Genomic DNA, 144179 nt, shown 5'->3' with positions numbered 1-144179 from the left:
CTCTCTAAATTGATACTATGTACTTTAGGTGCATAACCCATTTGGATAGGGTCACCTTATTGGCCCCTGTACAGTGTACCTTAGGTACCCAGGGCATAGGTGTACCCTAGGCCTACCAGGGGCTGCAGCATGTATTATGCCACCCCTGGCCTGGCCTTCCATTATGACACAACTGGCTGATCACTCAGCTGGGGCAAGGTCGTGTAATCACCCCTTGCTTAGGTGTAGTATTCCTATACCTAACTTACATATAGACACATGTGTACCTATCAGCCACTCCTATGGCAGGCCTTAACAATCCTGGAGGCAGAGTGCTTGGTAACATGTCAGATGGTGCTCTAGCATGAGCTGAGCCTGTCTGCAGCTTTCGGAACCATGTCCTTATAGCTGTTCTATGATATAGCCTACCATATACTCTTAAAGTGCCTTATAATCTTAAACGGTTATGGTAACTATGGTTTGGCTTTATCAAAACATGTCGTGTAAGGTGTCTAACACTTTGGAATAATACCCCCATCCCATTTCTGGGGATGAGGATATTATCCCTCCCTTCTAAAGGGAGAAGACATGTTGTAACCTACTTACCCGGTTAAAGTTAACCAGAGCCCCAGCATCACAAAATGGATGCTGCTGCCACAGACACGAGTCTGACCTCCTGCTGCTGGGAGTGATCCCGGCAAGGGAGGCTTGGACAATAGGTTTCCTGCCTTGGGAGGTGCGAGCACCACCCCAGACAGGCCTTAGTGTATTGGGGCAGGGAGGGATGAAAAGAATGAGACATGCCTGGGGCACACAAGGTGTCCCGTGCATAGTCCAGTTCAAACCGGTGCTGGGGCTCTCCAGCCCCAGCGAAGTATAATGTACAGTATCCCTCAAGACCTATATTGCTTTGATTATCGTGGGTTCACATTGGAAGAACACAACAACCTATTACATGTATTGTTTTTTATCTTTTTTATTTAATTTCTTTTGTTCATTATTTTACGTACAGGTAAAATTCATCTCTTATTTTCAAGAAAACATACAAACATTTATTACTATTTTCATATATACAAAACTATCCAAATTGTACCAAAAAATATAGCAGGCTTTTTATATAATTGTACTTTTGAAAGTACAATGAAAATGAATTGAGGTGGCTAATCTTAGAAAAGGTAAGACAAGCTCTAGGCCGAGATATGAAAGAAGTACGAAAAATGCGAGAAACCTATTGGATCTATACCTTAGATACAGTAAAGACAGGCTTGAATGAAGAAATAGTGTGGCATGCAAGATGATGCACTATTCGTACTCAGTATCAGACAATCTGTATACTGTTTATCTAAGTCTGATGGAGAACACATATAAGTGGCATGTCTTGTCACAATCTGTGCTTGTCCCACAAGTATCCTTGTGAGAATTGTACCATAACATTTGGCAGTCCAATTTGGATCATGTTGAGAAAGGGATAAGGCAACTATTTGGTGAAAAGTTTTATTGTTCACCAATACTAGCCCTCACATGTATATCTTACCATCATACCACTGACACTGTACAACACATAGGAAATGAATGCAGGCATATGGACAACCAATGTTTTGAGACACAATTTGTGACATCCTCCTATGTGTCTCACTAGCGAAGATGGCCCCTTAAGGCATTACTGTTGAATGTTGGTTTGATATTCCCAGCTACTGCACACAGGGACAAGCTGAGCGGTAGGTCTGCAAATATATGCATAACCAATCTGGTTACGGCATTCCATGTCACTAAACATAGTGTCCGAATATAACTCTTAGGAACTAACCATACGGCAATAACATCTTTTTCGACATTGGTTGCCGTAGGCCGTTTGAGGACTAGTCAGATACGTCAGCCAAACAGTATCGGACGATACAAATATCGTTTGGAACTCTTTGAGATGGAAAACCCTTGCGGAAAAATACATCTTTAGCATCATAGCCCATGTATGTCCAAACCTCTAGGATACGAGAAGGAGATAAAGAGGGTTGAAATTGTGAAAGGTAGATGTTAAACTTGCGCATCGGCATTGCTCGCTATATGCATGCTCATTGGCTTCATATTGACATTGGGAAAGGGAAGCACCTTGTGCGTGTTTGGACATCATGACCATCTTGTGATGCCTTGTTGCAGCACCCTCTTGGGTGTCCCATCGGCGATGGGGCAGCACTGTGGCGGCGCTGTTCCGAGATGGGAGGAAGCCCTAGAAGCCACTGGGCTTGCCAACGGTGGTCCTGACCTGATGTCAAAGTTACGTGCCTTTTTTGGACTGGCTGACAGAGGGTCCATGCGGGCGTGCATAAGGGCCCTGATGGATAGCATACCATACTATTAACATACTATTCAAATACAGCGCTTTGAAACTAATGAAATGGTAATCACCATCATCCTGTTCGAAGATGGCGCGAAGACTTCACCAATAGGAATGAGGAGTAAACCTACTCTTAGTGGCGGACAAACAGATTTATTGAACTTGGTTGAAAAACTGTTACGGGAAAATCTTAGTTTTTTTCTCATTTCCTTGTATACTATATAGTCAGGCCAACACAGGATCTAATGGTAATAATATCGTAGAGACACAGTGTTCCTGTATTATCTAATTAGGGAATACCCACTCCAAGATGGCGATGTCGACAGCACAGTTATTTACACAATCCCACAGCGAGGTTTCGCGCAGCCCGATTGCGTCACAATACTCGGCAGGTGTTCTACATCAGAACCCTCTTCTTGGTTGTATGCTGAATATAAAAAGGCGTTAGCTACTTCCTGGTTTCTAGCAGAGCGACTGGACGTGGGAACGGCGTTACGTGTGAAATTGACCAGCCATTTAAGGTAAGACGTACGATGGAAAGAGGGGATAATGGCTGGCTCTCGTATAATCGGTAAAATTGATCCCAAATAGCTCAGCAGCAATTTTATGTCGTACACATGGTCTTTGGAGAATTCTATGGGAACTTTAAAAGGAGACTCCTATGTAACCATTTGCCAGATAGAATTGTGATTCACAAAATAAGATACTTTACAAATTTCTATAAGAATATGTAAGTTAGAACTCGTTTACTCATTCAGGTCCGTATTAGTATTTGCTAGGAATAACAACTCAATCTCCTCATGTGAGAACATCCCTTTATTCATAAAAGCTGCGGAGGGAGAGATTTTGTAGCAGTCTCATATACTATCTATGTCCTTTATAAAACTCTTTCAACCAATAGGCTAACTTCTTCCGCCTTCCTCTCCCGCCATATCACCGCTAGGTCCACCTGGAAGAAGAGAATCAGGGATCAACAAAACGATACTTATAACGCTGTGGTCCATCCCCAAAAATAGGACAAAATGAAAACAAAAGAAACAAGATAAAAGGAAAACTCTCGGCTATATTCGTATGAGTAAGTATGTCACTTACTAAAGGTTAAAATTTCCCAATGTAAAAATACAGGTCGTCACCGCGTTATCATCAATAAATCATTCAAAGATAGGTGATTAGCAATATCAGTGACTCTCTCTGTACAAAAATACTTTTTTTGTTATTATATACAGATATGAAGCGAACACAAGAAGGCTGGCACTTACAGTTGCATCCCCTTAGATAACAATCTAAGTACATCTAACGTGAAAAACGACTCGCTCAATTCCTGGATCCAAAAAATTATCCGAAATAAGGCCAATACAGTACAAAGGTTTGTAAAGTAATGTATCTGTGTTTATTGGGTAGACAGCTAAGATGGGTTTTCTCTGCCCACTTCAGTTTGTTCTGGGACAAAGTGATCATGAGTAGATATCGCAGAAAACTTTTTTGACAAATAACCTATACAGACAAGTAAAGCGTTCTGGCACATACAGGACTCTGATCCCAGTACTATGACCTGTAGTATTTTTACCTCTTTTTAGTTCGGTTTCTTCACTTATTTCTTGACTTTTCTTCACGGGGAGGCTTTTTCCAATATAACTAGAGCACCCTCTTCTAGTGGCATATTTGCAACTCTGACAGCATGTATATTCTAGAGTCAATTTCTTGGAGAAAATTTAAGAATTCTCTCGTGGGTTGAAAACAACAACATGATCATTTATGTAAAATTTATAAAAGTAATATTCTGTATTCTCTTTGCAGAAATCTTATTCCCCCATCCATGCCCGTTACCTAATTGATTAGTAACAGGTCTTGAAGATGGCAACTAAAGGAGAATAAGCCATCGAAACGCGCGTCGACCAGTGTGTATGACACACCCCAGCGCACAGCACAGCAACAGAGGGCTGAGCAGCTCACCCCTGTTTTTTGGTCTTTCTGTGCATGTTGTCTGGTTCTGGGGTGGGTAGGGTGTATGTTATGTATGTTAGTGATATGAATGAGGAGTGTGTAGAGGTGTAAATGGTGTGGGGATCTTTTCTTTTTTGAAGCAATGCCAATAACTGTAGGCTGGTATAAAATAATATTCAATTGCATCTTATACCAACTTTGCCTTTCAAAAGTACAATTATATAAAAAGCCTGCTATATTTTTTGGTACAATTTGGATAGTTTTGTATATATGAAAATAGTAATAAATGTTTGTATGTTTTCTTGAAAATAAGAGATGAATTTTACCTGTACGTAAAATAATGAACAAAAGAAATTAAATAAAAAAGATAAAAAACAATACATGTAATAGGTTGTTGTGTTCTTCCAATGTGAACCCACGATAATCAAAGCAATATAGGTCTTGAGGGATACTGTACATTATAGTTCGTTGTTCTCTTTCCCCCTGTTCCCTGACCTTAAATAATTTCCATAGGGGGTTGCCTTTCTTTCAGCTCTCCAGCCCCAGTCCTGGCGCGAAACTGGACAAAGGGAAGGGGGTGTAACCACCCCCCTCCCAGGTCCCACCCATAAGGCGTGACCTAGCAGGTAACCCAGCCCCCCAGACTTGGATAAGAGTGGTAGCTGGGCCCCAGGAGATTAGATTATCCTGAACCTGCAACTTGAACAGAAACTCTGGACCTTCGACATTCGACGAAAGAAGAAGACTGAAGAATCTCCCTTGTGGCCAAGGAGTGGCTACCCTGTGCAAACAGGCACCATCAAGAGACTACCCTTTGCTTTGCTGAAGTTCTACGAGGGACCGACTGCAGAGCCTGACCAGAGCCTTGACTTCCAGACTTCTCCGACCCTGATCCACATCCACAGCCGAGCTGAGATCCGTGGAGGCGACGAGAGACGTGGGACCGGCTACCTGGGAAAAGTGGCTAGTATCTTCCAGCGCAGCTTCTGAGGCACCCTCGAAGTTATGCACCGGGGATTGAGAAGCCCCAACCCCAAGCACCATCTGCACCGAAGATCAGCCCCCCACACTCCACGAGTCCTGCGTGGGGCCCTTCTGCATTTTCCTGCTTGCCGCGCCTGTCCGGTTGCTTGCCCGTTGGCTAGTGGCCTTTGTGACGACGCATCCAGAAATCTTCACTGCTGGTTTGGCTCCTCCAGACTGGCTCCCGCTTCCTTGCAAAAGAGAAGCACCCCAGACCTTCCTGGTCTGCACCAGAAGCAAGTCCTCCGTTCTTCGTGGGTTCCGCTTGCCAAGGCTTGGTGAGTCCTAGTTCGACTTTGACGCCGCCGACAGCAAGAGCCTTCGTAGGACAGCTCGTCTCCTGGTCCTGGTCGTCCTCGACGTTCCCTGGTCCTCGTGGCTGCAGCGACAAGCTTCACCTTCACCTGCAATCTTCAAGACATCGCCTGGTTCCTTCCTGGTTCCACGTGGTCACTGGCTAGTGACCTTGACTCTGTCCCTTCTGCTTGCAGGTATCCTCTCTTCTTGATCCCAGCCTTGGGATCCACTGGACACTCTTCACTGACTGCCTGTCAGCAACTTTCCTTCAGGCATCCATAGAAGTCCACGACGAAACCCGACGCAAGTTCACACCTATGCACCCGCAGTCCGTGGGCTAGGTAACTTGGGTACTTCGGTGCTCACAAGGGTAGTGACTATCCTAGGGTCTAGTTTCCGAGTCTCGACTCTCTAGCTGCTTCAGAAGTGTCCTTAAACTGTTAATTGCTAACAACTACTATTTCTATCGACTTTTACGCATTACGCGTGAGTGTTCCACTCTGCACCTGAATCCCGTGGGCCTCCCCCTTCCTAACTGTTGCTAGTGTAGTGTAGCCCCAGCGATTCCCTAGGCCTAGGCCTATCCTATTTTCGTGACAGTGGTCCTTATACCACTTCTTTAGTATATGGTTTGCGTGGCCCCTAGGGCCTAACTGTATTACTTACCTCTGTGACTTAATGTATGCATAAATAAGACTGTGTTGTACTTACCTCTAATCTCATAAAGAGTGCTGAGGGTTTGACTAGAATAAATACACTTTATTTTATATATATATCTGTTGTGGTGTCCTTTCATTTGGTATTCAAGGGATTATATATGGTATCACAGCTGGCTTCACATGCCATTCAGAGTTTAGCCTAAGACTGCTCTTGTCCATGCTACCACTAGGATAGCTGGTCTATAAGGTTGACTTTACAACCAATCACCATAAGGGTTGTTTGGACTGATATAAGGTGTACACTAGAACTAGTGACATCATACATCAGGCCAACTTCTCACACAAGGTATAAGAAAATTATTGCTTGAAGCATAGCCAATGAAATACCCTGGGCTACCAGCTTCCTCCACAATATATGCTGGTTGACTGTATCAAAGGGCGCTATGTAATAAAAAAAAAAAAACAGGCGTATAATGGCGGTCGTTGCGGACTAATGTTATGGTGATGTAGATAAGAAAGTAATACAATATTAGTATAGTACAGAGTTTTGTCTAAACCCAGCTTGAAAGGAAGGTATGATCTTATTGGATGTCCAAGCCTCGCGTTCTTGTAATAAAAAGTTTGCATAGGCTTCCCCTTTGACATCTAGTAATGTGATTTGGCGATAATGGGATGGATCTGATCTACTGCTCATATTCTTATAAAGTGGGTGTAAGACTGACCCCCACCAAGTGTCCACTACTGAATGTGCTAGAAAAGAAGTCCTTGAACAAGGGGGTCAGCCACGACTCCCAAAAATCTTTAGCTGAACAACAAGTCAAAGTATTTTATTTAAGTTAATTAAAATCATAATATTTTACACTACTAGACCAATAAAACATTACAAATTCAATAAATGTAAGCAACTTCTTTCTTGCATTAAATTATATAATTTTGAACAATTTTCAGTTAAAAATACCATGGCCAGAAATATAGAAATCTGCTACTTGAGTGTTGGAATATTCATTACATTCAGCTCCAATTTAATAGCTTTATCGGTTTGTTTAAAGTCCATTAATTTTCCTGCCTTTGTCCATTTTAAAGTGCAAACGTGTTTGTGCAAAATCACTTTGACTCTGAAAAGTAATTAATTAAATAACCCAGTGCCCCTCCTATTTCAAATTTTCCAACTGATATGATCATGTAAGGTCTCTTAAAGTGCATTAGGTCTCTTAAAGTGCATTAGGTCTCTTAAAGTGTATTTGAGTTAGCACTAAACCAGGATACATCTAAAGGTGCAGAAGTCATGTTTAAATAGTTGATAGACTACATAATATTCATCAGTCCCTTTGCTGTCAATAACTGGTCCGCTTTAAAGAAAAATTGTATAAAAGCTGCTATTATTTGAGGAGACTCCCCTTTCATGCAAAAGAGCAAGTGTGTCTTTATCTGATTTAAACACAGATGATAGTATATTATTTACACCCGGGACTCCACTCGATATTTGCACATTTAAAACTATAATAGTACTATTCAGGTTAAAAATATTCTCGCCAACTTTTTAGAGTCATTTTCTTTGCTTTGAGGCAAGACTTTCATCTCCATAAGAGATTGATTGTCATTAAAGAGTAGCAAAAGGTAGTTTTCCCAAATGTCCAGGGTTATTCTGTTTTCTCGTGACAGCTGATCCTCATTGTCTAGATCAGTGACAAATTTTCAAAAACAACTATCATCTTTATAGTTTTTTTTTTAACTTGTTCTTTATTAGCCACATTGTATCATATCACATTTTAGACATGTAACATATACATTTTACATGGACAACCATCATACTTGGTGATAGCGGTGTCCATGCTAACCAACATCAGCACCACTCACCCCGTGGTACACTGTACATTGCAATGTGTTTTAGTTCTTTATACATATCAAACCTAATATATAAACAATAAAAACTTCAATCTTTATAGTTAAATAGCTATAGATTATAATTCATTGCGTTCCAGTATATTTACTTATAAACACACAATAGGCTACAGCCAGGAGGGACCTGATGATGAAGCATCCTACATAATGTGGGTGAGGGTTTCCATCTTTTTAGCACCATATGTTTGGGATTGTTTCTGTGAAGAATGGCCACTACAAATAACAAGCATTGGCATAGCCAATAGGTCTCGCCTTTGGGACCTTATAAGTGGTTAGTGATGCAGCGAGGGTAGGAGAGAACAGGGGCAGTGCGCTCAGGTACTTTACTCGGGGAGGGTAGGGAACAGGTAGATGAGCTCGTGCGCAGGCGCACGGATTCACATTGAGGGAACTGATGCAGTAAGTAGGGGCTCGCGTACATGGTAAGTGGGAGAGGAACATTATGGAACACCTATGCTGCCGGACAAACAAGAATTAGCTAAGCCAACAGGCTCATTGGTACATATTGACGTGCACTAACTCGCACGCAAAAATTGCTTTGCCAATGCTTGTGTCTAGCAACCAGCGTGATATTTATCAAACCAACATACTGTGAAACCATAGGGATCGGAATGGAGGAAGAACGCCTCATACCGGGGATTCTGTGAGCAGATGTTAAAGTGAGACAAGCATTTGCAATGCTATAGGAGACTGCTTGAATCAGGTGCCTTCGTGTTTATGTACATGAGTATTGCTGCATGTATCCGATAATTTGGTAATAAAAAATTACATCACGAAAACATAACAGTCATTTCCTGTTTGAACTGGTCAGTAAACACGTAACTAAAGTACCATATTGTACCCAAAAAACTGCCAGCTAGAATTGTCAAATTTATCACCAAAGTAGAGCTCCTAAGTATGAAGTCAGCGAGCCTGGCCATCCTGCTCTGCATAACTTACTCCGCGTGACCAGCCATTTGACAGTGACAGCTCTTTTTGCAGTAGTTTTGCCGGCGATAGAATCCGCTTAGGGTTCTGATTACAGGAAGTAAGCGTCAGACTGCAAACTCTGAGCATGCCGAAATACGTTACTTGGAGCTAAGTTTCAACAGCCCAGAAGGGTACACAGTGCTACAAGAAATGTCTTGCACACACGAACCATGAAACGAAGAGAGAAAAAGGCGAGCACCGATATAGGAGAGAGGACGTGGCGTAACGGCCAGAGCAGCCCACTTTGGAACGTGGGAACCAGGTTCGAGTCTAGGCGCCGGCTCAACGTGCTTTGATTCTTGGCAAAGCACTTAATCTGTGAATGTGTCCTTGTGTAATGTAACTGGTGCTCACGTAAAGTCCTCCAATACCTTCGGGCCAACTTCCCACTATTATAAACAAGCATTGGCCGCGCGGCAGTAAAAGTAACGCCGCGTGGCCGTAAAAGCGAAAGTCATCGCGATCACTCTGAAAGCGAAAGTGATCGCGATGACGCGCTAAAGCACGCTAGGGAAGCGCGCGCAGCAGCGGGGGGGGGGGGGGAGGCAGGGAGCAAGCAAGAGGAAAGACAAATGGTGCTGACAGCTGGCGGTTCTCGCGTGAACGCAAGATGTTAAAGTGAGACAAGCATTTGCAATGCTATAGGTGACTGCTTGAGTCAGGTGCCTTCGTGTTTATGTACATGAGTAATGCTGCATGTATCCGATAATTCGGTAATAAAAAATTACATAACGAAAACACAACAGTCATTTCCTGTTTGAACTGGTCAGTAACTAAAGTACCATATTGTACCTAAAAAACTGCCAGCTAGAATTGTCAAATTTATCACCAAAGTAGAGCTCCTAAGTATGAAGTCAGCGAGCCTGGCCATCCTGCTCTGCATAACTTACTCCGCGTTACAGCCATTTGACAGTGACAGCTCTTTTTGCAGTAGTTTTGCCGGCGATAGAATCCTCTTAGGGTTCTGATTACAGGAAGTAAGCGTCAGACTGCAAACTCTGAGAATGCCGAAATACGTTACTTAGAGCTAAGTTTAAATAGCCCAGAAGGGTACACAGTGCTACAAGAAATGTCTTGCACACATGAACCATGAAACAGAGAGAACAAGCATTTGCAATGCAATAGGTCTCGCATTTACGCGAGTTTGAGCTATTGGCAATGAAAATGACAATGCCTTTTATTTTTGTTTTTTGAACATAAATAAAAGGCATTGTCATTTACATTGCCAATTGCTTAAACTCGTGTAAATGCGAGACCTATTGCATTGCAAATGCTTGTTTTTTTTTAAATCTTCCACTTTGCTCCACTGAAATGTTGGCATGTATGCTAACTGGTTGCAGGATTCTTGGCACATGGAATAAAACATCAGCAGGAATGTAAAAGAACTGTTTGTAGATTCTCGTGTTACCCTCTCCATGTCGCTTCAGTTGCACATAGGAGGTTAAAGAGAGTTAAACAGTGGAAAGTGATCAACCCAAGGAAGTCTGAGGAGCCCGGTGGGTGCAGAATGGCTCAGCGAGTTAGTCGTGCTCTCTGCTGAGTGTATATGCAGTTGTCTGCGGGTTCCTGGCAGATCCGACTCCTCCTTCCATCCTTCACGAGCCACTAAGCCAGTACCATTTATACTGGTTATGCAATAAGTATATCTCTAGCCCCATGAGCAATTTGGATATTTGATTGAAAGAAGAAATGACCTCGGAGTCTGGACGTGAAACAAAACCTTGAATTGAGTTAGTCGGGCTTGATTGAGCTGTGCTTAGAAATCAGAGCCCCTCCCCCGTCTTAAGCTGGGACATTGACGCAGCGGGTGTTGGCTGATAGCTGACATTGGAGTACAGCTGCGCAAAAGAAGGGCGGAGCCTTCAAGTAGGTGTAAAAGGCGGATTTTGACACTTTCAGACATTCACAGTGATCCAGATCAGGGCATACAAATTCTCCCTACTTCCACAGATAGAGTAAATTCACAGATACACGCACCTACACTCATCATACGCTTGGGCCCATTTCACTAACATACACTCAGATTACTCTACCAGTGCCAAACATGGGAGAGGAAACTCCTAAATACCCTGTATCTAAAGTAAGGTCAATGAAACCAAATTGATTTTGTCCTGAGTCATGATATAAACAATAATAATCACATTTGTGTATTCAATAAACGACAAGAAATAACCACCAACACTGTAATTCATAAATGATTCTTTATCTAAAATTAGTTCAAAGAAAGTCAATCAAAGCAAAATCATTATTCTCATAATTACCTATTCTAGCTAAATGTCATAAATGGGTCAGGACAGGTCTTCTCAGTAGAAATCTCCCGAGTCGCCGTCCTCACAGCATCGATCCTCACCAACGCAGGTTTGGGAAGAAGTGGCCTCAAAATCCCGAATGCAATGACACGGACCCTCTCTAGTCTAGTATATTTATAACAAAACTTACAAAATAAAGCAACATAAAATGTTCTAAATTTCCGTTGAGCCGCTGAGCAGAGCGAGCAGGAAAGGATGTAGCATCGCTACATTTGGAAAATCTCCGCTCAGAAAAATCACAAAAATAAAAAGACGGAAGAAGGAAACTCGAGTTTGCAAATGTTACTTTTAAAAAATGCTCTGCCTCAGAACCATAGTGAAACCACGACTGTAATCACAAAGTTCATTGTGGCTCTCTTTCCCTCCAAGGTTACTTGGATGTTTGCCTGGAGTCGCTGTCATCACGGAAACTTTCAAAACTCCAGCAGAAGCCATAGTCAGGTGACTTTCAACAAGGCCTCTCGTAATCTCATATTCACTCGAGCACAGGCTGTAAATGTCAGCCATCTTTTCTTAGGCCAAAACGAACCATCTTAATTGAAAGAAACACAAACAACGTTACTACATCATCCCAATGATTAAACAGTGTTAATTCCCACTAATACCCTTATGTGTAAGTAATTAACTAGCCATCTGCAACATATTTAAGCATTAGTACACGTTATTATTTAAAAGCATCAACACAAAACAAATAGCACACTTATTAAATAACCGCACATTATTATTAAGCAACATATATGCATTCCCACGTGTAGTTTCTCTTGTTAATCATGTTGGTTAATCAGAATTTTCACACAAAACAAATAATTATTAATTATGGATTAGTATTTTAAGTCAAGACATATAGACAAAACTAGAGCTTAAAACCCAATAAATTTTCAACAGAAAACTCTGCTCCAGCAATCCCCCCTTTGGTGATATTATCACCAAATAAACAACCCAAAAAAAAAAATTTTAGTCCCATTTTAGGAGAAATTGAAAATGTCTTTTTCTTTCTCACAACACTACACACCAGACTCCCTTTCATCATCCCTCTTCGTTTCCAGGTAAACACTCTCCCTCAATTCTTCTAATTCTATTTCTTGTGGATCTCTTTTTGACCTCTTTTGTTTCTTTTCAATATTTCTTTTAATTAATCTCTTTTTCCCTCCCCTGTATTTACAACACTGTAACGCCCTGAACGTCTCAGGATCGTTTAACAGACACGATAATGAGGACGCAACCACTTGTGAAGGGTTAGTTAGTTTAATGAAGGCAAAAATAATACAAAGAATAAACAAAGGTTATAGTCACTGGAATCCTCCAGGCTAAGTACGTTACCAGCCCACAGCACGGATGGTCCTAACCGTCCTCTGCATATACGCCGATCCCGGCGTATGCCAACAGAGGGCAGAAATGAAATGGCCGATAATGCCAATCGGGAGGCTGTGAGGGGCACGAAGAGTGTTGGGGAGAATCGAGGAGTCAGGGAAACACCCAGCCGGGGTCTCTACCTGAAGGGAGCAGCCGCTCAACCTCTTCCTCAGACTGCACCGGGACGCGGAGTCACCTCCTGGTGATGCGTCACCGATACCCCAATCACAAGCAAAGAAGACTGAACCGAGAGCAGCCGCTCGATCGATCCTGTGGACTTCCGAGTCTGTAACGCGGCAAACACCTCCTGGTGTGCGTTACAGCTGGCAGTCCCTGTATCTCTGGTCGGGCTGGGAGTTACGACTCCAACCAGCAAAAGCGCCACTGCGCTTTGACTCAGCCGAGTCAAAAGGCGAAGCTCAATGGTTATCCGGTAGAGCTTCCGGGTCCTTCACAGGTGACGATGGGGCAAGACACGGCCCAGGGAGTAACGACTCGACCTACCTCCGTTCTTGCCTTACTGGAGCACCACTCCGGAACACTGCTCTTCACTAAGCAGGTACGTCGGTGTAAACACAATATCCGACAGCGTTGTACCTCCCGGTTCCTCCCTTTATAGGGCGTGTTTTCCTTGAGTTATGTAACAGCTCTCCTGTTTACATAAGGGCGTGTTTCCTTGAGTTATGTAACAGCTCTCCTGTTTACATAAGGGCGTGTTTTCCTTGAGTTATGTAACAGCTCTCCTGTTTACATAAGGGCGTGTTTCCTTGAGTTATGTAACAGCTCTCCTGTTTACATAAGGGCGTGTTTTCCTTGCCTCGCATGACAGGAATTCTTGACAGTACATCCTCCCTCTCAGCGGCTCCCCACGGGTCCAGCGCTGGCAGGAAAACGCCGATGGAACAAGGAGACCAAGCGCGGAGCATGAACCCCTTCAGCCGGTTCCCATGACTGCTCCTCCGGGCCATAGCCTTTCCACGCAACCAGGTACCACAGCTTCCCCCTGCGCCATTTGGACGCCCGTATGCCCGACACTTCATACTCTACCTCCGACTCCACGCATACCGGCCTAGGTGTCCCCGACGGCTTGGAGGGTGCTGGTTTGAGCAATGATACATGAAAGACAGGGTGTATCCGCAATGACTGGGGCAAGCACACCTTCACGTTCACAGGACCCATACACTTGGTAATTCGATAGGGGCCCATGTACTTGGGATGGAACACACTGTTCTTTCGAAACCTCATGTTTCTTGTGGATATCCAGACGTAGTCTCCAGTGCGGTACAGTGGCCCGGGCCTTCTCTTCCTGTCTGCCGCAGCCTTGTATCTTCTCTTGGCCTCTATTAGGACAGCCCTTGAGCGCATCAACGTGTCTTTTATGTGTGCCACCCTGTCCGCTGTGGCGGGAATCCTGTCCTCTCTGAACGGATGTAGAAATGGCAAGAACCTGGGATGTTGGCCATAGTTGCTATAGAACAGAGATGACTGTGTGGAGCTGTGAGTGGCGTTGTTATAGGCTATCTCTGCAACCCATAGCAAGTCGACCCATTCTTCCCTGCCCTGGTCCACAAAACATCGCAGATACTGTTTGAGCGTTTGGTTCAGGCGCTCGGTTTGGCCGTCCGTTTGAGGGTGGTAGCTGGTGGACAGGGCGGTCTTAACATGCAGCGCAGTGCACCAAGTCTTCCAGAATTGCGCAGTAAACTGCGACCCCCGGTCCGACACGATCACCCCAGGTAATCCATGCAGTCGTACCACATTCTTTAGGAGTAGTGTCGCCAATTCCCCGGCCGTAGGGACTCTCTTGCAGGGGATGAAGTGCCCCATTTTCGTCAAGTAATCCACCACCACCAGTATTGCCGTCATCCCCTGGTCTACCGGTAGGCCCACCACGAAGTCCAGTGATATGCTATCCCATGGTCTATCCGGGGTCGGAAGTGGATGTAAGAGCCCTTGGGTTCGGCCATGGTCGGCCTTCATGGTAGCACACGTAGGACACTCCTGTCCCCACCTCCTGACATCCACTCTCATGGTTGGCCACCAGAAATGCTGTCCCATGCTAGCCACCGTTTTTTCAAAGCCCAAATGACCTGCGCATGGAGAGTCATGGCACCAGATGAATGCTTGTTTCCTTAGCCGAGGCGTGGGTATCAATAGGCACCTGCCCTTCAGGGGTATCCCGTCCTTTAGCTGCCATTCTCTGTGACTGAGGAGCCACCTCCGCCATGCGAATGACCTGATCCCTCTCTTTATTCCCCTCAGGAAAGTATCCGGTTGGATAACCCCCAATGCCATCCTCGGGGAAATGATGGAACGCTCGGTCGCAGGCAATGGTTCCTTAACTGCAGATTGACGGGACAGGGCGTCCGCCTTCCGGTTTTCCGTCCCCGGACGATATGTGATGCGGAAGTTGAACCCCGCAAAGAAGATCATCCACCGCAGCTGCCTGGGCGAAAGGTGTCTTGTGGCCGTCATGAACTGCAGGTTCCGATGGTCCGTGTACACCGAGACCACATGTCTTGCCCCCATCAACCAATGCCTACATTCGGTGAAGGCGTCCTTGATTGCGAGAAGCTCCTTCTCCGCAATATGGTAGTTGCGTTCGGCGTCGTTGAGTTTGCGGGACATGTACGCAACGGGATGAAGCACCCCTGTGTCGTGGTTGCGTTGGGACAAGATAGCCCCCAGCGCCACATCCGATGCGTCCGCTTCCACCACGTAGGGGAGATCCGGATCGGGGTGAGCCAACACCGGCGCCTTACCAAAGGCGCTTTTCAGGGCCTCAAAGGCTTTGTTCGCTTCAGGGGACCAGACAAACTCCTTGGACTTCCTCAGTAGCTGTGTGATTGGGGCCACCAATCCTGAAAATCCATCTATAAACCGCCTGTAAAAGTTGGCGAAGCCAATGAAACTTTGGACGTCCTTCACGCTTTGGGGCACCGGCCATTCTTTCACCGCCTTGATCTTTCGTTCTGCCATCTCCTGTCCCTCTGGACTCAGCATCACTCCGAGGAATTCCACGGATGTGACGTGGAAGTCACACTTGCTGAGTTTACAAAACAGCATGTTTTCCCTCAGCTTTTGGAGCACAGCTTTGACGTGGTGTACGTGCTCCTCCACACTGGACGAATAGATGAGGATGTCGTCGATATATACGACCACGTAGATATCCAACTCCTCTCTGAATACCTCATTCAAAAAGTACTGAAAGGCTGCCGGGGCGTTGCACAGACCGAACGGCATGACGAGGTACTCAAAAAGGCCGAACCTGGTCTTAAAGGCGGTCTTCCACTCGTCTCCGTCCCTCATGTGCACCAGATGGTATGCCCCTTTCAAATCCAATTTGGTGTAGATACGAGCTTTCTTGACCTGTTCCAGAAGTACACTGATGAGAGGCAAGGGGTATCGATTTTTTATGGTTATCGCATTCAATGCCCTAAAGTCCACACAGGCTCTCAGCTCCCCATTAGCCTTCGGGATGAAGAAGAGTGGCGAGGCGGCCGGAGACTTGGACGGGCGGATGAATCCTAGCTTGAGGAGTTTATCCAGGTACCCCCGGAGATGCACGTTTTCAGGCTCCGTCAGGGCATACAGCCTGCCGCTGGGAACGCTGGCCCCTGGCACCAGGTCGATCTGGCAGTCAAACTGTCTATGTGGTGGTAGCACTTCCGCCTTCACCTCATCAAATACATCCTCAAAACTGTGATAAGCCTGGGGAAGAGCCACATCTTTTTCTGCCGCTGTAGCCACCGTCTGACTCCCGCTCTCGTCTGCGTCAAGGGATTCCGTTTTTATTCCACAATGCAGGATGCAATACGGTGACGTCATTTCGATGCGATGTGTTGGCCAATCCACAAAGGGGTTGTGTTTCTGTAGCCACGGCAATCCCAATATGACGCCATATTGGGGCGCTCGGATGATGTTAAAATCGATTTGTTCCAAATGGTTCCTCCCATATCTCATCGGAAGGACCCCCGTGTGCTGCCCGATGGGCCCCGTCACCAATCGCCTTCCTTCTACAGCATAGACGTCTTCGGGTACAGCTTTGGGAAGAAGCACTAGCCCTAGCCTGCATGCCTCGTTGTGGTCCATAAACATGCCAGTGGCCCCTGAATCCACCATGGCCACAACGGGTATCCACTGGTCATGCACTCCCACGTGCACCGTGAGAAACAGGTGTCGTTGTCCCTTAGTGACCGAGTTGGAAAGTGAAGGGATGGATGAGTGACTCCGAGATGCCCCTTCTTTGGTCTGGGAGTCCTCTAGTTTTCCGCCGGTACGTCCACCACGGCTGTTACCGACCGGTTGGCCCGATAACGTGACGTCTTCGGTTTGGCAGGGCATTCACGTACGTAGTGGCCTTTTTTGCCACAATATAGGCACAATCCTTGTTTACGGAGTGACTTTTTCTCCATGGCTGTGAGGCTCGCTCGTATTGCGCTGATGTCCATGGGTTCTCCCTTGGATGCGGTGGAAGTTTCAGGACTTCCCACTGTCACATAGGATGGAAGGGATTTTCCTTTTCTCCCATGATCCCCCTTTCTTTCACTTAGCCTATGTTCCAGCCGTAATACCAGGTTGATAAGGCCCTCACATGTCTTGGGTTGAGGGTCAATATGAGCCACGGCGTCCTTGAGCTCATCGCACAGCCCGTAATGGAAGAGCGCCGTCTGTTTAGCAACAGGCCACTTGGTTTCCGCAACCAGCTTTCGGAACGCGTTGAGATACTGCACCAGGTCGTTGGATCCTTGTCTCAACTCAAGCAGTTCACGGTCCGCCGTGTACGAGTCAGCCCTTCTGTCAAATACCTTCAGGAATTCCTCGCGAAAAGCACCCCAATCACATAAGATGGGGTCGTCCCTGCTCACCAGAGGTACGGCCCATTGTGCCGCGTTTCCAGCCAAATAGGATATAAGGAAAGCCACACGAGCCTGACTCGTGGGGAACGCCCTTGGTTTGCACGATAAATGTAGCGCCACTTGTGTGAGGAATACCTGCACTGTGTTAGGATCCCCACTGTACCTCTCTGGTGTTGCCAAGGGGACGGCTACCGGCATTTCCACTACTACCGCAGGGGTCTGGTTCGTGAGGGAGGTGCTGGGCGTGAGCGGGTCCAATTGGTCTACCAGTCTGGCTTTTACATCGGCTGTTTCTTGCCTGGAGGCAGCCAATTCAACTTGCACGGTCGCTAAAGCAGCCAGCACATCATCAAGTGTTGCCATGTCTGTTATCGACCGGGAGACAGTTAGTGTTATTAAGGTCGGATATTTTGTAACGCCCTGAACGTCTCAGGATCGTTTAACAGACACGATAATGAGGACGCAACCACTTGTGAAGGGTTAGTTAGTTTAATGAAGGCAAAAATAATACAAAGAATAAACAAAGGTTATAGTCACTGGAATCCTCCAGGCTAAGTACGTTACCAGCCCACAGCACGGATGGTCCTAACCGTCCTCTGCATATACGCCGATCCCGGCGTATGCCAACAGAGGGCAGAAATGAAATGGCCGATAATGCCAATCGGGAGGCTGTGAGGGGCACGAAGAGTGTTGGGGAGAATCGAGGAGTCAGGGAAACACCCAGCCGGGGTCTCTACCTGAAGGGAGCAGCCGCTCAACCTCTTCCTCAGACTGCACCGGGACGCGGAGTCACCTCCTGGTGATGTGTCACCGATACCCCAATCACAAGCAAAGAAGACTGAACCGAGAGCAGCCGCTCAATCGATCCTGTGGACTTCCGAGTCTGTAACGCGGCAAACACCTCCTGGTGTGCGTTACAGCTGGCAGTCCCTGTATCTCTGGTCGGGCTGGGAGTTACGACTCCAACCAGCAAAAGCGCCACTGCGCTTTGACTCAGCCGAGTCAAAAGGCGAAGCTCAATGGTTATCCGGTAGAGCTTCCGGGTCCTTCACAGGTGACGATGGGGCAAGACACGGCCCAGGGAGTAACGACTCGACCTACCTCCGTTCTTGCCTTACTGGAGCACCACTCCGGAACACTGCTCTTCACTAAGCAGGTACGTCGGTGTAAACACAATATCCGACAGCGTTGTACCTCCCGGCTCCTCCCTTTATAGGGCGTGTTTTCCTTGAGTTATGTAACAGCTCTCCTGTTTACATAAGGGCGTGTTTCCTTGAGTTATGTAACAGCTCTCCTGTTTACATAAGGGCGTGTTTTCCTTGAGTTATGTAACAGCTCTCCTGTTTACATAAGGGCGTGTTTCCTTGAGTTATGTAACAGCTCTCCTGTTTACATAAGGGCGTGTTTTCCTTGCCTCGCATGACAGGAATTCTTGACAAACACAAACACACCAATCTTAGTATCAATAAAGCAACAATCACACATGTCAAAGGAAACAATATCTTACCTATAATAGTACTACCTATCTTAGCAATAAAACTCTTAACAGCAACTATTTTATTAGCTATTTTGGTTCAGATACTTTCAGCTTCCAGTGGTACCAATTCTTCATGCAAATCAGTAATATTTTTAATATAGACCTTCAGGTCTTTGCTTTCATCAGGAATGTAAGTGCAACAATGTTGAACTTTCAGCATTCCACAAACTCCACCCTCCTTGGCCAATAGAATATCAAGGCAAGTCGATTTTGCATAGACATGGCACGTACGGCAATCATCTCCGTATTCACCAAAAGAAACCCTCCAGCGGTACTTGTCGATAAGCGATCCACCACTGTTGACAATTTCCGAATTCCATATGCATTTAAAGAAATTCCCACTGCTGGAATTAAAGCTCCAAATATATCACCTACTATTTCTGACCAAGTCTCTCTCTTAAAACGTGTTAGTAAATTAATATGTTCTACATCTTCTATTCTATCTATATGAAAAATCTTTGGAAAGACCAGGCCCACATAACATGTGCCATACCAATGGTCAGGCAACCTGTAATACGCCTTATTCCCACAAACATAATACACTCCTGGGAAAACTGGATCCTCTCCTCCCTTGAAACCCCATCCTGTTGCAATGAAGTATGTATCATGACACTCACTAGTCCCAACAAAATATGTATCATATTGGGATTTCCTCCTAGTAATGCATAGCTTACCCTTCTGTGGTGCATCTAGAGCTAAAGTTGGACTAGCCCCATTCCTCAACTCTTTCCCCATCTCAATGTCCCAAATTGTCTCACTCACTTTATATTTCCCTGCCTTTTCATGCATGCTCATTCTCCTTTCCTCTACCATGTTTAGAAAAGCCTTCTCCTCTTCTTTCAAACTACAAGTTAAATTGTTCTTAAAAATGTAATCTAATGTTAATTCTTCTTTCTCAATAAAAATCTCACCAAAAACGTTAGCTTCTTTAGCTGGATTCAGCCTTTTGTTCATAGACAATTGCCCAAAAATGTTATCTTTGTTAGACATCTCATAATCTATTTTCCCTAACAAATAAAAAATACTACTCAGCACACTACATGAAATTCCATACGTAGCTGGTAAATGGTGATAAGTAAGACCCTCTGAAACGGATGCAGGTAACTGCATACATACGTAGCAATCCCTTACTTCCATTGTCTTCACATATTCATACAATAATTTTGAAAAAACATTACTAGAAAAATCATTAATTGACCTATCTTTATGTATGTAAGTAGTACTAATTCTAGTTGGAACCACTTTTTGTGAATTCTTTTCTACATTAGTCTCATTCTCAGTATGTATCTCAAATGTACCTATTGTAACTCTAAATGTAACTAATAAAGCTAAAATTCCCCATAATAGCATTAATAATCCAGTACAGCAGCAGCACATTCTACACCATCTTTTTAAGAAGGCACATCTACTTTGATTATTTTCTATGTTAGCCATTTTACTACTTTGACCGTGTCTTTTGACTTAGCCTCTACTACTCCACTACTGCAATTCTTTATTTCTGGATTACTTCAGACAGCTAAATTTCAGACTTTCTTCTTTTCACTTTTCTCCAAGTGATTGCTTCAGTTCACTAAATTTGGATATTCATCACTCTTCACTCCGACTTCTTCAACATCAAATTGTATCAGATCTTCTACAACATCCTGTGCATCCGACTCTTCTCCAATGTCAGTCAGGATAACTTTTAAGATTCCAACAGACTTTTCTTCTCCCTCAACCACTTTTCTCAAGATCCCTTCCGGATTATCTCGATTCACTGCTTTTTCTTCTTCTCCTTCAGACAGTGCCACATAAGACCATTCCGGTGATCTGTACTTTTGGTTGGGTTTTCTTATTCTTTTGATCTCTTCTGATTCTTTCAACTTTTTCCGCTTTTCACCTTTTGCTGGATTTTGACTCGACACCTCATTCACTTGTTCAGCTTTCGATGTATTTGCTCGTGTCAATCTGTATCTTAGCCTCTTTACTCTGTTGTTAGGCCAAAGATCTCCTCTTACAACCTTTTTTGGTCTTGTTTCTTTATTATTTCTTTCTCCAATCCAAGTTCTCTTTCTCAGAACTCGACCTTCTGATTTCTCATTCTCACTCTCGTCCGATTCTGTTTCAAATACCTCTTGTTCTTCAGCAGTTTTCTTTCGCTCCACACTCTTTATCACCACTGTTTGAGACTTCCCTATTTCTTTCCCTCCTCGGGTCTCCAACACGCAATCTTCTTGCTGTCTACTTGTCCCTTCACCTAGCTTATCAGGAATGTTCCCTACACCTCCTCGGGGGTCTTCCGCAATCTGTCCCTCTCTAACTTCTTCTGACCCTGCTTCTTCAGGTGTAATCTCAAGTGGATTTTCAACTTCCTCATCTGATTCAGAAGTAGTTACCGTGGAACTGCTCTTTTCTCTTCTTTCTTCTCCACTGCTTGTTAGAACTTCAGGCTCTCTCACAGAATCTGATCTCCCTTCTGTGACTCTCAATGTTTCTCTTGAAGTCTCCCCTGGAAAGAAAGAATCACCTGACCCTCTTTCTCCTTCACTCCTTCCAGAATTCTGATTCCTCCTCACTGGTTCAGCTTCTTCTTCATCACTTGAATCTGATTCTTCAAAATACTCCTTGCCAGTTCCTTCTTTTGGATTTGGAACTCTCAGAGTATGACTTGCATGTACCCAGTTTTTCACACCGGCACACTTTACTGCAGTCGTTGTAGTCAGAATAACTTGTCTTGGCCTTCCCCACCTTGGGACCAAGCAATTTCTTCTTCTGTGCACTTTAATCCTCACCCAGTCCCCTGGACTCAGATCATGAGCTTGCTTCTTCTCAAGTGTAGTAGCGTCTTCTCCAACCTGGTGAAACACAGAATGAACTGCGTCAGCCAGGCCTTTACAGTAATCCAAAATCATGTCATCAGTTATTGTCATCAACTTATTGACAGGCACAAATGCATGACGCATTGCACGTCCCATCAAGATCTCATGTGGACTCAAACCAGTAGTTCTATCTGGAGTAGATCTAATAGTCATTAGCACTAGAGGCAAGACATCAGGCCATTTCATTCCAGTGGCTAAACACATCTTACCAATCCTGTTCTTTATCGTGCCGTTCATCTGTTCCACAACGCCAGAAGCCTCTGGTCTGTATGCACAATGTAGCTTCTGCTGTATGCTCAATGCTTCACAAATTAAACTCATGAGCTCATTATAGAAGTGTCCACCTCTATCAGACTCAATCGTTACTGGAAACCCATACCTAGGAATCAACTCTCTTAACAGTAACTTTGCCACTGTTATTTCATCATTTCTCCTAGTCGGATAGGCCTCCACCCACCTCGAGAACAAACACACTACCACTAGAACATACCTCAATCTGTTCACTTGTGGCATCTCAATGAAATCAATCTGCATTCTCGTAAAAGGACCACCTTCTCTGCCTATCGTTCCCAGACTCACCACTGTCTTTTTCCCAGTGTTAAATTGCTGACAAATCAAACATCTTTGACAAATGCTTTCTGCAATCATCCTGAACTTTGCATTATACCAAGTCTGTTTAAAAGACCTGATCATCGCATCCCTTCCCAAATGTCCCTGGCCATGATACATCCTTGCCATTGTCGACAGCATAGAAATTGGCATAACTGGTCTACCATCCCTATAGATCCAAACATGATCTGTTTCTCTTGGGGCACAACCTGCCTTGATCCAGTCTTTCTTTTCTTCCTTTCCTGCCTCATCCTGCAACTGTTTCACCTCATCCCACGTTTCTAGGACATTAGTAAACATCACAGAACAAAAAGACATTTCCCTTTCTCGTTCCCTATTAATCGAGTGATTATTTTTAGCACAATATTGTGCTATATCGTTTGCAAAACGATTTCCAAGTGTCACAAAATCATCTCCTTGTCCATGAGCAGCACATTTTACAACTGCTAATTCTTTAGGCAGCTGTATCGCCTCAAGTAATTTTCCAATCACTTCAGCATTCTTTATTGGAGTTCCACTCGACGTCAAAAAACCTCTCTGTAGCCAAAGCTGGCCAAAATCATGCACAACTCCAAATCCGTACTGACTATCAGTCATTACAGTCACTCTCAGATTCTTCCCAATTTCACAAGCTTTCGTCAATGCCACCAATTCAGCAACTTGTGCAGATTTTACTCCTTTTAATGGTGAAGCTTCCATCACTTCTGAAACCTTGCACACTGCATATGCTGCACTCAGCACACCATCATCATTCCTCAGACATGATCCATCCACAAACAGCACATGATCACTCTCAGGCAATGGAAGATCTCTTATGTCTGGTCTCGGTTTTGTACAGTAATCAAGCACATCCAAACAATTGTGATCATCTTCTTTCACACCCACATTTTCATTATCTGGCCACAATGTTGCTGGATTTACATTCACACATCTCTCAAGAGTCACATTTGATGCTCCCAAAATGACTTTCTCATATTTAGTCAGCCGACTATGTGACATGTACTGAGTTCTGCTTCTTGTCAAAAGAATTGCCACATTATGAGGTACGAATACCCTTACAGGATATCCCATTATTATTCCCTCACTCTGTTCCAGACTTCTACATGTTGCAGCTACAGATTTTAGACAACCTGGTAAACCCACAGCTACAGGGTCAAGTGTCGATGAGAAGTACGCAATAGGCCTTCTCAGTTGTCCATGCTTCTGAATTAACACTGAAAGTGCACATCCATTTCTCTCACTGCAGTACAACTCAAACTCTTTTTCATAGTCTGGCATACCCAAAGCAGGGGCTTCACGCATTCTGCTCTTCAACTCCTCAAATGCTGCCATTTGTTCTCCATCTAGTTCCAATGGGTCTTTCATATCACTCTTTGTCAGCATAATCAGTGGCTTTGCTATCAGGGAGAAATTACTAATCCACTGACGACAATAACCCACCATCCCCAGAAACATCCTCACTTCTCTCTGGGTCCTTGGGGCTCTCATTCCCCTGATAATTTTGATCCTGTCATCAGTCACCTTTCTCAGACCCTTTTCAATATTGTGTCCAAGATAATGCACCTCTTTCTTGCAAAATTGCAATTTGGCTGGAGATACCTTTAACCCTCCATCTGCCAGATGATTCAGTAAAGCTATGGTATCCACTTCACAAGCTTCACGTGTCTTTGATGCCACAAGTAGGTCATCAATATACTGCACTAGTACTGAGCTTTCAGGCATGATCAAACTCTCCAATTATTTTTTCAATAACTGATTGAATATTGAAGGACTCTCTGTATACCCCTGTGGGATACGACACCATGCTAAAATACGCTGGCCAAACCTAAATGCAAAAATCGGCTGGCTGTCATGATGCAATGGAATTGAAAAGAAAGCATGACACAAATCAATCACTGTGTACCACTCAGCATCATGTGGAATCTGATACAAAATCACTGATGGATTTGGCACAATGGGACAACATGCCACCACAATTTTATTAACTTTTCTCAAATCTTGTACAATCCTGAACTTCCCATTAGGTTTCTTTAGCCCCATTATCGGTGAATTACACGGGCTACTCAGTAGTTCTCTCAAAACTCCTTGCTGAATCATTTTCTCAATTATAGGAGTTATTCCTTCAATTATTTCTGGTGTCATTTTGTACTGAGGAATGTTAGGATAAGTAATTCCCTCTTTCACTGAACTTTTCACAGGATCTACATTATTCATCAATCCCACATCCTCTCCAGTAAAATCCCAAACTGTCTTTTTCACTGTGTCTCTCAGCTCTTGAGGCAAATCCTCTGGATTAAACACAGCATATGTACCAACCATCTCATTTTCACTATTATCTAGAGTCATTCGGTACAAAACATCCTCATCTTGTGTTTCAAATGCTATTCCATCCGGAGTACAAAAAATAGTACAATTCATCTTGCATAGCAAGTCCCTGCCTAACAAGTTCACTGGACTAGTGTCACAGACCACAAATCTGTGCATGTCCGAAAATTTCCCTATTCTTACCCTTACTGGTTCAGTAAGACGTGTCTTGATTTGTGTATTAGCTACACCAACTACTTGGATTGCTTCATCCGAGAGAGGAAGATTTCTAATATCTGCTGACCTGACAGTTGATCTCGTCGCACCTGTGTCTACTAAAAAAGTAACACTTTCTTCATTTATTTTCCCATCTACAAATGGTCCTGCCTGGTCTATTTCTAGAGTTGCACCAATTATGCACTCTTCCTCCTCTCCTCGGCACCGTCAATAATCACCTTCAGACTCACTCCCTTCATTCTTTAACAAATACTGTTGTACCTGGTTAGAACGCCTTGGTTTGTTTACCTGCTCATCATTGTAGAATCCTGAATCCTGATTGTACTTTTGTGACCCTCTATTCTGCGGCAAGGGCGGTTTTGGCTCTGCTGTCTCACAACCTTCTGTTGTTGCTGCTGTTGATTATTCCCCTCATTCTGCACCTGTTGATTTAAGGGTTTACTCTCGTTATTCGCTAATGGTGGATTGGTACATTCAGATCTCCAATGTCCCAGTTGGCCACAGTTGTGACAAGGAAACTTTTTCTTTGCTTCCTCCAGATTCCCCTTTCCTTTCCCTGCATATCTGGGCCTATTCCCTGAATTATTTGCCTGTTCCACCAACTGTGCTTCTTGTCTCTCCGCAACTTTCACTTGTGCCCATATTGCCTTTTCTTTCAGCTTTCTCTGTTTTGCTTCAATTTCATCACTGAAGTACTTCGCATGTCTCAGAATCTCATCTATTTTCTTACTCTGCCAGTCCACTGTATGCTCACGAATTCTCTCACTAATCTCAGGTCTCAGGCCATATACAAATCTGTATACAAAATGACTCAAATCTTTGTCACCCAGGTGTTCATCCCCACTGAATTGTTTAAAAGCCAGTATCAGCCTTTCATAAAAAGCATGAACTGATTCTTTTGCTTCCTGATGTGTTCGATCTATCTTAACCCAGTCTGTCTCTTTTGGAGGTACTTTACTTTTCAGGTATACAATCACCTGATCATACTTCCTCATTACCTCTGGATCTGGTGCTCCTGTTCTCTGATCTCTTGGATATTCTTCAGTAGGCCAATTTACAACTATTTTACACTCAGCCCATAAGTCTGCTGGAACAATTATATCAAACAGACTATTCAGGTCAACCCACAGTACTTTTGACAATTTCACAAACCTGTCTACCTGCCTATACCACTCGACGGGCTTTTCTCTCAGTCGAGGGAAATCATTCGTAAATGATAAAATATCCTGTCTGGTCCATGGAACATGTACATATCCTCCTCCAGGTATTTCTCTCATAGGATAAACATCCACTGTTTTCTCTTTTTCTCTCACAGGAAATGCTGAATAAGTCCTATCCACTGATTCTTCCCTTTTCTTGTACCACCTATCCTTCCATTTTCTACATCACCCCATTTTCGCAATAATGCAATCATTTCCTTAATCTGTCCTGTCCTACCAGCACCATTCAGATTTTCAATATCTTTGTCCGTAAAATCCATCCTGTAAGACTTCTGCAATGCTTTCACCTTATCAATATCAACTCCTTGTTCATTCGCTATTGCTCTTAACCTGTCATGTGTATTTTTAGCTCTCCAGGTAATGTTTTTGCACATAAATAACAATTCTCCATCATGATGATTTTTGAGAATATCTGTAGGAATTGTCCCTGCAACAAGCTCCTCTAATTCTATGCGTAACCTGGCCACATCAATTGCCTGTGAATCTTTATCCCTCCTTTGAAGAACTCTCATCCATTCATTCAAATCTTCAGCTGTTATTTCAGTAGATTTTTTCACTGGGACCACTTTCTCTGGCATTCTTTGTGGTTCTAGAATTGGCATCCCTGAACAACTAGTATCACTAGTTTCCAATCTCGAATTAGACTGTACCTCTAATCCTCCACTGCATGTGTCACGTCTGGATTGTCTCAAATCATCATTACTCCCTGTCCTTTTCCCTGACTCTCCTGAGGGACCAGCCAAACTTGTCAACTTATTCCCAACATATGGAACCACCAAACCATTTTCACCCGTCCTCTGCTTATCAAAAATAGGCATAACCGGACCTATGGTTACAGGCACCGTAACAGCTTCCAAATTCTTTGTCAGTTCTCTAATCTTTTCAGTCAGTTCAGATGTAGTTCTGGCTAATTCTCTCGTATTCTCGTCACCACATCTTTTCTCTCTCTCTCTTTCTCTGAAAGAGCTACCACTTCTTAAATCAGGTGTCACAACTTCTGTCTCAATGATACGCAATGTATCTCTTATCGGAGAAGCAACTGGTGTGCTCTCTTCTGGTTCTGGTCTATATGGAGGTGGTCTCTTGTAAATCATGTCATCCAAGACCTCATCCTCATAATCATTAACTCCATATCTTTTCACTTCTGCCTCAGGAACCCTTTCCGTACCTTTCCTTTCTTCCTTCTCGTCAACTGTTCTCATAGGATATAATCCTTCTGACATACTAGCATCTCGCCATCTCCTCATTCGATCATGATGAGTTTCACGATCATATTTCCTCCCGAACATGTACCTATGGTTGCCTCCAGACCTCTGTTTTTCTCGCTCATGTACTTCATCTTCCCATTCTACCAGAGCCTCAAACTGTGTCGGCCTTGGTCTTGGGTCAAGACACAACATCTTCTCCCGTAAATTTCTCAACACAGCCATATTAAATGAACCATGTTCCGGGAAAGCCAAAACACCATCCTCTCTAGTGTACCTAACCCAATTGTCTAACCATATACAGGTATGATACCCATACTTCGCAGCCATGAAGGATGCAGGCGTTTTCGTTGGAGGTAACAATTCACCTTCTCTTGTTTTAACATTTTTATCCTTGTCAAACCATCTTTTTATTTTTCCGAACAAGGATTTCTTCTTTTTCTCTTCTTGGTAATACATTTCTGCGTTTACCAAAACTTTCTAATCCCTTCCGTAACACAACTGTGCTGTACGAATTTTCGTCCAATAACAGCGCGACTCACACCAACGCACCAATCCTGGAGCGCCTACGTCACCCTGTATTCCTTCCAATCCTTGTGCGACTCACACCAACGCACCAATCCCAGCGCGAGCACTGTTCTGATCCACTATCCAATCAGAGCGCGGTCTCTATGACGTCATCAGTCGCTGCAGCCGCTTTGACTCCTGTCTCCTGTCACTCGACTACCCCTCCTTTACAAAACCATTTCTGTTGAGCTTGTCTCACAATTCTACAAAATCTATTAGTTACAACATATAAACATCTCCATTGTCTGCTTCGCTAACCATAGAATAGTAAAGAAAATCTTATTTCACAAGAATCCCGTCTTTCCCTGAAACAGCACTCACTTCTGCTTCACTACGGAATTAATACTCTCGTTGACACAGTAGCACATCCCTCTACTCTGCCCTTCTAACATGCATTTATTAACTGTTTCCTCTAGGACTGCTCCAAAGAGTCTTACAATCAACTAAATGCTCATACATTCACACACTTTCATAAAAGGAAATGTAGTACATACACACAGAATCCTGCTTTTCCCGAGAACAGCAATCAGTCTGCCCTACTACAGAATTATAACACACATTAACCAAACAGTGTTTACCTCTGTTCAGTTCTTCAAACAAGCTCAGAGAATACCTATTACTTCCCCAGCGATAAGCTTTAACGGCAAACCTTATGGATCCCTGGGACTTAAGACCAGAGTTTCACAGATAACCTTCGCTACCATTCACACTCCTTTTATACTGGAAATATATCCCTAATAGTAACACACGACGATGTCACTGATTCCGAACCCAGACAATGTGACGCGCAACTTCAATTGTCACACGTTTTCTCCTGCATACGTACAGGTAATTCCAACAATCCCGTCTTTCCCGAGAGCAGTATATACTTCCCTCTGCCCTACTACGGAACTGCTACCAGCTCCCAAGTTCCAGAAGCACTACATAAAACTCAACACGACGATTCCAACATATAGTATTAGTACATATACCAACATCAATCAATAATCAATAAATCAAAAAGCCAATGTACAAGCAATCTAATCAGATCAAGACAATAATCAAAACCATAACTCTGCTACCAGGAAATTGATCCAGATCAGGGCATACAAATTCTCCCTACTTCCACAGATAGAGTAAATTCACAGATACACGCACCTACACTCATCATACGCTTGGGCCCATTTCACTAACATACACTCAGATTACTCTACCAGTGCCAAACATGGGAGAGGAAACTCCTAAATACCCTGTATCTACAGTAAGGTCAAAGAAACCAAATTGATTTTGTCCTGAGTCATGATATAAACAATAATAATCACATTTGTGTATTCAATAAACGACAAGAAATAACCACCAACACTGTAATTCATAAATGATTCTTTATCTAAAATTAGTTCAAAGAAAGTCAATCAAAGCAAAATCATTATTCTCATAATTACCTATTCTAGCTAAATGTCATAAATGGGTCAGGACAGGTCTTCTCAGTAGAAATCTCCCGAGTCGCCGTCCTCACAGCATCGATCCTCACCAACGCAGGTTTGGGAAGAAGTGGCCTCAAAATCCCGAATGCAATGACACGGACCCTCTCTAGTCTAGTATATTTATAACAAAACTTACAAAATAAAGCAACATAAAATGTTCTAAATTTCCGTTGAGCCGCTGAGCAGAGCGAGCAGGAAAGGATGTAGCATTGCTACATTTGGAAAATCTCCGCTCAGAAAAATCACAAAAATAAAAAGACGGAAGAAGGAAACTCGAGTTTGCAAATGTTACTTTTAAAAAATGCTCTGCCTCAGAACCATAGTGAAACCACCACTGTAAAGTTCATTGTGGCTCTCTTTCCCTCCAAGGTTACTTGGATGTTTGCCTGGAGTCGCTGTCATCACGGAAACTTTCAAAACTCCAGCAGAAGCCATAGTCAGGTGACTTTCAACAAGGCCTCTCGTCATCTCATATTCACTCGAGCACAGGCTGTAAATGTCAGCCATCTTTTCTTAGGCCAAAACGAACCATCTTAATTGAAAGAAACACAAACAACGTTACTACATCATCCCAATGATTAAACAGTGTTAATTCCCACTAATACCCTTATGTGTAAGTAATTAACTAGCCATCTGCAACATATTTAAGCATTAGTACACGTTATTATTTAAAAGCATCAACACAAAACAAATAGCACACTTATTAAATAACCGCACATTATTATTAAGCAACATATATGCATTCCCACGTGTAGTTTCTCTTGTTAATCATGTTGGTTAATCAGAATTTTCACACAAAACAAATAATTATTAATTATGGATTAGTATTTTAAGTCAAGACATATAGACAAAACTAGAGCTTAAAACCCAATAAATTTTCAACAGAAAACTCTGCTCCAGCAACAGAACCCGAGTAGGTTTTGTAATCGGCCGTTTTTAGTGCCTTGTTAAAGCGACCCAATGGAGACACCCACCACAGGGAGTCATGGTTCAGCCTACGAAGGGGGCCAGGGAGGGGCCTGTGCTTTTAGCGCCTGCTGACTAACGAACACGGAGGCCCGGTGAACCTCCAGGCCTGGTGCTCAGAGATTGAGAACGGTGGCGCCCTTACTGATGCTAGTAGATAAATGGAAACAGCAGGGGGCCCCTTTCTGTGCTCACTGGACTGCGCCCCGGCTGGGCGGTGAATGGCCTGAACCCAAGCATCGCTGCACCCCCACAGGTCGCCTAAATCACCCATAGCTTAGCAGCCTACGCTGAGGCGGGTGTTGTTGGTGTTTTGTCAGCAGGGGTGAGAGGGTGGAGGGAGGGCAAGGAAGGGGTGTTAAAAACAGCGCCACAATAACGAATGACGACTTTAAACAGCCAAATCTGACAGAGAAACCAGGGGACACCGACAAGGCTGGTGCAAGGTAGGAGGGGCGCTGCTGTTTGCATGTCCTTTATGCGCACAGCTCCGCGCGCGCAGCTCGAGCCCCTCAGAAGAATGACGGCCTGCGCCCAGCTGCCCATGCCCAAAGCCGGACCGCCAAAGCAGGTTGTGGACTTCGTCTTTGATGAAGTATTATGATCACCAATAACTGACAACATTCTGGAGAAATATAAAAATATTTGGGCGTTGATTAGGAGGGTGTAACGTGTGGTGTGCCTTAATTATGTGAATTTTCTGCAAAATTTACTCCGTGTGAAAAATGGAAATCCATCATTTAGCACTATATTTGAGTTTGAAATCACTCCTTGTGTCAAGTTGTGATGCAAGGATGTATTGCGAGCTAAAACAATAGTGCCAAAAGCAACGTGAACAGCAGCTGTTCCCATTCTGTTACCCGCGAAAGTGAAAGTGATCGTGGTTACGATCGCTATGGAGGAAAGACACATGGCGCTGCGCGTGTGCACGTTCACGTGCACTGTAGCTTTAGGCCACGGCAGCACTTTGAAAAGCCCAGTTATAAAATGTCTCTTCGAGCCTTTGGCTCGCGAGACCTAAAAAGGGACGCACCGATATAGGAGAGAGGATGTGGCGTAACGGCCAGAGCAGCCCACTTTGGAACGTGGGAACCAGGTTCGAGTCTAGGCGCCGGCTCAACATGCTTTGATTCTTGGCAAAGCACTTAATCTGTGAATGTGTCCTTGTGTAATGTAACTGGTGCTCACGTAATGTCCTCCAATACCTTCGGGCCAACTTCCCGCTATTATCAACAAGCATTGGCCGCGCGGCAGTAAAAGTAACGCCGCACGGCCGTAAAAGCGAAAGTCATCGCGATCACTCTGAAAGCGAAAGTGATCGCGATGACGCACTAAAGCACGCTAGGGCTGCGCGCGCAGCAGCGGGGGGAGGGGCGGAGGCAGGGAGCAAGCAAGAGGAAAGACAGATGGTGCTGAAGGCTGGCGGTGCTCGTGTGAATGCAAGCTTGTCGCCAGCCAGCAGCACTTTGAAAACTCACCAACTAAAGTCTCTCCGAGAAGCGTATGTGAGACCTAAAAAATAAGTTATCGCTCCCTGGATCTATGGTGGTCCCCAATAAGGGCTTTAAGTGAGATAAAAAACGTGGGGGGAGGGGTCTCCAATGCTTATTAGGAACATCAGATAAATGAGTAAAAACTACTATTTTATTGTAAAAAAAAAACCAAAAGAATTTAAAATGTTTCAGTTCTGAGAACATTATAAAAATATGTGGAAAGGGTCTCAATCACTTCCGTTTTCACCTTCACACCACTGTCCTCTGTAGCCTCTCTATGTGGCACTTACACCGTTTTTAGGTCTCGCCTGACCCAGCGCATGCGCTGATCTGGTGAGACTTTTTGAGAGGGCTCCAAAAAGTGCTACCAGGCCAGCCTAGAGCTACAGTGCATGTGCGCGGGCGCGCACGCCGCGCTTGACCGCGCTTACTTTATCTTTCGCGGCCGCTTTGATGTTTGATCGCGATCCCGATCACTTTCGCGGCCTCAAGGCCACTTGGCATAGCCAATAGGTCTCGCTTTTGGGACCTTATAAGTATTTAGTTATGCAACTGTTGCATGGCTAAACACTTATAAGGTCCCAAAGGCGAGACCTATTGGCTATGCCAATGCTTGTTCTTCTTACATCTTTCTACGCAGTCTACAGAGAGGCCAAGGACTGGATGAGCATGTAGCCTGACCACTTTTTTGACCCACTGACAGACACTGTGATAAACTCGCACTGCCTTCAGCCTCAACACAAGCGCTCCCCATCGTGATTGTGAACACTGAGCCACAACATGAACTTATCCAGGCACCTAGAAGTTAAACAGTTCACAGTATGCACTATGTAAACAATATTAGTGGTAATAAAAACTACCAAAGTGCAGCATAAGGACCCTGGAAAAAGTAATCACTGTTAGGGAATGCAAGATTAAATAAAACGTGAAATGCAAACAGGAACTATATCGCTGACATACCTTACAGTCATAGTTCAGGGATTCCCTGGAAAATTAAGGACGTGCATAAGAGGGGACCCAGGGGGAGCGGAGCGCGAGCCAGTCTCCCCCTGGGTGGTTTCGCACAAGGGAGCGGCCACCCAGGTGCGGGGTAGAGTTAATTAGGGAGGCGGGAGGCGCGAGGCAAGAGGAGAGGTGATAAGTAGAGGCGCTGTGGGGCGGGAAATTCATTGTGATCAAGGGAGTGGGGAGGAAGGGTTTTTGAATTTGCTTTGCCCTTAGTGTACTACGTCTGACTCCGTAGCTCTGGGGGCGGGCCTATGGCGTCACGGGAGGAAGCGCGCGCTGCCGTCCGGGTGCTCTGTGAGGCAGGCAGGGACGAATTGCTGAACCCGGGGGTCCCGGAGCAGGCGTGGCTGGGGCTGGAGCGTCGGCCCAGGAAAGCTACAGGAAGCATTGCACGGGCGGTGGCGGCTTGTTTGTCGCCCCAGAGTGAAGGAGACAGCGCGGGCACTGCGGCGGGTCAGGAGGGGGCCCTGGAGTCCGGGACTGTGCTTTCGCACGCGTGGGCTGTGTCCCCCGGTGAGCTGGCCCAAGAGTCCCAGGTACGTGCGGCCGCCCGTGGCACTGTAGGCAGGCGGCGCGCTGCATGGGGAGGCAGGAGGGGGCGGTCGTTGAGTGTGGCCGGGAGTCGCGGGAGGGCATGGGGAGCCGGGCAGTTTGTAGCACTCCATGTGTCAGGCCGGCAAAGCGCGTGGGAAGCGCTGAGGGGAGCACTTTTCAGGACGACTGCAGTGGGCATTTTCAGTCGCTTGCTTCGTTGCAGACCGGCATGGGAGGACATGGGGGGCCTCAGTATTGGGAACTAAATGGGCGGCATTTATGTTATCAGCCCTGCCCCACAGGTGTCGTGTCCCCCCCCCCCCCATTGTTTTTAGAGTGTGATCAGGCTGGACCGTCGGGTTTGCCGCCAAACGTGGGCACTAGCTGGTCACAGGGAGCCTTGTTATTCGGCCCAACATCCCAGGAGGCAGAGTTTTCTAGTCAAGCCGGGTCCTTGGGCGTTACAGAGGATGCGCAGGTGGCAGCCCGGTTTTCTCAGTCACAGGTTGCAGAGCAGTCAGGCGTCACTGAGGTTGGGAGCAAGCAGGAGGCTTGGCAGCTTGGCAGCCAACTGTCCGGTGTGGGGCAGCAGCGAGGTTGCTTGCGGTATACATCCAGGGCAGTGGAGTGCGGGCGCGCTGAGGGACAGTGGGTCTGGGTGAGCGGGGGTGGCACCCCGGGCAAGGCGCTGGGTTAGTGAGTGGCGGGTCCAAGGGGGCTCATCAGACGTTCTGGAGGAGAATAGTCAGAGCGGCTTGAGTTCCACGCTGCCTGTTTTGGCCACACGGCCAGCGGCAGGCAGGCCAACACTGCGGAAAGAGCACTCTGCGGCTCTTTCTGGGGGACATGTGGAGGGAGGGAGATCTAGAGCGGATTTCCCTTCTAGCACAAGCACGGGGGGGACATGTGGAGGGAGGGAGATCTAGAGCGGATTTCCCTTCTAGCACAAGCACCCCAGCTGTGGGGACGAAGGTTGCGGGTAATTTGGTTTTCTGGCGGCAGGGGAATTATGGATATGAAAAGGGACAGTGGGTTATGGTGTGGTGACATTGGCACTGAAGGGGTATTTTTGGAAACGGACAGCGATGAATTGGAAGAAGGGGACCTGCGTGAGGGGAATGTTGGGGATGATCGGAAACAGTATGGAACATCATGTAAGGGTATGAGGGGTGTGCCGGGGCCACACAGTGTGTTTAGTTTTGGGGATGACCGGAAACGATATGTGACATCATGGAGGGGTATGAGGGGTTTGAGGGGTTTGTCGGGGCTACCCAGTATGCTTCTTTTGCAGACGTCTCGAGCGGACCACGCAAACAGCGGGAGCATGATACTGACACCCACCTACGGGAGGAACGTCCATTTATACAATGCGGCGTGGGGCATTTGTGTGGGGTTGCCGTGATGGCGTGGGTATTTGGTCACTGACAGTGATGATTTGGATTGAAGGGGTATTGCGTGAGGGAGCTGGTGGGGGAATTTTTGCGGCACAGTATGTGACGTCAATGAAGGGTAAGAGGGGAGTGCTGGGGCAACAAAGTATGCTTAGTTTTTTGCAGGCGTCTTGAGCGGACCAAGCAAGCAGCGGGACCAGGTCACTGTCACTCAACTGTAGGAGGTACAGCGGAACGTACAAAACAGAGCGGCCCAGTTGCCAACAGGTACGGCAGGTTGGTGGTCGGTTTGGCAACAGGGGGGTGAAATGCACACTGCACTAAGGTCCCTTTTTGTGGGGGAAGAGTTGGTGGGGGTTACTGCTCATGCTGGGGTTGTGCGCCCTGGGAATTTGCTAGATGCTGTAAAGTTGGGGGGGGGGGGCCTCGATATTGTTGGCAAGGCACGGTCGCTGAGATGGGTAAGGAAGTGTAGGATTCAGTGGAGGGAGACGAGAATATACACAACAATTTCCGTATATGGGGTTTGGTATGATTTTAGGATCACATTGATTGGTTCAGGTCACAAGCAGCATTTTGACATATGAATTTGTGGCTGTTTTAAAGTGCTGCATCAGGTTATTCTGGTCAAAGAGGGTTTCTCAGAGGGGGTTTTCCGGTTAGGAACCAGGGCCCAAGTCAGGGTACGTGTTTGGATGACCTGACATATGCTACGGGGTTCCCGCAGGTGGTCCAACATACGTTGCAGTACAAGGTTGCAGCGGGTAGGGTGGCTGGCCCTTTCGGTCAATGTCACATACGCATTTTGATGGTCTCTCCATTGGGGGTGGGCCCAAAAAAGAAAGCGGGGGATTTTTCGCCTGATGCTCCATCTGTCGTGGCCTGAGGGTGCCTCTATGACCGATTTCATATTCGCCAGCGGATTCTTGCGTGTCTTACGCTTCAGTGGATAATGCACTGGGTTTGGTACGCTCTGCAGGGCGTAACGTGCAATTGGCTTAAAGTGATATACTGTCTGCTTTCATTTCCTCCCCATCCATCCATGCGATTTTAAACTGTTAGACATGCATTTCGGGGGCGTTTACTTGGATACGATGCTGCCAAAGGGGTTTATTCTCTCTCGTGTGCAATATTTGAAACATTTAGCCCCTTTTTTACAGTGGCGTTTTTATTCACATCTCTGGTCACCCCCTCGTATGCCATTATTTGGTTAATTTTTGGTTCCTTGGTGCTCAGAACTCGGGGCAATGTCATGCGGCTTTGTCTGCTTTTCAGAGTATGGCACAGGAGATCGGTGCCGTAGGCTCGAGACGCACCGGAGGGCCTCAGCTCTACATGGTTTTCTTGGGTATTGCAATAGACACAGTGAACATGGTAGCCCGGCTGCCGGAGGCACAGTTGCAGGAGATTTCTTTATTTGGTCATCAGCGCTCGGGGAGCCCGAATCGGAGGTCAGGAGAGTGCAGAAGTTATTGGGATACCTCATGTTTGCGTGTAGGGTGGTGCGGGCTGGGAGATCTTTATGCAGGAGGTTGGGGTTGGTTATGTCTGGGGTTTTTTCTTCCGCACCAGAGCGTAGGGATGTCTGCAGCCTATAGGGCGGATTTGGGATTGTGGCTGATTCTCTTGAAGGGCTTCAAAGGAGTGTCTTTGTTTTGCGGTCAAACATATGGTCTGGCAGGTTCAAGTTTTTACTCAGCTGCGGTGGGAGCAAAAGGTTTTGGCGTATTTTGGGCAGGGCGTTTGGTGCGCCGCGAGTTGGCCAGAGCTTTGATTAAGGCAAGGGCGCAGTTTCACAATTTTAGACTTCTTTCTTTTACTAGTGGCATTGTATGTCTGGGGTGAGGTGTTTCGGGATCGTTCAGTGATGTTTAATGTCGACAATCTAGCGGTGGTAGAGTTGATCAATCGTCAGAAGGCCAAGGGTTTCAGAGTTGTTACGTTTGCTGAGTGATGGCTTGTCAATATGTTTACAGCTTATCATTGTTTTAAGGCACGTCATATTTCAGGTGTCCACAATTTTATGGCGGACTTTCTGTCTCGGTGGCTGTGGGAGAAATTTCGCCGGCTGGCTCCTGGGGCCGCACTTCCCATAGACTCCGGTCCCACTGTGTGTCTGGGTGTGGGGGGCCTAAGAATTGTAGACTTGGTAGAGCTCTCTGTAGCGGACACTATGAGACAGAGCTATCCGCAAGCTTGGAGCGCGTTCTTCTATTATGGGTACGCGGGTGCTCTCAGGAGGGGTAGGATGGCTGATGATCAGGTAGTTTTTTGGGTTTGGCTTTACACCTGTTGGTTCAAGGTTTCCCACAATACCATTTTTTCGGTAAATTGGCTGGGATTTCGTTTTTACGGACAATGAGGTGGGGGAAGGACCCGGTAAGGGGGGGGGGGTGAGTGTGCAGAGAGTTCTCAAAGGTTTACGTAGACTTTGGGCTGGGAACAAGCAGTTACGCCGACCGGTGTCATTTGATTTGTTGCAAAAGATGCTTGGGCGGCTGCCACTTTGCTGTTCTAATGAGGACGAATGCGGCCGGTTTAGGCTATGTTTTGTATGGTTAATTTTGGAGCATTTAGGGCATCCGCGCTGCTCGGTTTGTGTCATAAGGTGGGGATTACCAGCGAGGAGGTTTTCTCGGGAAGAACACCGGCGGGGATTTGGTTGAGGGTCTATAAAAACGGTTCAGTTGGTTAGGGGTAATTGGGTTTTCCTAAACAGGTGTGGAGTGGGCCTCTGCGGTCCAGTGAGGGTATGGGAGGGTTTTTTAGGGCGTCTAGTTCCTTTTCTCTTGAGGACAATTTTTGCCATGCAGCAGGGAGTCAGATTTCAGTTGCACAATTGTTGGCAGTAATGAGGACAGTGCTGGTTCTTGTGGGAGAGAACCCTTTAATGTATAGAACACATTCGTTTTTGTATAGGGCTGCAACAGAGGCGGCGAGATTGGGATGGTCATAGACTAACATACGTCGGTTGGGAGCTGGAAATTCAAGTGGTGCGCGAACTATGTTAGAAAATAAGTTTTTATTTCTACTGTGTTTCCTTTTGGTTAACATTTGTTTTTCTACCTAGGTACGACTTCGGGGCTGGTAAATGCGAAACAGTCATCATGGATAATAGGACACTCCTTCGTAAAGTGGGCCGACGTTTATGCTGAGCAACAGATTTGTGGGAGATCGCTTGGACTACAAGGTGTTAAGCATGAAGTGGTTGTTAGGGTAACGGGGGTATGCGTTGGGGTTAATTTTTCATTATTTGGTCCTGAGTTGTTCCAACAAGGGCCCGCCAGACTGGCTGAGTATTCATTTGGGTGAGAATGATCTCGCGGCCCTGTCTTGGGCCGACACTCATAAAGCTAATGGAGCAAGTTCTAGCAAACATCGAGTCTAATTGGTCAGGCACCAAGGTAGTTTGGGACTGAGTTCATACCGAGGATGCACTGGAAAGGAGCATGGAGCCATGTCGTTATAGAGAAAGCGCGACGGAAGCTTATTAGAGCCATGAGAATATTTTGTGTAGGTGGGAATCCAGTTTCTTTCTTATTCCCATATACGGGGCTCTGAAGGGTATCTTTGCGGGATGATGGGGTACTTTTTTCTACCATGGGGCAAGTTTTTTATTTGCTGGAGTTGAGGGTCATGATTGCTCGAATTTGGAAAGAGAGCTTTTGGTGCGCATCTGCAAGATGGTACCAATTTTCTCTTGGGTGGGGCAGGAAAACTCTCTGGGTTTTCCTGGTTGGCGGGTTTTTGCTGGGGGGGTGGGCAGACTGGAGCGGGATTGCCCATCCTCCAACGGGGAAGTGGGGGACGCAGTCATGGTGACGGGAAATGAGAATGAGGGGGATCTATCAACAGGAGTCATTGAGTTGTTTTTGCTTGGGGTCTACCTTGGGTTAGGTTTTTATAGATGTCAGAGATAATTTGGGGATTTGATTATCAGATAATGGAAAAATAGTGTTTAGAGAAAAATTATAATTTGGCACCTGTCTTAATAAAGTGGCCTTTTTTGCTAATAAAAAAGTGGTGGATCGTGAGTTATTGTGCGAGAGGGGACCCAGGGGGAGCGGAGCGCGAGCCAGTCTCCCCCTGGGTGGTTTCGCACAAGGGAGCGGCCACCCAGGTGCGGGGTAGAGTTAATTAGGGAGGCGGGAGGCGCGAGGCAAGAGGAGAGGTGATAAGTAGAGGCGCTGTGGGGCGGGAAATTCATTGTGATCAAGGGAGTGGGGAGGAAGGGTTTTTGAATTTGCCCCACCCACCCTTCCCCCTTTTTTGTGTTTTTCCCTTTCCCTCTACGGGGTTTTTTCTTCCAGGTTTGGCTACGGCCAGGCCTGGGGTTTTTTCGTTTTGCCACGATAAGACAGGTTTTTTCGGTTAGCTAGTTTTTCTGGTAGGCGGGTTTTTGCTGGGGGGGTGGGCAGACTGGAGCGGGATTGCCCATCCTCCAACGGGGGAAGTGGGGGACGCAGTCATGGTGACGGGAAATGAGAATGAGGGGGATCTATCAACAGGAGTCATTGAGTTGTTTTTGCTTGGGGTCTACCTTGGGGTTAGGTTTTTATAGATGTCAGAGATAATTTGAGGATTTGATTATCAGATAATGGAAAAATAGTGTTTAGAGAAAAATTATAATTTGGCACCTGTCTTAATAAAGTGGCCTTTTTTGCTAATAAAAAAGTGGTGGATCGTGAGTTATTGTGCGAGGCCCGTTTAAGACATGTACATAAAGCCCCATAATGACCCATTTTAATGCCAATTTTAATTACTACAGGTCTGAGGCTCGGAGGGACCTGCCCCACTTAAATTCATGTCCCCAATAATACTGTCACTTGACATCCCGATAACTGCGTGTTATTTCATTTCATACTACGACAGACTATGTACTAAGGAGATGTCATTTTGCCAGGAACCTGTGACACTATAAACAAATTAGCTTCACTGTCCTAATGCAGATGAGCATGTGTGTTTGAAAATATACACATCTCTGCCGACTTTACAAACCAAATACAAGATGGTTTTATAAAAGCATTACATATGTAAAATAGTTATACGGTAAAAAGTAAATCACCAAGTAACTATAATATTGTGCCTTAAATGCCACGTTCCTTTGACGGGCAAGGAAGACCAACTTTTCAGGTGACAGGGCCTGCTTTGAATGGGTTCAATCTCGATGTTCATTTGCGTCAGACGATTTAGCCAATAGTGCTGCAGAGTATCCGGGACGAAACGTGCACCCCGAGGCATCCAATCAAAAAGTTCTCGCCCTTCCAATAGGCGGAAAAGGGTGCACCCTTTCGCCGCCGAGTAGTTTCACAGAGAATGTTCCAATGGGGGGTGGGAAAATCACTGACTACGACGTGACTGGTTCAGCAGCGAGAGCTCGTTGTCGGCGCCCACCACGCCCCTCCACTTCCCTTGCTTTAACCCCACCTCCTTTAAGTGCACGCGCTCTCTCGTGTTAGTCTGTGCTTCTCACTGGACCACAAGTGTAAAAGTCAAGCGCGCGTGATTATTATTGGGCGAGCCAGACCTGGGTGGAGGCAGGGAAGTGGTGAGGCGCGCGCCCCTCGGATGTACCAAATGGTATACGAGTAGATTTTTTTTTTTTACCGCGCGGCCGCCATTTTTTTTTACAGTGGTAATTAACAGTAGTTGGAGGCGAACGGAGTGTACTGTCAGTGCGGTAAGCCGACTCACAGCACAGTTGAGATCTCGGCAAGCCAGCTACTGCACCGGCCTTTCAGGCTCCTTGTCCATACTCGGAGGATGGGAGACCGCACCCGCCTTGGCTGAGGAGGCCTCTTCGTTCCCTGTCAGGAGATTCGCGCGCGAGCCCCGGGCTCGCGGTGACACCAGCTTCGCAGCCCCAGGGCCCACCTCCGCCAAGCCATGTCCTCGGCTCGGTTTGACTCATCGGACCGCGCGAGCTGGTACTTCGGGCCGCTGTCCCGCAACGAGACGCAGGCGCGGCTGCAGGGGCAGCGGCACGGCGTCTTCCTGGTGCGGGACTCGTCCACGTGCCCCGGAGACTACGTGCTGTCCGTGTCCGAGAACTCGCGCGTCTCCCACTACATCATCAACTCGCTGCTGCCTTCGAGGCGCTTCAAGATCGGCGACCAGGAGTTCGACAATCTGCCGGCGCTGCTCGAGTTCTACAAGATCCACTACCTGGACACCACCACGCTGACCGAGCCGGCCGCCAGGTAACACCCGGCCGGGGGGGGGGGGGGTGGGCAGGTAACGCTGGGTGCTGGAAAGGGCCGACATGGTGTCAGGGTCCGCATCAGGGCAGCCAGTTTTAATCGTAATTGTATTTAAATAGCACGTTATCAGATGACCCCTTGTCACCAACGACGCAGTGTTCAACCCGAACGTTGGTTCTTTTGGGTCAGTAGAACGGGCCCAGGACTGCTACTCCCAGAATGCATTGTGTAACAGTCCAGGAGCTGTGTTCTAGGTGATTGTCATCTGGTAGCGTTAGGTAAAAGGTCGGTTTAAGTGGTCTGTGGGGATGTTACTTTACTGTTAAGTGCTTTTAGGTAAGAGGGAGGTTTCGAGTACAGATCGAGATGGAGCTTGACACTCCAATAAGGAGTTTGAAGCGGCCTTTCTCTTAGCCTTTTGAGTCTGTAAAGAACTAGCCAGGTGGCATCCGGGAAATGAAAAGGGAATCGGTGTTTGGTAAAAACAGAACATCCAGGCGTAAGGATGGTGTATGTGAGGAGAGCGAGTGTCTGTTTCTAGGGCCCCACCAGGTAGCCTGGCCATCGCAAGGAGGATCTCACGCCCTTTATTGCTTAAGTTAGAGGATTCGCAAGAGAACTTGGATTTATAAGTTCGGGGCAGCCTTGAAATTATATCATTTTTCAAGAGGTGCGCATTTGTTCATAATTCGCTGTATACGCAGCCCTTAGAAGGTATTGCCATAGCCTGAACCATTGCAATAGTCTCAGAAGGCAAGCAGCACTATTCCAAATGTACTTACTTTGAGCCAGGTGATAAGCCATCTTTTACTGATCCGTAGCAGACCTAAAGGGCGTGTAGGCAGTCGCCCAAGCGCAGGAACGTGTCCTTAGACGAATCTGGCGTCAGGCCAGGGCCGGTGTCTGCTGTCGAGAGCGAAGAGCCAGCCAAAGGGATAGCTATGCCTCCAGTGTTTTTATAATTTAAACAGCACTCAAAGGAACAAGCCAACCATACAGAGCTGTTCTTACATACACTAGTCACTGGAAGAGATGGATGAAGGCAAGCCACCAGTGTAGTGGGCAGGGGGCGTCTAACTAACCTGGGACACTGCACATGGACGGTTATAGCAGTCGGCACGCAACGTTTCGAGGTGCCTCAAGTTCTAACACATCTTAAATGGACGGTGCCTATTGGCTGGCATTCGCTTTCCAACCATTCACGAATGCAAACTTTAGGATGAGAACAGTTTTTAACTGTTATTGATTTTAACCTTGCTTTCACCTTGTTGATATCGCTTCGTGTGGGCTTCAGTGGTCCAAGAGTCATTGTAAAAATTGACCATATTACTATAGGGTATCCGTCCATATCTATTCAACTGTTTGTTCCCATTGTTTTTTTTAATCAACGTCGTAATAACTGGCTTGATAAACGCATGTTTATACTTAAGGAAGCTACATGTTTTCCTCTCCGTTTTTCATGGCGCACAATAGAGCGAGAGTTATATTAAAACAAAGTATAGGAGCCGCATTTCTTTATTATAAATTACATTTTGGAAGCAAGTTAATGCGTGGAAAAATAGTATTGGACACAAACAGGTAAACGGATAGGAGTAGATAGCGTTGAGTACCAGGCCCTCAGTGCACCAGGGATACAAACTAGGAAGTGGTCAAGGCTGTCTGGTGTGCAGCTGGACACTTTGAGCTATGACAGTGCCAACGATGCGGAGACCAGTCCAAGGGATGCTGCTCTCTTTATGGAATCTTTGAGGCACAGGTTTCCTGTGTTTACACACCCTGGAGCACGAAGGGGGAAACCTGTTAATGCTGGACATCATAATGCATGTCGCTACGGGCCTTAGCAAAGGAAGAGTTGCGTATAGGAGGGATTTTTCATTAGGTAACCACAAACTATCTGGAGTTCACTAACTGCACTGTTAATCTCTCCTCCCGGGTACTGACGGACTATATAGCTTTCAACAATTGTTGACAAGGAACTCCCTGTTAAGAAATTTAACTTGAGCAAGTGTATGTTCTCGCAAGGATTCAATCCTAAAATGAAGAGAGAAGTATAGGATAACAAAATCTATTCTGAACATGTGGGTTCATTCAATATTCACAAAATCAGAACAGTAGTAGCCCATAAGGTTTAACAGATTTCACTCACTTCAGCCGAAATGAGTGACATATTTATTCATTTATAAACTGGATTTTTTTACAAAAATTCTTTTTGAGTATTTTTCTTTTTAAAGTACGCACACCGTGTGTGTGTGTATGTATATATATATATATATATATATCACTGAAAAAACCATAGGTTTCAGGGGTGTTATAGTTAGCTGGACTTTTCACTTGTACAAAACCATTGAAATTCCCCCGTTATAGTTAGTTCAGCTAACTATAACTCGCGCGCCCGCAATGCACTGCTGATGACGTCACATATTACATCACTCATGACATGGTCAGTGACATCACTCATGACATCACTGATGACATCTCAAATGACATCACTGATGACATCACTGATGACATCATCCAGTGAATGTGTGTTATTCTGAAAATTAAATATGTTTTATATATTTATATCTCAAGGTCGATGGAAGAATAAATGGGTATATAAGTGTCTAAATGGATGATTTGTTTTTGAAAAATTGATTGTGTAACTGACTGATTAAGTGTATCATAGTGAATACATGGCTTAGTGAGTAATGTTTAAATATGTAAATATCTGTATCAGTCTCTCACTTTGTGTATAAGTGGCTGCATGGGTTGGTGAGTAGCTACATGGGTGTCTATATAGGTTATTAGTTGGTTTTTTGAGTATCAGTCTGAGTGTCTGCATGGTTCGGTGGGGGTATTACGTAGTGCATAGGTGCATGAATGAGTGACTCACTGTTTGTATGTGTTGAACACAGTATGTGTGCAGGACTATATGGGTGGATGAGTGTGTGTATGGGTGTGTTAGTGAGTAAATGACTGTCTCAATAGTGTCTTTATGAGTAACTACATATGTTTTAAACTAGTATATGTGACTATTGGTGTATATATGTGAGAGTGAGAGATTGAAAGAGTTCCTGTATGAATAAGTATGTGTTTCTATAAGTGATTGTTTAAAAGACTAAGTATGTGTAAGTTTCCGTAGAAGTAAGTGTGGTGGTGTGTGTGTATAACTGTATATGCAAGTAAATGTATGTTTGATTCTTTATTAGCATGAGTGACTGTGTGTGAGTAACTATGGATGAGTGGCATTGTGTAACAGGATGTATAGGTGTATGAGTACATATGATGAGTGAGTACATGTATGAGTGACTGTATTGGACTGTTGGTGAATGAGTGGATGTGTATGTGGATCTTAGAATTACTGAAGAGGTTGTTGTAACTGGTATTGGTATGTCCATTGTTTTGAAAATTTTAGTCTCTATTTTTGAATGTGTGTATCAAAGGTTATATTAGGGTGAGAGGAGGTCTGCCACTCTATCACAAGGATGATGTCATCAGTGATGTCATTTGAGATGTCATCAGTGATGTCATGAGTGATGTCACTGACCATGTCATGAGTGATGTAATATGTGACGTCATCAGCATTGCGGGCGCGCGAGTTATAGTTAGCTGAACTAACTATAACGGGGGAATTTCAATGGTTTTGTACAAGTGAAAAGTCCAGCTAACTATAACACCCCTGAAACCTATGGTTTTTTCAGTGAATTTCTGAGGTTTTTTAAATGCTAATTCCTAACTATAACGTGCCTGAAACCTATGGTTTTTTCTGTTAATTTCAAAGGTTTTTTAAATGCTAATTTCTAACTATGCCTACAGAGATAGGACATGTGAAGAAAGAAGGAAAAATGCACAGAAAGAAACAAAAGAAGTGCAGAAAGAAGCAACAGAAGTCCTCAAATACGAAGATAAGTGCAGGAAGAAGGATAACGTGCAGAAAGAACAAAAAGAAGAGCAGAAAGAAGCCTTGTTGCAAAATCATCCTGTACCCTCAACTTTTTCAGACGGATACTGGTGGTAACTGAGTCTGACTAACCAGTCCTAGAGCCAGTGCTATGTTAAAAGACACTTAGAATACAGTGAAAACACCTACATACACTAGGGAACATTATGCGTTGGGGTCCCCCTGTGATTAGCCTTACCTCCTCTATAAGCCCCTGGTATATAATAGGGCATGGGGATTAAAACTACCTCTTAAAACAGGCCACAGGGCGTTTTTGCACACGTTAACTCAGGCCCCGTCCCCTCCTTTCACCATTGTGTAAACACGCCCTGTGTCCGTTTTAAGTTGGGAGATTAAGTTCATTTGAGTCCTGAGGGTCCCTAGGGTCCAACTAGCCCACTAGGTACCTCCAGTAAGTGCCACAGAGCTGCGTTGCAGAGAGGTGTAAAAAGTGGCACGGCCTGGACCACCTCTCTGCAATGCAGCTCAGTGGCGCTTACTGGAAGCACTTGGTGGGCTAGTTAGCCCCCAGAGGCCCTCCGTATTGAAGGGAAATTATATCCCCAATTTAAAACGTGCCATGGTGCGTGTTTGCACACGTCACCTCAGGCCCCGTCCCCTCCCTTCACCACTGTGTAAACGCGCCCTGTGGCTGTTCTAAGTTGAGAGATTAAGTCCCCTTGAATCCTAAGGGTCCCTAGGGTCACACTAGACCACTAGGTACCTCCAGTAAGCACCACAGAGCTGCGTTGCAGAGAGGTGTAAAAAGGGGCTTGGCCTCAGAACACCTGTCTGCAGCGCAGCTACCTGGCGCATACTGGAGATGCCTGTTGGGGGCGCGTTTGCAGAGTGCTGCATGGAGGGGGCATGGCCTCCGGCACGATGCCAGTCTTTTATTTATTTTATTTTTTTAAGAAGGGGGGCTGTGTGGTTCCCCTTCTTATTCTAATTTATTGGCCCTGATGACCCCATCCCCCAGGGCCTGTCTCCTAATTATATTTTTTTGACCCCAATCCCCAGGGCCGGCCACTGTTTTTTATTATTTTTAAAAAATATATATTTATAGACACACCTAGGACATGCTGGACAAACCGTACGTACCCATCACCATGACGATTTGCGTGATATTCATTAAAAGGCGACTATGCATGTAATTAATCCACGTGGAATGTATTTACACCACTAGTGAAGCTCTGACATGTCTGATGCTCTACCGTGCCTAATCCCGGTAGACACCCTTGTCGTTTATTTATACAAACATGGGTAGCTATTGACGGGCACATTTAATACACATGCACACCAAGCCATTCAAAGGGGATTCGACAAAAATTCGACCAAAACTATGCAAGAAACCCCCCTCACAGTTAATAAAACACACATCCACTGCCGGATGTGTAATACTTTTTATTTTACTCTCTGGAAACGGGACGAACATCACTTGCGAGTCACAGCGCGCTCCTGACAGAGCCCAATGCTGTGTTACACCCACCATTGCCTGCCGAGTGCCACACACCTCTGTATTGTATTCCACTAGCTAGTGCATATGCTATGACACTCTCTAGCCCATGTGCACTGTAACACCACCCCGTGAAAATGTCATGCCACACTTGTCTTCGCACGGGTTACATTGCCCCATCTAACGTGCCTTCCTCGATGCCTATGTTATAACGCACAGTGCTATGCCATACATAATACAATTTGGGATCCATATCTTTGTCACAGTGCATATGCAACGTTACACTCCCCAGCACATATTTTATATTACAACTTTAGAGACTAGTTAGGTTACACAACACTGCCCTGTGCATATTACACTCCAAGGCGCATATCGCATAGCACGCGCTAGTGCCTGTGCTATCTCGCGCTCTCCAATGAATCTGTCATTGCGCACAATGTATTGCATATTATATTTCACGCCTGGTTCATCTTATATCACACTTTTTGGTGCATAGTTTATACCATACACTATATCTAGTTTTCATTTTCAATCGTGCTCTCAGGACTATGTTCTATATAACACTGTGTTCACCTACCCTTTTCACGGGCATTACATTTTGCGATAGGGGGTGGAGGGTCAGGGGGTGTTTTTGCCAAGTGAGCCCGGAGTCACAGTCACTAACGTCTTCTTCCTGAATAAAAGTGAGATTATGCTGCATACTTGTTCATATTTTAAGTAGTTTGCACAGACAAAATGTTTTAAAAACAATAAAGTTTCTAATACCCGCCTTCTGTGAACAGTTAGCTTGCTGCCCCATCCCCCTCCTCCCTATCCTCTGTTGTGTGAATCCATGGACTAGCCTCCTCCCTCCTGCCATGCATGGTCTGATGTGCTGCCACTGCCCTCAATTTAGTATGATGTACCAGTCCACTCCTCCTGCCCTCCATTGCCCAATTCTATGCCCCATCATTGACCTCCTGCTTAAACTCTGTGCTTAGCTTGCTGCCCCTATTCTCCTTCCCCCTGCCCTCCGATGTCTTTGTGCATGCCCCTGCTCCATCCTTTTTGCCCACCATGTCCCATGGACCTGCCACTCCTATCTACTCTGAGTGTTCTGTTGAGCTGCCACTCCCCTCCCACCTGCCTAGCATTGTCAGATGACTGTAACCTGTCCCTGCCACCTCCACCCTGCCTGTCCACATGCCATGCCTCTATCCTCTTCCTCCTGTCCTACATGGTCCATTGTACTGCCACACCCTTCTGCCCTCCCTGGTCTGTTGTGCTGCAACTGCTCCTCCTGCCTGCCCCGTGTGGTCTGTTGTGAGGCCCCTTCCCCTGAACTTTCTTGTCTGTGCACAGGTCCTGACCCTCCCTTCTATCCTCCATCGTCCTTTGTGCATGCCCCTGCACCCCCCTTCTTGCCCATCATAGCCATTGTGCTGCCACTAACCCTCCCACTTGCCATGCATGGTCTTCTGTGCTGCCATGGCCCCTCCCACCTTCCCTGTGTGGTCAGTTAGCTGCCCCTGACCCCCTCCCACCTTCCCTCCATGGTCTGTGTGTATGCCATCACAGTCTCACTGTTGCTCTTCATGTTGTGTCTTGCTTCTAGTGCCCATCCTGCCTGACCTCCATGGCCATCTTGCTGCTCCTGCCCTGCCCCCTTGCCCCCAGCCCTCTGTTTACATGTGCAGACCCCTACTCCCTCCCTCCTGGCTTGTCTGTTCCATTGTAATGCCCCTGATCCGTCCCTCCTGCCCTTTATGGTCTGTTATGCTGCAGCCTTCTCTCCTGTCTGTCCATTATGGTCAGCTAGCTACCATTGCCTCTTGCCCCTCTGTTCTCTGTTGTCCATGTGCATGGTCCTGTCCCCTCCCTCTTGCTTTCTATGGATTGTTGTGCTGCACTCCCGTCCTGCATGCCCTGTGTGGTGTATTGTGCTGCTGCAAACCCTGATGCCTGCCCTGCAGGGTCAGTTTGGTGCACCTCTCCATGTCTCTCCTGTCCTCTGTTATCCAAGTCCATGTCCCTATCCCATTTCCTTCCATGATCCAATGTACCATACTTGCGAACATTTTGAACTTGGTAAGAGGGAGATTTTGAAAAAAAACTGGGGTATTGATTTTCCCCTTTGAGTTACATTGAAAAAGAGGATATTGTAGACAGGAGACAGATCAAATAAAGCCCATTTGAGCTTAAAAACATTGGACGTTTCCTGGCTGAATCGGGTCTGTTGGCATGTATGGTTGTACTACCATTGCCTCTTCCTTCTGCCCATTATGGTCTATTACATTGCCACAGCCTTGAAGGAGGGTAGATTTTGTATCACAGGGGGCCCCTGGCCCGTTCTGTCCACACCTGAAGTATGAGACCCTTGTCCTTGCCCTGCCAGCCGCATTTGTAGGCCGTATTAAATTGACCAGCGGGTCCTGTGTTGCTATATAATTATCCTGAGACATCCTTACCACTCAGCCAGCATAAAACCCCTGTGTAGGCCCTTCTGTTCAATATGTAGGCCTCTTTGTTAAATTGACCATAGCTCTGCAATTTTAGTGTATAGCAGTCTGAAGGCAGGTCTGCGAGGCCTTCTGCTCCAAACTAGTAGCCCCCACCCTACCCGAGTGCTCCGTGCTCGGTATCAAAGTTCAACATCCCCCTGAAGCTGTCGACATACAGTAGGCTGCATCCTGGACTGGTACTTGCTTCCTGGGCAGGTTTCCCGCTTTTAAGGAAGTGGCAACCGCAGAGCGTCAAGTTAGGAGAACTGAGGAGATTTTATACATGAATATATTGAATTCCTGTACAATACCCATTATTTTCTGCTTGCTCTATGGAACTTACGATAAGCGATTGGCCTGAGAGACTGACCTTTTCACCCAGTCCATTGTCAGCATTAAGTGGGTAAATGACGAAATGTCTGGTAAAATCTGCAGACGAAGCTTTTGGGTAGCATACGTAGGTAGATGTAGCGTGCAAAGGAGCCCACAAAATGATATAAAAAGGGAGCACCCACAGATATCGACGGACAACCTCGCCGTCTGTATGTAGGTTAACAGGCTGTGCAGGTTTTCCCCAAGAACTGGGAGCTCTTGTCTTCCTTTGCTTAAAATGTCTTGCTCGGCTTTGCTTGAAGTATCTTATTCTATTTTACCTATATGAAATGTCATGTTATGTTTAACCATTGTTCTCTTTACTTTTGCATTTAAAAGATGTTGTATTGTAATTGCAGGAATGCTTGCTCTAAGAGTAAATGTGAGTGTCCCTAGGTAACATTTTCCTTGGTGTAACTTGTTTCTCATGATGCATTTATAGATGTGTTTTCTCTCTCTCTCTGTCAGTCCATTAATTGAGATACAGAGAATATCATGACAGCTGTATGATTATCTGGATTCTGTATTTTGTACTTTAGGTCTCTATTCTGCGGTTTCTTTGAAGTTGCATCTTCTCATTAAACTGCCATTGTATTCTGCCTCCAATTCCATGTCTCATATGTCTGTTTTCTTCATTTTTGGAGCAAGCGTTCCTAGGCACCCCGGCTCAAATTAAGGTGCCCCTTTTGTCCCTGACTCACTCTCCTGCTCAGTTCTGTGGTGGCTCCCGGGGCTCTGGGGACCGCCCCTAGCTTCCTTGACCCGTAATAGATCTTCCCTCCAACAGCCTCTCTTGCAAGTCCTGTATTGTTGGTTTGTTGCCCCTGCCCCCCTTTCCACTGCCCTCCATAGTCTGTTGTGCTTCCACGGCCCTTCCTGCCTGCTCAGTGTGGTTAAATTGTTGCCTTTGCACCCTCCTACCTGCCTTCAATTTTCAGAGTCCGTGCCCCTGGCCTCTGCCTCTCAACAGTATCCTAATGAACAACTAGATTGCTAACATTCTATATTTATTACAAAAGTGTGGAGCGCCTGACATCATCTTGATGTAATCAAAACTGTAATACCTAGAGCATTCCTTTAGAAATTACATATATGAGAGGGTCTTATTGGCATCAAAATTATGGTTAGTGCTCTAAAAGACTAAAATAAGGACATATTTTCTGAGTTTTCAAATAGCGACAAAGCACTTTTAAATTATTTGTTATCTTTATGTTTTTTTATCTAGTTGACAACTTGATTAAATGTTGCACTTAGGGGAGAGGATGTGGTGTTACTTCCAGAACTGCAGACTTTGCAACTGGGGAACCAGGTTGAAGTTTCTGCTTCAGCTCGACATTCTGTGATTCTGGTCAAATCACTTAGTCTCCCCATGTCTACAACCAAAATGAATTTGTTCTTGTGTGATGTAACCAATGCTCATGTAAAGCACTCCAATACCTGACAAGTCTGCACTATATAACACTGCAAAAACACTAAATAATAAGTGTTTTGCACACTTCTGTCATTGGGCTATGTTTGGGCTATATCTGGGTGATTTTGGGCTACATTTGGGCTCTTTTGTCTCCGGTGGCCATCTTGGGAGATTTATTTGTTATGAAGTTTCCTAATTTCCTCATGTACTGCAGTCTCCTCAGTCGGAAATGCTTTCAGTTTTTTACTTTGATTCCATCATGAAGGTATTCAGATATGTCACACATTTGCCATGAATTCTGAATGTTAGCACTCTAGTTGCTCATTAGATCACTGTAGTAAAACTACTGCACCATGGAAGTCTGCTCCTGGTATTAAAAGTGCATGTTTCAGTCTGCATGTCAGAATTTTTTAATGAAATAGAAGAGGATTTGAGAAGTCACTCAAAATGTGCCCTCATTTTCTTTCTTCAGCATTAATCATAATTTCTATGGCAAAATGAACCCCCTCATTGTGTTCCTTTTTAAATTAAATATTTTAAGTGTTACCAGTTTATTCCAATCAAGATGGCTTCAGGTGTGCCATACTTTTGTCATAATGAAGACAGTAAGTGCTCTAGTTGTTTTTAAGAACATTCTTGGACATTCTGTCATTGGGCTATACTTGGGCTACATCTGGGTGATATTTGGGCTACATTTGGGCTCTTTTGTCTCTGGTGGCCATCTTGGGAGACTTATTTGTTATGAAGTTTCCTAATTTCCTCATTTACTGCAGTCTCCTCAGTAGGAAATACTTTCAGTTTTTTACTTTGATTCCATCAAGAAGGCATTCAAATGTGTCACACATTTGCCATAAAATCAGAATGTTAGCACTCTTTTTGCTCATTAGATCACTGTAGTAAAGCTACTGCTCACCAGGGAAAACTGCTGCTGGTATTGAAAGTGCATGTTTCAGTCTGCATGCCAGGATTTGAGAAGTCACTCAAAATGTGCTCTAATTTTTCTTTACAAAAGGGGGTGGTGATGGACGGAGCATCAGAACCAATCAAACACTCACACCCAGTCAACAGATCTGGGTTTGATCCATCACCGTTCTTTAGCCCACTCTGCCACCCCAGTTCAGACATGGCCATATGCAAATCAGTCTGACCCTGTGCCTCATGGGAACAGTCCAGCCCGAACTGCCAAGCCATGCCTTCCCTGGACCGGAAACAAGCTTCCTAGGACCGGTTTCTGGCATTTCAGCCGTCTTCAGCCAGGCTTGCTTGAATCCAGTGGCAAAGTGAGCAAGGGACTCACGTCTGAGCATACCGTGCCAACTTATGGCGGACAAAGCGGTACAAAAGGGGGTGGTGATGGACGGAGCATCAGAACCAATCAAACACTCACACCCAGTCAACAGATCTGGGTTTGATCCATCACCGTTCTTTAGCCCACTCTGCCACCCCAGTTCAGACATGGCCATATGCAAATCAGTCTGACCCTGTGCCTCATGGGAACAGTCCAGCCCGAACTGCCAAGCCATGCCTTCCCTGGACCGGAAACAAGCTTCCTAGGACCGGTTTCTGGCATTTCAGCCGTCTTCAGCCAGGCTTGCTTGAATCCAGTGGCAAAGTGAGCAAGGGACTCATGTCTGAGCATACCCTGCCAACTTATGGCGGACAAAGCGGTACAAAAGGGGGTGGTGATGGACGGAGCATCAGAACCAATCAAACACTCACACCCAGTCAACAGATCTGGGTTTGATCCATCACCGTTCTTTAGCCCACTCTGCCACCCCAGTTCAGACATGGCCATATGCAAATCAGTCTGACCCTGTGCCTCATGGGAACAGTCCAGCCCGAACTGCCAAGCCATGCCTTCCCTGGACCGGAAACAAGCTTCCTAGGACCGGTTTCTGGCATTTCAGCCGTCTTCAGCCAGGCTTGCTTGAATCCAGTGGCAAAGTGAGCAAGGGACTCGCGTCTGAGCATACCCTGCCAACTTATGGCGGACAAAGCGGTACAAAAGGGGGTGGTGATGGACGGAGCATCAGAACCAATCAAACACTCACACCCAGTCAACAGATCTGGGTTTGATCCATCACCGTTCTTTAGCCCACTCTGCCACCCCAGTTCAGACATGGCCATATGCAAATCAGTCTGACCCTGTGCCTCATGGGAACAGTCCAGCCCGAACTGCCAAGCCATGCCTTCCCTGGACCGGAAACAAGCTTCCTAGGACCGGTTTCTGGCATTTCAGCCGTCTTCAGCCAGGCTTGCTTGAATCCAGTGGCAAAGTGAGCAAGGGACTCACGTCTGAGCATACCCTGCCAACTTATGGCGGACAAAGCGGTACAAAAGGGGGTGGTGATGGACGGAGCATCAGAACCAATCAAACACTCACACCCAGTCAACAGATCTGGGTTTGATCCATCAAGCACTAATCATACTTTTTATGGAAAAATGAACCACCTCATTTTGTTCCTTTTTAAATTAAATGTTTTAAGAGTTACCACTTTAATCCAAGCAAGATGGCTTCAGGTGTGCCATACATTTATCATAAGTAGGACGGTTAGCGCTCTAGTAGTTCTTTGGAACACTCTGGAAAGCTGCAGTAGAACACAAAGGAATCAACTGACAGTCTCTGCCCTTGTTGGATGTACATGTTTTACTGAGAATGTCAGACTTCATTCTCACATGACTGAGAAAGATAATGTGAATTTACAGAAAATAAGCTCTCAGTTTAGCTTATAGATCACCTTCCAAACCTCTGTGGTAAAAGCATGAGAAAATATTTTTCTCTCAATCATGATATCCCAGCAGAAGGCTTTTTCACATGGTGAAATCACCTTAGAACATACCACAATTCCTAAAATGAGTATGGTACCATCAACAAATGATTTATAATGTAACTAAAGTCTTAAAATCTTCTATTAACTGCAATGCTTTTTAATGAGGTGCTATCATGTATATTGGTCCCAAGATGGCTGCCAACACTTCTTGGATGAAGTGCTGACAGCCAATCAGATCTCAGGATGAGATGTGTGGTTAGGCTCCGCCCACATATATATATTGATTTAAATGCTATTTTCTCAGGAACTACTGAACAGATTTACACCAGACCTACAAAAGGCACTTCCTTGACCTGAGGACTACCTCTCTGCCAAATTTCAAGTAACTCTGTTCAGCCGTTCGGGCTGTAGCTGTGTCTAAAGGTCCTATGGAAAAATGCATGGGAAAAACGCGTTTTGGGACCCCCGTTTTTTCTCAGCCCCCGCTTGACGAATCCCCCCGAGACTTTCAGGGTAGGAGCGGAGCGTAGCGCCCCACCTATTTTGAAAATTTCGCGAGGATTCATCGACCGGCGCCAAAGTTATTCCAAATAGAATGTTGCGGATTTCCTATGGAAACAGGGTCCTAACTATAACTATCTACTGGCGACCGCCAGTAGATAATATATATATATATATATATATATATATCAGAACATTTTTCATATATTTGTGACAGATGTGACCCCAGTGAAGTGATCATAATTAACGTGTTATTTAAAAAAAAAATTGACTGTTTTCAAAGGGTTATTGGAATGAAAGGATGTCTTTAGATAATGATTCATTTTCCAGATTCGTTTTCTAGTGCTTTAAGACTATCCTTAATTATTGTCAAAGTTTCGATCCAGTTGAGGATAATAGGGTCTCTTCAGGACAAGAATTTCCTGGGGACTGTAAATGATATAGATATTAGTATGAGAATTGCCAGGTGTGCGGGGGCTATTAAGTTCCTGATTGCGCCTAAAAGCTTACCCCAAGACGATCAGTTAGTGTCCCACGTAGACTCAAGGTTGAACGTCTTGCTTATAGGCAAGAAAGGATCTGAATATCGGTTGATATCAAGGTAAGTGTCCAAGAGCGATCAGTATTCTTGTGGTAACCTGCAATCTATTTTCTCCATGGTAGAAGTGATACCTACGGATTTAAGAAATTTCTTTCAGTAATCCTAATCCGACTGGTGATGTATAGTGATAATGAAGGTGTAGTCCACTCTCCTAATCAGCTGACTACAAGTGTAAATCAATTCGCAGTGGTTCCAGGAGATGAATGAGTCAGTTGAATTATATAGATCCTTGGATTGATACCCAAGTTTAAGGGATATGCTTTCAGTATTCAAACTTCTACTCGAGGAGTATAATGATACTTGAGGGTGTTAATACCCTTACCAGTTAAGCAAGCTGCAATAGTGTTGCAATTCACAGTGGTAGCCAGGATCTATATCTGCTCTGAATAAGACAACCTCATCTTAATGTCTCCATGTACAAAGTCTTTGGTGTTAGTGGTGATTTGGCAAGCTGTACAACCGCCACATTTGAAGTGACCTGTGATTGATGGTAATCCCATAGGTTTGTAATGGTGCTGCTTTGTGCACAGATGTTTGTGTCCGAATGTACTAGATGGTCTCTAATATTTCTACCTTTTCTGTAAGAGAACATAGGTTGCTCTTTGAAAATCTGCATGGTTATTAATAGTTTGCCACTGAGTATACTCTTAACAGAAGAAATCTTCCTTTTCAGTACAATTTCTATGTAATCTCAAAAATTGGCCATTTGGCAGTCCATCCTTTAGTGTTCGAGGGTGGAAACGTTTGTATTGTAACAGCGTGTTCCTTTCTTTGGGTTTCCTGTATAGACCCATCAGTTCATTTTCTTTATGCTTGATCTCCAGATCAAGAAAGGTAATCTTTTCTTTTTCTATGTTGTAGGTAAAAGTTAGACGATTGACAGCTGTGTAGATAGATATGTGTTCAAAAGCTTCAGTGTGTCTTCAGTGCCTTTCTAGATCAGGAAGATATCGTCAATATAACGCCTCCAAAATTTGATGTTCTCTTGGATTCGGTTATCTCTTGTATTCATATAGGTATGTTCTAGGTTTCCAGCATACAGATTGTCTAGATTCGGTGCAAAAATTGCTCCCATGGACCTGCCTGAACATTGTTGGTAATATGTAGAGTTGAAAGAAAAATAGTTAGCAGGTAATACAATTTTTAGAAGATCAGTAATAAATGCTGTGGGTACATGGCAAGGAGCAGGACGTGAGTCAAGGACTTTTTTTTATAACTTTAATGCTGTCATTTTGTGGAACGTTTGTGTACAATGATTCTAAGTCTGGGGTGACTAGAATATCTTCAACGGGATTGTATTCCGCTCCTTCAATGAGGTTCATCATGTATGTGCTGTCTCTAACATACGTGATGAGGACAGGAGCAACATCCTTAATGAAGGCATTTATGTATTCACCAACTGGCTCTAAAAACCAATCCACATCCAGACAGAATTGGCCTTAAGTCAATTTTTTTTTTAAATAACACGTTGGTTATGTCACTTCACTGGGTCACATCTGTCACAAATATATGAAAAAGGTTCTGTACTGTGTATATATACATGGTGTTTGTACTTTTATTTTTTTTATTAAATATAAACCTCATTACTACTTTTGCAAACGAATCCTATTTATAAATGAATAATTGTTACTCATTTTGGCTGAAGTGAGTTAAACTTCGTGGGCTACTACTGTTCTGATTTTGTGAATATCGAATGAAATTACATGTTAAGTATAGGATAACCAAACCCATTATGATCTCTTCATTTTAGGATTGAATTCTTGCGAGAACATACACTTGCTCAAGTGAAATTTTTTAAGAATGAGTTCCCTGTGAACAATTGTTCAAAAGCTAAATAGCCAATACCCAGTTCACATGGACATATGGGCCGCTCTTGTGTTTTGAAATACTGATTGTGCAGTGGGTACTGACTGATGCCATGCCTAGTGAGAAATCCTGACCAGCACCATTGATGCGGCTTATTGGCATTATTTACAGAACCCAGTTCCAGGCATTGATTCGTTTTGGGATTAGTCTTTTCGCCACTTTTTTTTTTTAAATGCAAAATTTCTGCTGCCATTGGAAGTTTACTCGACTATCGGCCCATATCAACTGCATGGCTTTACGTCTGCTGCTGCTTGTCCGCGCCATCCCCAGCCTCAATAATAATTCAAGTGCAGTATAAGTTGTACCGAAGGGTCAAATTAAACTTTCTTTTTTTAAACCATGCTTATTTGAGGCATTTTGTTCACATAGGTATGTGTTCATAGGCATGCTCGTGCCCCACTCACCACCCATAGCACCACCAAACACGTTGTGAATTGCATACGTTCCCTCTTCGTTGAAAATAGTGCTACCACATCGTTCAGTTTTTCCAATTGGAGAAATTCCAGAGTAACTCATTTTACCATCATCCGTTTTATTGTGAAGCGTCAAACAGCGCCATTTTATTGATTGTTTACTTAAAAATTAATACTTTTCTCTTTTTAGGTTTCCAAACCCATCGGTAGGAACTGGATCGGTCTCGAGCTTGCCAGCCTCTGAAGAAAATGTAGAGTATGTGCGGACACTGTATGATTTCCTTGGGAATGACGACGAGGACCTACCTTTCAAAAAGGGTGAAGTGTTGGTGATATTAGAAAGACCTGAAGACCAGTGGTGGCGTGCACGAAATAAGGACGGCCGAGTTGGCATGATTCCTGTTCCGTATGTAGAGAAGCTCCCTAAATCGTCCAGAACTGGACACAGGAATTCAAACAGCTATGGTATTCCCGAGCCTGCACATGCTTATGCTCAGCCCCAAACCACCAGCCCTTTACCTTCGTTACCGTGTACCCCTGGCGCTGTTATCAACCAATTGCCATCCATGCAGAATGGACCTGTTTATGCTATAGTAGTTCAGAAACGAGTACCGTGTGCCTATGACAAGACTGCTTTAGCGTTGGAGGTAAGAATGTCTCCTACCATGAGTTTCATTTGGCAATATTTTATTGTGAGCCTGGTAAAAGGATGCTGACCATGAATGGGATAACTACGGTAAACCTATTAAGATACCTGCAGATATCATTCAAACACAGCCATGTGTGAGGTTGCCTTTAATATGTAATGCAACATGAGCTATCTTCCCCCCCCCCCCTCCCTTTTTTGAGTAAGCGAAAACAAAATGAAATATACCGCACCTTGATGGACACCATGCACAAACTTGAAACACTTTACACATGTTATCATAACAAATACAACACATTGCAATTTCATCCCTATACCCTTTTGCATGCTGCCCATGTAAGAAAGTGCTTCAGAGCTCTACGTAGGAGTAGTAAGTCCTATATACATGTTACGATACAAGAGACCGATAACTAAAATAAATGTTCCCTACCTTCCCACACATGTGGACTTTTGTTGGGTAAGTTGTATATCTGCCCCCTTTTTAGGTCTCGCTGAGCCAGCGCATGCGCTGCTCAGCGAGAAATTTTGTGTGTGGGATTTCAATGTGCTGCCACAGGCTTTTGGTGGCCTAGCGCTTGAGTTCACGCGAGCGTGCACGCGCGCAGCCACCATCTTTCTTTGATCGCGGTCACTTTCGTGGGCCGCGCGGCCGTGTCACTTTCACGGGCCGCGCGGCCGTGTCACTTTCGCGGGCCGCGCGGCCAATGCTTGTTACTTCAAATTTTGGGGGCGGGAGATAGATGCATACAGCTCCGAGCATTAGCTGAGTGAGTGCTCTAGTGTTTGGCTGGTCACATGTTTGATTGAAAATGGCAGCGTCCGTAGTGGTAGGTGACCGGAAAACGTACTGTTATCATGCCTATTCCTATCCCGTTGTTTCAGTTGTACTGTTTTGTCTGCTTTTCCTTGTGTGATCGTTTAGAAGAGCTGACTGCTCAATTAGTGCTTTGCACCAGTGACCATCATCTTTGTAACTTTTATTGCTTTTTTTGGCAATGGGAATTTTCGGGGTCAAGCTGCAAGTGAATTCAGAGGTAAAAATGGGTGCCTCGGTCTCTCGCAATTATGTTGAGAATTGAGTTTGGGCTCAAACATTTGGAATTTTGCATTGAAATACCGAAGTCTAATGGCAATTTCAAGGACTTTAATTATTAATATTTAATGTCTGAGGGCTTGCTTGTCAGAGAGGTGATAAACGGGTATCTTATTTGTATAACATCAAAATATGAACTTTAAACCCTGCCCCGGTTAAAAAGCGTCATGTCTCTTACATCTACACATGAAGGTGCTTTCATACACACTTTTACTTTCATATGGCGGCTTATCAGTCAAGCAATTTAGCAAGACTGTAAATAATTGTATTTTATTATCACGTGGCTCAATCGAACGCATTTAGGTTGTCCATAACATTTGAAGATGGACATTTTCCTTAAGATGACAGCAGTAACAACTTTAACACATTGAACAACCCCTCCTCAAGCTCTATCTATTGATTGTTTATTCCCGGCTACACAGTTTAGAGGGTTAAGCTGCATGCTTTAGATTTTTGTCTCCAGCAGGTCTTCGGGGATAATATATCTTTAGTAGTTAATGCACTTGCTACAGTGACCTTTTGTGTAACCTACTGGTCAAACGTTTATATCAACATAATCTAGCACATGCATTTTTTGATGTGCCCACAGCAGAATACTAAAGGTAACTAACCTACGTGTCACTGGTTTATATTCCTGTAAGATAACTTACAGCTTATTTGTGCTTGATGCAGTGAGCCGTGTGTAAACTGCAGATCGCAAGATCCAATCCTCACTAAATAGCTCCTTGAATTAAGCTCCCACAACAAACTGCTGCATGTAATATCCAAGGCCTATGTTTGAATCCCAGCTGACTTTCATTCTTCTGGGCATTTACTCTTTAAACTCCACCTATGTGTTATTGTTAAGTCTAGCCATATGTTTGGTTACTTTCGCTTTCCATTAAAAAATAGTTTTATGCGAGAATTCATGTTATGATGGTTTACTAGAATGAATTGTACTGTGGTAAAACAGGGCGATAGGCACTTTGGAACTTTAATTAACCAAGAGTTGTGCACAGGGGCACAACTAGACCTGATTGTCTGGGGTGGGGGCGAAGGAAGCTAACGGGTCAACCAGTAGAGGCAGGACTAGCACATCAAACAATGTGGCGCATCTATCCTTGGAGCCAATACAACAAAATAGAATGGTAAAATGTGCACATTGAACATATTGGTCAAACTCAATATGATTAAAACAAAAAAGTTTTTAGTGCATTTGACAGTATTTACAGGCAACTGATAGACATCTCCAAAAAAGGGATTGAATGATTTGACTACCAAAAAGCAGCTTCTACATATTGCAATCCAAAGTGGTTCTGAACTAGTTATTTCAAGATGACAACCCCTTGGTGCCAATGCTCTAAAAAAACAAGCATTGCCATAGCCAATAGGTCTCGCCTTTGGGACCTTATAAGTGTTTAACTATGCAACAGTTAATGTTGTTGCACCAAGGATATAGTGCTGCATAACTAAATACTTATAAGGTCCCAAAAGCGAGACCTATTGGCTATCCTAATGCTTGTTTTGTATAGTTGTCAGGTACTTGTTTGTGCCAGGTATAGTGGTCCCCCCCCAATAGATTTAATTAATCGGCTGGGAGCATTCCCTGGTGACCAGTGACCATACTTATCATAGCAAAAAAAAATACTCTTGGGCTAGAAACATTTTTGGGGGTTTGTAGTTAACCAGCAGATTTAAGTCTGTATAGTTTGTAGTAATCTGTCAGTCATGCAGGTGTTCACAAATGAGGTTGTGGCGGTGGTCCTGTGTTACTGCCAGCGATAGTCTGGGTTAATGCAGGTGTCTTGTCTGCGTGCATATAGATACTTATGCATGCCTTCAGATGCATACATATGGCTACCGCCTGATGATGTTGCAGCAGTGAGCGGAGAAGGTGGGTTATGGGAAACTAGCCCGTAATGTCTGTCTGATTTAATCAACTTGGTATGACCATGTTAATGGTACAGTACCTTACCGTCTTCACAGCGGTCTCAATGATTGATGTTTACAGTTGCTTTTCAGGTTCATTCAGCAGATCGGTAGAATTGTAGTGGGCATTGCCCTCGCAATTGCAACTTTCGGGACTAGATTCCATAGTGGGAATTCCTGCTACATTCTAAGTTGTCTTATAGGATGGTTTATAGTGAACCTTTTGAGCTGGGATAGCCAAGATTATGAAATCTTGAAATTTAACCCCCTTGTGGCCTCATTCACTAGATCTTTAATTTTGATGCAGTCAGTTTGGTCTTATTGGTGTTTGCCGGTATCAATTGGCGTACATTTCCGTCACACATGGACGGCTAGTTAAGTGATCTTTTGTGGGTGGCTGTGAGTGGCTAGTGTTGTGCAGCGTCCTCAGTTTTATGTGTGATTTTTAGTGCAAGAGTGGGATGTGTTTAATATTCTAATCCGTACAGAGATGGTGCACTTCCTGTCTTAATCTGTTTTATGAGAAGAAGGGTGGGTCTGGCCCAGCCACATTCTTGTGGCTTCATCAGCAAAGAACATCTTCACCTTTTTTCCTGAATTTTTGTGGTTGTCTGGTTCTTTTCTTCGCTGACAGAGTTCTAGTGTACAGCAGCTTGAAAGTTTTGTAGTATGGAGGATTAGTTGTAGTGGTGCCCTGTATTGCAGTGTTATTTTTCAACTATCCTTTACTTACAAGAAGCTTGGGCCCTTGCTGTTGATGGTTTTCTATGTAAAACAGAGGATCTTTAAAGTAGGGTCTTGGGATGGGATGGCGGTGTAGAGTTTTTTTTAGCCGGGGGAGATATGGTCATGACTTGAATCTTAAAATTGTTGTCTCGGCATCCTTTTTTTGTTTTTAAACTCTTTATTAAACAGTCTCATGAGGTACATCATAATAGGTGTGCACATGCATTTCATCGGCCATGTATGCAGCATCTTGTTATATTATGCAAACGAAACGATGCTCACTGTGGTACTTAAGGCGGGTTACATTACAAATCGACCATATTAAAGTATGGAGACACATCTGGGTCGGCGTTCTTTTTAGTACTCGAAGAGCCGAAAGTGGGAAGCAACAGTACAATCCATTTTAATAATCCAGACTAGATGTGATGAGGGAGGTAGTTGCCTGTGTATTTTTCTGGAATCCCAGATTGTGTAGAATGCACTTCAGCCTCCATATGGTACTAAAGGCATTTCTAGTCACTTGGTTTAGTAACTGGCCATCAGCAGCGTGGAATCCACCATAGTTTCTTACTCACCCTACACCCTCCTGAGGCTTGAGCCGGGAGAGTTGCTATTTTCCACATTTTGCACAGTTATTTGCTATTTTGCACACTAAAGTTGGTTGAGAGAAGTGAGAAGCGAGCTGAGGTGAATTTTTAAAAATCGTTTTATTTGGTTTGCAAAACGAATGTTATTTTATGATCCACCACAGTTTTTAAAATTGAGTATTTCGTCAATTGGGGCAATCTGTTTTAATTTAACATTTTGGAAAGGGAGGCACCTTGCCCGGTTGGGGATTGAACCGGGGACGTTGCGAGCTTTAACGGGGCCGCCATCTTGGGGGAAGTACGGTCAGCGGGCTAGTGGTTGCGCCCCTGACTGTATAATTACAAATGCTGACGCGACCGCGCAGCGGACGCGCGCATTGGGCGCGCCAAAGGAAAGCACGTCTGCGCCCGTCCACACCGGTCCAGCGCCCAGTGCCAGTTCCCATGCCGGTTTCGAAAAAGGTGAGCCTGTAAGTTTGTACTGGTCAAGTGATCAGCTAAAAAGTTTAAATAGGATTGGCAGGCTAGCAGGATGTTAAAGCCACAACTTGGGTAGGGGACTGCCTAACTGCCCCATATGTCCCAGGTGCAAAGTCATGCTTCCAGAAGTGCTATATCAGCCAATTCTGTCACAAGTCCAATTAAGTTCGACTCGTACAGGCAAGCCACAATCACAGGGACTGAAATGCATTCTGTTAAATGCCAGATCCTTGGTAAACACAGCATAGAATGCGCCAGATTAATTCAGGATAAGGGCATAATGGTTGCCTTCATTACAGAGTCATGGATGGACGAGGCATCTGGGCCAGATTTGGTTAAGGCTACGCCCCCTGGCTATGTATGTTATACACTAAATAGGCCTTCTAGGAGAGGTGGAGGGCTTGCCGTCATTTATCACTCCACCATTAAGGCAACCTTCGAAAACGCTTCCATCTTTGACTGTGAGGCACTTGAATTCTTCATATACTATTCCCACCAGGCTACTTTCAAGGGAGTTCTCTTATATAGACCACCAGGCCCCAGGACGCCTTTTTTAACTTGGGTTGGAAATCTGCTTGAAAGAGGTATCTGTGCTAGTTCCTTTACTATGCTGGGAGATTTCAATTTCTACCTAGAGGTCTCTGCTGACCCTGATACAGCGAATCTTTTGAAATTTATGCAAAGTATGAACCTTGATCAACGGGTTGTTGGCCCCACCCACACTGCGGGGCATACTCTGGACGGGATTTTTTCTAGTAACCCGCAACTTTCGTTTACAGGCCTACTTCACTTGGTTTGGTCTGACCATGTGGCGGTTTGCTTTGAGTTGGCATTTTCGAGTCAACATGATGAGAATAAATTGGTAAAGAAGCAAGTGGCTTTTAGAACATGGAATAAAATTGAGGCTAAAGAGTTAGAAAATCTATTGAATGTTTCCCTTCCAAGCTTATCGATAGATATAGAAGAGGCAACCACCCAATACTCTAAATGGCTTGAAGCTGCCGGTGACAAGTAAGTGCCGAAAAAACTATTATAGTCTAATAGAACACGGCCTTCTGCTCCGTTGTATGGACAGGAATTAAAAGATCTTAAATTGAAATGCAAGTTACTAGAGAGGAAATGGAGAAAAGGATACAAAGCCTTGGAGAAAGAGGCATATAGACTAAGTCTAGTGGCATATAAACATGCTCTCCAAGCGGCGAAGAAAACATTCTTCGCCAATGGAATAAACTCTGCTGTAAATTCAGCCAAAGAACTTTTTAAAATAGTAATCAGCCTGGCATACCCGGGCCCTCCCAGTATCCCCTCGAGCCAGGAGCTCTGTGATATAATTGCCAAATTCTTTTTTTAGTAAGGTGGAGACTATTTTTTCTACGTTCAATGGCCCTATAACAGACGGGAAACTAGATGCTGAAGAGAGGTACAAATTACGCGTAGGTTCATATCTTAGTCTAGATGAATTTATGCCTCTTCCTATTAGTGAGACTTATAAGTTATTGATGTCCACTAAATCTGGCTCTCCTTATGATCCATGTCCAGTTGCAGCCTTAAAACTAGCCCCAGAACCAATTACCATTACATTGACCACGATCATAAATGCCATGTTTAAGCAAGGATATTTCCCGATAGCCTGGAAGTCCGCATCAATCCTGCCGCTACTTAAGAAACCTAACCTAAACCCGAAGGACCCTAATAATTTTCGACCCATTTCACGTATCCCTCTGCCAGCTAAATTAGCTGAGAAAAGTATGAATGCACAACTCACCTCATACTTACTGGAAGCTCAAGTATTGGATCGGACTCAATATGGGTTTAGAGCAGGCCATAGTACCGAGTCCGCGCTGCTAAAATCTACAGAGGAAATCAGAATTGCATTAGATCAGGGAGGTAAGGCCGCAATGATCATGCTTGATCTGTCGGCGGCCTTCGATACGGTCCATCACGATTTGTTGATGGACCGGTTGTGGGAATGTGGAGTACAAGGCAAAGCATGGGAACTCTTGAAGTCCTTCCTCTCAGACAGAAAACAGACAGTGTCTCTCGGCACTTTCTGTTCTAAACCGTTTTCACTGCCATGCGGGGTTCCACAAGGTTCCTCGCTTTTGTCCAACACTGTTTAAAGTTTGTGTCCTCTCTTGCCCATTTGATCAGGTCATTTGGATTCGATCTTAAATCTTATGCAGATGACACCCAGATCGTGGAATCTCTTGCAACCAGGGCAAGAGAGGAGGACAGAATTACGTTTTCATGATTGCATGGACGCAGTGGGTTTATGGATGGCCCAGAATTGTTTAAAACTTAACTCGAGCAAGACAGAGGTCATCTTGTTTGGGAATGATCCTAAGTTCTGGACCCCAAGTTGGTGGCCGGTTTCACTGGGCTCACTTCCAACCCCCTCCAGGAAAGTAAAGAATCTGGGAGTCTTGATTGATGATAGGCTCCAGTTTGAAGATCAAGTCAATTCAGTTGTCTCGGCTACTACATTTGTCTTGAGATACTGTAAAATTTTCTTACAGGATCTTCCCAAGGAGAATCAACGCACTATAGTGACTGCATTGACTATGACCAGACTGGATTATTGCAACAGCCTTTATTGTAATATCCAGGAGCGCCTGTTGCATAATTACAACTTCTTTAAAACTCGGCAGCCAGATTACTTAAAGGGACACCTAAATTTGCCTCCGTTTCTGGTGACATTAGAAGACTTCACTGGCTACCAGTTAAGAAACGGGTGCAGTTTAAGTCACTTTGCACCGTTTTTAAAACTCTTCATGAGAATGGCCCAGAACATTTAAAGCCGCAGTTTAAGTGGTATGTTCCAAATAGACCACTGCGATCTCTAGGAGCTAAATTGGTAGCAGTTCCAGCCTTGAAAAAAACTGCCTGGGGAGGAAGGAGCTTTCAGGTGGGGGCAGCCAAAGCTTGGAATGCCCTCCCGTTTCAACTTCGTAACAGCATGGATCTCATGGCTTTTAGGAAAGCCTTAACCTGGATGTTTAATGGGTAATATGTGGTTCTTTTGGTGCCATTGTTTGCAGGAGGTTCTTTGTAGATAGCGCCAGGACACCTTCGGGTAATAGTTTGCGCTTTAAAAATATTATAACATAACTCTGTTTGATGTTGGTGGTACCCAAGTACCGTGGGCCATTTTTCTGATCTCCATATATGAAAATCTGTTTTGAAAGCATTGAGATGAAATTATTTGTTATCCATTGGTTTACAGCTCAGACGGTCATCTAGTCTCAAGTTTTGAAGGTTGCTTGAATTTTCCACATTTTGCGTCGTCTCAACTCCATGTTGCAGGATGTGAGATTAAAGGCTATGACAACTAATTTTTTTTTTTTTTTTTTTTTGTGGTTTCCGTTCAGTATTGAGGTGTGGAGAAATGATTGATCTTTGAGGTACACCAGATTTGGTTAGACAGGTAAGCGAATAGAAGTACGGTGGTAGATTGATCTGTTAGTAAGGTAGGAAGAGAGCAAGTCAAAAGATGTTTCCCTTTATGCCGTTTTTAGGTCTCGTCTCGAAGGCTGCAATTGCGCAGTCTAGCTCCGAGATTGAATGTTTTGGAGTGGGGCTTTAACCCGCCCCTTTTTTTACCTCTTCTCCATTGGCTGGCCTCTTGAATGCTGGCCAGCCATTGGAGAAGAGGTTTGTCTCTCCGAACGGGCCCCGTCCTTTTCGGTTTCGGGGGCGTGTTTTTTGCTACTTTTCTCATTATCTCCTCCAGCCAATGGCAAGAGGAGAGAAAAGAAAAACACGCCCCCGAATCCGGAAACGCCGCTACCTTTCTCCGAGGCATTTCAGCTTCGCCTCGGAGAAAGGCGGCGGTGTTCATGGCTCTCGCCAGGTAAGGCAACAGTTTTGCCAGTATTTGTTGTGTGTTTGTCCCGGAGCATGGATGCATTACTTGTGTCCCTTCACCGTGTATTTTTTATAGGTGCTACTTTTTTGTTTGTTTCAGAACTTTACAAAAGTGTGTCCTTTTCAGCTATCTTCCTCGTGTAACTGCTTCCTCCGCTGTCTGTCTACTTGCGACAGCCCCCTTCCTCCCGTTGTTTCTCATCTGCTTGCCCCCAGCTTCCATTGTTCATCTGCTTGCTCGCCGGCATCTCCCTCGCATCCACAGTTGTCTGTGTTGCTTCCGACTCCGATTCCATCTTTCCATGTTACCTACCCTATTCCTACATATATATTTCCTCTGGCCCACCTCGCTCCATCCCTCCCTCTGTATTGCGTCCCGCCTCCCACCCCACAAAGAAGGTTCGGGAACTAGGCATGTTTCCAATCTCTCACTTAATAATACCATTTTTTTTAAGCCTCCAACATTTCTCACTAGTTCCTATCCATGGCTTTGTTTAAGTGAGTGCCTCTTACGTTGGTGAAATCTCATCAACAGACTCTGACCATACCATGCGATATATCTGCACTAGTCTGGCGTTTCTTGTCTAATCTATGTTACAGTTCTGAGAGGCACAAATTGAGAAATGAGACAGTTGTACAAGAATATGATTTTCCGAGCCCAGAATTCGCCTGCCACTGCCTCAGGGGGGCCTGCCCTCTCCTGGGTCACTGAGCCCCAGTGAACAATGAGGAACAGTGGGTGACAAAGGAGATTACGCAGTAATACCATCAGAACTCGGAAAGGGATTAGTGCAGCCGAGGCAGCTAGGGCGGGCTTCCATGCGCTGGCCCAGGGCCAGGGGCTCTAGCTGCGCAGCTTAAAGGACTGCAGGGGAAGGGTTTTGTTTTTAAAAAATAATTCCAGTGGAGTACAGATGAAAGCAAGATTTATAGCATAATTATTGTGAACAAAGGACGCCGGATTAATGATTAATGAATTTGAAGAGGCGATGTGTGCGGGGGGTGGGGGGGGGGGGGGGGGTGGCAGTGATGGCAGGTAGGGCAGCCAGGACTGACAGATAATCTGGGGGAGGAGTGAAGAATCACATGGGTGGGTCTACCTAGGCACGATATTTAGAGTTCTTAACCATGGGCATGGGTTTGCGTGTGTATATGGGTTTGCGTGTGTATAATGGCTTCTAAATGTCTGGATGGGCCGTCACCTGTGTCCGAGGAGTGGTGTGAGTGGATGTGGCCTTCTAACTACATCTGCACAGCGCGCACTTCGTACGTCTTACTGAGAAAGTGAAGTGCAGATGTACTTATTTGGCGACAGACTGATTTTGAAAATAATTCCAGGAAGCTTATAGCTGTGTTGCCTGTAATATGTCTTAATTTAAAGTACATAACTTATATTTTTCATGTGGAAAATGGTTAGATGGCTCATCTGTACAAAATCAGAACTATATCATGTTTGAAAGCCTGTTGACATTGAAACTACATTAGAGTAACGTCCAAAAGATCACTGCCGTATATATAGCTTATTTAACAAATATCGTTATGCAAACTACACAAAGGACGTAATCGGGTTGCGTTCTTACCTCTCGCTCTTACTCTTTAACCTGCACACAGCAGGCCTGTCCATTGAGCTCTGATAGGTTCGTTGCACCGTCATCACCTAAGCAACTCGCCCTTATGTTATGTAATGCATGCTGATGTACACCGTGCAAAAGGGTAAAGCACCTTTAAACGCCTGTATGTCTATAGCTGTTGGCTGCTTTGCTCAGGGCCAGTGGGCATTAATTGGGATTAATATAAAAGATTCAAAGCAAATTCTCTGTCTGTGGCAGGACCAGTTCTACCTGTATAGTTTTCGAGTGGAAACAGCAAAGTCATAATCCCTAATCTGTGTGCGTGTGGGAGGCTCTGTGTGGGTGGCTTTTTTTGTAGGTGGCTCTATGCGTGGTGGCTTTCTCTGTGTGGGTAACTGTGTGTAGGTGGCTATGTGAGTGGCTCTGTGTGTGTGGGTGGCTTTCTGTGTGGGTGCAAATGCAATATGTCTCGCATTTGAGAGTGATTAAGCTATTGACATTGTAAATAACAATGTCGTTTCTTTAAATGTTTTAAAAACAATGTCATGAGCAATGCCAATAGCTCTAACTTTAACCCCTTCAGTGCCACGCCCTTTCCCCCTCCTGTGCCGGGCGTTTTATTAGTGGGTGGGGTTCATGACGAGATAGTCTCGTCATGGGCACAGCGCGACCGTGCTCCATGACGAGACTATCTCGTCATGGGCACTGAAGAGGTTAACAATGCCGAGACCATTGCATTGTAAATGCTTGTTCAGTCTTCAGGAGGTAGTGTTGATACACTGTTTTCAAAAGGAATGCAACTAGTTCTAGCAAAAGTTATGCTGTCTCCGCTCCTTTTCAAATTATCCCTGATGTAAGTCAGAATAGAATCTGCACTTTTACCTGGGTTGAAGCCTGTTTTGATCTGTTAGTAACTTACTTTCTTGATGGTAGTTGAAGATATGAATGAAGGTTGATCTTACTATTGGCTTTCTCAAGAACTATCTTTTTGATATTGGCCTGTAGCTCTTCTTATCTGCTGGGTTGCGGATTGTTCTTCTTTGTCGTGTGTATCACATCTTCAGCTCTGTTGGGAACTTGCCTCTTAAGACATTGATTATGTTTAATGCAGATATAGAGATTTTTGTACACCGCAGGATATTTTTGAAGGTTTGACAGGCAAGAGTCTGATGTTGAGCCAGCATATCTACAGACTGTCACCATGACACAGATTTCTGAAAGTCACTGATGCTTGAATGATGTAATTGTAGATTGTTGTCATCATTCTTTGATGGTGTTCATCTTACCTTCGATTCTGAATGAGATCCCAGTGTACTGTTGTCAGAGTTCTGGCCTCCAGGTTTGGACATTGAAGTGTTTGCCGTGGACTTGAAAGAATGTTATGATTGAAGGGTTGTTGCAGAGGAATATGCAAGGTTGCAGACTTCTTAGATGTGTGGAGCTCTTTAAAGGGAATCTGGCATTGCTGCCTCCCCCGTTTGAGCAGTGTTCTTATTGCTTAATGGTAGATGTGTGCATCTTCAGCATCTAGAGGTTGGCCGTGAGTGGTTGTCTTACAGTGCTCCAAGGTAAAGAGTGCTGAGTTTTTGGTATTGTTTTGGGTATATGTAACTTTTGAGGTTGGCCCATGTGCTTGGTGTTGAATCTGAAGTTGAGCTTTCAGGTGAATTTAGTTTTGCAGTGTTGAGTTTGCCTCTTGTGTGTTGTAGAAGAACATTGTGGTTGCAGTAAGTTTTGAGGTGGATAAAAGATTAGATGGTGATCTATACAGGACGTGGGTTTGTTTCCATTGATCATGATTCCAGACTAGCAGAAATGTGTTTTGGGTGTGGCTTGCTGTTTGTATAACCCCAGAGGCAATATGACTTGGGTTTGCAGTGTCCAGATTTGATGTGCTTTTTTGTTATGACCAGATTCTGGTTTTTGAACCGGTTAGTAGATCGAAGATTTTTTTTTCTTCTTATTGATCATCATGCAGATTAATTGGGATTGTTTGAGTCAGAAGTACAGGTGTTAGTTGTAGCTAGGGTGGAGGTACAATGAGTTGGGAAGGTGGCGGTGTAACTTGGGTAGCAGGATTGGGTTGTAGAGCAGTCAACTGTGTCTGCACTATAATGTTTTTGATCAAGAAGACCGAAGATATTGGTCTGGGTTATTTCCGTTTGGTGAGTTTGCTAGTTGTTTTGTTAGTGTTTCAGGTCTGGGGTGCTATTGGTACAGTGTGTGCATGTTGCTGGTTTTGGCTGATGGGCATCTGAGAAGGGCAAAGGTAAAGAGTAAGGTGCCTCAAGAGCCACGTTTGCCATCGGAGGTTGATGGAATACTAGAGAGTGGCCTTAAAACCTCAGTCTGAGTTTCCAGTACAGAAGGAAGGAACTTGGGAGTTGTCTTTGACGACAAACTCCATTTCGATCATCAAGTAAAAGCACTCTCATCTGTATTCTATACACTAAAATTAATAAAGATCTGTCCATAGATCCCAAATGAACTTCCAAAAACAGTCATCACCTCTCTGATATTGACAAATTAGATTGATATGCCCTCTTTATCGGGATCTGGAAAAAAGTTGCATTAAAAACTTCAAACACTCCAAAATGCTGCATCTCGACTTCTCTCCGGCATTCCCAAATATAAATATGCGGCTCAAGCACTAGTCAAGTTGCGTTGGCTACCCATAGCAAAACGCCTGGAGTTTAAGACCGTATGCATAACTTTTAAAGCACTGCATCACTCGGGACCTTGCTATTTTAGTGCAAAATGTGCCTGGTATTCCCCAGGCAGAAAGCTCCGATCCTCGGATGCAAGGTTATTCCTTCCAAGAGCAAAGCGTACAACCTGCGAAGGCACAAGCTTTCTATTGAAAGCAGCTACACTATGGAACAGCATACCAACGACAATAAGGAAATGCCCTGTGTTCCTGGCTTTTTGGAAGTCAATAAAAGCTTGGCTGTTCACACGCTAGTAATCGGCAGTAACCAATCTCGTCAGCAACGCATGAGGCAGCGGAAAGATGCCTTTGGGCATTTGAGCGCCATACAAAAATCAAATCTGGGTTAGCTCTTGATTGCACTGTTACTGTACATTTTAGAGGCATTGTGACTTGCTGAGTACGAGTGTGCGTGGTAATAGTCTAGTTTGAAATGTCAATATGGGTTATTCACTTTGGAGTAAGATGTTACTTTAAAAGAGTTGTCTTCCAGTTTGGGATACATAGCGCAGAAGAGTTAATGGGTTCAGTGGCAAGGAGTGAAAAAACATGTTTCTAGGTGATGCAACAAGAATTGTTACAGGATTAAGGTCGGAGGTTGGTTTGGTGATCGAGGGGTGGCATGGAAAATAGGATCTTTGCCCATCAGAGTTCAAGACCTGTTTAATGCCATGATGGGGAAAAGGATATCTGAGAGATCAGGGCAGGTGAGTCAGGCAATGGTGGCAGATTGGGTTGGGTGTGTTATGGAGGATAGTTGTGAATGAAAGATCCGGCTTTAGCACTCATTATCCATGTTTTTTCTTTTGAAGAGCTGCTTTGTTTTCTATGTCCTGTCAAACATTAAAGCAATTAAACTGTGTGCACTGCCATGGTCTTTCTGATATCAGATCATTGTTGCTAAGTCTACAGGCTCCGGAGTCTGTTGGCGTTTTAATCGGTTCTTAATCGTTGACAATTTTATGTTGGTGTGTAGTTGGTACTGTCCAGCCCCTCTGATAACTATGCCTTGCGTAGCCTACATGTTAGCAAGCTCCCCGCTGGCGGCATCCTCACCCTTTTCACACAAGTACCCCTTACTGTGTCGTCCTCCTGCAGTGTACCTACACCTAATGACAGTTCTTCAGCCCTTTGTTGTGTTGCTAATTGTTCCCTGCCTTGTGCTCCAGAATGATTACTAATAGTTTTATCAACCGTTTTTTTTCTCATTTTTTCGGGGGGGGGGGGGGTCGGGAGCGAGACGCACCATTTTTTGGTGTGAAGTCTTAACGTTTAAGGGCAACAGCAACAAGAGTTTACAAATGACTGGGCTTTATTCAGTAGAATCTGTACCCTTGCTTGCAAGCCCAAACAGGTCCTTACCTGGCTATTAATGTTTCTAACCGCGCTTCTATAGCACAAACGTAGCTGGGGGCATCATAGCGCTAAACTGGTGGGCTGGGCACTGAGATGCAGTGGATTGCATTACAGTCCGGTAGTATTTGTGGGGTGTTTGGTTCCCATCATGTTATCCAGCAGTGTTCTCTGAATGGGTTTATCGGTTCCTGCGTGATTTGCTCAAGGAAATAGCTGTTCTGATGTCTGAAGTGTCCAGGTCCTGGTTGGGTCCATGCTTGGCAAACTTTAGTTAATCGGTGCCTGCACAGCTGCGGCATTGGAGGAGATGGTTCTGAGCGAGTCACGGCATCAATGCAGCTTTACTGTATGGGGAATTACCACTTTAATTCAGTAGGCCCATTTCAGTGCCTGGGTAAGTGCTGTAACTGTACAACAGGAAGTGATACATTTACAAGCATTGCTCATAGAGAAGTAAAGCGGCTGCAGGTATTGGAATTTTCTGGCGTTAGTCATCCTTGGAATGCGCCTCATTCTGCTGCTCCTTCAGGCTTTGGATTCGTGTTGGAACTAGACTTCCTTCAGCTTCACTGTGCAAAGCTAGCTCCATTTTTCCTTGGGTGGGGCTTAGACTGAAGTGAGTGGGTGTGTTTCGGTTGTGGCAAACCTTCATTGTTTTCCTTTTATTTAGTGAATGCCCAATGCCCTGCGCCCAGTCTTGAGAATGGTATGGTCCTACTTTCTGCAATGTTTACCTTGAGTGGCAACCTGGTGACAGAACCTTCATTTTGTCAGTGGGGCCGTCGAAACATTAGTTCATTAACGTGAAAGGATAAACAAAACCCTCAGTTTTTAAAAGGGATTCACCTAGTGTTTGCTGTAAAACCGCTCATAACGAGCATTGGTAAATCAAATTGGTCATTCCTTTGCAATTTATTGGCTTTGTCAGACCAGGTTGCTAATGTTGTGCACAGTCCTCAAAACAAATATAAAATGCGCCTGTGTAGCTTCCTAAGCACACGCATACGTGATGAGATATGCACTCCGTGGGTGGCATTTTGTTAAATCTACCGATGAAGCACGGCAGACACCACTTGTATTGGTAAATTTGGAAATAACATTCGATGTGCATGAAAGCACTTTTTGTAAACCAGTGTTTTTGGGGTGAGGGGATGGAACGCAGAACAGGAGTGGGAGGAAGTAACAGGGATGGAGACAAAAGAGGGGGAGAACAATGGATACACTTGAGGGGGGCTCTATCAAAACAATGCGAGTGTTTGGGAAAGCGGCAGCACATACAAGGAGGGAGAAGCTACAAAATACTACGCGCTCGTGGCGTGCTCAAAAAAGAAACCAGCATTGGTAATGCAGACCGGGTTGGCTTACGAATGAAAGTGCCATTTGTCATCAGATTTAGGCAATCCTTAAGTTAAATACATGCATCCAACCATTCATCCATCCACTGACTCATTTTTCAAATCGCCTTCTCACTCAATCACAAAACACACAAACTGAACAACTTGTGAAAGATAAACTGTAAGAATACTGTTGGAGCAGGCCATATGCTTGCAATAACAAAATCAAATATAGCAAAATTTCTGTTTTTCACTGGTATTGTACATAATCTTTTTTGTTTAAGCTTATAACATGGCAGCCATGTTTAAAACAAACATGTTTGCTGTCTTGGAATGATGAAACCATAACACTAAGGGCAACAACGCTCTAAAATTGCCTGTTTTAGAGGAAGAACGTGATCTCGATTAATTGAGTGGCAAGCAATCTGCCTGTTATTGCTGCTTTGGAATTTGTGTATTCTCTTAAAGAAAAAAATAAAGAGAAACCCAAGAAAGGTGAACTGAAAAATGAACATTGTGAACCAACGAACTAACCATCCAGCCGTGACACTGTATCACACGTATTTTCAGGTGGATGTGCGCATGCAATAAGAAATTGCAGTAATTTACAGGACGTGTTTTTAGAATTGTGTGTATGCATGTAGTGTCATATATGTGTATATACATATATTCACCAAAAAAAACAACGGTTACGCCGACGTTCGTTACGCTCGGGTTTCACTCGTACAAAACCAGTGAAATTCAGCAGGTCTAGTTAGCTGAGCTAACTAACTCGAGACCCCACAATGCACTGCTTATGACCTCCTATTACATCACTGAAATCTCAAATGACATCACTGACATCATCCAGTGACGAGTGTTTTAGTGTAAAATGTATATACACCAAGGTGTATTGGTAAATTAGTCAGTCTATGAGTACCTGTATGGGTGGTTTAGTTGGTGCATGACTGACTGCATAAGTGAGTGATTTGGTGTCTCGGTGAATGGCTGGTTGTGTGAATGTGTATCAAGCTGTCAGTTGATGTCTGAGTGGCTGTATGGGTGTGAGAGTGGCTGTATGGGTGAGTGGTTATTTGAGTACCTGTATGGGTCTCTGTGTGGGTGGGTGAGGGGGTGTTTGACTTCCTGTATGGATGAGTAAGTGGGTAAGTCAGTGGCTGTATGGGTGAGTGTGTGCTTGTCAGTGACTAGGTGAGAGTACGTGTTAGTATCTGTATGAGTAAGTGGATGTGTGTATGTAAGTGGATCTATGTATATCTATGGGTGTGTAAGTGGTTGTGTGGCTCTATGGGGGAGTGAGTAGCTCTATGGGTGACTATGGGTGACTGATTGTGAGTGGGTGGATATGTCAGTGGCTGTATTAGTGAGTGGGTGTATGAGTAGCTATATGGGTGAGTGGATGTGTTTGGAAATCTATGAATCAGTGAGTGGGTGTGCAAGTACTAATATGGGTTTGTGAAGGGTATTGTGGGAGTAGGTATACAAAAGGTTCTATGGGGTTGTGAGTGGGTGCATCCGTTATTCTGTAGATGTCGTCCGTGATGTAATTTGAGATGTCATCAGTGATGTCCCTAACCATGTCATGAGTGATGTAATATGTGAGGTCATAAGTAATGCATTGCAGGGGTGCGATGTATAGTTGGCTATAATTACTTAATTTAACTGGTTTTGTATGAGCGAAACCTGAGCTGAACTATAAGGCCCCTAAACCATTGTTTTTTTCAGTGACTTTCTATCATTTTTTCCAGTAACTTTCTATGTTTTTTTTTAAAGTAGCAGTCGCGTTTGTATGGTGAAGAAAAGGGCAGGGCCTCTGCCCAGCTCTCAGGAATCCTGCTGCGTAGGACGTATTGGAGTTACCAGGAGAGCTTTTTGGGCTCCAAGGTCCCTCCGCTTCTAAGAGGACATCATCCTCCAAACAGTAGTGTGACAGGGGGTGCTTTGCAGAGTGGTGGAGTAAGAAGCATGGCCCCCGAAGACCTCAATCTGCTCTGTGGGACTTACTGGGTTGTTCGCCCCCAAGGACCATCGGTAGTCAAGGAGACTTCATCCACCAACTAGTAGTGCGCCAGGAGTGGATTTTGCAGAATGGTGGAAAAATGGGGGCATGGCCACCGACAACCTCTCAGCATTCCCGCTGTGGGAGACATACTGGAGGTAACGCTAGGGGTTGTTGGCCCCCAAGACCCGCAGGAGTAAAGTGGATTTAATTCCCCAACAGTAGTGCGCCTGGATGTGTGCTTGCAGAGTGGTGGAGAAAGGGGACGTGGTCTACGGCAACTTGCCGGTCTTTAAAAAAAATATTTGGGTCAGTTTCGTCACCGGGAATCCCATTGCCCAGGGCCAGGCCTATTTTGAATGGGGGAGTGAGGCCATGCGGTCCCCCTCCATGGCCAATTTCGCTGCCTTGGGACCCCAGTCCACCGCTGCCCGGCCTCCATTGTGGGTGCCCTGGTTCCACCTAGGGCACCCACTCTGGTGCTGTAGGAGGAGCCTCAAGGCCCCTGCTCTTTTTTTAGTACTCTTGCTTGCTAGAGGTGGAGCACAGTTTGCTATGGCTTGGCTGGAGCGGTAAAGCTCCTGCCAAGCCATAGCAAACAGCTGTGTCCCAGAGGTGGGCACCCCAGCACCTAGCAGGAGCTAGCCCTTCGGTTCGAGGGGGGCCGTGCGGACCCCATCCAATATTATTTGAGCGCTTGTCCCCGGGGCTGCAGGAGGGCGGGCCAACCCCATTTTCTTACATATGCCCCCAGGACTTGGCCCTGCTGTTTTTTATTTTAATACAAACTCGGGATCTTGCGCTAGTTTGTTTTTTAAAATTACTTTTACTGCAAATTAATCATGACCTTGTGCTAACAGTTTCTAACAAAATGCTTTTTTTTTTTTGCCTTGTGGGGTCCCAGAGAGGGTGAGGGTATTCCTACCATGCCCCCTTTTCTGTATTTTGACTTTTTTCACAAAGGCTTTGTGACGAAAGATATCACTAACTTTCTTAATTTTCTCAAAACTACTGAACCGATTTCCACCAAATAACAAAGCACTGTCTGCGTAACGACATCAACCTTTCTGTCAAATTTGGTGCAATTCTGTCCAGTGGTTCAGGCTGTAGGTTAGATTACACGTTCTACAGGAATTAACAATGAGAAGTTTGTTTTGCCCCCTTTTTCTTGGCCCCTGCTTGACGGATCACACCGAAACTTGCAAGTCAAAAAACACCTTTCCTATGGAAATCCTAACTATTACTACCTGTATATGTATTTTTAATATCGCAAAATCCTGCCACACCGTCTGAAGAGATTCTAGCTGCAATTATTACACTGCAAATCTTCTACCCCTGGGGTTTGTCAAACGGGATAACCATCACCAAAATCCTTCCTTGCAAAGGTAATCCATGACATTTTTTTCTAAAACTTCACTGCTTTAACACAATGCAAAATCAAACCACCCATAAAGGCCTACTGCTTTTAACATGTTAAATAGTAAGGAAATCGGATCTACTGCATTTGTTGGGACGTTTTACAATTAACATATCCGACTTATGGCATCTGAAATACTAGTGGACCCATCGGACCTTTAACTTTGGCTAATGACCATAACCAAAGCAGGCCGTCTGTACTAAGTTTAAGCTTTCCCTCGAGGCAACCATAAAGCATTTTGTCAATACATTACAGATGTATACCAAATTACAGATGGCAAAGCAAAATACTTTCTCTCCTGAGATGGTCTAACAGGATATCACACAGTGCAGTTGTACCCCTACTTTATTGGCCTTAAACTATGCTTTCTCATAACTTTTCCTAATAAACAGACCAGATTTAGTTAATCTAACATGACCTGTAACACAGTGTGATGGTAACTCAGTGTTAAATGTTTACTGGTGTTGACAAAAAATAGTTTCAGATTGAATTAGATTCTCATGCAAAATTGTTCAGGCTGGATGTGGACCAATACTTTTTGAAGGTTGTACGATGTATGGGGTACCACTCTGGTGAGTAGACCCGTTTTACAATGGATTGGATGGCCTGTAGTTTCACATTTTACCTTTGTGAGTTTTTGATTTGGTGTTAAATGGCTGTGGGAAAACTGTCTTCCCGTTTGTGTCTACAAGACCACATTGTTGGCTGAAGGGATACTTCTGCTCAGTTCTGATCGCGAAAGATCAAGTGAGAAGTCAGTTATGTGCCAAGTTGAGGTAGTGCATTCAAAAAGAATACTTCGCTAATCTTTTGGATCCAAATAACTGACTAACCTATCCACCACTCAAATTAATTTCATATTTCACTATACTAATTCAACACTAATCCTTTGAGTTCGGGAGTAGCGTACTACTTGCCGAAAAAGCGCTTCTACGCCTTGTCAGGGGTGGTAAGTGCTATATAAATGCAATTACAATACAATATGCATGACCGGTTTCATCCTGTCAGTAAGGGTCAGACCACATACCTTAGGCCTTGCAGTCTTTTCAGACATTACTTTTTAGCCCCAAGCATCTGCCAGGGATTCCGCTTTCCCCTTCCTCATCCTCTAATCAAAAAAATCAGTTCTGCTTCTCAGGGCTCACCTTGCAATAAGTTACAGTGACTCACTAGTGGGTCCACAATTTCCCCCATTGTTGTTGAGTTGGAAGAATTGGCTCTGGTGCTGCATTAGTTGCTGGTATGTGCAATGCTGGCTGCAGGGCAGACCAATGACTAGTGTTCTGACCTGCAATGTGTGTACTTTAATGCCCCCCTTGGCAATGCTACAGACTGTTCCTAAGATTCACTGTTGGAAATCTATATTAATTAGTAGAAGGGTCGCATTTGATATATGTAGCCTAGCAAATTACCGACCATCTAGTTGTGGCCATTATTTGTTCCTCAACATAAACATTTGGACTGCTTGTTATCTTATAGGATGAAAAGGAATCTGTTCTTCCATACTTTTATTGGAGGCCTGGACATATATGGACATTTTTTAAATTAATATTATAAAAAGTACAATAATGTTGCCATCTAGCTAACAAGGAGCCCTGGATTCGTAGGTGACTGGGCAAGTCGTTCTTCACAGACTTGGCTAAGAGTGGACAGGAAGAGTTCTTTCTCCCTTGCACAAAAACTCAATTTTGAGTGCCCGAAGAGTTTTCCTTTGCTAGTCTAGGTCCTGCCTCTATCTAGTGAGTCTAGCTTCGTAAACAGTCAGCGGGACCTGCCAGAGAGGACTGCAAGCCCCAGAAGCACACGGGGCTCCATCAGCTGTCCTGAATTTGACCGAGACAGGTGAAATACCCCTTGCGCCTCCCGCTCCGCGGGACACGCTTCGTAAACAGTCAGCGGGACCTGCCAGAGAGGACTGCAAGCCCCAGAAGCACACGGGGCTCCATCAGCTGTCCTGAATTTGCCCGTGACCGAGACAGAGACCGGTGAAATACCCCTAGCGCCTCCCGCTCCGCGAACAGTCAGCGGGACCTGCCAGAGAGGACTGCAAGCCCCAGAAGCACACTGAGCTCCATCAGCTGTCCTGAATTTGCCTGTGCCCTCCAAGCCCTACATAATTAATTAAGCATTCTGCCTCGCGGGACGCGCCGGACCAAGGGCGGACCCGTCTAATCCCGTCGTAGCCAGGAGGAGGCAGGGCAGGGCTAAGAGATTAACATCTTCGACTGGGTTCCTTGCCCGGGGCCCGAAGTTGACTAGGTGCTACGAATTTTAAGAAGATGAGCGCGTCACTTTTCCTGAACCAAATTTAGACTGCTAAACGAACGAGGCACCACAGTTGTCACCTGCGATGGATAAGGTTGGGGCATTAAAACCATTGGCTTCCAAGACAAATGTTAGGCACTCTGCCGAAAAAGTGGGTGGGAAGCTAAAAGCAACTTTGGACGCTTTCTTTGTACGAGCCGAATCGGCTCGGGAACAGGAACTATTGGGGGTTGAAAAAAGACTTTCCCTGGACATGGTGACGGCTCAGAGGAGGCTGCCTCTGGGGGCTATTCCAAAGATTAGAACCCCGCAAGTACTGCATAGTGGAGTAATTGAAGGAGAAAATAGCATACGTTTTACAGCTGAGAGGGCAACCCACAGGGAGGTGGTCTCGGAGGCCTCGGCACAGGAGACAAATCCACCGGAATTATTTATTGGGGAGCTTGTGCCCAAATCGGTGGGGCTGTCTGACCAGGCCAAGGATAAAAGAAAGACTGGGGCATTGGATACTTGGGACTCACTATCATCGGGTGGGGCTGATGAATCAGAAGTAGGGCAGATGCAAGCAGGTAACATTAGATGCAATGCCCTGATTACACAGGGATCCAGAGAGATGGTGACCCGATCTAAAAGGGCTCTCCTAGATCAAGGTAATACTGGAAAGACCACTAGTTTGACCACTGAGACACCAACAGTAGTGAAGCGCAGACGGGGGGGGGGGGCGCCATAAGGGCATTGGCAAATCTAACAACACTATCCCACAAAAAGAAAGTAGCATTAAAGGTACTGAGGAAGAAGGGATTATTCACTGTGTCAACTGTGGAGGGAGGGCGATTGGAGAGAGGATAGATGCTGCTTTCTGGTTGAGGTTGGATACTCTATTTTCTTGTCAACTAGCCCCATTCCGGGAAAAAATTACCACTCTCGCGGAGATGGTGTTGCTACTCTTAGCACAGAAAAACAGTATCACGATTCCCAGCACGCCCAGTAGCAGTGAAATGTCAGAAAGGCCAATTACTGCATCATTGGCCGGGTCGAGTGTAGGGCAGGAAGGAAAAGAACATCAAGATGGGCATTCTAGGTCAGGGACAAATGATAGACAATGTTCCCTTGGACCAGCGAAGGGCAAAGATAAAGATTGTTAGCAACAATATAGGAAGACGGGAGCAGGAGATTATAGCTAGGAGAGAAATAGCGCAGGACAAGCAACTAACGGCAAAGGGAGTGAGATCGAGAGACGAGGCGGATGTTGGGGATGAAATGGGCAGCATCCAATCCGCAGCTCAAGATAGCTTGGACTGCGTGCGTAGTTCTTGGGACCTGCCCGTATTGAACCTATTGCCAGTGGCAAACCCATATACCATAGTCATGACTGGAGTTCCTGCCCCCACTGACACTCGGCCTGAGACCACCCATATGCTTATCAATAAGGCAGTCCACTGGCTTACCAGAAACACCGATTATAGGCCTATTGATCATAGGCACCTGTTGATGGCGAGAAGGGTCTCGTAGATTGGTGCTAGTAGGAAATGTTTCCTTGGTGATACGGTTATTTAGAATTTTAGATACCCGTGGTTGGTACAGAATCATAGTCATACAACCGCTTTGACGTTCTGGCAGATTCCTAATGTCTGAATGAGATCGACTGACACACGGGGAATAGGTGTAAGGGGATAGACCAAGGTGAGGCCATCACACCATTAGGTCATGAGGAAGGCGACATCTCTCCCGTAGGACATAGACCTTTCAAATTTAAAGCTAGGGTCCACAGTGAGAGGGAGACCCTGCCCACATGAGTTGGCACAGTGCCAATCTTTTGAGTCAGTGCTGATAAGTGATCAGTTAAAGGACACTCTAACCCCTTCAATGGAGATAACTTTTAAGGTCATATCCTGGAACATCGCAGGTCTCATCGAAATTAACTAATAATGAGTGGTTGAGCCATATCAAAACCTTTGACATAATATGTTTGCAGGAGACCTGGGAGTGGGAAAAGGATTCTTTGGCCTTGGAGGGCTATAAGCTGTTCTTTGTTCCAGCGAGGAAAGGGGATATGGGCAGAGCAAAGGGAGGCCTTGCAATTTATGTGGACCTTAAACTCAGAGGGAGGTGGAAAGATCTGGGTTGGGAATCGGATGTTGCACAGGGACTAACGTTTTGTACTAGGGGTCTCAGGATATTACTGGTAAATTTCTATAATGCCAGAGCAGGGGCTTCTCCACTAGCCAGTCTGAAAGAACTAGAATCAAGACTAGAGTTGGTAATGGCGCAGGGAGGTCAAACGTATCAGATGGTATTAGTGGGAGATTTTAATTGTCACCTTTGCCCAAATGCCAGAGGATACGTAAACGGTGATTGGTCAAGTTGCCCAGTGACAAGTGGTCCCCATCTAGAACACACGACCGGGGGATACGAAATCAATAAGGTGCTGGGAAATTATGCCTTGGAACATACTATGGATTTGGTGCAGGAAGGGTCACACAGCAGGGTTCCCCCACGTTCAAAGGCAGAGGATGTGAATCCTTTATAGATTTCATCTTTGTGTCAAATATAATGAAACGGGTGGTAAAGGGATTCACTATTCAATCTAGTATGTTCAGTGATCATAATCCCCTTGAAATCACCATTTGGGATCCCAGTGGGAATAGACACAGAGAAGAGGTGTGACAAGGGAGTACTAACAGCAGTCGACCAAGGGAGAAGAATTAGATGGGCCCAGACAAATGCAGATGTCTTCTATGTAAATTTAATGAAAAATGAACAGGAGAACATCTGGAGGTGCCTGAGTCTGGAAGTAGAAGGTACTGACTTAGTCCGGGCTTATGAAAGGGTCACTGTGCAGATCGATAGCTTACTTCGATCGAAGTCTAGGGATAGAGGACAAAAAGAAAATTGTTGGTTTGACAATGCCTGTGCTAGGGCCTTGAGATCTTAAAATTGCATTGAAAATAAACCCGAGGGATAAAAAGTTAGTTGCGGAGTGTCGGGATCTTTACAGAGAAGCAGTAAAAAGACGCAAACACGCCTTACAACAGCAGGCATGGTAGGACTTGAGGGTAGCACAAGAGACTAAAAACACAGCATTCTGGAAGGTTATTAATGAACCATACTTCCAAGATGGGGATAAACCCAAGGTAGTTAATCATATCCTGCCTGAAACATGGTTGAAGCATTTTGAAGGCCTCTATAACTGTTCCGATGAGTTGCCCAGAAGAGACAAAGGATCAACCTCAGGCAGGAAAAGTTATTTTCTCCCTTGCTGAAATTAAAGTGGGTATAGAGGGTCTCTCTCGAAATAAGGCTCAAGGCCCTGACGGGGTTCCGCCTGATCTGTTTCTCAACCAAGTGTCACTGTGGGCACCTATACTAACAAGGGTTCTAAATGCAGCGGTGGATACGGGTATGCCACTATCGTGGTCTTCCGCAAAAATTGTGCCAATCTTTAAAAAGGGTGACCGGGATAGCCCATCCTGTTACAGTCCCATTTCTCTCATTGATGTATCCGTGAAGGTCCTGGGTAGGGCGATTTTAAATCGCCTTCTAGACTGGGCAGATGACAATAAAATTATCACGGACACACAGTATGGGTTTAGAACTGGACGTTCAACAATAGACCAGTGTCTTAACCTGTACCTGCTGACTGCCAAGTACACAGTCGCTTCCCAGGGGACCGTGTACTTGGCCTTTATGGACTTGACAGCAGCATTTGATAGAGTAAATAGGAAAAAAACTCTGGGAACTTATGGAGGGGATGGGAGTGGACCAGGCTTTGGTAAATGTGTTAAGATCTTTACACTGGAACACAGTAGCGCAGATTAGGTATAACGATGGTTGGAGCACTACTGATCAATTTAAATGCACAAGGGGAGTTAGACAGGGATGCATCTTGGCACCCTTTCTATTCACCCTTTACATCAATGGTTTAGAAAAAGCCCTGGTGAGATTAGGGGTAAACTCGCCCAGGATAGGAACTAGAGGGGTGCCGGTTCTGCTTTATGCAGATGATGCAGTTCTTTTAGCTCGAACCCCACGGGGCCTGCAAAAATTATTAGACGGACTGGTGTATATTTAGGGAAAAGACAGTGTACTTAGCAAGAGGGTGCCCTAGGAAGTGGTCACTGGTTTGGAGCCCGTGGAATACCAGTAGAGGGGAAATATGCACGCCACCTCAAACTGTTGACCATGATGACCCTAGTTTGCTGTAATGTTCCACTCATATGTACGATTTGTATATCCTTCCAATTATGCACGTTGTAAAATATACACTGCTTGGCTCCTCTGTAATGTACCAATCTTCGGTTACTGTTCAATAAAAAGAATGGTTAAAAAAAAAAAAAATTATTAGACTGGTTTGTATTGTTTATGGATGGACTGGACCTGTCGGCGAATCTCGCCAAATCATATATTATGGAGGTTGGAAAGGTCCCCCCAAAGAAATTTAAGTATCTGATTGGATCACACTGCATTGAGAAAACCCAGTCTTTTTCATATTTAGGCATGGTAATTGATTCGAAGCTAAATTTTAAACCCTTGTTGATGGAAAAGTGTCGCACTTTCGCGAGAAGTGTAGGTGCTATCAGGAATTTTGCAAATAGGTTGGGACGCTGGTCCCCGGAGCAGATTTTAATTCTGTAGAACTCTGTATGTTGTGCAAAAATACTTTATGGCAGCGAGATGTGAGGTTTTGCGGATACTAGGATGCTCAACACAGAAGACAATAAATTCTTTCGAAAACTGCTAAAAGTCCCACAGAGTACCTCGTCCACCATCATTCATGAGGAATTAGGCGCTAGGTACTTGAATGATAGTGTGAAATTAAAACCTATCAGCTGCTGGGTCAAAATTTGGACGAACCCAGATGCAACATTATCTAGAAAGATTATTAATGATTGTCTGAGTAGGGGAAAAAGTGTTGGCTATCCTGTGGTTAAAATATGTTAGAGTCCTTTGAGGTGTTGGGTCATTCTGGATTTTTTTATCTCCCGACAAAATTGCGGGTGAGGGATAAGGAACTTGTGAAGGGAGAGATGCTGAATCAATTGGGCTCCTGTAGAGAAGATAATGAGAATATTAAACCCACAGTGAGGGCCCACCTGCTAAATAGATCAGCTTTGCACATAGAACCTTATTTATCTCTCATTGACAATGCCCAAGACAGGTTTTTAATGACACGTTTTAGGTTGGATCTAGTACACCATTGCTTGGCTGTCCCAGCAGGTTTTACGAGGACTGTGGAGTTGAAGGGTCCCTGCGGCTGCGATCTCCGATCTCTGCAGGATACCCTTCACTTCGTATAATGTCCTTTGTATAGGCATCCAAGAAAGCTTTATTTGAGAAGCATTTTAAAAAAACAAGGGTTTAGGCAGGCAAAATTGTCCCTCTTGTATCTTAAAATATCATCCGAGATATTAACCATGCATTGCATCATAAAGTTTCTGCGTTTGGCGATGCGTCTTAGAAACACTTTAGGGACGTCTTGAATAGAATTAGTTTAATGGGGCGTGGAAAATGATTTATTAATTCTGTGTTTTAAATGATTTTTAACTGGGAAAATATTAATTATGAATGTATTGTTTTTATTGTATTGTGCTTTTATGGTATTGTGTTATGATGCCGAATAAAGTATAGAATATATATAGTGAGTCTAGCTGGCAGATCACGGTAAAGCACATGGTGGCAGTTTGGCCGATGGTAGGTCCTATTTAGAAACAATGAGATCTGCAGAAATAGGTTGAGTAGTTCATATTTGATAACGAAGTTGGCCTTAAAAAATTAACTACCCCTTTTTGTCTATTGTTGAAACCTCCTAGTCTTTTTAGCAAGTCTTACACCCAGGCCTTATAAAAAAGATAGACTTGTGATCTGAAACCCTAATGAAAATCAGGAAGGCTGTTCTCCAAGTTGTACCTGTCCGCTGCAAAGCCTAGCAGCTTCTGCACGGTGCGTTCTCTTTTTCACTGCTCATTTTCCATGAGGATGATGTGGTGCTTATGACGCCTTAGTCGAAGAATTGTGACTTAAGCTCAACTTAATAAGATGTCTGTTGTCTTTCCTTACCCACTGTCTGACCTGGGTAAAGGGTTTGAATGATACTGTTAAGCTTACACTCTTAATTAATCTGGATAATGCTCCGAAGTATTTGACCTCCAGGTCTGTCATGTTAAGACCATCGGTCCTTAAACCTAAAAATAGAAAGGAAAGGGGAAAAAAACGAAAAACAAAATATTTCCATCCTTCCCTAATACAGTATCGTTAATCGTTTACACACAGTAAAATTACAATAGCATAATAAATTTGTATTTCCTAATCCTATTATCCTACGGTAAAATTAATAAAAACCCAATTTTATAATCACTAAACACTGTTTTAACTTGAAGCATAACTCTACCCAGTGCACATGCTATGTCCAGATGGGTCATTTCTATTAGTAATTCAATTTCATGTGCACGGATCTTTATGCCATATTTTTAAAAAAATTGTCGTAAAAACAACTGCCCTGTGTTAAGAACCATAAGACAATCTAATAATATATGCAAGATATCGCATTTCGTGCCTAAGTTGCAGGTGCAATTACCTTCAGAATCCATCATAGCCTCCTTTATACCGTCATTTATATTGCAAAGTTTATTTGTAATCTTAACGTAATTTATTTAAGTAACGGTTTGCAATGTATCTATATATATATATATATGGGAACTGTTGATCAGATTTCCATGCTTTAATCGTAAAACGCAATGTTTTTTTTCCCTTCCCCTCCAGGTACAGGCAATGCTGATCTCAAGACGTTTCTTTCCTTAGTGCCTTTAATTCTCGCCTTGAAACATCAATTTGTAAATCCTGGGGGTTAAGATTTACCTCCTAGTTCCCCTGCATCCTAGTCCCCGCAAAGTATTTGACCTGTTGTGATGACCCTTTCGTGATTTAAGATGTTACATATGCAGGAAATGCGCATCAGAGACTACAACCCTCTCCTCTCGTTGCTGTGCTCGGGTGGAATTTCTTGTATGGAATGTGGAAATATTCCATCTAAGCAGGGGCAACATCTATCGCGTTCTCGAGGCGATTTCTTGTCCGAATTTGACGGCTGCTTTGTTGCCCACCTCGTGCTTTCTGAAAGCCTTGCTCTCTGGGTGCTTCTTGTTTGGTGGCAGGACTTGGTTAACCTTTATAATGATCTGACATTGTGATGTTGCTGTTTCTCATGTTTTAAAATCCACCCACAGTTTTGGGATAGAAATCCAGGTATAGTTTTGTGGTACCTCAATCACTTGCGTTTCATAGCCAGTCTTGATAAAACTATATGCCGTGTGTACGTGATCTTCTGCATCTTGGCGCATCCACTCCACACTGTGTTTAGAACTGAATTTAAAAACGCAACGTCACTTCACAACAGAAGCAGCTTGAATTATTCTTGTGACTGTGTAAGGACCGATTCTTTAACTTTAAAGTCCATAATTAATCAGGATCTAAAGAACTCTTCATACAAGGATATGGAACTGATCGTTGCATCTTCAAAGAAGACTCTAGAAATTTATAATTACCTGAGTCGCTGGCAAAGTTAATCAGACTAGCCTGAAAATGTCTGTGTAGTGAGGAAGTCCACGCAGGAAGGTTCTAATTAAAGAGGTTCTATTCAAGTAGGTAACAAGTTGAATAGTTCCAAACCACAGGTTAGTCTGCTTCGAGGGATTTTAACCAGCAGACAGCGTGAGAACGACGTGACAATACAAATACACACTTAGTTTATGAAACCCTCGACCCAAAGAACCAAGAATATCTAGGGTCAAATCTGCCTTAATACTTTGAAATGAAATTCTTAAGATTTACATATCCTCATCTGTGAATTTGAAGGGTAATGGAATCCTGCGCTTAAAGGAAAGACTGCTTGGCGACTTTGCATGTTTACAACAAACCCTTTTGCACATTTTATGTATTTGCCCCAAACCTTTGTATTTAACAAGGAAAAAATAAGATCTGCTCTAGAGACTGGATATTGTTTTAGAATCGGAGAAGATGATGCGATTATAAGACTAACTACGTTTTTAGATGACGTTTTAAAAGTGCTGGTCTCCGGAGTTTAGTAAACTTTTTATCATAACTTGTATATGTCCTGTACTTTTTAACTAACCTTTTTCTCGTTTGACATTCATTCTGATTGTTATAGTTTTTTTATTGTAACTTTTAGATCAATACAATATATTTCTTTACTTGCATCTCGTTGTGCTCAGATGGCATTTCTTCTATGGTATGTGGAAATATTCCTCCGGAGCAAAGGCAACATCTGTTGGGTGCTCGAGGAGATTTCTTGTCAGATTTAAGGGCAGCTTTGTGACCCACCTCGCGCTTTCTGAAAGCATTGCTCTTGATGCTTCTTTCAGATGTAATATAAAGAGTTTGGTGGGAGGACTTGCGTAACTTCTATAATTAAGTATCTGACTTTGTGGTGATGCTATTTCTCATGTTTTGAAATCTACCTACAGTTTGGGAATAGACCCAAACATGGATTTATGGTACCTCAATTTCGCCTAGTTTGCAGTGTCCAGCTATAATTCAAAGCCCCCTTGTCCTTCTATATTGCTCAGACAGAATGTTGATAAATTGCATTTTAACTTTCACCTGAAACGACATTTTAAAAATAGAAATTAGAATGACTCTGTACCTTTGCAATGGAAGGAACGTGGTCCTGAATAGTCTAGCATGTATGCTGGTATTCGTTAACGCAAGCTCTGACTTAAAATGTTTTGAGAAACACTTACAGATCTGGTACTAGCTGGCAGGGTACATGTAGCTTTGAAACTGAGGCAGCCCTGTGGACTAGGAATAACTAGATTCAACATAAATGCTTTGGTGCCATAGCAGGGTTCTCAACCTGGTTTTCAGCATGTGCCTAGTGTTTATTCATGTGATATGTGCATTCCTGCCTTCTATGTATGATTCTGAAATATGTTTTTTTTTGTTTTACATGTATTTTTTGCCTACTAGTCTCGCTCGAATGACTTATTCCCTGAAGGCCACAATGGGTCTATCCTCAGTCATTTTTTGCCATCAGTCCTGAAAGCCTTTATTAGGTCTCGCCTACGCAGTGCGCATGCACTCCATAGGAGACCTTTAGCTGTCGTGCAGTTCTTTTTCCGAGCACATACTCGTGCTTGTGGCGGCATACGCCTCGCAGGGGCGCGCCGCAAGCACAAGTGTGTGCCTTGAAAAAGAGCGGACTGCTCTCCCAAGCGCGCGCACCACTTGCACGTCCCGGCCACTCACTCACTCCGCCCTCTCCGTCTCCTTGTTTGTGTTGTCCATCGAAAGGCATTCACGCTCCTGGCACAGCACCGCTCGCAAAGGCTCCTCCTCCCATGTTGCTCCATCGCACACAAGAGTAGTAATTCACCCATTGTTCCTTCACGCCGTTCTTGCTTGCAGGTAATTAAAATTGGTATTTTCTTGCCATTTTGTAGTGACTCGAGCACTCATCCACTATGAAATGACGGCTTTGTTTCTAAGCTTCTTGCCGTGACTCAACCGGGTCGTTGTGTCGGAGCAGCCACCGAAGAAAGCTGCTGCAATATCCAATGGAGGCTTTAAAAGAATCCTTTCCTGCAGAACATTTATAGCCAAAGATCTAATGCCTACTCAAAGGTACATGTCTTTTATAAACATATTTAATTTAAGCGTAGGTTCTTTTTAAAGAAATAGCACCTTTATGATTTCTTTCTGATTTACATATGAACATACGTTCTCTTCAGGACGCTCTAATGTCCAAGTTGGCAGCCTCACAAGACGTCCTAGTTTAGTCCTTCGCCTCTGTCTATGGCACAATCCGAGTCTCATCTTTCAGCATGCACTACTCTTATCCAATGCAGGCTTTAAAAGTATCCTTTCCTGAGCAACATTATAGCCAAAGAGCTAGTGCCTACTCAATCGTAAATGTCTTTTATATACGTATTTAATTTAAGCGTAGGTGCTTTCACTTTTTATATTCTTTTCCATATAGATATGCACATGCGTTCTCTTTAGGACCCTCTATTGTCCAAGATGGCAGCCCCAAGAAGACGTCCTGTTTTAGTCATTCGCCTCTGTCTATGGCAGAATCCGAGGCCTTCATCTCCCAGCATGCACCACTGTACCTCCAGCTTGAAGACCAGTTTCAGTGAGGGTGAGCATAGGTAGTCGCTGGATTTCTTGTTTATGCAGGTCAAGCTGGTAGTAGGTTGGACATTATGAACCCTGTGTTTTTTTTGGGCTCCCCAGGTACCCAACAGTTCTTCAGCTGGGTTCTGGGAGTGCAGGATGGCGGGGATACTGAGTGGATTAGAAGTGGGATCCTGCAAAGCCTCCTCTGCTCTAAGGAATTTACATAGCACTAGATTGCTACGTGAAGGACTTGCTGCAAGTTGTGTGATTGGTGTGTTAATGCTGTATTGCTCTTGTAAATACAAAAGAACAGATCCATGTGGTCTTTGTAATGCTGTTGCCTAGATCTAGTCTGCATGTGTATTTAATCAGCATTTTTCCCAGGTTGGCTTTTGTGAGTAGGAACAGATGACATGGTTGTGTGCGGTCTTGCTGGCCTCATTGCATAGATACATTTCAAGAATAAGGGTTTTTGTTGAGTTCTTCCTGTGTTTTTCTGCACTCCACACCTCAGCACCACCTCTGCACAAGCACACCACCACCATAGCACTACATCAGTTTAAATCCGCATGACCTCAGCACCAGTGCAGCACCACCTCACTACCAGTGCAGCACTGCCTTGGAATCTGTGCAGCACCACCACCTCTGCATCAGCGCAGCACCAGCACAGATTCACTCAGCGCCACCGCAGCATCACTCGCACCACTTCCGCATGAGCACAGCACCACCTCTGCATCAGTGCACCACCACCGGGAAAGCACCAACTCTGCACCAGTGCGGCCCCATCAAAACATCAGCACAGCGCCACCTCAGCACCAATGCAGCACCACGTCAGCATCAGCGCATCACCCGCACAGCACCAACTCCGCATCACTGAGCACCACCACCTCAGCACCATGCCAGTATAACTCTCCATCACCTGAGCATCAGCACAACATCACCTCAGCACCACGACAGACAAACTGGAAGACGTATGTTAATTCTTTTTAGGTCTCGCCTAGCGAATGCAGCGCATGCGATACATCGTCTTGGCGAGACTCTATTGTTGTCGCTTTCGTTCGAGAAGGGAGACAAACCATGTGCGCACCCGGACAGACTATGTGCACGCGCATGGCGTCTCCCACCGTGCGCTTGATTTATTACGACTCGGCTGCTCGCTCCCTCTCTGCGCGCAAGCTGTTTGCCTGCTCGCTTTCACTTTTGTTGCTGGCTGGTTTAGAAAAGCTTGAAGGTTCCCAGCAGTGTGCCCACCTCTCCCTCTGGGCCTTACTGCCACACCTTTACAACCTGTATATGAGGCGCCCTGCGACATCCATGCGTTCGCTGCCTCAAAGAAGCAGCCTTTTTTATTTTTGTTAACTTGCCCCTCTGCATTTTTAAAATGAAAAGTACATATCACATTGGGCTTTTTCTTAACTCTTTTCCCCCAACCTCCACCACCTCACAGCAAAAACGTATAGCAGAAGAAGTACCATAGGCACTGAGTTTTTCAAAAAGAAGAAAACTGATCCTGCTCTTAGTGAATTCTGTAATGTCCACTGTTCCATCGTGTTCTGAGGGATCAATTAAATTCATTTTTAGGGCTTCATATATAAATGATCTTAACTTTATTCATTTTAGAAGGGAACTTTTGGCTTCTCAGCGTTTTTACAGGTTGATAATGGTTCTCTTTCTTTTATCTAATAGTTTTTTGCTCCTTGTTTTTCTTGCTGTCGAGTTGATCTTCTCCAGTGTTTGTGCACCATTATGGCAGCTTCTTTTGTCAGACTCCTTTTCTGTGATGGGGTGAGAAACGTATGCTTTGAGTGGTTTGTCTTCCGCATTGCCTTTCTGTTGAGGGGTGTGATTCTTTTTTCTTTCCTCCATGAGTTGCTGTATAAGGGGGCTGTATCACTCAGATGGTGCTCACAATGCCCTGTACTGCGGGAGCACCCTTCAACACCTGCACAAGTCCATGATAGAAGTGGTACCATTGCTGCCAACACCTGAGACGCAGGTGGATGATGTCCTGTTACTCTAAGCACTTGATGCAGAAGCATTTTTAATGTTTGAGTCACATCAGAAGACTCTACTAGCCATAGGCATTGAGATACTCACCAACAAGACCGAAGCAGAGGCACTGTATGCCTCTAGACCTAGATTCAAGTCCCAGAGTGTTAGTGTCAAAAAGTTGAGAAGCATAAGAAAGGCGACCCAAGCACCGACACCTCCGTGTGAAAGAGGAAGCAGTTCTGCCTCCAGCAGAAGTGCCTCGAAGGTCAGCATTGCCTGTTCCTTCATCATGGAGGTTGCCCCTGTCACCGAGTGCATGTGAAAGTTCGCAGTAGAAACGACAACGGACAAAAAGACGCTAGAAGATACAATCTCGTTCTTATTCAGAACGTGCCAAATGAGAGACTGTTTGAGAAATGAGCATGGTAATAAATCGTGGAGTCCAGAAGATATTTATTTTACACGTTGTCTCCTTTTAAAATGCATGTAATTGCAGAAACACTTATTCTAACATTAACGCTTTTTGAGGGCCTGAATTAATTTACTTTTACTGCGTCCCCACAGCCCCTAAACCTTATTCTCCCTAAGATGTTATTTAAACATACACAACTTCAAAAATAAAGAATCCAAAGCTTAAAATGCAAATGATAAAACAACCAATCACATTGTTTTTCAGAGGTTACTGTGTGAATACAAAACTCTTTATAGTCTTAAAATATAAAGAAAATAATCTTTCTTTATTCATGGAACTTGCTCTTGTATCTTCTAAACGTCAACCAAGCTGCAAACTCCCCCAGAACAGTAATTGTATTGATTTAGAGCTAGTTATGTGTGCGGATTATATTTCTTGCACAGCTACATTGTTGTTTTGCATTTTAAAATACATTTACTGTAAACAGTCAAAACTTCTTTTAGTTTACGGTACAAAAATGTTTTCGCCACTTTTTGTTTTTGAATTGAGTCATTTTTCTGTAACCCCACAACGTATCTAGTCATCAGTGCCCTTAAATGGATCCATATCAAGCCAATAGGACTTTAGTCACTCGGACATTTGATGTTCAGATATGAATTCCAATTAGTGATTATACTTGCCACAGGCTTTTGAAGTGATGTAGATTAGTATCTCTATTGGATGATGTTGTGGCATGGTATGAAGTGGTTTGCGAGCTGGCCTGAAAGCTCCGTATTCCTACTGCAAGGGTTGTATGCTGCAACCACGAATTCCCCAACCCCTCATGCCTAAACAACGTGGTCTGAATAACATCTGCGTCTTAACCACACAGTCCTCTACCACGTATGCCTTTACCACAAATTTTCGTGGTAAAGGGGCATGCATGTCTAAGGTCGCCACCAACCTCCCCACTGCCCTAAGGTACAAACTCCCCCTCCCCTGGTCCCCTTCCCGCCATGAGGTGCAAATAACCCTACCCCCACGCTGTGCCCTCCTCCTGCCTTGATGCCTAAAATGCTGTCCCTTAGCCTGACCCTGCCAGGCCCTTACCCAGCCCTATAAACTGCCCCGCCCTTCCCTAAGCCCTAAAAACTAACCGGACTACCCATTCCCCTTCCCCTGCCCTGAGGCCTAATACATAACCCCTAATTAAACAAGCATTTGCAATAAAATAGGTCTCGCATTTACGCGAGTTTAAGCTGTTGGCATTGTAGATGACCATGCCTTTTTTATGCTTTAGAAATGAAACCAAAAATAAGTCATTGTTCTCATCCAGGGGATACTCATCAATAGTCATAATCTATGAATAATCCCCGCCCATGTGCGGGATCCCGGAGCATATAGAAAATACATATATATAAATATATATATATATATACATATGTGAAAACATATAAATGCAGCCTAATAATGTTCAAAACATGGCAATGCTGTAAATTACATATTTTTGCATAGTAGTGCCCCCGTAACCCGTAAGGAAAAAAGGAAGCATCAGGCAAATTATAACACAGCACTGCTTTATTGCCATAAAGCAACATGTAATTGTAGGCATTCGCCAGTAGGCTGCAGTAGAGTATCAAGAATCCAAGAAAACTGACACCTTGCCTTTAAGGCATTAGAGTAGGGGGACCGTGCCTTTAAGGCCTGCCCGTGACCCCCTGCTCCCATGATGCACTACAGGTGACAGTTGGGCCAGTTCTTTTTTCCGGCTCCTTCTGTGAGGATCCTGGAGCTTGAGCTCTTCAGTTTTTTGACTGAAATTTTGAATTACAGCTTTTTCTAGCTTTTTTCGACGTTTTCTGGCTTATAAGGGCTAATTCTGCTGGTTCCAGTGAATTTTCCAATTTTTTTCCAGTCAGAATGTCTCCTTTATTTAGGAAATGCCCTTCTTGTGGTAATAAAATGGCACTGGTGGATCCACACTCGGTGTGTATTGTGTGTTTACCATCAAAACACGATCCTGACCAGTGTCCCCACTGCCAGAAGTTCTCAAAGCGCACTCTGAGGGACAGAGAGCGCATTAAACTGCATGCAAGACTGGAGAAGGAACGAAGCCGTCGTGAAGGCGAGCATTCCTCATCAAGACCACCTTCTTCAGCTACGCAAGTACAGAAACGGCGACATACCAGCTCCCCGGGCTCCAAGAAGACCAGGAGTCCAAGAGGTTCGCCGTCGACGTCGAGGATGCCGGCGAAGAGGCAGAGAACTTCGGCGTCAAGGGATTCATCCCACCATCAAGAGTCTCCGCCGCGCAAAAGTAAGTCGGCGTCGAGAGGCGGCCCTTCGGGCTCGAAGGCTGCTAGTCTGGTGACATCTGAACTGTCTCCGTCGACGTCGAGGCTTCCGTCGACGTCGAGACACTCTCCGCCACCCTCGAGGGGGTCGACGTCGAGAGATGCGGCGACGTACATTCCGCCGCGAGTGGGCCGGTCGCCGTCGATGGTTACCCCCACTCGGCGACATAGAAGGTCGACGTCGAGAGGAAGATCGACGTCAAGAAGTCGACGTCGAGAGAGGTCGCCGTCAAGATCACCACGTCGACGTCGAGAGAGGTCGACGTCGAAGTCGCCCAGTCGACGTCGAGAGAGGTCGACGTCGAAGTCGCCCAGTCGACGTCGAGAGAGGTCGACGTCGAAGTCGCCCAGTCGACGTCGAGAGAGGTCGACGTCGAAGTCGCCCAGTCGACGGCGAGAGAGGTCGACGTCGAAGACACGGCCGACGTCGAGGTCATCTAGCCGACGTCAGGTGCCAGAGAAGAGGAGATCGACATCGAGGTCTCCACGACCGGCGTCGAGACCAGAACGGCATACCTCACACTTGCCGATGGTGACGCAGACGTCGTCGACGTCAAGGGATTCGACGTCGAGGGCGAAGACTGGACCGCCCGCGGAGAGGTCCCCAGGAGAACAGTCATCATCTCCGGGACTGCACATCGTGCAAATATCTCCAGAAAGATCACCCGAGGCTCCAGAGCGGTTTGGACTGTCACCGCGCTGGTTACGAGATGTGGGCGCTGCCGCATGTCGGAGTCCGGGATCGGACTACTCCCGCATGTATTCCCCACCGCGCAGGAGTAAATCGCCTCCGAGGGATCCACGGCCAATTTCACCACGCCGGTCTCGTTCCAGGGACCGTCGCACCGCGCCAAAACGTCCAAGATCTCCGTCCAAGCGCAGATCAGGATCAAGGGCTCACCAAAGCGAACGCTCCCACAAGAGGCGACGCACCAGGTCGTCCACTGGGACTGCATCCACAAGATCCTCAGTCCGGGACTACTCCCCTACTTTTTCATCCACGCCTCCATCGCGAGTGTCCCCGGTGGATGACATTATAACTTTCTCGGACGTCCTGGGTAGAGGGGCGCAAAAGTTGAACATCGCACTGCACGCCCCTCAGGCACCCACTTCTGTGATCTTTGACACTTTACACCATCGGTCAGCTCCCAGACCTCTGCTCCCGTTGGTGCCAGGATTGTTAGAACCAGCGATGGCCACGTTCATTACACCAGCTACAGCGGGCTCGGTCCCCTCGAGAATAGCAAAGAAGTACAAGGCTCCGGCCGAGGACCCTTTATTCTTGAGGGCGGACCCGCCAGCGGATTCGGTGATAGTGGCGGCGGCCATGAAGTCTCACTCAGCCTCAATATCTGCTTCTGTCCCCCCTGAGAAGGACAGCAAGCTGATGGACTCCTACGGCAGGAGAATGTGCAACACATCTGCCGCGCACATGAAGGTCGCTAGCGCTTCAGCCCTGCTAGGGAGGTATGATCGTTCCCTATGGGATTCCCTGGCCAGATTCGTGGAGAAATTGCCTAGGGAGGACAGGCAGGACTTCACGGAGATCCTACATGAAGGCGGACTGGTGGCCAACCAAGTAATAAGCGCAGCGGCGGATGCATCAGACCTAGCCGCGCATGGCTACTCCCATGGCATCTGCTCCCGCCGTTCGGCCTGGCTCAGATTAACAGCCCTCAAACCAGATGCGCAGAAAAGGATTCTTAACCTGCCGTTTAATGGATCATCGCTATTTGGAGCTCATGCGGACGACCAAATGAGCAAGATGAAAACGGAATTGGACACTGTAAAGGCTGTGGGACTGGAAAAACGCAAAGAGTTCCGCAAGCGCTTTCGCCAGGGCGACAAACGTGCCTTTCACCAGCGCGTTCAAACGCCCCAATGGTCCTCTCAAAACCAACAGAGGTCCCAGTTTCAGCAAAGGGGCCGGGGCAGAGGAAGAGGAAATGCTAAACAGCAGCAGTCCTCTAACAAGCAACCTCCCAAGCAGTGAAAACTTACTTCCTCCGCACTCGTTCGCCACTCCGGTGGGAGGAAGTGTCACCGCTCACCTGGCAGAGTGGAATACAATTACAAACGACAAATGGGTGCTGAGTATTATAGAGCGTGGCTACTTGCTGAGGTTCAAATCTCCCCCTCCGCAGGTACCCCCACGGAAACAGCCACTCCCTCTCAGCCAAAACAAGCTTTTAAAGGACGAAGTTGCCACTCTCCTCTCCAAAAACGCCATAGAGGAAGTTCCAAACAGGCAGAGAAATCGGGGAGTGTACTCCCGGTATTTTCTTGTTCAGAAAAGAGGAGCGATCGGAGACTACAGACCCATCCTCGATCTCCGCCTACTCAACAGATTTCTCAGAAGGGAAAAATTCAGGATGCTAGCACTGCACCAGATCTTCCCACATCTACACCAAGGGGACTGGATGTGTGCCATCGATTTACAGGATGCATACTTCCACATTCCTGTCTCAGCGAAACATCGGAAGTTTCTCAGATTTCGCATCTTTCACCAACATTATCAATACAAGGTCCTGCCATTCGGCCTCAAGTCCGCGCCACGAACGTTCTCAAAGTGCATGGCGGTGGTGGCTGCATTTCTCCGCAAACGGAAGATATTCGTCTACCCATATCTAGACGACTGGCTCTTAAAAAGTTCCACCCCGGTTCAACTCCAGAGTCATCTCTCGTTCTGCCTAAACCTTCTACACTCGTTGGGCCTTCAGGTCAACTACCGGAAGTCGATCCTCAATCCAACTCAGCGGATCCACTACCTGGGCGCCTCTCTAGACTCCTCAAGCGCAAGCGTGTGTCCTTCGGAGGAGAGGTTATCCTCCATGCTGCAAAAAAGCTGCACGCTTCTCAGCACGGAATATCCCACAGCCAGACAAGTGTCATCTCTCCTGGGATCCATGGCCTCGTGCATCTACATCGTGCCCAACGCACGTCTGCACATGCGTCCTCTGCAACAAGACCTAGAGGATCAGTGGTCGCAGAGGACCGGCCGCTGGGAAGATCACATTACCCTTCATCAAGCCGCCAAAGATTCCATCCGGTGGTGGATGAAGCGCTCCCATCTGCTTCACGGCGTCCCATTCCATCAGGCGCCTCCGACACAGACGGTGGTCACAGACGCCTCCATGCAGGGCTGGGGGGCTCATATGGGCCGGCTTCAAGTACAAGGTCTCTGGTCCGCTACCGAGCAGAGCTATCACATCAACTTCTTGGAGCTACGAGCAGTCCATCTCGCTCTCAAGTCCCTGTACCCATCCCTGCAGACCGACTATGTTCAGGTTCAGACGGACAACACCACAACTATGTTCTATCTGAACAAGCAAGGAGGGACCAGATCACGGGTCCTGTCTCTGGAGGCCCAGTCAATCTGGAAATGGCTTCTAGCGAGAAACCTGACGATCGTCGCTGTTCACCTGCCAGGGACCCTGAACGTGCAGGCGGACGGCCTCAGCAGAGACTTCGTCGAAGCGCACGACTGGGTGCTCAACGAAGGCGTCGCTCAAGACATCTTCCGCTTGTGGGGCATACCAGACATCGATCTGTTCGCAGACGCGGACAACAAAAAATGCCCCGTCTTCGCCTCCAGGTTCCCTCAACGGGGGTCGCAGGGGAACGCGCTTTTGATCAGCTGGTCGAGGACATTGCTTTACGCTTTTCCTCCTCTCCCTCTCATCCCGGCTGTGATTCAGAAGTTCTACAGGGCCAGAACTCGGATGATCCTAATAGCACCGGAGTGGCCCCGGCAGTGGTGGTACCCGGATCTACTCCAGCTGTCGGAGGTACCACAGAGGAGGTTGCCATGCCTGCCGAACTTGCTGACCAAGGACAAGGGGAGAGTGTTCCACCCCAATCTCCCCTCCCTCCGCTTGACGGCATGGCTCCTGAATTCATCCAGTACGGACATCTAGATCTTCCACCGGACTGTATGAGCATTCTTCGGGAGGCAAAGAGGCCCTCCACGAGGAAGTCGTATGGCTTTAAATGGAAAAGATTCTGCTTCTGGTGTAGAGATAACACCCTTGATCCGATCCGGGGTCAAGAACAGGTTATTCTCCCCTACTTACTGTACTTGGCGAAGTCTGGGTTAAAGTACTCTTCCATCAGAGTACACTTAGCTGCTATTACAGCCTATAGGAAGTCTCCTACCCAGACCTCATTCTTTCAGATGCCAGTGGTAAAGGATTTCTTAGAAGGGCTTAAGAAAGTTTACCCACCTGTGAGGTCTCCTTCCCCTTCCTGGGAACTGAACATCGTTCTCTCTAAACTGATGGGAGGTCCTTTTGAGCCGATTCATAAGGCCTCCTTGCAACATCTGACCTGGAAGGCTGCCTTCTTAGTAGCCATCACTTCGGCCCGTAGGGTTAGTGAAATTCAGGCCCTCTGCTGCAAGGAACCTTACACGGTGTTTCATGCTAATAGGGTGGTGCTCCGTACTCATCCGAGCTTCCTGCCCAAGGTGGTTTCGGACTTCCATATTAATCAGGTGATCACGTTGCCCACCTTCTTTCCTCAGCCGACCACACCCCCGGAGAGAGCTCTACACTCTCTTGACCTCCGGAGGGTTTTGAAATTCTATCTAGCTAAGACCCTTACTCTTAGAAAGTCAGACAGGCTCTTTGTTAACTATGGACCCACTAATACCGGGCTGGCTGCGGCCAAGAGATCTATCTCTAGATGGATTGTCTCTTGTATAGCTTTGGCTTACCAACTGTCCCACAAAGTTCTGCAGGGTAAACCTAGAGCACACTCTACTCGGGGGAAGGCTTCTACGGTAGCACTCCTTCGCAACGTTCCCATGTCTGAGATCTGTAAAGCGGCTACATGGCGCTCAGTCCATACTTTCACGCGCCATTATTGCCTAGATTCAGACGCACAGGCCGACGCCCAGGTGGGGCAGGCCTCTTTGAGGAACCTATTTGCATAACTGTAATACAAGATGTGTCTTTTAATGTATGTTTTAACTGCTTTGTTGCTCGTCCGCGAGACTTTGGGTATGGGCTTGCTACTCTATTCATAGATTATGACTATTGATGAGTATCCCCTGGATGAGAAGGATTAGTTACTTACCTGTAATCCTAGTTCTCATCCAGGGGTATACTCATCAAAGTCATAAGCGACCCACCCACCTCCCCGGACGAGCAATGTTTTCTCTTTAAATAAGTGATGTATGGAAGGCAGATCTACTCAGGTGCGGAGGCACCGCCAAAAAGAACTGGCCCAACTGTCACCTGTAGTGCATCATGGGAGCAGGGGGTCACGGGCAGGCCTTAAAGGCACGGTCCCCCTACTCTAATGCCTTAAAGGCAAGGTGTCAGTTTTCTTGGATTCTTGATACTCTACTGCAGCCTACTGGCGAATGCCTACAATTACATGTTGCTTTATGGCAATAAAGCAGTGCTGTGTTATAATTTGCCTGATGCTTCCTTTTTTCCTTACGGGTTACGGGGGCACTACTATGCAAAAATATGTAATTTACAGCATTGCCATGTTTTGAACATTATTAGGCTGCATTTATATGTTTTCACATATGTATATATATATATATATATTTATATATATGTATTTTCTATATGCTCCGGGATCCCGCACATGGGCGGGGATTATTCATAGATTATGACTTTGATGAGTATACCCCTGGATGAGAACTAGGATTACAGGTAAGTAACTAATCCTTATTTGCAATGTCAATACCTCAAACTTGCGTAAATGCGAGACCTATTACATTGCAAATGCTTGTCTTAACAGGGCCGTTCACTTGTACATAATGTTTACCTGGTTCAATATAAGGTAACAAAAATGCTTATAACACTTTATTATAACTTTTCAACATGCTGCACAGCAGCCACACTGCTCTACAACATAGCCTAAACACATTGTCAAGGCCAATAGCTCTGGCTAAACACTTACAAGATCCCAAAGGAATGACCTATTGGCTATGCCAATGCTTGTTATCCATGGGGGTGTTTTTCATTTATAGACTGCGGTTAGAACTTGGACAACTGTTATTTGACATGGGTGAAGCATAAATAAAAGGTTACATGTATGGACCCAACCTATATTTGCTGTCCTGTAGTGTCAGACTCTGATCACATAGCACAGTAATTCTTAACCTGTGGTCTGGTGAACCCTGGGGGTCTGAATCCTGCTACTGCTTAGAAAATTAAATAAAATTAACAGAGTTTGATGCATAAATGTAAATAATCAATCTACAACTTAAAATTTTAAAATATTCTTTAACTATGAAGGAATTCGATAATGGAGGCTAAAAATGTAATTTGTATCCTTAAATTGTGGTAGCAGTGCAAGAGCATCAAACAGAATATAGTATACACGATGAGTGGACTCAATTGAGTTTTGGAAAACTCATTCTATTTTTGGTTTGTGGTTCAAGTAATAAGAAATTGCTTAGGCTGTGCGCCCCCACCCCCCCTTCAAGTAATGACTCATTGGGGATCCCTGTGTTTCAGTAATGATTAAATAGGCGTCCACATAATTCAAAAGGTAATGAACCACTGATATAGCTCATACACACCTGATGAGAAAATTAAGCATTGGGTCATTAAGAGAAGCATCATAGCTTCAGTGCCTGTCATAAATTAGTGAATTGTGAATGCTCATTGCTCAGTATGTACTACAGATGCCAACGTAAGGAGATGGAAGACCCCCTTTAATATACCTGATGTCCTCACGGAAAAGAGTGCAGGACATTTTTCGGAGGCATTTTGGATGTTGGAATTCACTGCACCCATCATGACAAATCAGTCTGTTTTAATATGAAGACTTACATGGTGTGGGCACAACTGAGGTGCAGCAGCATTTTGTTTGAGCCTTTATTTTGATTAAGAGGTACATATGAAGATTAAAAAATAAACTACACTCATTCAGACTTTGCTGTAACAAAGCTCATGCTTTGAGAGAATAGTGGGTCGTAGTTCTAATTATCCAAGTCATCGGGACCATCCAACAGCAGATGCAACAACAGCCTTAACAATACACCGTAATCTTTTGTGGTAACCCAAGATTAGAAGTCGGAGGACCTTAATGTAAGCAATGGCTTTTGTCTCCTTCCCATTGAGGGAAGATTTGAGTCCGCCTTGCTAATGGGAGGGAGTTGCCATGTATCACTGGGTCCTCACAGCTATCAAAAACAGTTATTGTATAGAAGTACTTGATCATCCACTACAGAGCGAGAATCTGTAAAGCACATTTACCACAGCTCCTATAGGATGTGGCTTCTTTGTTCCAATGTGTAATCCTGCTATCTGAATGAGGGAGGTGATGCTATTGTTTCCTTCTCTGGGGATGAGTAAGTTAATATGGCACCTACATGTCCTCTTTTCAACTTGTTTGGAATTGGGACATTACCTGACAGGAGTTCTATATCAATACCCTGCTTCAAGGCCCACCCAAAAAAGAACACATTTCTATAGTATTGCCATGGGCAACAAATCACTAGGGAAGCCAAATTTACGTTTTGTGGTAATGTCCTGGAGCTCAAGGGTTAAGATGGTCTGCAAGAAGAAACAGATCAGGGATAGTCACCTTTGAATGACATGAGTGTTACCAAGATTGTTCAGCTTGGTTATTGGCGACAGTCGATCTGATCTTATCAATGAAAAACAGCGAAAGAGTCTTGATAAGTGAAAAGCTGTTACAGCAAGGGAGAAAATGAGTCTTTAAGCTAATGCAGTTTTAAACAAGCATTTGCAATGCAATAGGTCTCGCATGTTCGAGAGTTTAAGCTATTTGCATTCTAAATGACAATGCCTTTTATTTGTTTTAAAAAAGAAAAACAAAAATGAAAGGCATTGCCATTTACAATGTCAATAGCTTAAACTCGTGTAAATGCGAGACCTATTGAATTTATATAAAAACATCCATATTCATTTCTAACATGTACATGGCTTTTCTGTCTTTTTTTAGTATAACTATTAGTCACGGTTGTGTAAAGCAGCTTTGGAACATAATTTAAAGTGCTTTCAACTTATGTTGACTGTTTACATACTGATCAGAGGAAAACAATTGTGTGTTGCATTTTTCTGCATTATTGCACTGGCCAGGATATTAAAATACAGGTCATGTCGGTAAAAAAAGTCAGGTGGCAACTCTAGCCAGATCTGGTATTGTGGCCCTTGGGCCATTTTATTTCACCTTGCCCACCTGGCCAAATGCAGTGCTTCTAGTCTTCACCAGTCTTACTGATTCCATAGGTTTTAAAATGCTTAGGTTATTAAACATTTGTCTGAAACTGAGTGCAATGAGACAAAAATAGGATGTTTTCTGAAATGGGATGACCTGTGAATGTGACCCACGGTTTGCCACTGCCCAGGCCTAATTGCAATCCTAATCCGACCCTGTTAATACCCCGGGGTGTCATGCAGGCTAGCTTGCACCGGGGCACTCCCAAGCTGCCCATCTGGCACCAAACTACAAGCACACACCGCACACTGAACAGATGCTTGAATCAAATGTTGGTACAGAAAAAGTATGTGGCACTCCTGTTATCCATTAGGAAGGCTTAAATGCTGAGGTCAATCTCCCTGGACGGAAGCTGTAACCTGCTGCCACTGGACAGACCCGCGTTTCCTTTTCTGACTTTAACCACAACCACATTTAAATGTCCCCGGTGCACTGCGAGGAGCGGTGTAACTGGATAGTTACGATAGAGAGAAGGGGAAATGCTGGTGTGACAGCACGTTTTAAAGTTTCCATCCTCAGGAAGGAGGAGAGACGCACTACTACGATCTGGTGTCCTAAAAGGAGCCCCATCCCTTGGAGGTGATTGGTCTGTGAAATGCAGCTGTGTTCACACTTCACGAGCGGTGCCAGTGCTTGTTTACGTGTTTCAGTTAAGCCCGCAGCAGTGATGTGTAAACACCGCTAGTAAAGGGGTTATTTACACCCTATTCATGAGCGGTGCCAGTGCTTGTTTACGTGTTTCAGTAAAGCCCGTAGCAATGATGTGTAACCCTCGCTAGTAAAGGCGGGACGGCCATGCTTCAGGCTTCTGGTTATTTCATAGAGCGGAGCTCCGCCGACTGCTTCTCGCCCCGTTTTTGGTTTCTTAGTTGTATTTGTGTACGGTTTTCTGCCCTTGTTCTGTACCTGGCTGTGTGTTTTCAGTGCACACTGCGAGCCCCATTTCTTCCCGTTCTGCGTCCAGCCCGCGACACTTGTGTCAGATGGCTCTCCCCCCTGGGTCTCTGCGGCTGCCGTCCCTACGCCTGGTCTGTGTGCCCTTTCACATCTGTCAGAGTGCATCCCCACTCTCTGTGCTCGTGTCTGTTGCTTCTGTGTCTACAGCGCCACGAAGCTGCTGCTCTCTGTAATTGCAGCTTAACATACAATAATGCATGTTTGCGTTTTTCTACACTGTATCATCCTCTGAGTTTTGAATGTCATTCAGTCGAAGGGCACGGGTACAAATCCTGCCAAAACACATACACCCCCATATGTCTGTGTGTTGTGTGCGCGCGCTGTATAGCCTTATAGAAGTAGTTGTGCAGCATGCCCGTGTGTTCTGTACTACAGGGATAGGAGAAGAGTAACACAACACTCATTCAGCTGTATAACAATAAAAAATTAACAAACAACGCTCACTTGCCGCGTCTGTGTGCTGCTGATATGTAGATTCCTCGCAGCTGCCAAAAATATAGATCGAACAAAGCAAGAAAGGGCTGTGTTGTAGCGCTAGAGGGACAGAGGGTTGCGTAACCGAAGCGCTGCACTCGCACACTGCGAAGACTGTAGCTGCTAGAATCCTTCAGAGGACAGGGGTGTGGATGCTCCTCTGACACTTGTGTCTATTCGTTTTAACTGTCCGTTTGACTTCACAACTGGTGAGGATCCAAGTGTCCTCCCCTCCCGATCCGAACGGGGCCCGGATTCTGCCGCATAATTCCAGTTTGCTTTTTATGTTTATACAGCAGTTTTATATTCCTTTTCACTTTGCCAAAGCGCTTTAAAGTTAGACGTGTTTTGCAGCTGTTCTGTTTACTTAAAGCGCATCTCTTGAATCCCCCAAAGGATCTTGGGAGCCGCAGCCAAGGATGTGTAAGGGAGGCAGGGCGGATGGGCTTACTTTCATGGAGGAAGCATGGATGAGGCGTGTGCATTACAGGGTTATTCCTGTACAGGAAGCCGGGCAGGATGCGAGCAGGGGGCGCGCACAGCTTCACTCATTCACCACAGGCAGAGGCGGTCTGTGAAAGAAGTTCCACTGTTGCCGAGTACGCAGGGCAGGGTGTGTTCAGCACGGTTTACATGTGTGCGGTAAGCAGGGGTCTGACGTGTACATTAGTTTTACTTTCAGAGAGGAGGCAAGGCCATGAGGAGTGCATTGCAGATTTGAAGCAAGGGGTTGCGTATATTGCATTTTACTTTGGTAAATTATGCATTTCAGTGTAGAGTTGTACTTTGAAGTAAGCAGGGCTCCAATGCGCGCAGTACAGCTTTACTTCATAAAGGAAGAAGGCCTCTGATGCGCAGTACAGCTTTACTTCATAAAGTAAGCAGGGCTCCGATGCACGCAGTACAGCTTTACTGCATAAAGGAAGCCGGGCGGTGTGTACTTTACACCTTTTACGTGTGGGAGGTCGGTAGGGATGTGATGTCCCCTGTACAGTTTCATTTTTGTAAAGTAAGCAAGGCTCCAATGCGCGCAGTACAGCTTTACATTATAAAGCGCACAGATGAGGAAAGCCCACAGCTAAAAGTGTAACAGCAGCTGGTTTCAGGAGAGAGCGCCGTGCACGAGGGAATGACTAATGCAACTGTTTTCAAGCACACGTGCTTGTGGCACCATCCGCTTTGCGGGAGCGAGCAACAGCCAATTAGCATGCGCACCGCTGCTCGCTCTCGCAAGGTGGATACCGCCACAAGCACAAGTGTGTGCTTGAAAATGAGCAGAGCGACGGCTAAAGGCCCTCCTATTCCGCGCATGTGCGCTGCATAGGCGAGATCTAAGAAGTGTTAGTGTTTGGTTATATACCTAAGGCTACAAAATGTTTAGCGGTGCATAATGTAATTTATTGCTGCAGTAAAGCAAGCTTAATCAAGCTAAAAGTATTTGTAGTTTTTTATTTATTTTAGGCTATTTGTGCAAGGTTAACCCTAAATTTCCAAGGTAGGTGTTATAATTTGTGTTGCTATTTGATCTGTTGTCTGTTTGTTTTTTTGTGCAGAACTCTTTGTGTCTGGGGAGTGCATGTTTAAATTCAACCAGGACTTTTCCAGTACTGCTCTTGCTTCAGGAATGGTGCCCGACCACAGTTGTCACTACAGTTGGTTAGTCTTTTCCACTGAGGAAGAAAACGGGATAATGTGTGATCTCATGGATTTTTAGTAATTAGGTCTCGCCTGCGCATGCACTGCATAGGAGGGGACCTTTTGGATTCGATCAGCATTTTGGCCAGAAACTTGAAAGTTTTGCATTGCTTTCTATTGCAACGCGTGCACGTTTGGCATTTCCCTTGCGGGAGCGAGCGGCGCCATCTGTTAGCAATTATCGCGCTCGCTCCCGCAAGGTAAATGCTGTGCGTCCCTGCTCTCGGCCGCACTACAAACCCCCCCCCCCCCCCCCACCCCTCCCACTTGTTTACCGAGTGTCGGTTAACCCGGGGCTACGCCGAGAGGGAGACACTTTTGTACTTGTTAAAGTAGCGTTTCTCTCTCATGAGCCACACACAGATTTAATACAGCACACCGTGGCAGTTTTCCATTCAAGCTTCCCAATGCAAAAAAAGTATGTTTCGATCAATGGTAACACTGAGCTGCTGTCCTAGGCAAACAGCTGTCCAAACACAACGATGCACAAACCCAGGGTAAACGCGGCAGTCATTCCCAACAAAGCGCCGGCATGGGAGTGAGCCTTATGAAAATAGACTGCACTGGCGCAGTCCTTTCAGCAATGTAATCATGAGGTTATCTGCCGTCTATTGAGGCCTGTCCGATCCCTGCAAGCAACTCGGGGGCTTTTGCAAAGCACGCCGGGACAAAGCATTGCATCTGGCCTCCCGCTCATTTATTGTGCCGCTCTCATTACTATTTGTTAATTAGGTGTCATGTTACCATCTCCCACGTGGCGTCGTGTGCAGCACACGTCACTCACTTCTAGTGGAGTGTAAGACGGGGTGGGGGTCTCAATCCCTTATGAGCCTTTATTAACACCAGTCCAGCTCAAATCATAACGTAGTACGAACACCCAAGGGGCAGTCTTTAACGGCGTCTTTGCGTAGCCTGGTCCGGTAGCTTCTCTTTTCCATTCAGGGGCGCTTCCGGGGGTAGTGCGACTGGGATCCCGATGTGTCTCTCCAACAAATAAAGAAAAGAACCGTGGGTTATGTACAGTCCGTGACTTCCGGAGATGAAAGAAGGGGGGAGGGAAAGTGACGGGATCACCAGGGAACCGTTACCACAAACAAACAATCCTCTTGTGTAGGGGAGGTGCGCTGGTTGTGACAAAAAGAAACCACCCGACTGTCCTACAACCACCGTCACCCACCCCTACCTATTCCCTCCCCGTGGGAAGACGAGCCCTCGTAACCTGGCCCGTACCTTGTGGTGCCACACTTCTCCTGAAGTGTGGCGGGGCGGAGAGTGGTCTCGTTGGCCTCCCGGCTTTCTCTCCTCCTGGGACGATGCGACCTCTGGCTCTCCTCTCGGCTCCTCCTGCGGCGGCAGTTCCTCGGCTACTTCCTCCTTCTGGATGTCGAAGACCTTGGCAAACGCTCGGGACGGCTGCTCCTCTCCTTTCTGCGTCGTCCTATCTGCTTCCGGGCGCCAGGCTATGAACTTCCCCGAGACGTTCAATTGGTTAACGGGCTGTGACGTCAGAGGCGGGGTTCCCTCCTCCGGGAAAGTCCGCTCCGTCTTAAAGGGGCCATGTCCATCCTGCAGTCGGGGTGGAAACTAACACGGATTAAAGTCCCCCACCCGGCTCGTGGCAGGCAGGGACCCCCTGACATGGAGACAGCTAGGAAGACCAGGGGTGGCATACCGGCTTCTCGAAGCACAAACTCCGACACACTCTGCAAAGGAAGCTACGAACGCATTTCTAAAATTAAAATATTTTTATTTGAAAGTTTACAATCCATAAATTTGGGACAGACACCTTTAAAAAATTAATTCTACTATGGTGGGCGCCTGTACAGAAAACATGCAGATTACAAAGAACCCTCCCAAGCCTCCTCGCAGCTGTTTCTTTTAACTGTCCCCATGGGATGACATTTTGCAACACATATACAACTGCAGGGCTCCCTGCTAAGTTGACTGCTCTGACAGGTTAGGTATCGGCCACTTTTAGTCACACTAATACCTGGGTACGTGTCCCGATAAAAAGCCAGTCAGTGGGTTTGTTTGTAGGTAGAATTCGACTGGACCAGTGGTGGGTGTAGCCCCGGAAAGCGTGTTCATACCAACACTTTGTTACATCTAGTGACTGTGGCGACTGAGCTGAAATGCCTTCTGGAGTTTTGGGAAGGGGTGAGTTGTACACATGTCTACAAATTGTGTGCGTTTCCTCAGGGCTGTTTACCTGGCTGCATAGCTAATGATCCTCCCGGGTTGCCCACCCATAAAATCAACACCCTGGTCCCAAGCCTCTCAGAGCACTTCCTTTGTCCTATATGGCCAGCCCAGCCCCCTGCTGGATTTTTCAAAGTATATCCGCTAACGCCCGACTTCGGCCATAATTCCTCCGTGTTACAGCAATGCCCTGCCGAGGCAACCTCTAAAGAAATGGGCATTTATTTGTATTACTTAATACAACCCAGCTAAGTAAGCCATTCATTTTAAGTTATTTGCAAGTATTTCAATCAACCAAAACACTTTTGCACCAGGTTTCCACCTTCACTCGAGATATTTTCTCAAATTACGCCCACCCCCTTGTTTTGCACAGCTATTTCGGCTATGCTCTACCAGGGGGAAACCATGCAAGAAGGAATACTGAATGCTAAGACCTTTTTCGCATGTTTTTGTCCATTGCATGTATAGCCAATAGGTCTCGCTTTTGGGACCTTATAAGTATTTAGTTATGCAGCACAATATCCTTGGTGCAACAACATTAACTGTTGCATAGTTAAACACTTATAATGTCCCAAAGGTGAGACCGTTTGGCTATGCCAATGCTTGTTTTTCATTTGACAGGAGCCGTTTCATTACATTTTGCTGTATGTTGACGGCTACGAGATCAGCCCCATCAAACGAGTTTATCACTGGTAGCCCTACTGGTGAAGCTAACCCTGCAAGAGTCTTACTGGCAGGCTTTTATTTAACTACACTTGAAGTCCTTACACAAGACGTCTTTGTCTCTCAAAGGTTTCTTTTTTAATATCTGTATGCTACATCAAGTCGTCTGCAGCGAGAGGGAGAAAAGTGGTGGTTTTAGGATTTTTCCATGCAACCTCGAGTCTCCTATGGTGTCAGATTTTTGTTGTGCGTCAGTCTGTCCAGAAACGTACGTCCTATGGCTCAAAAGGAGGAAATGGAGAGTACAGTTTATTGAACACCAGAACAGTAATGGGGCCTTTGCCTTGGAAAACAATCTTTGGCCGATTTCAAATCGGGGAAAACGGGGAAGAATCACAGAACGTAAATTGAGTAGCACATAAATAAGATGCCCAGTGAGGTTCTGCTCATCTCCATGCACATCTACTGGTTACTAATTTGATTTCAGAGTTTCTCTGAATTTGTCAAACTACATTGTGAATGCTTTCACTTGTTTTTAATGATACTTGCATATTTTCAATAAATGATGAATTTATTCTTAATTTATCATGTTGATATTTGACATTCCACGATTAAAGGATTTCGGTGTGCTCCTGAAACACTTTTTCCCTTCAACATAAAAATCATGAAGCTTCAAATTTCCAGTTTGATCTATTGTGAACTACATACTTTGTCTATTTTGGTCATAAACCTAAAGGAAACTGAATTTGGACACTTGCCACTAAACGATCCCTTTCAAAGTCAGTCTCCACCAAATGGTTTAGATGCTCTCCAAAAGACCATAAATTGGATCTGTTTCAAAGTGCTCATTCGAAATATCTGTTTCAAAATGGCTGCCATATTTGCTGATATTTACCTGCAAGAATTGCTAGGACTGATACGAACTTTCCAATCTGACACCCCAGATCTATTAGAACGATACATGGGCTCAAACAAGAGGAAGGAAGGTTGTTGGCTACTTAGGATGTGAAACTTAGTATACCAAATAAAAAAACAAGCATTGACATAGCCAATAGGTTTCACCTTTGGGGCCTTATAAGTGTTTAGATAGAGCTATTGGGTTTTGTTAACGAAATTAGAGAGGAAAATAGATTATGATAAACAATATAAAAGGAAATTCGTGGACTTTGAAAAAAATCTGCGAAACTCAACTAGCGTTTGTTTTAAAGTAGCTTTACACAAGTCTGTGTGTAACTTGCTACTGCTAACACCGTGCCCCCTGTGTGAACTTTTTGGTTGTTAGAACATATATAGCAGCCTCAATAAGTCTAGTGTCGAGATCAGTCCCACTCTGAGGTTTTTAACCCCTTAAGCACGGCTCTGGACTCCATTCCAAGTACACCGCAGCAATGCAAACCACATAGCAGACTAAGTGCAGCTTTATAAGCCTGCGGCACGCAGAGAAAGAAAGTACGTGTGGTGAAAAAATAAGCTATTCGGTGCTGCATCGAGTATGTAAACCCTCCCTCATCTCACCATACAGGGAAACGAGGGGTGCAAGGAAGGCATCGCAGGCAGACGTCTGGGTTTGTGGTACACGCGCAACAAGCCTCACGAGGATACAACCCGACGATAAAACTGCCCAAATTATGCACAGGGTGGAATCCTATCCCGGGAGGCAGCCTGCCCGAGAATAAGGCATAGCTGCCACCTCCGGAGTATGCAAACAAACACATGTAACATGACATTCTGAGGCCAAAGGCAGAACCACTGCCTGGGAAGTAAGCACATGTACCTAACGAATTTCACCCCAAGTGTGTTTGTTTTACAACATGCCTGTGAGCTCGCGACACAATGCAGCTGAAACCCAGGCATCCCAACCACTTGGCCAAACTCTCGCATCTCTTCATTAGTTTTCCCGTCTCCGGAGCCTTTTGGTAACCCATGCGGAGCAAAATGCGCATATGTATCCAAGGGGTGAGAAAACTATCTAGTGTGTGACAAATCACACATCACAAAAGGTGCAATCATTTAATAGGAGTGACTGACAGATTGTCAGCCACCCATCAGGAGAGTCGCACGCAGTCTCTAAAATGAAAACTCATCTTGAAACAAAAGCGTACAGCTAGACAAAAATGGACTTCAAGACCAACTTTCACAGCGGAACCGCAGGTCCAAATGCAATTCTGACTAACGTCAAGAAGGTAAATGCTGAAAAAAAAATCCGATAGTTTCACTGTCAATTTGTAGCTGGACTGCAGGCAGAACAAGTGCAGGATATTGGACACACAACAGTTGATTCCGAAGGCATCAAACTCAAAATAAGAATCTGGTTAAAAAAAGAACAAGGCGGATATCACTAATGAAAGGTGGGGGATGCAGGGGGAAAGAGGAGGAAAAAGGGAAGTGTGTAAAGTGAGGTGTGGGAAGGCTGTTATCACAGGTAAAGAAATTGGTGATATGAGAGAAAGAAGAATCAAAGAAAAGGTAAGACAGAAAGTAAGAGGTGTGCGAAACGAGAGGAACAGAGGAGAAGGGACTTAAAATATCAGAGCGTGTTTGCTGTCCTGGGAGTGGTGTGTGTGTGTGCGCGCGCGCGCATTCAGCTCTTTTTCCAAGCACACACTCGTGCTTGTGGCGTGCCGCTGTGCACTCCCGCAAGCTGTATGCCGCCACAAGCACAAGTATGTGCTTGGGGGAAAAAAGCTGCACAATGGCTAAAGGTCTCCTAATGCGTAGGTGAGACCTAATGAGAGGTTATTGATTTTACAGGATACAGCCTTTAATAAGGAAGATTCTGACATCCTAACATATTGAATTTATTGTTCTTTCATACTGTCAGTTTTAAGATGAGTCTTCAGGGGTGTGGAATTTAATAAAACATCTACTTGTTCATGTTGGAAATTTGCTCCTGATAATGGCACGACTTAAACCTTCATCCAGAGTTTGGGGGGAAAAAAGTGGTTGGAGGGAAAGTGAACTTGCAAGCACTCAGCTTTTCCCATGAGCAAATCTACGCATGCATATTTGCTCATGCTAAAATGCAGTTCACAAATATTTTCTAGGAGTACTATTTCTTGTTCTACTTCTGTAAATACTTGGGAATTCACGAAAGCCGTATAGCTGCACTTAATGCAAGGACATATAGCATGGGTGCCATTTTGAAACTTTCTTTAATAATTGGGCCCCTTTTGGTCTGGCGTTGACCGTGACCTTTTGTGTTTATTAAAATTCTGTCTCTCTCTCTGTATCGGCTGGCTTAACTGTGAGTGACCACATTCTGCTCTTTCACAATGAGCATATCTGCACACAAAGTAGTTTTGTTCAGTGACAGAAACTACTGTGGCAGTGTGTGCTTTTTGAGACCAAAAAACAAGTTTTGCTTTTGCCAATGTTTGTATAGTGATGAGGGCCCGGCAGCTCCAACACCAATAAGGTTTTACAAAAACCATGCCAAAACAAGTCTCACAAAACTAAAAGGCTGACCACCAATTTGAGACCTACTGGTTTTGCCAATGCTTGTTTGTTTCTCATAATCTTATTGAAACTGGTTACACTGATTTTCCATTGAGTATTTTTGGTAAATACTAGCATGCATCAACACATGTTACTAAATGCAAAGAAAGTGTACCTGACATTTTACAGTAGTTTAGCTAAAAAAAATTCTGCTTCAATTTTTTTATGAACGTTTGTTTTTATAAAACAAAGAATCATCAATTTGGGAGATGATGTCATCTGGGTATAGGAGGTTGTGTTTTTATTGTTTTTTTTTAAATTTTATTTTGTTATTGGTGTTCTTAATACAAACCGCAACAAGACACAGCAATGCATCATGATAATACGCTCTGTTTTCAATGTGAACAGATGCCACTTTAACATCAGCGCGCTTCTAGATGGACATTGTGAAACACAGGTAACGCCCCAAGAGCACCCATATGCACTTGGGTATAGGCAATATCAACAAATATACAAGACCCCTGAGGTGAAAGCCACCAAAATGCATGATTAACGTAACTTAAACAGTAGGACTGTCATGTAGAGAACCGCCGGTGGGCTCAATGCAACCCTGGTCTTGGGATTCGTCGGCAGCAGTAGCATTTAGCAGGTAAGTAGTGTATAATTCCCAAAAATTAGTTGGCCTGTTGCGTGGAGGGAGTAGTTAACTATAAAATTCAGTCTGCGTGCTACAGTATGTCATGTCCTCTTTCCACTTCGAGATTGTCGGTAAAGGACCCACAAACCAATTAATCGCAACCCTGCCTATCAAACGCCCCCCCCCTTGGGTAGTGGCTTGGAATAACCCAACAGTGCTAGTGCTGGGTCAGGCTCAAGGACTAACTTTGTGATATGACTCAATTATTTAAACACCTCCACCCAAAACGACGAAATGCCTGGGCATCCCCAAGCCAGATGGAGGAAGTCAGCCACCTGCGCCCTACAACGATCACATGCACCACTATCCCGTAACCCATATCTGTGCAGCCTCTCTGGGGTGTAGTATACCCTATTCAAGTATTTAAAGTTCACCAGACTGTGTCGGCCGTTGAGAGAAATTTGTTTTGTGCTTGTACAGCAATAGGTCCACATGTCGTCATCTATTGCTATCTCTAAATCACGCTGCCATGCAAAACGTGCCTTCGTAAACTGGTGCGCCCAGTGTGCCATGGTTATGCTGTATAGTCTGGCAACCACACGTTTCGGGGATGTAGAACCAATAATGTATGTAAAGGCAGACACATCCGGGAGCTCAAGGTATTCATCCCCTCGCAAATCTCTCAGCGCTAAACGGGTTCTGTGAAATTGGAATCGGGTCAGGGTGGGGGGTGGTGGTCAGCGTTACTAAAGTCTTCCCATACCTTGCAGACCCCCCCCCCCTTAAACAAGTCCCCGACCGAGTGGGCTCCCAACGTACCCAGTGCCCTTGTGACTCCCCTTTCATTACAAGGGGCTGGCTATCCAGGTGCACCAGTCCAGAGGAGTTTTCGGTAACTATAATATAGCACCCGCCTACAACTGTAGTAGCTGGTGCCAGGCATTTGCAGTGGAGTTAGTCTAGGATACATGTTCTACGATCTACATTCTGGAACAGCATCGCAGGCAGTGGTGCTGCCACCTCTGTTTTTATCCTAAGATGCGGTATATCAGGGGAACCATGTATCCAGTAGTGAGCATGTGCATATTGTGCAGTTCTGTAATACAATTCAAAGTCGTGGGCTCCCAGCCCACCAATATAATAAGGCAAAACTAGGATTTGCCACCTGACTCGCGGTTGCTTGCCTGCCCACGCTAACCATCAAAGTCGTAAGATGATGAAAAAAGGCCTTCGGGAGCACGAAGGGGATATTCGTAAATAAAAATAGCAATCTCGGTAACACTACCATTTTCATGATGGATATTCTACCCAGCAACGACAGGGGTACCTTAATCCATCTCTCCACGTAATCTTCTAATTTACTGAAGGCCATCCCGTAATTTTCCCGGAAGACTGTCTCTGAGTCCATGGGATCCGAATTCCCAAATATGGCACTGCATCTGTGGTCCATACGAGGGGGTAGTCTAATTCAAATTGAGAAGTATTCGGCACAAGAGGAAAGATAATTGACTTGGATCAGTTAACATGGAGTTCTGACAGGCCGCCAAAGCGCACTACCTCCCGGAGTACGGCTGAGAGGTTAGTTTCCGGGTTTCTAACATACAGTAGTGTGTTGTCAGCATAAGTTGAGACTATAATTTTATAGTGTGGAAAGCTTATGCCCCTGTGTCGGTGATATTCCCTTAGCGCACACGCCAAAGGTTCCGCCACCAAGGCATACAATAATGGCGACAGGGGGGCAACCTTGCCGCGTGCCCCTGGTAATGTGTATTGGGTCTGACTATGTTGCCTATTTTTATTCGGGCCGTAGGTTTACTGTACAAGGCGTTAAACAACTGGAAAAAGACGGGGCCCACTCCCATCCTGAATAAGACGTGTCATGAATGGCCATTCAACGGAGTCGAACGCTTTTACTTTGTCTAAAAAGACTGCCGCTGCTGGTGTGTCCGATTTAATATGTTGCAGGGCACCAAACACAGTGCGTAGGTTACCGGGGACAAATCCCGCCTGCTCCTGGGCTACTAAGAGTGGGATCAGCGGAACTAACCTGTTAGCAAGGATTTTAGCAAACAACTTAGTGTCCACATTTAACCAGGACAGTGGACGGTAAGAGGCACAGTTGTCAGAGTCCTTGCCGGGTTTGAGAAGCGCAATTATCACAGCCTCCTACATGGTAGGCGGCATAGTACCTGCAACACATATGTCATCGAAAAGCGTAGCAAGCTGTGGGAGTAGCAGATTGATAAAAGTTGTATAGAACGTTACTGTGAGGCCATCGGAGCCCGGTGCACTGCCTGCACGCATGGAAGATAAAGCCAGTAATACTTCGTCCCTCTCTATAGGCCTCCTAAGAAATTCCCTGTGCATGTCTGACAGCCAAGGCAGTTTGAAATGCTCTAAATAGTTAATTATAGCCGCAGCGCGGGTGGCTTACAGTGCTGTTTAGTTTTGACAATCTATCCACTACCTCTTTGGTGTCTGACAGTATTGTACCCTCCGCAGACTTAATCTCTACAGTCTGCCTCGCTTCCTGCCGATTCTTAAGCAGCTGTGCCGAAACCCCACCCGGCCTTAACCTCTCTCCATACGTCCTAGCCGCAGCTGTTTAATCTCATCATCTGCCGTCTTACTGTAGTTACCCAGTGCCTCTGCAAGTTCCCCTTCCGCCGTCTCGTCTGTACAGTGCAGCAGTCTGCTCTCTAGACCTTTGATCTCCTCCAGGCCATGTAGCCGGTTGCGTATGGACCGCAGAACCCCTGAGTGCTTTGCAATAGTGATCCCCCGGATATATACCTTAAAGGTTTCCCAGACAATTTGGTAGTCTTCTACCGAGTCCGCATTCTTTTCGAAGAAGAGCTCTATAGCTTCGGAAAGCTCTTCCTTAAACACCGCATCTAACAGAGTAAGGAGGGAACTTCCAAGTAAATGGGGGTATGCGCCTGCTGGGTGTCTCCAACACTAGGAGAACCGGAGAGTGGTTGGAAAGAGTGCTTGGTAGTACCTGACAAGTGCGGATGTTATCGCATAGCAAGGTAGAGGTGAGCCAATAATCTATATAAGTGTGGATGTTATGATATGCGGAATAGTGCGGGTAACCCCCCGTGTGCGGGTGCTTCCAACGCCAAACATAGCATAGGTCAAAACTAACCAGAATACTATCCAGCTCTCTAGCCGCCGCAGTAGTACGCCGTGTAGGGCCCCCTGATCTGTCCAAGCGGGGATCACAGACCAGGTTGAGATCTCCTCCCCACTGTTGGGAAATACCACCATGACAACCCACCACACGTGCCAGCTCTGAGAAATTCCGGAATGTCAAAATTAGGGCCATATATGTTGACCAACAACAGATCCATGTTCTTCCCTCTACATCTAGTAAGTGCATATCTCCCGACAGTGTCGGTGACTAGTGGTGTGATGGTGAGGGCTGACTTAGGATTGACCCATGTAAGGACACCAAGCGCATGTGGTAAATCCCGCTGCATGTACGCTCCCCAGTAGGCCCTTACAGCGTAACATAGGAGAAGTAAGCGGGAGATGCGTTTCTTGCAAAAATGCTACATCTATGTGGTGCCTCTTCAAGTAGGCAAGGACTTTGCGTACTTTTCTATAGTCGTTCAGTCCACGGACATTCCATGTTAGCGTTTTAAGTGTGTCCACCCCCGGGGCCTGCCCTTCTTCAGTCACCGGTGTCATAAATTCGCACCAAGTCACCATCGCTGAAAATCATGCAACTGAATAGAACTGCACTGTAGGCAAAATCAATTAAAGCGAGCATACAACATTGCTTGTGTTCCGCACCCCAACCTCCCACCACCCACATCAAGGCCCCCGCTAGCCAGGACCTGAAGGAAAGGAGACCCGAAGTGCCCCAGGAACAAAACATACACACTACAAAATGATCCCGCCCCCACCCCACTCCCCTCTGAATCCCTCTCTAAGGCACAGCAACAACAAACTCCCCAGTGTGTGATTCACTCGTGGGCAGAGGTTACCACCGTTGGCAAGGTGCAGGCTAGTCGGCACAACCACTTAACGATACCCATTGGCGTGCGAAGTAATGAACTTACTTAGAGTCCAAATAGAGACTCCAATCATTTGCCCCCCGCTGCACTTCAAAACTGCACAAAAAAGATCAGCCCGAAGAGCTAACAAATACTTCTGAAATGTCCGTACTCCATCGTAGTTAGTTTCAATTAGGCCCACACCCTGGCCCAGAAGACTCATTAACTCTATATAGCAATACCCAGTCCCAAAGACACTAGTTCCTTATCTCAGTGGTGTTCAATCTCGTGGTCAGTCCTGCTCATCAAGCGTTCCCCCTGCGACCTCGACTCCTGCGGACTTTTTCGGGCTGCCCCTTTGCTCCCTAGATCAGTCTTTGATCGCTTTCTGCAGTGCCCTTGGGTCCGTGAAAAATAGCGATCTGCCTTGCTGGTTGACCTGGAGACGGGCAGGGTACAGCATCGCGTAGTCTACGTTCTTTTCTCTCAGCAGTTTTTGAGTGGGGCGAACTGGTGGCGCGCCTCCTGTACCTTCGCTGTAAAATCAGGATACAGGGCAAGCACTGATCCCTCATAGTGTAATGCCTGCTTCTCCCTGGCGACTCAGCGCTGCATCCCGATCGTGATAATTAAGCAATTTGGCAATGATGGGCCGCGGTGGTGCGCCTGCTACCGGCTGTGGACCTAAGGATCGATGCGCCCGCTCGATCACGAACATGGGTGAGAAAGTGTCGCTGCCCAGCAGCTGGGTCAGCAATGCCTCCACAAATTTTTCCATGTTTCCAGGGGGTGTTGATTCCGGCAGGCCCGTGATTCGTAGGTTGCTCCTCCGTGACCTCGCTTCTAAGTCTTCGGCCTTGTCCTGTAGTGATGGTATCACCTTTTCCATGTGCTTACGGCTTATCTCCACGTCAGTCTGTGCTTCCTCCACCTCTGTGATTCGACGTTCAGCCATGTCGAGACGTTCCGCATGTTTGTCCACTCTTTCGGACATCCTGTCCGTGCGGTAGGAGAGGGAGTTTATCAGCACAGTTAGTGAGTTTTGTGGCCCCTTTTCCATCGAGGTCAGCATGGCCTAAATGTCGATGTGCGGTATTTCCAAGGACCGCTCCTCACTTGCGTCTCGATCGCCTGCCGAGAGCGCACGATCCCTGGGCCGGCGCTGATTAAAGCATAGTTTCTGCTGCGTTTTGTCTGTCTGGCCCATAGTAGTTTTCAGCTATAGCAAGCTTCCAGGCAGGGATTGCACTCTGCAAACCAGTCAATGTTGCCACAAGGGACCACAGGGCAAGGCGTGCACAGAGGGAACCCTAGCCCGTCGTTAGGCCTCCGTCTGCAGAACAGCACAGGGCATCACCACACACAGCTCCAAGACCGCCACTCAAATCGTTGCAATGGAGCCTACTAATCAGCACTTCCCAATCACCGACGTAGTCCAAATGTGGGCTATGCACCCCGTTGCGCCCAAGCGCGATGGCAGGCAGGCCTGGCGGTACTGACCCACTTGGCCGCGATGTACAAGGAAGGAGCTTGTAGTAGCCGGGTCTCTGCCCAGAGCTGCCGAATAAATACTGTCTTCGCCAATCCACCAGTGATCAAAAATAGCGGGGGAGTGCCGGGTGTCACAGAGGAATCAGGGGTGCCCAGCGCACAAGGGCTATGGCTGGACTCCCTCCGCGCAGCAAGGATCGTGCCCCACGTAGCACTGTCCACAGGCCCTTGCAGTGTATCACCTTTTGGTCAACAGTGCGTGTGGGAGAGTGCGCTGGAGCGCCCTGCCGGACCCCGTCCCACCTCCTCTGTTCAGGCGCAGCGAGGAGTGGGACGCAGCGGTCGTACCTGGATTCCACTCGCTGCTCCGCTTATCACGCTATCCGGCGAAATACTTCCCCTTCCAGAGCTGGGGACAGGCAGTCTCTCGGCCCCCTGCGATGTCGGCGGAGTATGCTCTTCCCAGTGCTGGAAACCCCTCTACCCAATTGATAACTTCCATTGTATCACGTATGTAAGATTGTGTCTTGGGCACCCATGGTTGTAGAAGTATATCCACCTAGTGGCACAGAGTCTCAAGGACTGACCCGCATCCCGATACAATGGGCCTACCAGGTGCTTTATCCCTATTTTTGTGCACCTTCGGAAGTGTGTAAATGGTGGGAATGTGAGATTCTTTCAGGTTGAGATAACCACTCTCTTGCTCACTCAGCCGTCTTCCAACCATCGTGTGGTGAGTTGGTGTATGAGTTTAGAGACTTCCTTAGTCTGGTCTCCTGGTATTTTCTTATCGTTTTCAGCTACTTGTTACTGTCTGTATTTCTGTTACGTAGACCTCTGTTTTGGATGACAATAGAGCCCCCTTTGCCAGCTGTTTTAATAACCACTTCTTGCTTTAGTTTCAATGTTTCTAAGCTCATTCATTCTTCTTTGCTGATATTGTGTTTCTACTTTTTCTTATCAAACAATTTAAGTACATCTCGCACGACTTTTTGCTTAAACGCAAGGATTTTGTTGGACACTATGTGAGCGGGTGGTGAGAATGTGGAAGGTGTGCGAAGTGGGGTTGCTGGACATTTACTTTCATATGTCTGGTTAGGATTTTTATGAAAGGTGCCGTAAACGTATCTTCCAAAAAAAAAACGGTGCAACTCTATCTTGGTGTTAAAACTGCTGGTAGGAGCAGTAGGTACATAGCTTAAGCCTTTTGAGAGGACTGACAATTCTGTGGGCGATAAACTATGGTTAGATAGGTTAATCACAGGATTAGTGTGTGTACTGTTGGTGGTGATCATTTCTATGGATGAGTTATTAGAATCATGACCACTCTTTGCATCATCTCACCAGTTGCTTTTTCACTTCTGTGGGTAAGGTATTGGAATCATGCATGGGCTCTGACTCCTCTACCACCGGTAGGTTTGTTGTCTGGTTTGTATTTCCCCATGCGACTGAGGATACAATTTAACGCACCTCCTGCACCTCTGCTCTGTCCAACCCTGTGGTGATCCTCCTGCCCTGTGCGTTGTCCCCTTAAAAAGGACCGGATGTCAGCTCAGGATAGTTGGGCCCCTGAAAACTTGGGCTCGGTTTAGGTTGTTGCCTGTTAGTGTTAGAACTAGTATGTTCGTAGTCACTGTCTGACGTTCTCTCGGAATTTAGGAATAACTATAAAGATCGCTGGCTCATTCCTTGCTTGTAATCCCACAGGGATAATATTTGCTTGAAGATATTTTGTCAGGGAATGACTATGTAATCTGGTCGGTTTCTTTTCCAATTTCTCAAGTTACTTTAGTTTCTCATTTAACAAATTGTCAAAAGGTGTGGCGGCTACTCCTGAAAAGGATGTATCTTCCTGCCCTTGTATTAGTCGTGCAATATATTCTTCAATATATGAAAACGTGTCAGACATTGCACATCAAAATTATGATTTTGAGAGAACAAACCCTCGCAGACAACCGTCAGCTCATGAAAGTCGATATTAATCAATTTGGTAACACATTAATGTGCAGAATCAGGGGATTATTGCGTTAAGCGAGCAGTGGTTCTGCCACAACACGTAAACTATAATTACATTTTCTTCTGTCCCCTCTTACAGTGGGATTTCCATAAATGTTATATACAAGGATATGTCTAAACACTTATTGGAAAAACAAAACTAATTGCACAGAGCATACAATCGGACCACATCAGGCATCGAAAAATCATAAAAATGTTACTAGACCTGCAGGTGTAGTGATTTGAATGATCTACTCAACCTAACTAATTTACATCACCCATAAACTTGTTTCAAATTGTGTGATCCTAGGGGAAAAAAATTTATTTTACAGAGCCGCCTCTTTATCAAATAAGAGAGCACCTTCAAATATGCTTAACTTGCATTTCTGCTTTTAAAAAAAAAATTATTTGATTTAATAGACTAAATCTTCGCTCCATGTATAATAATCTAGCCCACTTGCAGGGTACACAACCTCTGACTTGCTTCTTAGTTAACTAATAGCATTTCCATTGGAGTGGGCAGGAATGTTTCTCAGTTAATGTTTAAAAACTCAATTTTAATATTACTCAAGCATGATGTAGTAGCTCACTTTACAAACAGCACATTTTCCATTAAAATGTCAACATACTTTTCCACCAACATGCAGTTCTAATGATAAAATCTATAGAGTTTAAATAATATGGGTTTCAGAAATTCTTTTGCATTTACACATCCCCAAATGGTGTTCTGATTTGTATTCATTCTATTAATCTTTTTTTCTTCACTTTGCTTTTAAAACTATTGAAATATAGTTTGAAATGTTTGTACAGTTCATTTACAAGCGATTCAAATGTTAGAGAAACAAACCTGACATCCTACAGCCTTTCTTTGCACTCTTTGTACAGTATGATTGTCGTAGTTCACTTTACAAAATACTCTAACTTTGAAGTGTGAGAAAGAACAGTAAACACCAACCGCCAGGATAAAATAAGCGGCAAATTATAAGAAGACACAAACTGACATTTGACCTCTGTTTTTGAACTAGAGCAAATGTGACCAGATTAAAAGAGATCTTAATTGGTCAAGCACTTTCTGAGTGAACTGAACACGTGTTTGTCACCTTTCCGGAACGGGCCAGTAGGACCTAAAAATAGATCTCCCTGATAAAATTTGTGTCTATAGTGAGTGGGCGAGGAGATTTGTGGACCCCTGTATTTATTCCACCAGTCGATCCATTCTGGAGCTCCACTTTGACTCTCTAGCTCTTGTTTTTGGTAAAATCCTTCCCAAATATCCTTCATTGCCAAACCAATAATTGTGTCACCGGTTCTTCTCAGCACACCATTATGTATGACCAGTACCTTTCTAATATTCCAGAATTTTTCCTCTCCTGGTAACTAAACCGACCCTTATCTACTTGGCACTCCACACTCTCAAGAGCACAATCATCCAGCCTTCTACCAAGCTGACTTTCAACTACCCCTTTACGCACCCACTGATAAAGCATTTTGACCTACTGCAACATCATTTCCATTGTTTAGGAACCTAGAAAGGCAGTCTGCTGCCTTATTTCTGACTTCCACAATAAAATGTAATCCCCGAGAAATCCTTATCTGTCAAGCAGTTCTAAATGTGACATTGCAACATAGTCACCAAAAATCAATCACAAAAATAATTCTTCAAAGGAAGAATTTAAAATATTGAATGGCCAACATTTCTCGTTCAGTAGCTGGCTTTATAGGTCTTGCTGGAGCCAGCGCATGCGCTGCTCTGGCGAAACTTTTAGTAAGTGGGCTTCAAAAATCTCACCACGTGCTTTTTGTGTGGCCATACGCGCACGGTTGCGAGCACAGGCGTCATCAGGCTTTCCTCTCTCGTCATGGCTCATTAAGCACATCGCTCGCGGGCACCCTTACAGCGCGCGCACATCGCACACCACTCACCAGACGTGCCTCCTTGTTTATTTACATTACAAATGCTTGTTTTGCTGTGTGATTCCTACGCTTCTCCACCCCACAGTCTCTGCTTTCACTCCCCCCTCGGTCACAGATGGGAGGGGGTTGTGCTGCTGTATGAGGTATTTCTATCACGCACCACTCGCGGGCTTGTCTAAACCCACTCTCTGTTCTGTTAGGCCGCCTCTTGTATCCCCCCCCATCTGCCCTCCTATCGGAGCCCGTCTCACCTACCAGCCTCTTGTACCCCCCAACCCCACGCCTCTCTTCAAACCCCTGCTCCTCTCGCTATTGCCCCTGTCTGTCCTGTTCTATTTTCGTGCGGTAAATACATATTTATGCACGTTCCGGTGGACTCAACGGTTTTCTCCCAGGTCCCCTGTATTTTATGTCTCATTGAAGGCTCTTTTCTACCTGTCTCCGCAGTCTCCCTAAAAACTGGGCACACTTTCATCCTTTTTATCTCCCCTTGATACTCTTGCCTTTTGTGATACCCTGCACTTGTTACTTTTCACTCCTGCTTTCTTCTCATCAGCTAGCTTCCTGAAGCACATAATAGGTGTTATAAGGTCCCAAAGGCGAGACCTATTGGCTATGCTAATGCTTGTTATACCATCTTCTAAGTGTTTAGTTATCCAGCACAATATCCTTGGTGCAACAACAAGTGTTGCATAGCTAAACACTTATAAGGTCCCAAAGGCGAGGCCTATTGGCTATGCCAATGCTTGTTTTCTGAAGATTTTTGAGTGAACAGGACACATGCGCAGGTACTCTTGTTTGTTCTCCACTTGAGCTAAAACTGTACCAAATCTGCAAAGACTCCCATAATTTGTCAACATTATTTGCTTGTGGACATCACAAACGTGGCTGTCTCTTATAATCCATGACATCAAAAAAAATATATATATATAGTTTGACATTCCCTAGACCACTTGATGTCTTTCATTCTGGCAAAGTATGTGCACATCTGCAAAAAAAAGGCATTTGCTTTTTATCAGCAGAAACAGGTGCCTTAACAATGGATGTGACAATGTACTTGTACCTTAGGACTAATGACTACTACTGATATGTTGTGACTGTGCTATAATGTTGCGATCCTAAGTTAGAATCTCTCACCTTTTAATTGTCAAACCATTGTTCTCCACCCTTCCCCAAATCTGCCTATGCACCTTGTAAGTAATGTTCCTGCCAATTAATTCCATGACTAATGTCCCTAAAGTGCATCACTTGTTCTACCTCATACAATACTCTTGATTGTCCTTTGGAAATATGCAACCGCAGAGGCTAACCAAAACGATTGGCGACTAAAGGTGAGGAAAACCTCTAGTACTTTCATGAATTGTCCGCAGCCTTCATTCCTCCGTTAGTAATGCTGATACTTTGATGACAAAACCTTAACATTGCCAACTGATTACAGAAGTTCGGAAGAAGTGGTCTATACAAATATTCCTATTCAGATAGTGCAAATTCCCACACGTTCACATTTTTTTTTTCTCCATCCTTCGTTGCTAAAACGGTTATCGCCATTCTGAAGCCTAAGCCTCCCATCACCCTGTGTGCTTTTAACCTTTCCAATACTTCGGGGCCGCAACATGTTTGTCACCCCCCTAACTTTATGGACCACATGCTTATCTCCCTTCTGCAGAATTTGCTTCATAACCATGAAGCAAACCCAGTACTCCTCGGGTACATTCGAAAATCTGCGTTTGATGATCTTAACTTACTTCAAACTTAAAATCTATATTGGTTGTTCAGAGGCATTTGGATTTAGTGTGGTGCTTAACATTCTTTTGATGTTTCCATCTAAGAAAATTGCCTCCTTTTTTGCCTCGTATACCTTTTACTACGGTCTCCTTTTCAAGACTGTTTTCATAGAGGTGAAAACAGTTATAGCAGTCTGTTTTTCTATACCCTCCAGGGTTATTGTTGGTTTCCAGCAACTTTCTTGTCCTCCCCATAAACTCATTCCCAAGTCTGGTCGCCAAAGCACATGGAGGGCCAGTCAGCTAAAAACTGTCTCTACCGTGCTTCCAAATTCAGCATCACATTTACGCATGGTACCTATGATGCTTACTTGCAAAACAATTGTTTTCACTTCCTCTTGCTTCTCCTCCACTTATAGTTGCATCAAAAGTTTCTTGCCTAACAATTCATGTTTAAAGCGTTCCCGACACTGCTTCTATGGTAACACTTAATTCTTTTCCCCTTCCTGCTGTGTTAGTAGTTTGTGTTTAGCATTTTGCATTCTTTGGCCCTTGCAGTCAATATTAGCCACCCCATGTGTAATTTTTTTTTTAGTTTTCACACTACCTGTAGTTTGTTCAGCAGTTTCTCAAAATGTCAATGGAGTCTTTTAAATTTGGATTTTTGGAAGCCTTTTTCTTGCAATGTAGCATGATTAGGGCACTGCGCCAGCTGTTTACGGCTCAGGGAATCCGTTAAATCCTCTCTCCTGTGTGCACGCCATATTCCTTAGGCTAGCTAGCTACATGGTTCCTGAACATTTATTTTTTTGACCTGTGCATAAAACTTTCTTTCATGTATCACATTGAAATTTGTGCCATAATGTCCTTTCAGCATTCAAACAGATATTTTGCTGATGTCCTTTGGCATGCCTTCCCTATTACCGTGTGGTATTTCTTCTGTAATAACCAATATGGTTTCCTCCTCCTGGCTGGAGAAGTTTTTTTTTGCCTCCAATGATAACCATTCATACATTTATTTCCACTTTTTCCAACCCTATGATCTTTCTCCACCTCCGACAAAAACAAAGGTGGTTGACATACTGGCTGCCATCATGCTTGCGTACAATAATACCAAGTTAAAAGTATACGCTAAAATAAATATCCAAATTTTAAATTTACAATAACAAATTCTTACTGACTTTTACAAGGCGATTAACTGGTAAATTATAAAAAATGTGCCACTCTTAATCTCTCTTGAAAAATGTATTTTCATACTCGTCCGCAAATCGTTGTATGCTCCAAAAGGGGCTGATTTCCAGCAGACAGTACGTTTGAATCACTTTGGTTCACTTTCTCCAAACAATGCTTCCAAATGTGTTCTTTGGGTACGTGTATGTGACTAATCTGGTAGTCTGTCACAGATCGCCCTCTACATGCATGACCCTACACAAACCGATCTGCTCGTTGTCACGAAACAGGGCATTTTAGCACTCACCCTGCAGTTTGAAGCAGTAGGACATTCGTTTTTAGGTCTCGCCTTGGCAGCGCTTGCGCTATCTCTTTGAGACATGCTGTATTCAGGATATGAGCATAAAGCTCCGCCCATTTATTTAATTGGCTCCTGTCCCTGTCCTATGTATATGGTGGCTTTTCATTGGTCAATAGGCTTAGTAGTCCCTCCTTTGTAGCTCCTTGTCTCTTCATGTAACGTCCCTTGAGGACACACCCTGTTACATGTTTTACTCAATAGGTTTTTAATACAGCCTCAAGGCACTATTTTCTTAAAAGGCTTCTAGCAGGACACACATTTGGTCCTAAGCTAGGCTGGCAGTGGTTACTTACTCACTAGAACATCTCACTTTTATATGAGGCGTCTATAAATTTCCCTTCATCAGCTCCACACAGAGTACTGCCTAATCCAAAATTAAGGTAATAATTCTTTTGTCACATTTCAAAGCTACTAATTGTATATAGACATAGCTATTTGAATGTACTCGTAGTACTGCAGCTCACTAGTGACCTCAAGGAGCAGCTTGCCGGTACTGCTCTGAGACATGCAGTGCTGGTGCCTTGTTCACTAGGGACCTCAAGGAGCAGCTTGCGGTACTGCTGAGACATGCAGTGCTGGTGCCTTGCTCACTAGGAACCTCTAGGAGCAGCTTGCGGTACTGCATCTAGACATGCAGTGCTGGTGCTTTGCTCACTCAAGGCCTCTAGGAGCAGCTTGCGGTACTGCATCTAGACATGCAGTGCTGGTGCTTTGCTCACTCAAGGCCTCTAGGAGCAGCTTTCGGTACTGCACCTAGACATGCAGTGCTAGTGCCTTGCTCACTAGGGACCTCTGGGAGCAGCTTGCGGTACTGCACTGAGACATACAATGCTGGTTCCTGGCTCACTAGGCAAACATTTGCAGTGCACTAGGTCTCGCGTTACTGTAAGTATGAGCTATTGGCATTGCATTATTTGCAACATTAATACCTCAAACTATCAGTAATGCAAGACCTAGTGCATTGCAAATGCTTGTTTAACTTGTGACATTCTGTTGTATCCGTGACATTAGTGCCAAGGACAAAAAATTTATAGTACCTGGTACACTTGTGCCGAGACTTTTGCTGCGTTTGTAAGATTATTTAAATCCAGCCAATTCCAGTCAATTAAATGTGAGAGCTGCGAAACAGTACCTTTGTTTACAGATCCCCAGTTTTCTTATATACGTTACTTCACACCCTCCACGCTGCTTGATTGACGCATTGGGGATTGGTAGTTTTGAGATTGCCTGCACAGGCAACACTTGCTTGATGTCCAATTGCTACCTCTTGTCAAAAACAGTCCTAATTCATGGAGAACTGTCATTTGGCTGAATCCATTACGCCTAGTCAATTGGGCAGCCCTGGAGTAATTGAATTAGTAATGGATAACCATCTAGCATTCCTGATGACTTCTGCATTTCTACTGGTTGTGGCATACCTACTGTTAATTTCTTTCATGTGAAGTAGTTGTATTGTGTATGCATGCAGAGTTTAATGATTCACTAGAAATGTAATGTTACCTTGGAAGTAATCTGATTTTCTACCATGGAGACATTAAAACGCTTGTAAGCCCCTTGCTGTACTTTGATTTTCCATACATAAACATGTGAATTAGTTTGACCTGTGTGATTCTAAGGTTGTGCACATTTTATATCAAGTGTTATTGCTCAATTACCTGTAAAATATAGTTTAGGCCACTGCAAATGTATTGGAATATTTGTTAAGGTTATGGTTTCTCATGCAATGTTGTGTTTTATTTACAGGTTGGCGACACAGTAAAAGTAACAAGGATGAATATAAATGGTCAGTGGGAAGGAGAAGTTAATGGTCGAAAGGGGCTCTTCCCCTTTACGCATGTCAAAATAACTGACCCTCAAAATCCAGAGGATATTGATTGATTTGAGTCCTTCCAGCTGCTTAACATTTCTAATGGCATCCCTGGGATATGATCCCAGTAACTGCCTGACTGATCTTTAGCGTTGCATATTTTTTCAGCTGTTTGCAATTTGGGAGTCCGAAATTAACATGTCCACAGGGCTCTGGCTAGCTGAGGGCTCCCGTCAAACTGCAGTTGCTTATTAAAACACGCCCTTTCCCTGGAACTGTTGGATTGAAGTTTGTGTGGAAGACGCAAGAAGCTACAATCTCCCTGACTCCCTCTCTTTTGATCCACTATTCAAGCCTGAAGCAACTCATCTCGAACAAATCCAAGGCAATCTTTGGATAGACAATTGTGAACAGTCTACAGGGTTGATGGATATAAAGATCATCAGTTATGATTGTTTTGGAAGACAATTGGCCCCTTGTGTATCATCAGCTGCTCCGTGTGACTGCTTATTATAGACAGGGGTTCTGCTTTTATCTGAGCTTCGAAGAATGTTTGCGAGAATAAATGACTGTATTTAAAGAGCGCCTTTCCAATTAGGCTTATTTATACAGAAGTCTATTAAATGATGCATTGTACTTTATTGCCTGTTGTGCTGTATTCCTAAAATTGCAGCTCTGTATGCTAAGAACTCGAATGAAATCTGACCTCCTACAAGCACTGTAACTGTAGAAAATCAGCTATAAAGGGACACTGATCACTAGTTAGTTATGTTCATATTATGAACGTGTGGGCAAACTAGCATATTTTCTGCTTACCTTCTTAACTGTTAAATCTAAGCCGGTTGTGCTGACACGCCATATGCCTGTGATTATTCTAGATAGCTTTACTTTGAGTAGCATACCTGTTGTGTTAATGTGCTGTACTTGGAAACAGTTTAGGTGGTAGCTGCATGTACAAAGCATGCCTTGAATGACTGCTGAATTTATCAGGCTGCAATTAACATTTAGTAATGAGTTTGAGAGTACTACTGAAACTATTGTGAACAATTAAACTGCACTAAATGATGCCATTGAGCTGAGATAGTAGCGATTCCGCCTAGATGTACCAGTAAGACTACATAAAGTACAGGTTCATTGCACACAATTTTCTTACCTATAGATTTTTTTTTTAATGCAAAACCAAATATGTTGGAAAGCTGTTAATTCCCCTAACCCAGAAGTTCAAGCCCCCCTGGCTTTGCGCACCACTGAAAGCTTGCTAAACATGTCAGTTTTGTTACCTTTTGAAGTATTCTCTTGGGAAACTCCAGATACTGGCCTTGGGAGGAACTTACTTTGTATGAAAAGTTCTTCGCTTTGTGATCATAGAATTTGATTCTTCAGTTGTAAGCAATTGTTCAAAAATGATCTATGCAAATAGTGTAAATTTGGCAAAGTGCGATCAGCTTAGCAATTATGCCTAATTGAGCACTGCCCAAATTAAACTTGGTGGTTTTGGGCTTCAGTACATGAAAATACTGTATTGTAATTGAATATCTGTATAATGTTTGGTTTTGGCCATTAACTTATGTCTCTTTACTCTGCTTTAACCACACAGATCTTGTTATGTGTTTCTCTTTCCAAGGCTCTGATTTTGTTAAAAAGAACAGTTATGCAGTTTTTTTTGGTTGGGATGGTTGTAAGCCGTATGTCATGCATGCTTGCCATGAACCACAGACTTGAGCAGTCGGTCTTTGCACATGGTAAGGGCGATTAGTGATCTTTCAGACCATCCACGTTAAGCTATTTTGCCTGCTCTTCCTCCTCTGTTCTCCGTTGATGTCTTGGCAAGTTACCAGATTATGCTTCTCCATTAGTTCTCCGGACACACTTCTGGATAATTCTCTGTGTTCCCACTGTTCAGTTTGTAAGCCACTGAAGGATGTTAGTCCTTTTCTGAGTATCTTATGCCGTTCACCAACATGCAGTGGTAGAGACCCCAAACTCCCCTTTACTTGGGAACTTACTGTGTGAGTTCATTCTTGCTGTTCAGATTCTGCCCTTTCATTCAATGCTGTTTTACTCTGCCCACCTAATTCTGCCATTTAGTTGAGTGCCTTTACATGAAACAGTGAGAGCTGCAAATGTTTAAATTTGTGGCCAATACATGTAGTGGAAATAAAGGGAAAATGTTTTGGGATGTTTGTAGGTTTACTTTACTGAAGGGATTACTTTGCCATTTGTTTGCTTTAAACTCTTATGCTGTTGAATCATGGATTTGAACACCATTTTAATCTCAAATGTATATTGGGCAACTAATCCAAATATTTTGATAATTGTTCCTATTGTGAATGGTAATGTCTGTGCTTATTGTGAGCTGATTTAGGTCACGCCCGAATCACACCAAAGGCAATACATTACACAATTATCTCTGCACATAAACTGTTTTTATTCTATAGCCAAATAAGCCACATCAACCGTAAAACTGTAAGGGTTTTAACATTGTGGGTAAATGGAGGAAATCATAGCTCTGCGTTTTATTTTTCTGTTATGAAATTAACAGTATTAAATGACTTATATTCTTGGATACAATGTGTCAATTTTTCTTTCATACACGACTCTTCAAGATTGATGTTTGCCACTGAAAACACCCAATCCCTTCTTGAAACACCTAATGCAAAAGTTGTGTGACTAGAGCAAACTTCGCCCTTACCTGGGAAATTTAGCTACACTATCTTTCAATGAAAGGTGATAATAGGACCTACACCTGACAACCACTTTCAGGATAGTCGGTGGCTCTGTACAGGTTTGTTCTCTGCAATCAGGCTGTCAGATCCTGCACACCGGTCTTCAATCACTTGGCTTAACTGCTTGGCTCTGGAGTTTCTGCAGTATAGACATCTAAATCCGAAGCCTGCATGACCAAACATCTTGAAAGAAAAGCATGTGTTCCATGGAACATATTTGTAATTGGGTGAGGTTCTGCATTTGGTATCTTGAGAAGCAGGTGGATCTGAGAACATACCACAGAGAGGGCATTGCTTCCATCTTGAACTGAATATGGCATTCAGTTTGTTTCCTTTATTAAAGTGCACTTTTAGTGATACTGTTCCCATTGGTTACTCACCTCATGAGGATGCCTGTGGTGCCAGTCTGGCTGTGGCAAACCTTTTCCGTTTGGGGATCTTGACTGATAATCATAAGCATGGAATAGTCCTGCCCACGTGCAAGGACCCCAGAGCACTTCTTTGAAAGCCATATTTTTGTTTGCCTTCCTGTGGGAAGGTCAGCAGGTACACGTCACTGAAATAAATCATTTTGCTGTCCAAAGACAATGCTATATTGCCAATTCTCTTCATTTACTTCAAAAGATTGATATTTAATAAAACGCCTTACAAAATTAAGTGATGAAAGTACCCTTCACATTTTTTTAATGATATCTTTTAAAGTGAATGACAACTAACGATATGGCTTTGTAACTGTATAGGCTGCATCATTAAAACAACGAATAGAACACTGTGCTTTTAAGGGCACCCTGAACTCCATTGACCCATCATCCCCTGCAGGTGATTGTTTACCCAGTTCTTTTTCTAGCTTCTAACAGGATCTTTAAGCAAAGTAATGCATTTTTAAATCTTTTCCACTAAATTTTCACCAAGGCAGTTTTCAAAGTGGCTCACTCGACGTCTTATAGGGCTGAGTATTTTCTGATAAATTCCTGTCAGTAAATGTTTCTATTTTATCGCAAAAGGCCAGCCCTTTTTGTGAAATGCCTAGAATGTGGCAGGAAAATGGCTAAAACAGATTAGCATAGGATGACTTTTGTTTGATTCACATGATTCTAAGATGTATTTTCACTGCAGGACACTCTCCAGGCGTGCGTTAGAGGGAAAATGTGCCTGAAGTGAAAAAAGCAAGAGTCCGTGGTTGGAGATACTGCTCCCTCTCCTAGTACCCCTATCTCCCCTATGAGGGCTCTCTCAGATAAATTCAAAAGGAGAGACCCTGTGTTCCGGTTCAATGTCGAGGTGTAGCATGTACTCGTTGTCTAGTGCTGGTTCAACATGAGGGCACACAGTTGAGGAGACTGTCGACGTTGAGTGCAACATTGACATGGAGACTGTCTACTGCATGGAAGATTACGGCGGAGTGGCTTTTGTGGATGAAATCTCTCCGGCTTCCATCAGAGTTCAAAGTACTCCAAAGCCTACTCTCCATCCATACTGGCTTCTCATAGCAGATTCTCCTTCTCATCCAGGGGATACTCATCAATAGTCATAATCTATGAATAATCCCCGCCCATGTGTGGGATCCCGGAGCATATAGAATATACATATATATGCGAAAACATATACATGCAGCCTAAAATGCTTATAACATGGCAAAAATGCTGAAATTACATAGGTTTGCATTGTAGTAACCCTATCCCATAAGGAAAAAAGGAAGCGCTAAACAATTGTCATACAATAATGCTTTATTGCCATATAGCAAACTTGTAATTGCAGGCATTTGCCTGTAGGCTGCAGCAGAGTACTAAGAAACAAAGAAAACTGACACCTTGTCTTTAAGGCATTAGAGTAGGGGTACCGTGCCTTTAGACCTGCAGGAGACCCCTTGCTCCCATGATGCACCACAGGTGGCAGTTAGGTCAGTTCTTTTTCTGCCTCCTATGAGGATCCTGGAGCTTGAGCTCTTCAGTTTTTTGACTGAAAGTGATTTGATATTTTCTCAGAAAACTCAACATTTTCTGACTCCTTAAGGCTTATTCTACTGTTTTTTTGGTCTATCATTAATTTTTTCCAGTCAGAATGCCTGCCTTATTCAGGAAATGCCCTTCCTGTGGCAATAAGATGGCACTGGCAGATCCACACTGTGTGTGTATTGTGTGTCTTCTGTCCTCACACAATCCTGACCAGTGTCCCCACTGCCAGAAATTTTCCAGGCGGACTCTGCGTGACGGAGCGCATAAAACTTCATGCCCAGCTGGGGAAGGACAGAAGCCATCATGGAGGTGACCATGGAGTCATCAAACCACCTTCTTCAAGCAAACCACGAAAACGTTGACATACCACCTCTCCTGAGTCTACAAAGAAGAAGGTAACTGGAGATTTGCCGTCTAAGTCGCCGTCGAAGAGACCCAGACACTTCAGCGTCGAGAAACGAATTACCACCTCGACGTCGATTCTCCACCGCATGCAAGTAAGTCGGCGTTGAGGCACAGCACTTCAGGCTCGAAGGCTGTAGGTCCTAACAGACATGAAAAGTCTCCGTCGAGGCTTCCGTCGACGTCGAGACACTCCGCCACCCTCGAGGTGGTCGGCGTCGAGTCACAACGGCGAACATCTCACCGCAAGTGGGCTTGTCGGCGTCGAGAACTTTGTCGAAGTCCCCAACACTCGACGTCCAGAAGATTGACTTGACGCCATGGGAGATCGACGTTGAGATCACCAGGTCGACGGTGGAAGTCGACGTCTATCGCCCCATCACCGTAGGCGATCGATGTCGAGATCAACAGGCCGACGGCAAAAGTCGAGGTCTCCACATCGCCGTAGGCGATCGACGTCGAGACCACCGTCGAGAGCGGGACAGCGTTCCCATAGAAGATCCCCCTTGATAGACGCCCATGGTGACGCAGACTTCATTGACGAATAAAAGTGCAGCGGCCACAGAGATGTCATCTGGGGACCAGTCATCATCCCCAGGGCTGCATATTGTGCAAATTTCACCAGAGAAATCTAAAGCTGGAGAGAAGTACGCTCTGTCACCACGCTGGCTGGAAGGTGTTGGGACAGGTGACTGCAGGAGTCCGGGCTCGGACTACTCTCGCACTTACTCGCCTTCTAGGATCTCTCCTCAGAGAAGCAAGTCTCCCCTCAGAAGACCAAGATCACCTTCTAGGCACCGATCAAGGTCCAGGGGTCATCGCAGCTCTCATCACGATCGTCCCCATAAAAGAAGACGCATGAGATCGCCCACATGGTCTTCCTCCACGAGGTTCGGGACTATTCTCTGACCTTCTCCTCGACTCCTCCATCGCGGGTGTCTCCCATCAATGACATTGTGACCTTCTCAGATGTCCTGGGTAGGGGTGCGCAGAAACTGAACATCACTTTGCAGACCCCTGTAGTTCCCACATAGATCATCTTCGACACCTTACACCATCGCACAGCTCCTAGACCGCTGCTTCCTTTGGTGCCAGGACTCTTGGAACCAGCTATGGCCACATTCCTCACCCCTGCTACGATGGGCTCCGTACCATCCAGGATTGCTAAAAAGTATAAGGCCCCAGCCGAGTTCCCTTATTTCTCAGAGCTGATCCACCAGCGGACTCAGTCATTGTGGCGGCAGCCATATGGTCTCACTCAGCGCCTGTATCATCTTCTGTCCCCCCCAGAGAAGGACAGTAAGCAGATGGCCTCCTATGGCAGGAAAATGTGCAATACGTCTGCTTCTACCATGAAGATTGCAAGTGCTTCAGCCCTTCTCGGGCGATATGACAGGTCTCTTTGGGACTCCCTCTCAAGGTTCACCGAAAAGCTCCCCAAAGATGACCGGCAGGACTTCAGCGAAATTCTACTGGAAGATGGGCTAGTAGCCAATAAAGTTATAAGTGCGGACGCTTCAGATCTCGCCGCTCATGGTTACTCCCATGGCGTCTGTTCACGGCACTCAGCCTGGCTGCGCCTCACAGGCCTCAAGCCTGATGCACAGAAAAAGATTCTAAATCTTCCATTTAATGGCTCCTCCTTGTTCGGGGCTCACGCCGATGAGGAAATTAATAAAATGAAGACGGAGCTAGATACTGTCAAGGCTGTAGGTCTGGAGAAGTGCAAAGAATACCGGAAGCGTTTTCGTCAGGGTGCACACGTTCCTTCCAGCAGAGGGTTCAAACCCCTCAATGGTCCTCCCAGAACCAGCAGAGGCCCCAATTCCAGCAGAGGGGTAGTGGCAGAGGAAGAGGGAACACCAAGCAGCAACAGTCCACCACTAAGCAGCCTTCCAAACAGTGAGGCATTGCTTCCTCTGCACCCGTTCGCCACTCCGGTAGGAGGGAGTATCGTTTTTCACCTGGAAGAGTGGGAAACCATAACGAGACAAATGGGTGCTGAATATTGTGCAGCATGGTTGCTTGCTATGGTTCAAGCCTCCCCCTTCGCAAGTGCCTCCATAATTGAAGCGCCTTCCTAAACTTCAAAATCGGCTTTTACAGGACGAAGTATCTATCCTCTTATCCAAGAGGGCCATAGAGGAGGTCCCACTTCTCCAAAAGAAACCAGGGGTATACTTCCACTATTTCCTAGTCCAAAAGCGAGGAGTAGCCTAAGAGTACAGACCTATCCTCGACCTGCGCCTGCTGAACAGAAAGGAAAAATTCAGAATGCTAGCTCTGCATCAAATCTTTCTGCACCTTCACCAGGGAGACTGGATGTGTGTCATTGACCTGCAGGACGCCTACTTCCACATTCCTGTCTCAGTGAAACATCGCAAATTTCTCAGGTTTCAGGTCTCTCGTCACCACTACCAGTATAGAGTGCTTCCGTTCGGCCTCAAATCTGCCCCATGTACTTTCTCCAAGTGCATGGCGGTGGTGGCTGCCTTCCTCTGCAGGCGGAAGATCTTAGTCTATCCTTACCTAGACGACTGGCTCCTGAAAAGCTCCACACCTGTGCTACTCCAGAGCCATCTCTCATACTGCCTCAACCTGCTGCATTCCTTGGGGTTGCAAGTCAACTACAAAAAGTCGGTCCTCAACCCCACTCAACGGATACACTATCTGGGCGCCTTCCTGGACTCCGCAGAGGCAAGTGTGTGTCCTTTGGAGGAGAGGTTGTCATCAATGCTTCTCAAGTGCCACACTCTTCTCGACACTGCACCTCCCACAGCCAGGCAAGTGTCTTCACTACTGGGATCGATGGCCTTGTGCATCAACATTGTGCCCAATGCACGCCTTCACATGCAGCCTCTACAACAAGCACTCGAAGATCAATGGTCTCGGAGGTCAGGTCGCTGGGAAGATCATGTCTCTCTCTCTCTCTCTCCACCAAGCTGCCAGGGACTCCATCAGATGGTGGATGAAACGTTCTCACGTGCTGCAAGGGGTCCCTTTTCATCAGACGCCTTCAACACAGACAGTGGTCACAGATGCCTCAATGCAAGGCTGGGGTGCTCATATGGGCCAGCTTCAGGTACAAGGTCTTTGGTCCAACACAGAAAGAAGTTATCACATCAACTTCTTGGAGCTGCGGGCGGTCCATCTGGCACTCAAATCCCTGTATCCGTCTCTTCAATCCAGCCACATTCAGATTCAGACAGACAACACAACTGTGTTCTATCTGAACAAGCAAGGAGGCACCAGGTCATGCGTCCTGTCTCTGGAAGCCCAATCCATTTGGCAGTGGCTGCTGGTGAGAGGTCTCTCAATCGTCGCAGTCCACCTTCCAGGAATCCTAAACGTGCAGGCAGACGGCCTCAGCAGAGACTTTGTAGAAGCGCACGACTGGGTGCTCAACGAAGACGTCGCGCAGGAGGTCTTCCGGCAATGGGGAGTGCCGGACATCGATCTGTTCGCAGACGCGGCAAACACGAAATGCCCCGTCTTTGCGTCCAGATTCTCCCAGCAGGGATCACGGGGGAAAGCACTTTTGATCAGCTGGTCGCAGACATTGCTGTACGCTTTTCCTCCGCTCCCTCTAATCCTGGTGGTCATACAGAAGTTTTACAGGACCAACACCAGAATAAGCCTGATAGCTCCGGAGTGGCCACGCCAGTGGTGGTACCTGGATTTCCTCCAACTGTCAGAGGTTCCACACCAGAGGCTGCCCTGCTGCCCGGACTTACTGACCAAGAACGAGGGGAGAGTGTTCCATCCCAACCTCCCCTCCCTCCCGGTTGACTGCATGGCTCCGGAAGTCATCCAGTACGGACATCTAGACCTTTCGACTGACTGTATGGACATTCTTAGAGAAGCAAAGAGGCCCTCCACCAGAAAGTCTTATGCTTTCAAGTGGAAGAGATTTTACCTTTGGTGTAGGGACAACGCTTTTGATCCAACTCCAGGTCAAGAGCAAGTGATTCTTCCATACTTGCTGCACTGGGCAATGTCAGTCCTGAAGTACCCCTCCATCAGGGTCCACTTAGCTGCTATCACAGCTTGTAGAAAGTCTCCTACCCAGACCTCATTTTTCAACTGCCTGTGGTCAAAGACTTTCTAGAGGGGCTTAAGAAAGTATTTCCACCAGTGAGGTCCCCTTCGCCTCCCTGGGAGCTTAACATTGTCCTCACCAAATTGATGGGTGCTCCTTTCGAGCCTATTCATAAGGCATCTTTGCAGCATTTGACCTGGAAGGCTGCTTTCTTAGTAGCCATCACTTCAGCCCACAGGGTAAGTGAGATTCAGGCCCTGTGCTGCAAGAAGCCTTACGCTGTTTTCTACGCCAATAGAGTGGTGCTGCGTACTCATCTGAGTTTCCTGCCCAAGGTAGTCTTGGATTTCCACATCAATCAGATTATCACGTTGCCCACTTTCTTTCCTCAGCCAACCACTCCCCGGAGAGAGCTTTACATTCTCTAGACCTCCGGAGGGTATTGAAGTTTTACCTTGATAAAACCTTTTCACTTAGGAAGTCTGACCAGCTCTTTGTCAATTATGGTTCAACAAATACTGGGCTGGCTGCTTCCAAAAGATCTATTTCTAGATGGGATCGTCTCCTGTATAGCCTTGTCTTGCCAACAAGGTTCTGCAGGGCAGACCACGAGCACACTCTGCCAGAGGGAAAGCTTCTACTACAGCTCTCCTTCGCAACATTCCTATATCTGAGATTTGCAAGGCGGCTACATGGCGCTTGATACATACCTTTACACGCCATTGCTGCCTAGATTCAGATGCACAGGCCGATGCCCAGGTGGGGCAGGCCTCTTTGAGGAATTTGTTTGCATAACTACTGTTTGAATGTGATGTTACTTCATGTTCTATATGCTCTGTTGCTCGTCCGCGAGACTTTGGGTATGGGCTTGCTACTCTATTCATAGATTATGACTATTGTTAAGTATACCATGGATGATAAGGATTAGTTACTTACCTGTAATCCTAGTTCACAGCCAGGGGTATACTCATCAAAGCCATAAGCGACCCACCTCCCCGGACGAGCATTCTCTTCAAGTTATTGTTTATTGATTGCAGATCTACTCTGGTGCATATGCACCGTCAAAAAGAACTGACCTAACTCCCACCTGTGGTGCATCATGGGAGCAAGGGGTGTCCTGCAGGTCTTAAAGGCACGGTACCCCTACTCTAATATTGACCACAAGAAGCTGCTCCTAGAGTGATGTGACCTTACTACAGTTGTGAATTGGTTGTGAGTGTGGACATCTCACAAAAAGTGACGGACTGGCCTCACACACCACCTGGTGTCATGCTTCATGTCATGTTCGGGCGGACGAGGAGCAACACCTTAGGCTGAATACGGGACACTCTGCCTCAGACAACTGAACAGAAGTGTCTCCTCCCTTCCCCCCATGTGGCAAGTAGTTTGTCTAACTAGGGCTTGACAGTTGGAAGCCATCTAGGTAGTGGAGTGTGGCCTACGCCACACCCGCGCAGTGGTATTCTCTTGCTACCAGTTGGTAAGAACGGAGCCCTCTCTTTGTAACTCTAGGTCCTGATGAATGCCCTGGACCCGCTCGGGCCAAGAAGGCAGAAACATGTCGACCTTACACTAGACGGCTAGGGGACACCTAAATACCCCACCTGCCGCTACTTTGTTTTTAGCATCATATAGTTACTGATCACATTAAAAATATCTTGGTAACTATAATGATTTTTAACTTCACGTTCTACCCCATGGGCCCCCACTCTTTAGTTTAGAAGTGCATCCCTGTCTCCAGGTGTATGCCCGCCCTCCATCAAACGAAGGTTTTGGAGGGCGAGGACTGGCCGATGATGAAGCATGACACCAGGTGGTGTGTGAGGCCAGTCCGTCACTTTTTGTGAGATGTCCACACTCACAACCAATTCACAACTGTAGTAAGGTCACATCACTCTAGGAGCAGCTTCTTGTGGTCCATAGTATTAATGGAGGCCGCTAGCTCCTAGCACCCCGTGCCTCCCGTTCCCCCCCTCCACACTCTGTGGAGTTCTTCTAGTGATTACTACCCCTACTCTAATGCCTTAAAGGCAAGGTGTCAGTTTTCTTTGTACTCTTCTGCAGCCTACAGGCAAATGCCTGCAATTACAAGTTTGCTTTATGGCAATAAAGTATTATTGTATGACAATTGTTTAGTGCTTCCTTTTTAGGTCTCGCCTAGCTATTGCGTTTACGCAATCGCTATGCGAGACTCTAGTAAGAGGGGCATTTCAAAGTGCTCCCAAAAGTGGATTGCATGGCGAGCACGTGCACAATCACGTGCATCGTGCTGCCATGCAATCCGTTTGGGGAAGCGCTTCAGTATGAGTGGAAGAATATAACCAGTCACACATGAGTTCTGAATATTGTGGAGAATTAATAATGTCCCAGGTTCAAGTATTCATCTCAAAATTGACCATCCTCATTCCATCAGGAACAACTACAGCAAGAAGTCTCCATCCTCTTGTGAAATCAAGCAGTGAAAAACGTTCCAACTTCAATCAAAGGAATTGGAATTTATTCCGTTACTTTCTTGTGATAAAAGTACTTTCAACCCATTCTAGACCTGAAAAAAATTAACAAATGGCTTCATAAAGAAATTCAAGTTGTGGGTGCCCATCGGGTATACCCATAACTCCATCAAGGGGCCTGGCTTCGCTCAATGGATCTGCAAGATCCCCATTCAGATAGCCAAGAAACATCTAAAATTCCAGAGATTCACGATAAGAAGTGACCACTGCCATTAAAAACTGATTCCTTTCGGTCTTCAATCTGCACCCTGGATCATTTCCAAAAGCATGGTGGTCGTTGCAGCTCACGTCAGGAAGTTGAAGATGTTGGTTTATCCATGTCACGATGACTTGCCCATCAAGTAGTCTTCTTACCAACAGGCATGCCCACATTATCAGATGGCTTTTGTAATTATCAATTGACTGGGACTACATATAAATTACGAGAAATCCATCTCGGTACTAGTTCAAGAACTAATATATCAAGGAGCAGTCTTACTGTGCACACAAGTAATTTCCTTCTTAAGAGAGCTTTTACAGCTTTCAGAAATATCATATTTTAAAGAGAGCAATTCATCCAATGAGAGATCGTCCCTTCTAGAATCAATGGCCTCCTCTATATTTCTGGTCTCAAATATGCATCTGTACATGAGACCTCTAACTGTGTCTGGAGGATCAGTGGGATCAACTCTTAGAAAGATGGGAAGACAAAGTGATCCTAACAACTCGTGTAAAACAATCACTCAACTGGTAGTTGAAAGCCTTCTCAAAGATTTGTTTCCATTAAGACATCCCAGTACAAACTGTTGTGACAGATAATTCCCTCTTGGTTTGGGGGTGCTCATATGGTTCACCTGAGTCCAGGTGCGTGGGCTCTAGAAGAACAGATTTACCATAACCTACTAGAATTGAGTGTGGTACGCCTAGTTCTGAAGACTTTTTTTGTGATTAAAACACATTGATATCTTTTGTGACTGGTGTTTTCCCTCCGATAGAACTTATTGAGCAGAGAAAACAAATACCCAGACTTCACCTTGAGGTTTCACTATCCTGGCACATTGGGGGATGCCCTTTGGATCAATTGGTCAGGCAGATATCTTTAGGCCTTTCCTCGGCTCTCTCTTCTGCCAACAGTGATCATCAAACTTACGCACTCCAAGACCAGAATGATTCTCGTTGTGCCGGAGTGGGTCGGACACCTGTGTCCACACAGTAACTAGCAATCGCGCCCTACCGAAAAGCTCCTTTACAAACGGGCTTCAAAATTCCTGTTGTCAAGAATTTCCTTGAGGGCATTAAGAAAATGTATCCTCCCATCAGAAGACCATCGCCTCCATGGGAGCTGAATATTGTCCTTTCTCGCCTTATGGTCCTTGTTTTGAGACTATACATAAAGCTTCACCTTATTACCTATCCTGTAAGGCTTCCCCCTTACTCGTTATAATCTCTGCACACAGTTAGTGCAAAAACTGGCTCTGTTCTCACAAGCCTTAGTGTTTGACAGCAGTAGTATTGTGATAAGGACCCATTCTAAAATCCTCCCTAAAGTAGTGTCAGATGTTCATATCCGACTAGCTTTTTTCAAAGCCTTTATCTCCTGCAGAGAGTGCTCTCCACACTTTGTTAGGAGGGTGTTAAAGTTTAATCTGGAGTAAACATGCTTTGAGAAAGCCGAAGCAATTTTTCTGCACATTGGTCCTTTACAAACAGGATGTGCCATTTTGAAACAATTCTTGTCTAGATGGATCCTCATAATCCTGTGTTGCCAGCAAAGCCTTACCTGGAAAACCTAAAGCCCATTTCACCCAGAGACAAATCGGCTACTGCTGTGTTACTTAGAAATATTCCAATCTCTGAGATCTGCAAAGTTGCAACTTGGCAATCTATTCAAACTGTTTGAGACTTGGTGTGTTTCCCCTGAGTTTTTGCTTCTGACCTCCCGGTTTGAAGTCTGTTTTTGCTGGCGTAGTGTGTCTGTGCACTTTACTCACTGCTGATCAGTGGTAAAGTGCAAGTGCTCTTGTGGTAAATTGTGTTATGGATTGGTGTTTCCATGATTGGATATTTGATTTACTTGTTAGTCCCTAGTAAAGTGCACTGTGTGTGCCAGGGCCTGTGAATCAAATGCTACTAGTGGGCCTGCAGCACTGATTGTACCACCCACGTGAGTAGCCCTGAAAAGGTAACTCAGACCCTCCATTGCAGAGTCCGCGCGCAGTTTGTAACTGCCACGTCGACATGGCCAGTGCACCCACTTGCTAGTCCCTCACCTTCCCTTTTCTTACATGTCAGCCACACCTAAGGTAAGCCCAAGGTACCCCAGTGGGCCAGGTGCAGTGTATGTGAAAGGTAGGACATGCCCTGGTGTGTGTGGCATGTCCTGATAGCGAATTAGGGCCAATTTCGTTTTTTGCCTATGCAAGGTTCCCATTCTATCCTATGGGGAACAGGTGAGTTTATTATAACATCTTATAAACCTAACTGGCCCGGGGAATTAGGTAGGAAAATAAAGTTTAGTATGCCTGAACTCAGAACCTAAAGATGCATCTTTTCGTGAAGGTGATTTTTACATTCTGTGTTTGAAACTACCCCTTTTAGAAAGTAGGTATTTTCTTGCTCAGTCATCCTTTGTGTGTCTGCTGGAATGTGGATTGCCTGTCTGGGTTTTGGATGCCAGAAGGCTGGGGAGCAGGAGTGGCTCCAGATAGTCTAGGTGGGTCAGGAAAGGGCTAAATAGGTCTGGGCTGCAATTTGGGTAGGGTTAGGAGATTTCCTTGCACCTCAAAGGGCCTGGTCTGCCTCTGACCATGCTGTCTCCACCTCCTGACAGGAAGTCACACCAGAGAAGGCAAACTGGCTCTGGCTGGGTACAGACACTCTCTACCTAAGAGATCAAAGGATTTTGGGATATAAATATTGGGGCCAGGACCCCTGAACTTTAGAATTATTTTGGACCAAGAAGACTGCCAAGAAGAAGAGCTGGAGAAGCTGTGGGGAGGAACTACCACTGTGCTGTGTTGGCTGCTTCTGTCTTGGGCAGTGAAAGGACTGGATTGAACTTTCTGCAATCTACTTTTGTGAGTTTCTCCAAGGGCTTGAGGTAGAGCTTGCCCTCCTGTTCAAGAAGTCTCAGGAACAGCAAAGACTTTAACCTCTTCTGCACTCAGCACTGGGGACTGTGTGTTTTGTGCTGCAAGAGAAGAAAAGCAACCTGACGACATGTACGACGCCATTGCTGACTCAGTGTCCTGAAGGCACCGCAGAGGGCACTGCTGCAATGTCTCACCGCGACCCTGGTCTCACAGACGACAGCTGACGCCACCACCAAGCTGCTGCTTGCTCTGCGACCTGTGGGCAAAACACTCTGCACCGCCTCGCTTCACGATGACGCCTTGGTATCCCAGACGACGCTCCACGCCGAAATCTACGCCGCTGCTTGCGCCGTGGTTCGAAGGCACCGCTAGTTTAGTTACACGACGCACCGCCCTCCTCCCGCACCGCAGCCTTGGCCTACCTATGGTGCCATTTACTCCAGTTCGTCAGCAGACGACAGTGCTTCAGCAACTACTACGACGCTGCTTGCACCGCGACCTGCCAGCACCGCAACAAGCACCGCATTTACTTTGCACCACGATCCTGGTCTCACCGACTATGCCATTGGATGCTGCCACCGAGCCGATGCTCGCACCGCGACTTGAGGGCACTGCACGTCGCAGAGCTGCATTTTGCACCGCAGCACCCGACTTCTGCCGACGCCAGCCCTCCTGACTTCAACATAGAGGAGATCGATCTGCAACGCGTGTGACTTTGTAACCCCGACGACTCCTGCACTGACCTCCGGTACAGACGCCTGCGGACGCTGTGCTTTCGTAAGCTCAACGAGAGGTCGCCGATGCCCTGCATTTCTAAAAGGTACTGTTTGTGGGTCTTCCCGACACTAGCTGGCCCGTGACGCCATGGTCAGACAGAACAGTTTGGATTTGTTTGCTCACAGCGCCGTGATAGCCCCGGACGGAGCTATCGACATCAAGGAACTATTTTTCAAGCATATTTTGATAACCGAAGAGTTTTAAGTACTGTATTGTGGATTTTTATAGTGTTTGGTCTAGTCTTAAATATATAAAAATATTGGATATTTTTCTAAACCGGTGTGGTGTCCTTTTGTAGTGCTTGCGCTGTATTTCTGTTGGTTATGTGCAAATGCTTTACACACTGCCTCTAATAGAAGCCTGACTGCTCGTGCCAAGCTACCAAGGGTGTGATTAGGGGTTATTTTAGGAGCGTAACTCCCTTATCCTGACTAGAGGGGTGGTTTCTGCCTGACCAAAAATCCCATTTCTAACACACTTGTACAAGACATTGTCCTGATTTTGATGCGAGAGCAGCTACCAGAATAGGGCAAGTGCCTCTCAAAAAAAGTCTCTTTGGCTAAATAGCATATTGTTTATCTCTTCACTCATGGGTTTTTGGAGGATGAGCTAGTTGTACTGTTCAGTGTTCATGATGATCAGCTGTTATCACCGGAGGGTGAGGAAATGGTTTCTTACCAGTAATCCTAGTTCTTTCTCTTGAGAATCTCCATTGAAATCATAAGCAACCCTCCCAGATGGAAGAGATAAAGTACAGTTAACTGTATTCTGTTGTGTTAAAAAGAACTGGGCAACCTGCCACCCGCAGGGCATGATGGGACACTAGCTCTAGGTGCCCTTAAAGTCGCAGTGTTCCATTCTTATTGTTTCAATTCTGCAACCCAGACAGTCGCATTGTCTTGGCCTTCCTTGTCATTCACTTTAAAAAAGCATACGTGGGTTTATGAAGGATATTTCTGAGCATGTCGCTTTTACTTTTGGAAATTGTCTTTCCATAAACATAATGCAAAAATCATTTTTGTCCCGTGTACCTCCTGGCCTTTACAAAATAAGGCGAAGATGTAACTTTAAAAGTAATACTCTAGGGTCCTGCACGTGAGCGGGACTATTCAGTACTTATTTCAAAAGAGATTTGTTTGCAAGTACTAACTACAGGTGAGAAACCATTCCTTCCTCAACAATAGGTCCCTAACATTGTCAGGTGATGCTCTGTGTCTTCAGTTAGGACTGTCTGCCACAGGTGTGACCTTGGCATGTGAACACAGTCAGGAAAGGGGAACCCAAGCGGTTCTTGGCTCAGGCCTAAAGACTCCCTCAAATGGTCACTCACCCCTCCTACAAGCAAGTCTGACGGAGAGGGTTCCTCCAATGGTTTTTCCTACAAGAAACCACAACTTGGGAAGGAGAAGTGCTCTTCCTCAAATGGCACTGCATCCAGTGCTGTTCCAAATTGTATTATGCTGTCCCCTCATGTCTGCCTCTTTCTTGGATCTGATTGTAGTTCTCAAAACTGGAGTTTTCAGCTCTATCTGCTGACTCCTCTCTGGTTGGAACCTTTCAACAGGCCATGCTGGAATATCTTCAAGACTGCCTGGCATTCCTATCGAGTGTTAAATGATGACCCGATCCTGCAGGTTTCAGGATTCAGACAGCGCCAAGCCTCCATAAGCTCTAGCGCAGATTCCAAGAAAACCCTTACCCATTAAAACCGTTGCTAAACTAGCGTTGATGTTGATTCTGACGTTGTCCTCACTCTAAGCTGTTTTAAACATCTTGACCTTTGAGGTCCGCATAAATTGAGTGGCTAGGGAAAAGTTAATCTCTTTCCAATGATTCACACAAATTAAATAATCTTTCAGCTCAGATTCTTGTGCACTTCTGAATTTTGAGTGTGTGCAAGATTAGTTGAGGTGGACCATCTCCCTCCTTATCACACATACCTGACTACACTTTAACTTAAAAGAAGGCTATGCTTCTTGATACAATTCAAGGTGGTGATATCACACGCTTCAGATTCTTCTGAGTAAGTTTATTTCATTTCAGTAGTGCATAAAGCAGTGGAAGAGCTAGAGATGAATTTACTGTGGATCCTTAATCCATCATCCTGAAGTAAATTCCACAAAAGTCTTGCTCTACATT

The 144179-nt window shown here is 45.2% G+C and overlaps 1 protein-coding gene and 1 long non-coding RNA gene across 2 annotated transcripts; one reads left to right on the top strand and one right to left on the bottom strand.

The window, feature by feature from the left end:
• Positions 1-29510: 29510 nt before the first annotated feature.
• Positions 29511-42340, bottom strand: LOC146783441 (uncharacterized). The gene is made up of 2 exons (XR_014970913.1): positions 42001-42340; positions 29511-30158 (listed from the first exon to the last, which is right to left on the bottom strand). It is a non-coding gene; the product is annotated as an uncharacterized LOC146783441 (long non-coding RNA).
• CRKL (CRK like proto-oncogene, adaptor protein) lies at positions 40345-129126 on the top strand. The gene is made up of 3 exons (XM_085636093.1): positions 40345-41218; positions 57199-57655; positions 126497-129126. Exons 1-3 carry the CDS (start codon positions 40905-40907, stop codon positions 126629-126631), a joined length of 906 nt encoding a protein of 301 aa, XP_085492219.1. The 5' UTR covers positions 40345-40904; the 3' UTR covers positions 126632-129126.
• The last annotated feature ends 15053 nt before the right edge of the window (positions 129127-144179 follow it).

Source organism: Triturus cristatus, chromosome 11, assembly GCF_964204655.1.
Source record: "Triturus cristatus chromosome 11, aTriCri1.1, whole genome shotgun sequence".
Classification (NCBI taxonomy): domain Eukaryota; kingdom Metazoa; phylum Chordata; class Amphibia; order Caudata; family Salamandridae; genus Triturus; species Triturus cristatus.
This window is presented reverse-complemented; position numbering and strand designations above follow the sequence as displayed.

What these genes read in the sequence shown, in the direction of transcription:
- CRKL (XM_085636093.1), top strand. Translation starts at nt 40,905, where the DNA reads ATGTCCTCGGCTCGGTTTGACTCATCGGACCGCGCGAGCTGGTACTTC. An exon ending in CTGACCGAGCCGGCCGCCAG is followed by an intron (nt 41,219 to 57,198) that starts GTAACACCCGGC and finishes TTCTCTTTTTAG; the next exon opens with GTTTCCAAACCCATCGGTAG. An exon ending in AGACTGCTTTAGCGTTGGAG is followed by an intron (nt 57,656 to 126,496) that starts GTAAGAATGTCT and finishes TTTTATTTACAG; the next exon opens with GTTGGCGACACAGTAAAAGT.